We start from the raw sequence: 144,179 nt of genomic DNA on the forward strand, positions 1-144,179 counted from the left end.
GCTAGCAGAAAACTGACTTCCAAGCAGCTAGGATGAGGGTCTTAAAGCCCACACCCACAGTGACACACCTACTCCAGCAAGGCTACTCCTACTCCAACAGGGCCACATCCTCTGATAGTGCCACTCCCTCGGCTGAGCATATACAAACCATCACAGAAGGCAATCCTGCAAGGTGTCTAAAGAGATCTTTCCTCATCAACAAGAGGTAGTTTTATTAATGCCAGTCCAGGTGAGTCAAATGATGTTGAGAAGACCTCCTCTGTGCATATCTCAAACCTAAAATTGTGGATGCTGAAGATGATTGGCAGAAGAGCTGTGTAAGGTGACCAATGATCTGGTGTAGCCACCCTATGATCGTACTAAATAATGTCTCATAGAATGGAGATGCTGGAAGCTTAACTGTGTCAAAAAAAGAATCTCTTAATATACAGAATTGGGTAATAGCAGTTCCAAGAACTGTTTGACATTGAGACAGCATGTTTTAAGATGTGCATGTTAGTTGGGAAGACTGTATGGCTCCACAAAGTTTGGGAGCAGTCACTCTTTAAACAATTATTTGTTTAAAGTTTATGGCAAATTGATTCAATCAATTTTGAAAAATTTTAATTTATAAACCTTATACAGTTCTCTTATACAGTTCTTTGATAAACTGAAGACAGACTTACGAAAGCAAACGGGACGAGACTATAGTGTTCATTTAATTAATCGTCAAGCCAGAATTGAGGACAAGGTTGGGCTTCCTTTGGCCTTCAGAGAATCAAGATGAAAGGATTCGATAACTAATCAAGAGCAAACAGGTTAGAAATACACAACAATTCCACCACTCTGCTTGTAGTTCTGTCAGTACTAAGCTGTTATCTCTATCACCACAGGTGATTGTGCATGTGCACAGTCATGTGCACACAGGCACACAAAGAAAAATAACATAAACACGCAGATATATTCTCTCCCCACCACTTCACTCCAGCAAATGCAGGAGAACCTGTACTTATAATCAGGAGTCATTGTTGTTCCAATGAGAATTCTATTCTAATCAAAGAAAAACACTTTTTTTTTTCATGGTCATCTGTTTTGGCTTTACTGCACATTTCTAGTAGAAAAGTGTTAGTCAGGAGATCAACTGACACCATGTACCCTGGACTAAAAGAACATTTGCACAACAGAGGTGATAATAGTAACAATAATAGAAGCATAGGTCATTTTATTTCACATTATATTTATTATGGGAAGTGAGATGCAAAAAAATAATATTTCAAAAAGTTTAAGGACAAAAGTAGCTAACCAGTTGAATCTCAGTATTTTAAACATCCATTAGAAAACCGACTGTCAAATGGGGGTTGGTGTCTGTTTGTGAGATCATTATCTTTCTATCGACATGACCTTCCATTTTTATTTGTGAAAAATGTCCAAGATATGATAACTCTCTTAAAGAAGGTAGTTTATGATATTTGTAGACAGACATGATGCCATAATACTCATACTTTGCATTTTGAATATTACTGTTTCTTCCTTAATCAACCATTGTAGTTCATTTTGATCTTTCTCAGAGGATGTACACAAGTGATTGTCATGTTGACAGAATTCTTTAGTAATATTGAAATTCATATGCATTTTTCAAAGGTACACAGATTTCTCTTATGCAAAAAAAAAATTGGTGAACATCAAGATCTCAGGAGCTCATCACAGGAAAACTGGCCATTCACAGTCATCGTGCAGTGTCTGTATGGCTGGTTAGCCTGTGCCCATTTCTCAGGTGTGAAGACCTGATTTAGTTCCTAATCTGAATAGGAATTACAGATGATTGTGAGCTGCCATGTGCCTGCTAGAAATCAAACACAGATTCTCTGGAAGAAACAGTTAAGGGCTCTTAACCACACAGCCATCTCTCCAGCACCAGCAGACACAGACTCGAAAATGCTAACATTAGTTCACCTTTTCCCAGGAAAATATTCTAGGAATATTTAACTGTTAGGGAATATATGTGTATTCCAATGTTATTCAGGATCTTTAATGAAAAGTTGTATTTGTAGTTTGTGAATGGAATTCTCTATCAAGGGGAATTCTGGTATTTCCATTTATATTGTTAGCCCAGCAATTAGTTAATGCAGTTTTCAGTGTCATGGAACCCGGGTCAAATTGAACTAACTTTTAACAATGTCAGTCCTGATCTTTATTTAATAGATGAAATTTTCCATGAAAAGAAATTAGTAAAATTTGATCAATTCCTTAAGAAAAACTGTGATAAACTAGGTATTTCTGTTTCAAATTGCCACTAATTGGATAATGGTATTGGCCTTGGTATTTTTCTGTACAGAGTATCAGTGTGTTTCTTAAGGAACTCCCAATTGTCTTGTTGTGATAACTTACTATAATTTGTTTTCATTTTGATCTCTTATTTCTCTTTGGTTTGGGCACATACTGTTTTACTAATTTCAAGAGAAGGCCTGTGATTGTCTCTTCGTTGAGTCATTATATACACTAGAGAAATCTGGAGATACTTCAACAAAAATGTAAGCTTCCTCTCAGGCTCTGCAAATAAATATTGGTAAAGGTCCAATTCAGCTTTCAAAATAAAAGTGGTTTTCCTCAGTGTGTGTCATTTCCAGATATTGTTCCGAACTTAAAAAATAGCATTAATAACTCTGAATCTGTTCAGATACCAGACTTAGTGAGATGCTAAATAGGCTGTGTTTTTATTACTTGTAAAATCTGCCATTTGGGTATATCATTTAAGGAAGAGCATTCCATTTTCAATATTAATATGTGCAAATTAGGAAAGTCCTGAAAGATGTAACTATTAGTTGTTTTGTTAATAATTTTGTCAAAAGTAGCAGTTTAAATAAAATGCATTTTGTGTGCACATCTATTTGGATATGCTATTTACAGTTGGCCAAATATGTATTTTATGTGTAGAAAATGAAAATACATATTGATTAGCCATTTTGAGGCTTTTGATTTATTATTTCTTTGTTCTGCTTTTCTGCAATTGCTTAAAAAATTTGATAATTCATACAAGGTATGTACACAATCACACTCATGGTATGCACATACTGTCACACAATTAACACAGAGCATGTGTGAGGAATCTAAACCCAGTGGTCAAAGAACTGACCTTACTTGTGACTAATGGCATATGAAATTAGCTCTGGCATATTTAGTAACATGCCAGTGTACCAACCACTCCATTTAGCCTTTGTGGTAATTCTGCTGGCAACTCTTATGATGATAAATAAACAAAGCAAAATTATGCCCAGTTCCTCCTGACTTTTTACTGAAAGAATTAATTCTGTCACTGAATACACACATACACACTTTTGTTGATTTTATTAACTTTCCTGCATGTATGCACTTGGTGATAGGAAATAGCCTTTAAATAAGCTATACTATGCGATTTTTTTTTCTACACATAAAAGTGGCAAAGCAATCACCCACAGACTGTACACACTTATAGGATGTACGAATGTTCCACAACCACCCACAGAATTATCACATATTACTACAACAGAGGTAAATAAATATAGAGATTTAGTAATTGCTACTGGAGAGTTTTCCTTGAGTTTTCAGGCATGGTTGACTTTTCTTATATTTAATAGCAGGTATCTATAGACCCCCTTATAGCAAGCCACATTTGTCTTTCCTTTCTTTAAGGACAGAGGTTCAGGTCTAGAATACTGCTATTTCCCAACATATGCAAATCATTTAAAGACATGATTGAAAGTGATTTATGCCAAGATGTGGCCTAAATGAGTACTTGTGAGCCTACAATGAAGTCAAGATTGCCTCTGGATAAAGACCAGTGCCCTCTGTCCATCCTCCTTCACAAAGTGTCTTCAAAAGCCATGTGAATCAGAAGAAACTGCTGAACTACTTAGAAGTTTTTCTAAGAGACAGGTTATTTCAAAAAGAAAAACAAAAACAAAAGTTAATACTAGTAGCAATGTAAACAAAACAAAACAAAAACAACCCCAAACCAAATTATAATTTTCTCCTTAGTTGGGGGAAAAACTGATGATATTTCCACATTGAAGAGATCTAGATCAGACCTTCTTTCCCATTTAATTTTCTCTCATACACATAGATCATGAGACAATGTCATCATAATTACTGTTTTGTTGATCATCAGTGTCTTTTCCTGAGGTGCAAAATATGTGACTTAATTCTCAATACTTTGCAGCCAATCAACTTTGAACTTGAGCCCAGAAAGACACTTGATGAATAATTAGTATGCAGAAATCATCTAGAACATTCTCTGTAAGGCATTATTTCAGGTTCTTTTGCTAAAGAGGGCTCATGTTTTAGTACTTTTTCATTTGGCAGCCTGTTTCTTATTGATAATTCTTGCAGTCAACTAGGCTGAGTTGAGTTAAGTGAATTTTATCTGGCATGGTAGTGTCCAGGAAGAGAAATTTCTATAAATTCATTTTTTTTTTAGACAAAGTTCCTGGTTGAAGCTGATTTGAGTTTGAATCAGTGGCTCCTCTTCTGCCATGGCTGGCATGAGACATGGGCTAATCTTTGCTCATGGTCATTGAGCTGCTTTTTTCATGTGAAGCATCTAATCAGGCTTTCCAACAGAAAGCTGAAACTGTGCCTTCATGTGCCCTTTGAGCTACTGTCAATCTTCACAGAGCAAACTATAATTACATAATGTGTGATCACAGCTGATACACTTGCTGGTATAACTGCTTCTCTTGGGAATGATATTGCTTGGCTTTAGTTTCATAGTCAAGTCTTTATTCTTAAATTGGTTTCTGTGATATCTGAGTCTTAGAAAAAAAATGTGTAAATAACATCTTGTTGTGCCATTCTGGTCCCCACCATCATCTCTCTGAGTCCTCAGTTATTTGTATGTCCTTTATAATTGCTGTCACCTTGCTTTTTTTTTTTTTTTTAATAGTAAGTCTTTTCCAGATTGTCTCTTGTTTGTATATGCACACAGATGGACTGGACTTACTTTGAGAGAGGTTATTCGGTTGTGGCAAGTGAGAGCTGAGCTGGTGAGTGTTCACTGTTAAACATAGCAATATGTCACTATGAGACAGAAAATTCCCATTCTAATTCTTTCTTTATGTTCTTAGTTATTGCAAATCAAAAATTTGATTTCCCATAGCCAAGGAATAATTTCTGTTCCAAAGGTAAGATAGTGTTCATGGAAGTCTGTTTCAGTATTTACAAAGCTATTTTGCAAAAATGTTCAACATTCTGTGGTTCTTTGTAAGCCTGTGTGTCTGCAGGGATGTCTTTTGGGAATCACTCATCAGTTGCAGAAATTTGTTAGAGGAGGGTATGGTCCCAAGGATGGCAGGAGTTTCCCAGACTGCGGGTTTCATTTACCATGGAGCAGCAGCTGACCTGCATTGGGAGAGAACCAACAAAAGAGGCTGCCCACACATCAAGGGACACTGCTAACAGAAAACAAAAATTTCAGGTATAATCGTGACACAGTAGGTACTGATATGGGCAGAAACAAGGTTTCAGATTCATTGATTCACCATGTAGACAAAACTGTGGCAGTGACAATATCATCAGCTCACTTTAAGATACTTCAGAGTTAGGTGTCACCACACTGGGGAATTCACAAGCTCATTTTTCACACACCACAAAGAACAAAGCAGGAGAGAGGAGACAGCCTCATCTCCATGGCAGCCTTGTAGATAATTAGTAAATCTTAGTCTACATAAGGCCATGACTGGCCAGTATTCAATAAAAGCACATAAACCTATACACAAATGCTATTTCTAATATATTGTTTTCTTTATACTGATCTGAAAAAGTAGACAGGAAATATGGTGAATTATGTCATACTAGAAGGGGATCTTTAAAAAACACTTTCACTGTACAAGTAAAAGGAAACACATTGCTCACATATTTGCAGTAAATGTAACAGTAAATACAAAGAAACGTGTACAAGACAGATTAAAAGCATACTTTCACACATCCCCTTCTAATAAAAGTAGACATCCCTTATGTTCTGTTTTTGGTATGGTATATACACAATGGCCAGAATGATGAAGCAAAACAGTACAAACTGGGAACAGCAAAACCACAAGACTTTGGGATCCATATAAACTACAACTTCCTTATCCTTATCTTTCCACATTAGGATTCAAGTTCAAAGTTCAGACTTTAAGTAGAAGCTTCACATGCGAATTCAGTCCAACTTCAATTTTATACTCAATCTATAACACAGGATATATAGCTATCTAAAGTAAGGTGTATTGGATGATTTTGAAGAATAAAAAAAAATGTATCCAAGATCAAATTCCATTCAGTATAGCTGAACTTGGCATAGAGAAAACATATGAGTCTGGTTTACAACTATTTCATTTTGACATACATACACAGGGGTTCTGATTAACTTTGACGCAACAAAATTTTATGCCATTGATTCAAAATGCAAGTTGATCAGTATTTTACTATATGTTACACAGGTGGCCATGGCATCAAAACCAACTAAATAAAAATGATGTTCTTATAAAATCATTCACAATAAACAAATTACAATGGAAGCTGGAGTGTTTGTCTTGTGGTCATAGAAGCAGAACAATCACAGTTTAAATAAGAACTCTAGTATTTTCTTGGTAGGTGGTATAACATCTTTACATTGTAAGTGGTGAATGAACTACCAGACCCTGAGTTCCACTTCTTTTATTACTGATGCCAGAAATATTATCTACTTATTTCTTTAATAAAAAATTTACTACCTATATTTCAAGATCTAAAATGTATTAGGAAGGTACAAATGACATGTGAAAGAAATTAATGTTATAGTATTTTGGAGTAGGTCAAGTCAAAGCCCAAGATCTGGGCCTCAGTGATATCTGAGCTCTACATCATCTATGAACTTTTGGGGTGTGTAAAAGCGCAGGTCCTGCTGATCCAAACTGGATGATCTCTATGACACAGGGCAACAATAGGATAACCAGGAGGAGTCCCAGTGAAGAGCCAATATTGATAGTATTACAGAAGCCAGAGAACTTGAACCAGACCAATGATACATTGCAATAAACATTTGCAAGCAACGATGTGTGTACAGAGAGATATACTGTGGGACATATTGTGATGTACTACAGCTTCCATGATGAAAAGGTTTTTATGTTTTGTTTTATTTCTGTTTGTTTGTGTGTTTGTTTTCAGGGGAGGTGGCAAGGGTAGATGGCAGTTATGAGAGGAGAGGAAGATAAGTGGTGGAACTGGGGTACATGATGTGAAAATCACAAAGAATCCATAAAAAGTTTTTAAAAGAAAGAAAAAATTAATGATAGACATAAATAACTCTTAAACTAGTGTATGTCACACAGATAAAGCAAGAACAGTGATAGAGTGATATCGATCTATCTTGGCAGACAGAGCCTTTCAGGAAAGCCATTGTGTGCCTACCTGGATGAAGAAGACAGGAGGCCTCAGTGATATCCTGAAGGCTGGACTATGTGTCATGGACTTATGGAAAAAGAAAAAAAATTAAATAGGGTTTTACTATGTGAGTATCTATGGATAGGTACCATATGAACACCTGAGAAGATTTGCAGCTTAATGTATCCATTTGGAGAAGCAATTTCCACGGATTGTTCTCAAACCTCTCAATTTTGTAGGATGCAAAAGGAAAAAGCAAAAATCTATTTGTGCCATTTTGTGATGTTTCTAGAGTCTCTGTCCAAATGAAGAGTTTAGTTCTCATATCAAAGAAAACCAAATTTACTAATCAAATATTTCTTCTTAAGGTTTTCCTTTGAGAGGCACCATACCAAAATGAGCAGTTTTGATTTACTGAATTTGGGAAAGATGCCTACAAGTCTCTCAAGCTAAACAATCTAAGTATTGCATGTTTACTTTAAATCTGCAAACATTATTGCTGATTAGAATTATCTTTTCTCTCCTATTTGACCGTAGGAATAGCCCGTTGTAGCACTTTTTGACTAAGGATTCCTAGGGCGCACCATCTGGAGTGGACCCTGTGGACAGCTGCTCCTGTGTGCTTGTGTATACATGGTATGAGTGCTGACATGTGACAGAAGGCCTGGGTGTGTGTAAGTTAGGAGGCAGAAAAAAATCCTGGCAAAGGTGTGTGAGGCAAATAACTACTTACAGTAAAAGGGAGAGTTTTATTCTAAATCTCTAATCATTAATATAGCAATTTGATTGGTAATTTGACAGTAATTCCTACTTTATAAAGCATCCTTAATAGAAGCCAATTAGTAAGAAGCTGAAAATGTGCCTTATTAAGAAATTCATTATAAGTTCCAAGTATAACACTGTAATTATCATTCTCCAACTGGAAGGGTGCTGTCACCGTGGCCTACTTATGCAGCTACATACTCAGTTAAATTGCTCTTGTAGAAATCAAATGCAATGTAGCTCAGGATTCGGAGCACAGGTATAATTTTTATGTTTTTAATCTACAAAATAGAAATAAACTGAAAGAAAAACAAAACAGATATGTGGCTGTACCACTGATATTTGAGTCTCTAAAGTAAAAATAAGATACACGGCAGGTCCTGTTTTCTAGCTCATCAGGAGTGATTTTAGCAAAGGTTATTGCTCTTCCTTCCACATCTAAGTCTGAAGTGTTAACTGCAACCTTCAGATTAGCTTTGTGTAGACGATGAAGGTTGGGAGGAAGGCCTGCCCTAAACCTTCACCATGCTCCTTCTTCATCCTACCCCAGTGCACAAGCTGCTGCTGCCACCCCAACTCAGTGAGTCAAGGATGTTCCCATGCATGCCATTCCTGGAGAAACCAGTGAGGGAAGATGGCCACCCAAAGTTCAAACTGATTTCATGAAGACCTCTGAAGTGTAACAGCATGTCTCTTAAAAGTGATAAATCTGAAGCAATCTAGGTTGTACATTTAAGCAATCAGAACCTGTTAGCAGAGGACACACTTACAATACAAAATTTAACTATCCTCCTTAGTCTCATGACTCTAGTCACATACACTTCCTCTAGTGTAAGAAAATACCATTTTAATGTGGTCCAAAGCACAGGGATGCGCTTTGCATTTAATGCAGGAAAATGTGTACATATAAATTCATGTTTAGTATAGGCAGTATTCATATCTGGAGGTATAGGTAACTTTTCTAACAAGAACTTGTTCACATAAAAAGGGTTAGCTTTAGATGTCTATAGCCAGTTCATATTTGTTTTTTTTATACATTTTTGAATATTTTCATTTTATCTTATTTGTCCCTGGGATAACATACATTTGTTTTTCAAGTTTTCACATTAAGGTTCTTAAAAGCTACTTAAACATTTGTGGTTCTAGCATCCTCTTGTGGTACTTGCAACATTTTGTGGTACTAGCATTCTTACCTCAGTAATACCAGAAATTACCACAGTGTTGTTAGTAGTTGTTTTTGCTAGTTTTAGTGTAAAGCAGCTATTTTAGTGGAAATACCATCCTGTGATAGACTGAGGTGAAAATACCGAATGACTTCTGTGTATAAATAATGTCCTTAAAAACCACAGTGACGATCATTTCTTCTGAACTCGTGCAAGCTGTAAGCTTTGCTTCACTCTTGTATTCTATCAGTGGGAAACAGCATTTTATTTGTGGAAAACCCAACAATTCCTAATAGCTAATTTTTAAATCTAATAGTTGCGTTTACTCCTAGGTCTCTCAGAAAACAACGACAACAAACCTAAAACAAAACAGAAATCCAAACGTCTAAGCTTTGACACAAATAGACACAAGGAATACCACAGCTCGTACACTAGTGCAGTTCCCTTTTAGTCCAGCACAGAGGACGGAGCAGGGCGGACACAGCAGTTGGGGCGCCGGAAGTTTTGCAGCATGGACTGCAGAACACCATGTTGTCTCCCTTTAAGCTTCTTACTTGAAGAAGAATCTGAGGAAATTGATCTTCGAGTCTGGCCACTTTGTGTTTTAACTATCTTCTCATGTTCCCTAATTTGTCTTTGTAAATGGTTCTGGATGGCAACTCCCAGGGACTCTGGGTCCAAGGAAGCACCATACACCTCCCAGGTCATGCCCTGGTCATCCCACACCACATCCCTCACTCGCTTGGACTGTTTCAGATGCAGCTTGGAGTCTGCACCCAGCTGTTTCTTCTTCTCTCCAGGTGTGAGGCCCACCTGAGCAGCAGCTGCTGTCACACTGAGCTCCTTCAGGAACTCGCTGACCCGGCTGCCCCTGCGCGGGCTGGCCTTGACTGAGAGAGAAGGGGTCCTCTTACCTGAGCCTGGGCTCGAGTCACCTGTGCCATCTGATGGCAGGCTCAGACTCATGACTGTCTTGGGCTGCCTGAGTTCTTCCAAGGTGTTCTGTTGGCTCTTCCTCCCTGGGGAGGGTGCAGGACTGACCTCTGGTCCCTCACCTTCCTTTACCTGAGATTTAGGATTTAGCAATAGGGTTTTGGCATCTAGAGTGCTGGTGGCTCCAGGTGCATGGTCTTTCACGATAAGAGGAGACGCAGGCTTCTTGTCCTTTGCACCTTTTTTATCAGTGGGGTCCAAGCTCTCCGGGGGGTAGTCTTTGTTGGCACCTCCACCGGAGTTGGACGGTTTGCAGCTTGACTCTGCTTTGTGGTCTTTTGCAGTTTTCACTACAATTTCAGGTTCCCTGGGTCCAGAGTTCCACAACCCCTGATTTATCTCAGCTTGACTCCCTGCTGGGAGGGAAATCTGGCCAATGGCGTTAGCTTTCTGGAAGTCAGGATTAGTACCTTCAGGCTGTCTAGAGGTTGCCTCTTTGCTTGCTGACAACCGCAGGTCTTCCTCTGTTTCCGTGTTTTGACTGGAGGTCACATGGATCAGTGGGGATTTAAGGCCTTCAGCTGGTTGGTTCGCTGGTTTGCATCCCCCTTTGAAAGCCGCAGGAGTGGCAGTGGCTGCTTGGATATGCACCTGTGGTACAATGCTGGGGCATTGCCTTGACTCCTGGGAGTCTACCATGCTGTTAGAGAGTTCCAACAAGTGGTTCCCACTGCCCTTGCCATGGCAAATGACACGCAGTTGCTCCTGCCCATTCTCTAGCTCAGGAGCAGGATTTTCTTTTAAATATGCGGGGAGGATACTGGGGCTGGTAGAGACAGACCTGCTCTCCACACTTGCCACTGCCTGTACCTCAGCATCTTGCCAAGCCCTGCCAGAGACCTCCTTAGCCCCACTTTCAGCTTGGCAGGTCATTGTACTGGCTTCTTTAAACCTTGACACAGGATACTGTGCTGGTAGCAGTGCCTGCCTTGCTTCTGAAGAACATGTGGCCCCTTTGCTGGTGAGGTGGGACGGCGGAGGGTTTTCCGACCTTTCAGCTGTGGTGTTCAAGGCAGTGGCAGAGGGCTGTTTGTTCTCCGAGCACCCCTCTCTTACTGGAGGTTCACTGGACACCGCGGTGATGTTATTGATGACTTTCTGCCCTTCCCCCTCAGGTCTGTCTGCAGAAGGGGATGCTATATCTGGAGTCTGTAAAATTCCTTGGCTGTTTTCTGGAGAAGGAAAATCACAGAGCCCTTCTTGATTTTTGCTGCTGCAACAGGTGACCCTGGCAGGACAACCTGGCTTTTCAGGGTTCTCGCCGTTTGAGTTTGCCTCGGATTTCACCAAGGAACCTTCAGGTACCGCACAGGTGCTAGTATTTGGTGCATCCCTTTGGATGGCATGGTGAGTGTGCTGGACTACAGATATTAAACATGGCGCAGATATAAGTTCCTTTTGTGCAGTAGCGTTCAGGCCTGGAGCTGCGGACTCCTTGCTTCCATGAAGCAGGAAGTCATCAGGTGTTTTCTGTTTGGGAGACACTGGCTCTCCCTCACTGAAGACACCAGGAGATGCCATGTCTTGCTGACTGGACTCAGACACACAAGCTTGCATCAGGGCTTGAGCAGCTGCACTGAGCTGGAGGCTGAGTTCTGCAGGAACATTGCCAATGCCACTAGCATTGTTATCTGGCTGAGCTGGTTGTGGTGAGACACTCTGCGACTCCCCTCGAGACTCTTCCTTTCCAGAAGCTGCCACTATCGAAGCTTTAGTCACCCTCAGAGGGTCAGGTACAGTCCCCATGGGACCTCTTTCCAAGATCGCTCCAGTGTCTATTCCAAGTATGTTTTCCACTGGGAAGTAGTTGGAACTCAGAGGGAAGCCATAGGGATGAGTCCTTGGCTGAACTGGCCTGTGGAATCAAGAAAGCAGTCCGATTAATATGCTTACTTTTGGAGGGAAAAAGATCACACAAGCTCATTTTCTACTTGAAACTAGATTGATAGTGCAGGCCGGTCTTTCCAGACCTCAGAGCACAAAGGCAGGAAAGTCTAGCCTGCCTGGGCTAGAGTACAAGTGGAAGGTTGGCCTGGACAAGGCAGTGAGACTCTCTATCTTAAAGGGTAAGAAAAGGGTTTGGATGTAGCTCAGTAGCATAGCAGCTTCTAGCATATTCAGATGACATGGGTTCAATCCCTAGGACTGAAAAACAGGTAAGCATATGGTAACACAATGACACACACAAGAAACATAAAACACCAGCAACAAAAGTCTCAAATCTGGTGATATAAAAATCTACTTGAAGTAGAAAAACTCCAAAAAATTATGTTAACTGTACTAATATTATTTTGACTGGTTTGTATCTGCTTACACTCTAGTGCTATTTATTAAATGAGTTTTTAATATGACTACCTTCCATAGCTATTTCAGAAGTCATCATTGTAACCAGATTGGTCAGAATCATAAAATCCTGTAGTGCTACTGGAACTAAATCAGTGACACACTGAGTAGGCCACGAGATGATCAAGAATTTTAGCAACAGAGTTTCCAGAGATGGGTCTGGATTGAAATGGGATTTTAGTCTTTGATAAAAGAGTCATTTCAAGTCTGCTAAAGAGTCTAATAGAAACAGCTAATAAGTTATCTAGAAGGAAAGACAACGAGGGTATATCTTTTTAATCATATTTCAGATAAAAAAAATCCTAGATGTATTTATATAAACTAGAGAATTTAAGTGTAAGACATAAGTAAAAGTCACGTAAGAATTAAAATCTTGACAACTATCAGTGTAAAATAGGGGAAGCAATAATATGTGTTTAAGATAAAACACAAATTAAGAAAAAACAATAGATAGCTAGATGAAATTTAAAATTTTTGTATAACAAAAAGTTCCATAATATATATTTTGAATTAAAGATTTGTGAAAAAAGGGTTGCAAAAATTTTAAGTCATTTGAAAAATATCTATATTATACCAAAAGTCCTTAAAAATTAAAAAAAAAAAACTCCTTTCCCATCTGTTGGGAAAGTGGGTAAAAGAATGAGAAAGCAAAGTTAACAAGAAGCCAATGAACTTAAGACATAAAGGGCTAGTTCATTTGCCACCAGATAATTTCATAGTGAGATTTGACTCTATAAAGCTGTATTTGCAAAGAAAGTTGTACAGGAAAGACTCTTAACAGTTGCAGGCCCAAAGGCACATGGCTCTAGCTTTCCGAGGGAAATAATTATGTTGTTATAGCACATCCCTGAGTGTATGAAGCAAGCTCTATCAATAGAACAGTAAATGGATAAATGGCATGCTCATTCAAGTGTTATTTGTGGGAGCTAAACCCAGGGGAAAAAAGGCTAAGAGAAGGAGTAGGGAGTATTGGGACATCATTTCCCATAATGAATATATAACCATGAAACCATGAAAATAAAGGCATAACAGGGTGTTAGCTTCTCCCTTGGCAAGAATTTTCTCAAATATGGTTAAATTTGTAAATTAAGGCACAGGAAAGAGAATATATATTCATTCATTTGCAAAAAATAACCAGTCTTCATAGGTATGTATATATATGTTTGCATATGAGGACATAGATTTTAAAGCCATTTAGGATGAGACCTACTAAGTGTTAAATAACAAGACATTTCAGGCTTGGACAAAGAGAGAAAGATGACTGAACTAGTTGGAAAAACGCTAATTTATAACTATGTAAAATTTAGGAAGAATGACTGGGCATCAAGGTATGTAGATAAGGCAATAAATTATAAGTTAGTGGTGGCTATATTTAAATTTATCTTTCTCCGAAGCAGGTGGTCACTACAAGTTAACCACATAATTTTCCTGGACTCCCAATTAACTCACTGGGACAACTGACCATATGATGTCTCCAGGTCTCTCAAACTGTACCATTTCAGAGCCCTGCTTCTTTGCATAGGTTATATAATATAAAGACAGACTGTTAATTCCCTAGCTGGGTTCCCATAGTACTTGCTGTTTGAGTCTCACCCAGGTTATTTTTCCTCCATCTGTCTGTCCTCAGAAGGCATTTGACTTGGCTACATGCTCCTGGTCCATAACATCTAATGGAGAATTCCTATTTCTCTATCTTCTTTCTCTTCTTCCCTCCTTCTCCTCTCTCCTTCTTCTTCCTCCTTTCTCTCTTCCTGGTCCCAAACTGCAACCCTCAGCCCAGTAACTAAAACCCTGCCTACCTCTATTCTCCCCAGTAATTGGCTATAGCCACTTTTATTATTGGTTTTGCAGGGGGTCCACATTGGAGGAGTTAGAGAAAGGACTGAAGGAGTTGAAAGAGTTTGCAACCCCAAAGGAGGAAAAGCAATATCAATCAGCCAGACCCCCCAGAACTCCCAAGGACTTAGCCATCATCAAAGAAGTACACATGGCTTCAGCTGCATATGTAGCAGAGAATGGCCTTGTCATGCATCAATGGGAGGAGAGGTCCTTGGTCCTATGAAGGCTCGGCAGACTCTTAAATGAGGCTGCAGACTACTGAGAGGAGACAAAGTCAAATCTTGTTGGGTCACAAAGTTTTGCATGGGAATCTTTACATTTTTTTAAAACTGTGAATGGAGGATTTTTGGGTTTTTGGTTTCCCCTAAGTTTTGGTGGGTGTTGAGCTTCATTATGTGGACAAAGTCAAGCTCACACTGGAAGACTCACCATCAAATGGTCAGTCAAAATGCCGTTTGCAGAGAACTTTACCTCAAGTTGTTTATCCTGGTCCACTATCATAGGAAATCTAAGGATAAATCAAACTTGTTTCTCTAACTGATTGTGTTGAATACTTACCCATCCCCAGTCTGCTCACTGATACCATTTCTCTGGGATCCCCTTCTACTGTTTGTCACTGGAGTGCCACCACGTGCAATACCACAGCTACTTCTTCCTTCCCATTCCTGCATTTGTGTTTGCTGTGCCTTTTCTCTAATTCTTTACCCCACCTCATACTTTAAAAATATCTTACAATCCCCCATTGAATGGCATTTCCTCCCTGAAGACCTGTAAAGTTTTTGAATTATGGCCTTTATTTTAAATACCTTTCTCAAGGTGGTCATCTTTTTTGTTTTTCACATTCCACTTGGTACAGTTAGTTATTCCTTGTATTATTGTCTCATTTCTCTATCGATATTTTGAACCCCAGGAAGCAGGAAGGAGAAAATGGATTACTTTCTCTTCTCTCCACAGGATAGAGGGTGTGGTCTTGTACATAAAAAACATCAGCTGATACTGTGTGCCTGTAAAATGCACATTATCAAAGGTCCGCCCAATGCCATAGTAATGGGATATTTTAATTCATGAGTTGATTAATGGAAACATAAAAATATATTGTTTGGGGAAGTAAGAAAATGATGGTGACTTAGTTATTAAACTGTGTATGTCTATAATCCACATTTAGACTATTAAAGTTTGGATTCCTGCTATGAAAATCTGGTAGATCTCATAAAGCTGAGAGAACAGTCTGTCTTTTGTGTTGTGTGGCTGAATCCAAGAAATGAGCGTGCCAAGCAGAATTGTAAAATAGGAATAGCTTGAAGTTCATCATCTAAAAGTTAAAAGACTTCAGTAAAAAAGAGTTCACAACATTTCAGAGGTCATTGTGTTATTTCCATTTCCCACTTGCAGTGTCAGTTTCGTAATGAAATGTGATTCCTTTCATCACCTTTGTTAATAGAGGTCAAATTATCCAACAATTTAAGACTAAAGAGCAAAGACAAAATTGATCAGCTAACAAGTGCTATCATAAAATCACTTATTCGTAGATAAACACACAATTCTGGTCTCAGATAGAACTGCTAATGAGGCCATCATAGCATCCAAGCTTTGAAATGCTCACTGCCTTCTTTTTTCCCACCATATGGTAGAATCTTCAGCCTCTACTATACCAGGCAAACAGACATTAAAGTACACCCCAAATATTTGGGAGAGCGAGGCAGAGGATTTTGAGCTCCAGGTTAGCTTAGAATACAGGACAAAGTCTCAACAAAGGCAAGCAGACAATATCAATGCCCCCACAAAATACAGCTCCTGCATAGAATTAATTCCTTCCATAGTGCCTCTGTCTCTCTTCCTTCCTCCACCTGGTCCCTCTTCCTCCTCTCCTTCTCTCTTTCTCCCTGCCCTCCTCTTCCCTTCCCATAATCTTCCTTCACTTTCATCTTTGCCCTGGCTTTTGTATTCTTTCTTGAATTAAAAATATCTAGGATGGACCATGTAGAGACTGCCATATCCAGGGATCCACCCCATAATCAGCATCCAAACGCTGACACCATTGCATACACTAGGAAGATTTTATCAAAAGGACCCAGATGTAGCTGTCTCTTGTGAGACTATGCCGGGGCCTAGCAAACACAAAAGTGGATGCTCACAGTCAGCTAATGGATGGATCACAGGGCTCCCAATGGAGGAGCTAGAGAAAGTACCCAAGGAGCTAAAGGGATCTGCAACCCTATAGGTGGAACAACATTATGAACTAACCAGTACCCCAGAGCTCTTGACTCTAGCTGCATATGTATCAAAAGATGGCCTAGTCAGCCATCACTGGAAAGAGAGGCCCATTGGACACGCAAACTTTATATGCCCCAGTACAGGGGAACGCCAGGGCCAAAAAGGGGGAGTGGGTGGGTAGGGGAGTGGGGGTGGGTGGGTATGGGGGACTTTTGGTATAGCATTGGAAATGTAAATGAGCTAAATACCCAATAAAAAATGGAAAAAAAATATCTACCCAGTAGCTATTTCTTCCCAATAATTAAGAGTTAATTGAAGCATCGCCTTAGGAGGGTGGGGGAGGGAAAGTTCTAAGACTTCCAAAACAAATGAAATTTAGAAGTCTGAGGACTTACAAGATTCAGGAAGCCTAGAAAACTACAGTGCTCTTCCTCAGGATAAAGAAGCAGTTGCTAGGGAGAGGAGACTGTGTAATGGATCTGCTGACACATTGGTTGACCAGGGCAGTGCAGGGATGCAGAGTCATCACCACACCTGGGGTTTCTAGCGATGCATGCTTCTCTAAGTCATCCCAGAAGCCATGGACATGGATGAAGTCCTTTCTTTTCTCTGTTGCCTTTGCTTTATGCACAGATGTTTGTCTCTGTATTTTCAGGTTAATTCACATAAAAGGCAACTCATAAAAATCCAGATTTCCCTTCTGCTTTTTTTTTAATTTATTTTTTTAATTAGGTATTTTCATTTACATTTCAAATGCTATCCCAAAAGTCCCCCAAACCCTCCCCCCACTTCCCTACCCACCCCCTTCTGCCTTTTATAAGATGGATATTTTTATCTTAAGAAATATGAGTACATCATTTTCTCTAGTCCCTTTCTTCCCTCTAACCCTTCCTGCGTTCTCCCATGTCATACCCCTCCTGTAACTCCTCCTTTGTTCCCTCTCTATAACCCCTCCCATGTCATACTCCCTCTTACTCCCTCAGGTCAGATTCAGCTCAAATTCTTCAAGTCCTGTGTCCAATCACATGGTGTCTTCAGGAGTAGAGACAATCAACCAGTTAAGGGCACAGGAACAGCCTATATGTTCTGAGACTCTCCTGGTCTTCACCCTGACCAACAACTTGAGTTGTTGTTTCTCAAGCTTGGTCCTACTATTCTTGTTAAATGATCTATTGTTCATTGAGAGGAGCATTGTCTATCCAATTGTAAGACACACACACACACACACACACACACACACACAAAAATACACACACAGAGTTATATATAATTTTGGCAATATAAAAAGTTTTTTTCTCAAGGCTTTGACAGGCATCCTCAGTTATTTTTCTTTCCTCCTTGTTCTATGTAGTCTCTTTTATCAAAGCCCCCTTCTCCATTATGCCCATTTTCCCCTTTATTTCATTTGTATTCCCAAATGACAGTGACTATATGGCATGGAGAAGGCATCACTGTGGGCACAGACATTACAAATGGCGGGTCCGGGGGCTGGTGAGATGGCTCAGTGGGTAAGAGCACCCGACTGCTCTTCCGAAGGTCCAAAGTTCAAATCCCAGCAACCACATGGTGGCTCACAACCACCCGTAATGAGATCTGATGCCCTCTTCTGGTGTATCTGAAGTCAGCTACAGTACTTACATATAATAAAATAAATAAATCTTTAAAAAAAAAAATGGCGGGTCCTTGGTGCCTCCTTGATTTAAGTTTAGAGGAGTCCATTTGGCTGAGTCTGAGGGTCTTATTCTAAGTGCTGACAGAATAGATATTCCTGCCTGATTACTAGTCTTCTGAGGGTGTCCTGACTTTGATCCCCCCAAAAGATGGACTTACTTGAGACAGCCTCTCTTGATTCAGAAATCAGTTTCATATGCAGCTCAATTTGTGCACTCAGGTAAGTAATAGCTTCTCAGGGCCTTAGTTTCAGCACTGATAACAAACAGTATCTTTACACATCATAAGTACAATATGGATATCTTTCAAAAGCCATAATGATTAAGTTTTAATCTGTGTTTGTGAAGATATTATTATGCTACATGCTAAGAGAATTTTCTATGTGAAAGATGAATGTTGTGGAAGCAAGAGTGGACTCACATCCAAATAGCACAAGAATGTGTAGCAGCAATTTGTTAATCTGGCCAGAGAGCAGGCCAAAACAGGAAAGGAGGTCAGTGCATGTAGATGTAAAATTAGTACCAGGAGACAACACACTAGAAAGATATTTGTTTAGTTACCTATGGCTGTTGCTGAAGGTAGGTCCAGCTGCTAAGATAGAAAGAGCCAGGAACTTTGTCTAAACTACTTTAACTCTGTCAGTATAGCTGGAAGCTCAAAGGAGTCTGGGGGTTCCTGATAAAAATTTCATGAATGAGAGTCTTTGTCATTACAGCAGAAAATTCAGATTTCCATACAAGATCCTGTAGCTTGAGGAATTCTCTCTAAATTGGACATCAACCATGAACCTCAAGGTCTCTGAATACTACCCTGTCTTCAAGTATAATGGAAATTATACCCACAGCACCTATTCTTCCATTGTCTCCATGTTCAATACTGTGAAACCCTTGTTCTCAACCTTGGTCATAACCCCTTTGGGGTCACATAGCAGATATCCTGAATATCAGATATTTACATTATGATTCATGACATTAGCAAAAATTACAGTTCTGAAGAAGCAGCAAAATAATTTTATGGTCAGGGGTCATCAAAGCATGAGGAACAGCATTAAAGGGTCACAGCATTAGGAAGGTTGGGGATGGCTGCTTTACAGGAAGGAGATTGAGGCTCAGGGTTCATGAACCACTGCAAGGCTGCATATCTATAATTCTTGTTTTACTGAATTTTAATGAATGCTCATGATTAGGTCACTTTCTGTTGTCTAACTACATAAAGAAGTTAGAAAGCAAACACACACACAGAGAGACAGACACACATACATACACACAGAGAGAACAGAACAAAACAAAGAGAGAAAAAAAAAAAACCTCAAACAAATACACACAAGAGAGGAGCCCTTTCTTTTCCAAGTGGCTCCCAGCACTGGACAGCAGAGATGCAAATAACACTGACTATCAATAGTGTCATACTAATTGGTGACCTTAGAACAAGCAAGGCTCACTGTCTCCCTACACCTCCAGTGTTCATTCCAAAAACAATGTGTTCTCTGAATACACCATGCCCCTGGTTTTTCTAACAGACACCCACACTTAATAAGGCAGGCAGCAAAGTACCTCAGCCCTTTGTTAAGTGTTGAATGGTGGGAAAATCATGAGGCAGGAGGAGCATAGAAAGTTTGGGTGGTAGACCAACAGGATGATACTGCTAGCTAAGATGAAGCCAGCATGCCTCAGGCAGCTATTACTTTTGAGAACAGCAGAGTGGCTGAGTCCCTGGAATGAGACTCAGCCTCTTTAATGATACAACCCAGTGGTATAGGAACCTAAGGAAGTACCTTGCCCTTCAGTTCTCTGACCGCTGACTTTCAACTTCAGATGACTGAGACAGGAGGTGAGAGAGTAGTAGTTTCCTGGCACCCACTCAGTAAGGTTTTCTCATCCCTTTTCTTGTTGGCCTTTGTCTCTGTTATTAGCACATCCAGTTGAGCTCAAGCTGCCATGCCTGGCTCTGCATTTTGGTAATTGTAGCTGAGCTCATACAGCTATGCTTCGCTCTGTGTACAGGTGATTCTACCCACAAAACACCCACAGTCTGCAAAGAGTAGAGCATCCTTTCTTTATGAAGACCACAGCCCAGCACTAACAGCTCCTTAGCTGAACACCTGGTCTTCCCTCTGTCAGGTGGCTAACGTGCATCCAGAAGCAGAAGAGTAAAGGGCTGACTGGTCAAGAAGGCCAGCATGGGTGCGCTTTACAGTAAAGCTGCTACTTCAGTAAGAGGCTGGTGAGGAGCAAGGTGTATTCTCCCCCTAGTTACCTTAGTTACCATGCTATGCTCTCTAGAAGAGTGAGACAATGGCCTTATGTGTCAATGAAGTCCATAAAAAGTGGGTTCCAACAAAAAAACAGGAGACAATAAAGTATAAAAACCTCATTTTTCCCTTTGTCAAACACAATTTGAACATGGATCCTAAATGCCTAACAAGTTAGAATCATTTTGAAAAGTACAGCAAAGATTTATTACTTCCTACATTCCAAACATGAGCTGAAGTTGCCAGAAAAACAAAACTAAGCAAAACACTTTATATCTGTGTTAAGGAATCTACAAGGCTGACTATAACTTGTTAGAGACTTGGAATGTTGCAAATCCACAATTAACTTATCTTGGGCTATTTGGAGTTTCCTGCATTGTCATTTCTTGTCATCTTTACACTGACCTAACATCTTTATGACTATCAGGTAAAGCCTTAACTTGCACTGTCCCTTAAAGTGAAGATTGTCATTAGATACCATAAAACTCATAAAGACATTTTCCAGTGTTGCTGTAACCTGGCCTATCCAATGTCCTCACCAATGTATCTTGTAAATAGCTTTATGATTTTTCTATTAGTTGTTCAAGAAGCCATTCTATGTTGGAGCATATTATTGGGACAACCTAAAGCCAATGTTCCCAGACCATGGTCACTCATTTCACTCAGAATATACCATCTATTACCTCTTGAAGAGAGGACTATGTTTTCTTTCAGTGCCTTGAGCAATGTTGGACTACAAAGGTGACTGGCTTCCAAGGGATGACTCTCCCCAATTGGTTCCTGGTACTGGCATGAGTCCTTTGTGACCAGACATCTTTGATGTTTCCTCAAATGGTGGTTGTGGGAGGTCTTTCTGGGGACAGCTTCCCCCTTCAGTTTGGTCAGTGGTATGTCGGCTTGTTGGGAGCTGGTTCTTAGATGGCATCTGATTTACTTTAGCCCATTCTTATCAAAAATTTCATATAAGAGTTTTTGTCAGGACTCATTTCCTCACATTTAATCCTTTTCTCCTGCCATTCTTCCAATATCCAACTTTGTTCCATCTCTCCTGTCCTGAACAGGGCAACCATGCCCTTTAGTTTAGGCATACCCTCAGCACACAATCATAAAGATACCAAAGAAAAGACTCATCTTATCTCCAGGGCACAGAATGGAGAGGTCAGAGGTAGCTCTTTAGGATTTGTAACAGTTTCAAAAGGAAGCCCAAGAAAATAGATCTTTACCAACTATTTCTCCTGAGGACCATTATCCTGCCTAGGCAGCCTCATCTTTACAGATCTTCAGAACAGGGTTTCCTAAACACAAGGTGTTTATATACACAAGTGTGATATTATGTGACCAACCAGGGAAAATGGGTACAAGTTTTATAATTAAGGCTACATCCATGTTAAAGGTCCTAGACGGCTGACTACAATATACAACTGCAGGGATCCTACAGCTAAAATTATCTTGGACTAACTTCCATCAACCCAGAAGCTAAGATTATCATTGTACAACACCTCAAATCCACAGCTGAGATTTCTTCACTTTGCTGTAACTTACATACCCCCTGTCCTCACCAATGTAAATGCCTTGAATTATGATGTTCTTTTGGTCTATGACTAATGCTCATGCAACTACTTCCACATTGGAACCTGTCATTCAGGGAAGTGTGAATTCATATCCCAGGTCATAGTCACTCCCATTTAGCTCAGCTTAAAATAACTTCTGTTCATTCTGAGAAAAGAGCTGTGCTTTGTATCCACATAGATACTTGAGGGTCAAACCTGTTTAACCCTCAGAATAACTCCTGGAAACTGACAGTCTTGCTCTAAGTCCCTTTTTTGTAGATGGAGATCCGAGGCAATGGCATTTTACAGTAAATATTTCATACCAGATAAAAACTCAGACCAGACATACGACTCCCAAGTCCACACTGTTTGCTACTTTTTCATAGTGTAGCTAAAGCAGGGAAAGTGGTTTAGTGACCAAAGCAAGAAACATTATCTGAGCAGTGCCAGTGAATTTGTGTGAGAGCCGTGAGAAACACAATATTTAAATCATATTACCAACGCAAGCAGTTGAAGTTAGGAGTACAGATACTACTGTCCTCCTCAATCTTGTCTCGACATTCTGAAGGCCATATTTCTTCAGAGAAGATGAAACCTCTGGACCCTATTGCTAGAAACACACACTTGTGTACACACCTGCTTGCAGGTATTTTTAGGGGTTCACCCCTATTATAGAAAAGGAAAAAACTATACTAACATTTTTATACCACCTATAAATCAGATAGACAAATGGCAGAGTACATGTGCACATGAATCTAATGTATGCTTCATATGATGGAGGAGGAAGTTGCCTAACAAAACAAATGAAAAGAGCCGGTAAACTGGCTCAGTGGGTAAAGGCGAGTACCATGAAACCAATGTGGTGACTTGAGTTCAATCTATAGAACCCATGCAAAAGTGGAAGGAGAGAACTGACTCCACCAAGTTGTCCTCTGGTATCCATACACACGTTCATGTATCTACCTATACCATATACATCCATACGCAACAATAAACAAACATTTAAAAAGACAAATAAATGAAGAGCTGATGACATGACTAAGCCTGAGTGCTTTTATAAAGCTAGGCTAGCAAGTCATGAGAAATACCAGGGTAAAGAGGATCAGTTAACATGAGATTGTGCCTAATCCCTCTCTCTTATGATAAGGATTGTAACCCGCTAGAATAAGGGGGTGTTTTGTATGGAAGATATCATAACACGTTTCAGGAAAAGGTGCAGACAGTGCTTCTAGCACTTTCCACATCCTTCAGGTTAGAAAAGATGGCCAGGGTACCATTCTGCACTGTAATGTCTCTGACCGCCACTGAAAGTCTTCCCATCATGGCACATAGATCTTCTCAGAGGCATCAGGAAAATATCAATAAATAGAATTTACCTGCTTTAAAGAGTATGGCAGAGCTTAAGTAAAATACTAAAGCCAATACAATTTAGTGCGACACTTAGGAGCAATAGTGGTTATTATTATTACTTTAAAGTCTTTTAATCATCTGGTCAAAACTTGCCTATGAAGAAAGGAGGCTGTGTACTTTATATGGGTCAACATTCAAATATGTTTACTACATGTTTTTGCAAGCTTTCATCTAAAGATGGTCATTTGGAAGAAGTGTTTTGCTCACTTGAAATCAGCACATCAGCAAGCCCTCTCATTTTAGATCAGTATGAAATGGAGATGTTTGAGCCTTTTTATCTGTGAAATCAAAAACTGATGTTAGTAACCCTGAGATATCTACTTGTGGAATTCCTTGTGGCTAAATATAAAAGCTGCATTTAAAATTCCCAAAGGAGGATGTTTGTTTTTAATTTGAACTCTTGAGAATAAGCATTTGAAACAGTTATGGTTTCTGCTTTCACCTTGTGTAATCAAGCTGACTCTTAGCATTTTCTTGCTTTGCCAGACAGATACTCAGAGGTTGGTGTTTTTCTTTCCTCCTTTTGCAACTCAGCTTTGAAGTACTTCAATTGTAAGCTTATTTTAATTGCAAAGATCATGCATGGGGAAATCTCAGGGCTAAGCAGTAGTTAAATAACAAGCTAATGGAAGTCAATCCAGCAGTCTGTATTTGCATTTTTGCATTTACATTTTAAAATTCCAAGTTAGATGTGATCAAAGCTGCTCCTCATCGCGATTTTCTGCAGGTTATATTTAGCAGCAGTGAAGCACTGCTTAGCCTTCTGCACAACATTCTTGCCCTTGCTTCTTCTCCCTTCCTGACCTTGCTGGTCCTGCCCTTTCCCCTGGCTACCCCCATCACCAATCCCCAACTATCCATGTCTCTATTAAAATGAAGCCCTCACCTCAGCCTGCTTTCCTTTTGGCAAAGTCTTCTTTCAGGAGTGGAGGTGAGCACCTCCATGGGCAGAAGCTTAGGAATGATTTCTGACTTTAGCTCTGGTTAAGCAACTTCTTCTGGTTCCCATGATCATGGATGAATAAAAAAGTGTCTGAGGATGACATTGGTGGTGATGGAAAGAGATGTGCAAAGAAGCAGTGCAGCTGGGGAGTCCAAGGACTCTCAGAGTCCCAGACGCTCCAGAAGAGACAAATTACTGACAAATGGCCCTGGCCGTCCAGCTCCTTCTTTACCTGTGCCTCCTTTTTGGTCTGTATGTCTGAAAGAAGAATCTGGGGTGTTCTGTTCTTGAGAAAGATTAACATATAACAAGAACACATATTCCACTATGTTCATAGCAACCTTATTTATAATAGCCAGAAGCTGGGAATAACCCAGATGTACTTCAACAGACAAATAGATATTGAAAATGTGGTACATATACTCAGTGGAGTACTATGTAGCCATTAAAAACAACTAGTTCATGAAATTCTCAGGCAAAGGTGCAGAGTGTCAGGAAATGGAATAAGCCTAGGTAGCGGGGGGAGGCAGGACAGAGGGGGATGAGGAACTGAGGATAGCCACTGGAGGATCCCAGAAACCAGAGAAATGTGAGGCTCACAGGACCCAATGGGATTGACTTTAGCCATAAGGCACAGAAAAGAGGGAGATAGAACCTGTAGAGATCACCTCCAGTGGATAGGCACCCCACCCCCACCTCCACCTCAAAGTTTTTTTTAATCCAGAAATGTTCCTCTCCACGGGAAGAACAGAGACAAACAAACAAACAAACAAAAAAACAAAACAAACAAACAAACAAACAAACCCAGAGACTAGAAGAAGGGCCAACCAGGGAACTGCCTCACCTGAGGGATACATCATGTGTGTAGACACCAAATCCAATACTGTTGCTGTGGTCAAGAGGTGCTTGCAGAGAGGAACCAAGTATGGCAGTTCCTGGGGAGGTCCAGTCAGCAATTGACCAATGCAGAGGTGAATGCTTGGAGCCAACCATAGGGCTGAACTCGAGGAACCTGGTGGGGGAGCTGGCAGAAAGGACTGGAGATGCAGAGGGGGATTGCAACACCATTGGAAGAACAACATAGGTTGACCTGACCACCCAGTTCTCCCAGAGACTAGACCACCAACCAAGGAGTGCACCTAAAGAAATCTTTGGCCCTAGATACATATGTACCAGCAGATGGTCTTGCCAGACAGCAACTGGAAGGGAGGCCCTTGGTCCTGGGGAGATTTGATTCACTAGAGTAGGGGGATGCTGCAGTGGTGTGGCAGGAGAGTGTAGGTGGGTGAGTGAGCACTCCTATACAGGCAAAAGGGAGAGGGGAGGGCAGATGTGGGATGGGGGTGCAGAGAAGGGGTAACCGGGAAGTGAGATATCATGAGATGGGGGGGTTGGTGGAGGGAGTAACCAGGAAGTGGGATATCATTTGAGATATAAATGAATGGAATGATTAATAGCAATAAAAGAAAAAATCTTTAAAAAAGATTATAGGATGCTCTGTTCTTTAAGATGGATAGGTTTCTTCACTATAGTTAGATTCCTTGGGGTTTGGCTTGTGGGTTGAGGTGAGAGTTAAATAGATTTGTTAAAAAAAGGAGAGGGGGGGAAGGAAGGAGGAAGGGGGAGAGAGGAGGAGAGAAGGAGAGGAGAGGAGAGGAGAGGGAGGGTGTCAGTACACAAGCATAGGCAATCTTGTTTTCCTGCTTTTGTCTTTTAAGGATATTTAACCCATTTAAAGAGACAAGACAGCCTCAATCACAGGCTATAAGTGAGCACAACTGTACATGATTAAGTGATTTAATGCTGAGCAGTAAAACATGCTTTTTAGATGTTCAGGTCAGCTGAACACCATTTCTAATTCAACTGATGACTCCTGCCACCACCATTCTGAAAGTTAAGGAAAAACAAGTCTAAAGAAAAAGGGACACTTCAACATAGGAGAAAAGAGGAGTAAGTGGAAAACGGAATGGGATCTGATTCAAAGGAAAATAATCTTTAAGGAAAAGGCAACCAGATAAGACTTCTAGTATTTATGCATTCCTTTAATAATCCGAGGACTTGCTGTGTCACAGACTCAGGGCAAAAGTGTAAACAAGATGTTCATGTTTGTGAGGGACTCTCAATTCTTACAAATCATTGAAAAAGTAGGAATGTTGAAAAACAAAACAGAACAGAAACAAACAAACAAACAAAAAAACCCAAATGGACCACAGAAGTGAGTTTAGTACATATTTTGGTATATACTTCACCATGAAGAATGCAGATCTTTGCATATCTTATGAGGACAGCTTTATGTATTGGTAAAGAGTAATCTCTGTAGTTCTCTTTTAAGTAAAATGACAACTAACAAAACAAAAAGCTAATGATAATTTTTAAAAATATCAAGATAAATTGTGTATTCAGAGTGTGATCATTTGGACTAAAGGGTGGGGCTAAGCATCTTTGTTTACATATACAGGAAATATTTCTGCAAGGATAAATAAAAAATTGATCCGAGCAGTAGACTGGATGCCAACGGTCAGGGTAGGAAAATGTTTTTTCTAAACTCTTTCATAAATTTTGAATTTTAAATTATTTGGATATACAACTCATTCAAAATCAATAAAATATTTTCAAAGTTGAGTTCACATAGCCCAAATTGAACATATCTGTATCCTGTAACATGTATAGTGGAGGAAAGAGTTTGCAGTGCCCTGACACTTAACATTCTTTCTACTTGCATTTTGCTGTGTAAGGAGGTCAATCTGACCATCCAAGTAGTAAAAGAAAGTCATAATTTCCTTATCTTTCTTGGATATCTACATGCTTCAGGCCATGTAAGCAGTTTTCATAGTCCACAGCTAAAACAGTGCTGTTTTCAGTGATGTGTGTGAGGTTTCTAGATTAATTCTTTCTTGAGTTAATTGTGCCAAACTGTTCTTGATCTGGCAGTAGTTTTTACTTAGGATCACATGGTTTTAATATAAAGGTATGGATCATCTAGATTGTAACATATCTATCTAGAGACGGGAAATTTCTAATTCCATGTCTAGAGGGCTATAGTTTATTGGGTGCTGGCATACAAGTACTCACAATACATTTGTTTGTTCAAATACTTTGGAGAATATATAATTTGTAAATTGATTTACATAAAATTATTAAGAAATTAAGTAGTCTTTTAATTATCAGGTTGTTGGGTTTTATGTCTTTTGATGCTACATTAATAATAAACCTATTCCCAGGGGGAAAAACAACACCAAAAACACCCCCCCCAAAACAAACAAACAAACACCCATAAAAACAATCACAACCTCTGATACCACATCAAGGTGAATCAGCACAAAACAGGACAGCCACAGTGGTTACACAGGCAGGGTGAAACTGGCCATTTTAGTTCTGCTTATAGGAACGTGAACTGACCTATGGAGGACATTATAGGTATGCAGATCATTTGAGTAAACTTAGAGCCAATAATTCTACCCAAGTGAACTGAGCCTGAAAATAACTAAATCAAATAATTAGCATAGAAAGGAAGTTCACTGTGGGGTTTATAGGGGAGGTTTTCTAAGCAAATCCTGAGGACTGTTCAGAGCATCACACGTACTGAACTGGCTTATGAAATGGCATTCTATCAACTGGCAGACTTGGGGTGTCTGCTTAGTAGGAGCCAGGAGTCCTTTCTCAACTTATTGGCCAGTTCTTGTTGCCACATCATTTGGCTCTAATTACTTTGCAAGAAAAGGTGGAAAAAGTGTTTTGTTTTGTTTTTTTAATTAATCAAATCTTTAGAAAAACTTGGCAGTGGTGGTTGCTAAAAATCTTGCTATTGAATAAACAGTGAATGAGACATCTAGGAATATAGGATAATAACTGTAAACACTTGAACAAAATTTAAAAAGTAATTTGTTATTATTAATATCATCATTATTAGCATGTATAAGTGTGGTATGGTGTGTGTGTGTGTGTAGGCATGAACATGCTATACTTGTGTAGAGGGCAGAACTTCCATGAAGATGTTCTCTTCTTGCATCTTTATTTGGGTTTCAGGTGTGAAGGCAGGCATCAGAAGTGCTTTTACATGCTGGAACACCTCTCTGCCATAACATTAAGCATTCTTATTCTTAGTTATGATTGTTTGCTTTACTTTAGCAAAATTTGAAGTTGAAAAGTGTTAAGGGTTTCTTGTAAGTTTATATAAGGAAGATGTTCTGAACCAATTCCATTTAAAATGATAGTGAATAATGCTAATAAAAGTACTAATCTGTAAATGCAAATGCTGGGACTTGGTTCAGCCTATAAGGATTCATATGCATGTTAGAAGGAACATTGGAAGAAAGGTCAACTCTACACTGCTCAGGGATGGGGCAGGCTGTGAAGTAGGAATCTTTAACAATGCTGTAGATGCAATGTGTCAGTCTATGGAAAGCTTGAGAGTACTCTCCATCTCCTGTAGGTTGACAATGAATTAAGAGATGGGAATGTAACGTTGAGCACGTATCATGCTACAGGTATCCTTATATTCTGAAGAGTTCATTGATCTCATTTAAACTCCACAATAATCCTAAGAGGTAATACTACTTGACTCATACTTTATAGTTGACAAAACAAGTTCAAACGATTTCATCAATTTTGCCAAAGTCAGATAGCCAATGAAGAGTATTGTTGACCTCTACCTGTGTTCTTTACCACGTCACTAATAGCATCCCAGGAGAAGAATATCAGAATCAAAGAACAGTACAGGAGGCATGGCCTATGGCTAAAACAACAGTGTGGGCAATTGGTGGAAAGAGAAGTCATGGAGGGAGCATCCCTGAGCTAATCAACTTGGAGGAGGAAAGGCTTGTCTTGGCTTCATGGGCATTAGGCCCATGTTACTTGGCTCCCATGCTTCTAACCTGGTGGATAGTGTATGTGGAGACAGAGCAACATGGTGATAACATGTAGTGAGTGAAGCATCTCACCTCATGATAGACAGGATGCAGACAGCGACAGAGAGGAAGAGGAAGGGTCAGGGACAAATGATAGCCTTTGAAGGTATAGGTCACCCCCAGTGATCTATGTCCTCCAACTCTGTCCCACATCCAGCCTAAGAACTCCTTTACCTATGAACTTGTCAACGGATTAGTATACCAAGGAAATTACAAGACTTATGATTTAGTTATCAGTTAATAGCAACACTAGCTGGGGATCAACTTTTCAGTACAGGAGACTTTGGGGAGAAACTTTTCTTATTTAAGTTGTAGAAATGCATTGCAGAAGAGAATTATGAGGACTTTTCCTAAATGTGGTAGCATGTGCCAGTGATCCCAGAACTCAGGAGACTGGTAGGGGGATTAGGAGTTAGAGGCCAGCTTTGACTATAGAGTGGTGTTATTAAAAAACAAACAAACAAACAAACAAACAAACAAAAAACCAATCCCTATTCTAATCTAAACCCAAACCAAAAACCAAAAACCCAAAATACCAATAACTCAACAAAACAAAACAAATACACAAAAACAACCCCCTGAACTCAAACCAAGCCAAACAAATGGAAAACAGAAAATCAAACCACAATAGTTGTATTAACAATACCCACAACCAACCAACCAACCAACCAACCATCCAACTAAACTAACCTAAAACCAAAGCTAAGACAGTCTTCTACTCCAGACTTAATAATTGTGTTCTCAAAACTCAGATTTTGAAACCTTATCCCTAGGATGAAGGATGGATGATTAGCTCCTAAGGGCATAGTCCTTATGAATGGGATATTTGATCCTGAAAAAAAAATTGATTTTCTCAACAGTTTTTCTGCCATGCTAGCATATAGCAATAGGACAGGTGCTTAAGATCCAAGAAGATTCTTCATCAGACTCTCAGTCTGTAGTGGTTTGAATATGCTTGGCTCAAGGAGTAGCACTATTAGGAGGTGTGGCTTTGTTGGAGTAGGTGTGGCCTTGTTGGAGGAAGTGTGTCTCTGTTGGGGTAAGCTTCGTGACCCTCCTCCTAGATGCCTGAAAACAGTCTGCTACTGGATTCCTTTGGATGAAGATATTGAACTCTCAGCTTTTCCTGTATCAGGTCTGCCTGGATGGTAGTGGACTAAACCTTTGAACCTGTACACCAGCTCAAATGAAATATTGTCCTTTATGAGTTGTCTTGCTCATGATGTCCATTGAAAGTAGTAAGACAGTCTAAGATACAGTCTGTCTATGCCTTAGCAAATCCCTTTTCTTTAAGTTTTCCAGGATTACGTTTCTTACCATGCCAGCCCTAATGTGTTCAGATAGACACATGTTAAGGAACATGAAAACCAAAACCAAAAACTGTTCGTTTAATCAAAAGATTGAACCCCGTATCTTGATGAAAGTTTGCAATATGAAGGATTCTAATAAATGATAAAAAGAATTGTCAGAACTTGGACAGGAGAGGCATTCATGCATGGCAACTGCGAATGCTATTACTGACAGGGTCACACTGTCATGTAATTCTTGAGCTTCTCCTATTTGTGACTGCTTTTGTCCCAAGAATGTTTTGCTTGATCCCATAGTATACAAAGGAAGCATACAACTTAAAATTTGCTGATAGATTTTAAAGAAATTTATTTCAAAACAATTCTTTGGTATGCATATAAATATATCATTTATAAAAGACTAAAGTAAATTTGCATGCTGATATTATTCAAATCCTCCCTTTTTTACATAAATAATTAAATCTTGGCTGAATATTTATCACTCTGGAACACTAAGTACTGTTTTTCAGAATGATCTGTACTTTGTACAATTGTCAATGCTAGAATCTTCCTTCATATAAATACATGATACAAAATGGCAGAAGTAGTATATTGGGGACCATTTTAGAAATTGTTATAAATTTTGTTTTAAACTCAAGTCAAACTTAACTAAACAATTTTTAAATAAAACTTAATTCAGCAACTCAAATAGCAGCTTAAAATATTTTTAAAATATTTACTTTTTTAAATTTTATACATATTTGTGTTTCCCAGAATGTATGTATGCTTATGTACCATATGTGATTCATGACCAAACAGGTCAAAAGAAGGCATTAGAGCCCCTGGAACTGGAGTAACAGATGTTTGTGAGCCACCATGTGGGTTCTGGGAACCAAACCCATGTCCTCTGCAAGAGCAGATAGTGCCCTTAACCTCTGAGCCATCCATTTCTGCAGCTCCACTAAACAGCAACTTTAAGAATCAAACATTCCAACACAAGAGGATCCAAAGATATACTTTGATCCAAGCTAAGTAATCAAAGTAAAAACATATGTTATAAGACTTTATGTTCTGGAATTGAAACATTATGTTTCTGTAATAGGCCAAATGTCCTATGTAGAGTAATGCCAGTTCAGTTCATAACACACAGTGTCTTGAATTGAGGTTGCAGTATTTCAGGCAGCATTACAACTATTGTGTGGTGGGACAGCAACGTACACGTATTGTGAGCTCAGAACTAAGGCTACAGTGAAGTTGTGCTACAATATTAGAGAATACTTTTAGAAACACCTTGGTGTATTTTGAATTAACTGTTCTGTGGCTATTTTTTCCTAATTTCCATTGAAGTTTATAGAACATAATATATGTTCTATAAAGGATGGTGATCCACTTTAAGAAGCCCCTCTATACAGACCTTTGATAGTTCCATAAAAATACTTCTTCTGAAATCTCATAGTCAGTCACACCAATGTGTTAGCCAAGGTTACCTCAGCATATCTGAGGTTAGAAGGAAAAAATTTATGTCCTCAGTTACTTTAGTGTGCAACTCAAACCTCTATTTCCTCTGAATGTTTTGTACTTTCTTGACAACATGTTTCTAATTGTTTCAAGTGGTTTAATAGAATTCCAAATTCAATGAACTATTAAGGTTTTATAAACTTCATCTATCATTTACTTATATCAGTGAACTGTCTTTGACAGAAAGCAATTTATATACATATATATATCCAAATATAAATAATTATATATATTTGTATAAAATATTCATATTTATAATTTAACCACTTTTCTGTTTGCCCCAAAACCAATGTTGATATATGCAGTATTTCTTGTATTGGCTGGTTTTATGTCAATTTGACACAAGCTAGAGCCATTAGAAAGCAAGGAGCCTCAACTGGGGAAACATCTCAATAAAACTGAGCTTTAGGGCATTCTATTGATTAATGATTGGTGCAGCATGGCATAGCCCATTGTGGGTGGTACCATCTCTGGGCTGGTGGTCCTGGGTTCATAAGAAAGCAGACTGACACTTCCAGTCTGCACCTCCTCTGAGGCAGATTAGTGTGTCTGCCCTTCTTACCACTCTACAGTATGCAGGTCTTCAAGGGGAGGGATCTGCTACAGTCAGGGCAACAGGTGATACCACTGCCCAAATAACCACACCAGCTGGGACCCCCAAAGAGCCCAGTGGATATAGGACCCCTCCACTTCACAAAAACCTATTTTCTATTTAGTCTGCACCTCTGCCAGGGCAGATTGTCATATCTGCCCCTCGTACTACCCCACAGCCTACAAATCTCCCAGGAGATCTCCTGCAGCCAGGGACATGAGTCTCCCAAGAGGTCTGCTGTAACCAGGGTCACAGAAGGCAGGCTCCAGACAGAGACCCCCCAGGCCAGTTCACACCAGAAATAACCAGATGACAAGAGGCAAGCACAAGAACATAAACATAAGCCAATATATTTTTGCACAATCAAAACCCAGTTCTCCCACCACAGCAAGTTCTGGGTTATTTATAATTAGTGTCTGATTCAAAATTGGTCACAAGAAGTTTATGATAAAGCTTGTTTCATCTTGTATAATTTACCACCACAACCAACAATTGAAGGACCACATAGAATCTTTATCTTAATGCCAATAGAAATCTATTATTTTTCCTTTCCTTTCTCTTTTTCAACATCAGGTAAGTACTTATTTTTCTGTAACTCTTTCATAGTGTAAAATATTTTGCTTTAATTTCTAGATAAGGAAGTTAGAATAGAGGAAAGAGATCACTTTCAATCTTGAAAATGAAAATGTGGATTGATTCATGCTGAATTGTCTTCCTATAACCAAAAAATCAGAGTAGATGACTGAAGGTGGAAGATGAAATGAGACAAATATTTGGGCAAGAACGAGGCCCACCCACCGCCATGTAGTGTAAGTGGGCTGGTGTCACTAGGATGGATGAGCAAGTGTGTGGTAGAGAAATGGGAGAAAAAGCAAAGAAGGATGGTTTATACACTATGAAGAGAGGCAGAACTGGAGATATGCAAAAGTCATGAGGATCAGCCCGATCTGAGGAGCCTGTGCTGCTACCTGAGGCCATGTTGATGTCCTGACCTGTGGTGCCAATAAGGGCCATATCTGAGGCTATGGCCTTGAAGCAGCAGGGGTCTGTGCCATGTCCATGCCCCATGTTATCACCAAAATCCATGAAAACTTCCCTAGTCTGGGCTGTCACTTGGGGGCATGTTGATGTCTGAGGGCTGCAGAGAGCTGTCCCCACTCCTGATAAGCTGTGGCACTCCAGAGAGCTGGCCCAACCCCTTACCTGGGCAATGCAGGAGAACTGGCCCTGAGGGCATTAGAGTGGGGAGAACTGGCCCTGTGTCCTTGCTGCTCAGGTAAAGCAGGAGAACTGGCCCTAGTGACAAAAGCACATGAGAGCTGGTGGTCTGACCCACTCAGCTGCCATCCAGGTCCAGATCCAAGGCTTTGAGTTAGGTTTGCCCCATCTTCTACCCCAACAGTGAACTGCTGGAGAATGTGGAGGGGCCAGACCTGCAGAACCAAAGCTGCAGGATCTCCATGACACAGGGCAACAATAGGATAGGTTGAGTCCTGGTGAAGTTTCCAGTTTTGACAGTATAGCAGAAGCCAGAGACCCTGAACCAGACCAATGGTTCACTGCAGTGAACATTTGCAAGTAAGAAGTGGATGCTCACAGTCAGCTAATGGATGGATCACAGGGCTCCCAATGGAGGAGCTAGAGAAAGTACCCAAGGAGCTAAAGGGATCTGCAACCCTATAGGTGGAACAACATTATGAACTAACCAGTACCCCGGAGCTCTTGACTCTAGCTGCATATGTATCAAAAGATGGCCTAGTCGGCATTTAACTGGAAAGAGAGGCCCATTGGACTTGCAAACTTTATATGCTCCAGTACAGGGGAATGCCAGGGCCAAAAAGGGGGAGTGGGTGGGTAGGGGAGTGGGGGTGAGTGGGTATGGGGGACTTTTGGTATAGCATTGGAAATGTAAATGAGCTAAATACCTAATAAAAAATGGAAAAAAAAGTGTTTGGGCAAACATGTATACTGGATGACATACCATGAGTCACTGCAGCTTCCATAGTGAGATTTTTGTTTGTTTGTTTTCTCTTTGTGGGGAGGTTGCAAGAGCAGAGGGGACATTTGAAGGGATGAGATGATGAGTGGGATTTGGGTGAATGATGACACATTCACAAAGAATAAACAAAATGTCTCAGTGACACCTGGGTAATTCTCTCAGACTGCCATGATTACAATTTCTTGTCTTAGTATGTGTTGAAAATCTGTTGTATTATTTCAGGTGCTTTGCAGGGATAAACTCTTACTATATCCACAATCATTTCTGTTGAGCAGGAATTATAGGGTGGCAGCGTACAATCATCCAGAAAACTCAACACATCTTGTTTTGACGGATGGACTGTAATTTCCCTCTGGATGCATGCAGACCTGATGAATGATTTGTTCCTTGAAGATAAAGCAATGCAATGTGTGCTCTTTGATTTGCAGATTTAGAGTGACAAAAGAGTGTCTATTCTCTTTTTTTGAGTCATTCATTCTTGGGGAATCCAGTGCCATGTTATAAGAACACAGGTAGTTACCCGTTACCTGGAGAGGGCCCAATGGAAGGCCAAGCAATGAATACCCAGCTCTGTGAGTAGACCTCACAGATGCAGACCTTCTAGGCTCACTTCAGTTCTGAGATGAGTAAATTTCTTCTATCTCTTTTTTTATTCTTTTTTTATTAGATATTTTCTCTATTTACATTTCAAATGCTATCCTGAAAGTTCCCTATACCCTCCCCCCTGCCCTGCTCCCCCACCCACCCACTCCTACTTCTTGGCCCTGGCATTCCCCTGTACAGGGGCATATAAAGTTTGCAATACTAAGGGGCCTCTCTTCCCAATGATGGCTGACTAGGCCATCTTCTGCCACATAGGCAGCTAGAGACACGAGCTCTGGGGGGTACTGGTTAGTTCATATTGTTGTTCCACCAATAGGGCTGCAGACCCCTTCAGCTCCTTGGGTGGTTTCTCTAGCTTCTACATTGGGGGCCCTGTGTTACTTAGTGAGGTAACCCAATCACAAAAGAAGTCATTAGATATGCACTCACTGATAAGTGGATATTAGCCCAGAAACTTAGAATACCCAAGACACAATTTGCAAAACACAAGAAAATCAAGAAGAGGGAAGACCAATGTGTGGATACTTCATTCCTCATTAGAATAGGGAACAGAATACCCATGAAAGGAGTTACAGAGACAAAGTTTGGAGGTAAGATGAAAGGATGGACTATCCAGAAACTACCCCACCTGGGGATCCATCCCATGATTAGCGACCAAACCCAGACACTATTGCATATGTCAGAAAGATTTTGCTGAAGGAACCCTGATATAGCTGTCTTGTATGAGGCTATTCCAGTGCCTGGCAAATACAGAAGTGGATGCTCACAGTCATCTATAGGAGTAAATTTCTTATTAAGCCCTTCTTCACTCCTATTTTTGCTGGTCATTATCAATGTTCAAATGAAATATATGTTATTTTAAATAATTATTGTCATCCTAGAGGCTACTTAATTATTATTCCACTGTAGAGGTTTTTTTTACTACTTTATTCTTTATTCATATCTATCAACTTGATAAATCCTAAAAGCTATAGTATTATAGGATTGAATTTTTTCACTTAGAAATTATGAATAGAGGCCTTCATAAGCAACATGACTGTATTTTTAGACAAAGACTTTAAAGAGGCAATGGAAGGTTAAATGACTGAATCAGACAGGCCTGGAGAAAGAAGCACATTCCTCCATTGCTGGACCTGGAGGGTATCATCCTGAGTGAAGTAACCCAATCACAAAGGAACTCGCACAATATGTACTCACTGATAAGTGAATATTAGCCCAGAAACTTAGGATACCCAAGATATAAGATACAACTTGCCAAACGCATGAAATTCAAGAACAACGAAGACCAAAGTGTGGACACTTTACCCTTTCTTAGAAATGGGAACAAAACACCCATAGAAGGAGTTACAGAGACAAAATTTGGAGCTGTGACGAAAGGATGGACCATCTAGTGATTGCCATATGCAGGGATACATCCCATAATCAGCTTCCAAATGCTGACACCATTGCATACACTAGCAAGATTTTGCTGAAAGGACCCAGATATAGCTCTCTCTTGTGAGACTATGCTGGGGCCTAGCAAACACAGAAGTGGATGATCACAGTCAGCTATTGGATGGGTCACACGGCCCCCAATGGAGGAGCTAGAGAAATTACCCAAGGAGCTAAAGGGAACTGCAACCCTATAGGTGGAACAACAATATGAACTAATCAGTACCCGGGAGCTCTTGTCTTTAGCTGCATATGTATCAAAAGATGGCCTAGTTGGCCATCACTGGAAAGAGAGGCCCATTGGACTTGCAAACTTTATATGCCCCAGTACAGGGGAACACCAGGGCCAAAAAGGGGGAGTGGGTGGGTAGGGGATTGGGGGATGGGTATGGGGGACCTTTGGGATAGCATTGAAAATGTAAATGAGGAAAATACCTAATTAAAAAAAATAATAATAATAAAAGAAATTTGTCGTCTTTTGTTTTTATTAAATTTTAATTTAAAAGACCCTAAAGACTCCCAACAGAAACTCTAGGAATTGATAAGTAGTTTTAGTAAATTAGCAGTATACATAATTAGCATGCTATCAGTTTTGTTCCTATATATGGTGATGACAAAGATACCGGAAAAGATATAGGGAATTGATCCTATTTATAATAGCCATAAAATAATAATAATAAATAAACCAATCACAATATCTTGGAATAATAAGCCAAAAAAGTGAAAGACCTCAATAATGAAAATACAGAGGAAGGAAATTGACTACGACACTAGACGATGGAACGGCCTCTCCCATGCTCATGGATAAGAAGAATCATACTGTGAATATGGTCATCTCAACAATGCAATCTACAGGTTCAATGTGATCCCAATAAAAATTCCAATATCATTATTCAGAGAATTTTTAATGTTAAAGTTCATATGGAAGTGCAAAAGATCCCAGACAGTCAAAGAATCAGCTACACAACTGATAGAGGATTAATATGCAGACTATACAGTGAACCCCAAAATGAGAAGAGAGAGAGAGAGAGAGAGAGAGAGAGAGAGAGAGAGAGAGAAAATATACCAAAAAACAAATAACCTAGTCAAAAACTGCCCTAGCACAGATGAGTTTACAAAGCCTTCAGCAGATGGCTTCTTACTTATGCCTACCTGGGTAAACTTTGTTTAACCCAATAAGTTACAAAGCAAAAATAAAACAAAACAAAAAGACAGATAAGTGGGGTGGGAACTTGATGATAAGTGAGGGTGTAACAGGAGGATAAGAGAAAGTGGAAGAATGAATTGTGACCAGAATGTATTGTATACGTGTGTGAAACTAACTGGATTAAATTACATTATATTAATTAAAAACAGAACTGATCCAATGATAGAGTGTAAAGCCAGCATAGACCCCTGCTAAAAGTTCTATGCATAGGTACTCCTCTTCAAACAGAACACATAACAACTAGTTAGGAGCCTAAGACCTCGACTTGTGTGGAGGTGCATACACACCCTTCTCAAAACAATAGTCTAATGTCTCCTCCTACTAATTCCTGATAATCAGTGATGGACAGTTTCTACTAAAATTACTCCAGTTATATCTAGTTAGCTTGGAATAGGGAAAAACAATCAGACCTGTAATGATTTTGGATGCGTGGGCAATAAGGCAGAATATGTACTCTACTTGGAACTTATAGAGGAATTCCTTTATCCTATGCATACTTGGTTGAGCATATTGCTAAAGTCAAATGCATCATGGGAAGGGATGTGCACTGTGATCAAAAGCTTTCCTAACTTAAATCTGTCAATCAAAATAGAGAACTAAGCACATTATGCCCCATATTGATTATTTTCCTGTTGCTGTGGAAAATACCATGATCAAAAGTAACCAAGAGAAGAAAGATGTTAATTTCTTAGTGGTTTCAGAGGGACAGTGTATTGGCCATGGCAGGAGGAACAAGAAGCAGGCTGATTACATTTTACCTATACATAAGAAACAGCAGAGGAAACAGAAAACCATCAAGTATATAAGCCTTTAAAGCTTACCTCCAGTGATGTACTTCCTCCAACAAGGTTTCCCCTCCTAATGGGTCTATAATCTCCCCAAAACAGCTTGACCAACTAGGGACCAAGTGTTCAAAGACATGAGACTCTGAGAGACATTTCTCATTCAAACCATCACATACTTTTTAGCAACTAGCTGCTTTTCCTTTAGATTTCATAAAAGAAGCATAGATGATAACTTGGGACCCTTAAGTACTTGCACTCACACCAACAACATATTTTGAATGTACTATCAGCTTTCTCATGAATAGTTTTTCTTGCTACTTTGGGATCTTTGTGTACTTATCTCAAGTCATTGACTGAGAAGCCAAGAACCTGGAAACAGCTGACCTGTGTCCATCATTCCTGCCTTATATGTGATGGTCTGTGTGATTTGCATCACATCTTCCTTCCTGTTATTTCCAATTGCAGTTTAGTTCTGCTCAGCTAATTAAGCACCCAGAGTTTACAAACTCCTGAAGTAGGCACTGAAGACAAAATAAACATGGTCTCTGATCTCAAGAAGAGTGGATAAAATAAGCAAGACAAGAGTCTAAGAAAAAGTTAATTACAGAGTGGTCAAGGCACACAAGGGAGGGGTCAATGAGTTTAAGAGGGTAGGAAGCTAAAACTAAGGGATAAGGTTGAGCATGGAGAGAATAATACTGCCCAAAGAATCTACAACACTTAAAAGCATGGTGAGAAAAAGGTTAGCCAAGAAACACTGATAACATGACTAGGTTAGTTTGCTTACTTTTTGTACCAGAATTTTGTCATTACTTTAGAGTGTGTGTGTCTACTGTGGAACAGTATCTGATGTTCACAGCATGTGATATTCCTAAAGCAGCTTAAATATTCCGGTACACCACACTTGATTGCCTCTAGAGGCCATGCTGTGGTCCATCAGCCTTCCATGATGCTGCACAATGAGAAGATGAACTAATGATATATTTTTCATAGAAATCCTCATTGCAAAGTGGCCCAGACATGTAGTTGGATTAATTCTTATGGTGCTAGGGATGCTTTTCCAGAGAATGCGCTAGTTATAAATCAACAAGGAGCCATAGGAAGATTAGAAAGTAGGAAGCCTTGAGAGTTGAACTTTGGTGGCTGCAGTGTCTTCATCTGAGAAATAATTTGGTAGACTTGGATGAGTTGGATCAAATATAAGAATGATCTGGAAAGCTTTGAATAATGAAAATTGTTGTGTATGCTCTCCCAATTTTTAAGAGTTAACTTCTGTACACACTTGTAGCTACTTCATATAGAAGCCAACATGGAAGTACTTAGCTGTCCTGTGGAATATCTTTGGTCAGAAGGGCTCATGCCTAGTTAGTAGCCCCTTCTTTCTGCCAAATTCTTCTCAGGTATACAGACAAATTTCTCTTTGAAGCCTAACTAGCTCTACTCTACATCTTCTAGGTTACAATTTAGGGCAGTAACCATTTGATTTTAGGGGGAAAAGCAGGCATTACCAAACACTGAATATTCACTCTCCATAAATACATATGGACTCAAAGTTGAAGCCCCAAGACCATCTGGTGAACTAACAGTTCAGATAGCTTAGTGAGCTGGCTTCCTGTGCCAGCATCAGCTTGGAAACATATTTCTTGACTTCTCTTACCTGCCAGGCTGCACCTTGAAGCTTTCTTAAGCCCTAACTACTCACTCTAGCAGTGCCTTCTGCCTAGATTGGAACTGGGATTTGGCTGTGAGACACAGCAGGCACCTAAAGGGCTGATGAGGAGGAGCTTGTGTAGACTCTAGATGGAGAACTCACAGGACCTTCTAGACACTGGGGCCTCCTGGGTCAATGCAGTCATGGGCAAGGTAGATTAGTGCATCTCAATGTTAGCAATGACTTTCCCAAATTTTAGTCTTTCCAGAGAATCTATCTTCCAGATAAGCTTTCTTGGTTAATTAGGTCAGTATGGAGACCAGCTTGTAAAGATCAGGTGGCTGTCATCCTCGCCTGAGAATGTTAAGTATTGAAAGATGCATATATGTGGGTGGCAGAGTTTTATACCCAATATGTCTATTAAGGCAGGAAGGGCGCAGGGCCTATTGATATAACTCTCTCTCTCTCTCTCTCTCTCTCTCTCTCTCTCTCTCTCTCTCTCATTCTCTCTCTCTTGTTCTCTCTCTCTCCTCCCTCCTCTTTCTTTCTCTCTTACATACACATTTTATTTTCTTTCTCTTCCCCTTCTCTTCCCCTCTTGCCTTCTTGTGTGTGTTTTTTGCACTTATTAGAAGGCATGGTGGGAATGCACTACCCTGAGTATAAAGTAACAGTTTTGCATGAGAAGATGGTTCAATTCCAAGATAATTTATGCCCCTTGATTTGAGTAACAGCACGAAGTGTGGACATTTACTACACATTGTAAACTACTGATGATATCTACATTCTCCTAGTCAGGAGAATCTAACCAGTACTCAAACAATTGGACATGAACAGAGCAAGTGGGCACTCAATGCTGGACAGAGTTAATATATTCTTTGACGTTGAACTGTGTGGAGTATATTGAGAGAGAGGCAAAATGAGAGAGGGGCAAAAATAATAGAGAACCAAAACAGAATGAGGCAAAGGGCCAGCTTTCTTTTTCCTTGAGAACAGTGAACAGTTGGGTAAGATTCGCTCTGGTAGTTCTGGGCTCTAGCTTACAAAATACTAATGACATAGGCTCTGGGAGATTCAGAGTACTCTCTATCCAAATAGCCCTGGTCAGTGCTGCAGAAGAAACTTTGGGTATTCCATTCTTTGTAGACTTTTCCTTCCCTTAGTGAAGCAGACGTCTGTTTGCCTCCTTGTCCCCATCCCTATCAATGGCAGAACATAATGGCATCACTAAAGTGTGACCTGGGTTTCTGATGAGATGAATTAATACTTGATCTCATATTTTATAAAGAAATGGGAATGATAACGCCCTGTCTACCTTGCTAATAGTAATGGAGCAGCTGGGGACCTTATATGTGATGCTCAGATCCATAATAAAAATGCCTATAATTTAAATGTAGGTCAAGGACAATGTACTGGCTGGTTTTGTGTGTCAACTTGACACAGGCTGGAGTTATCACAGAGAAAGGAGCTTCAGTTTAGGAAATGCCTCCATGAGATCCAGCTGTGGGGCATTTTCTCAATTAGTGATGGGGGGGGGGGCTTGTGGGTGGTACCATCTCTGGGCTGATAGTCTTGGGTTCTATGAAAATGCAAGCTGAGCAAGCCAGGGGAAGCAAGCCAGTAAGAAACATCCCTCCAGGGCCTCTGCATCAACTCCTGCTTCCTGACCTGCTTGAGTTCCAGTCCTGACTTCCTTTGGTGATGAACAGCAGTATGGAAGTGTAAGCCGAATAAACCCTTTCCTCCCCAACTTGCTTCTTGGTCATGATGTTTGTGCAGGAATAGAAACCCTAACTAAGACATTCACTTAATTTCAAAGGATGGTTCTGTGAGCATTATCTACCACTTCAAGGGAATTGAATTCTAGAAAATTTTTGGCTGAACTTGTCCAACAGGAAAAGGCAATAAGACCTTTTCTCAGAACTATCTTGTCCCTCTTCCAGGCAGTAAACTGTACAGGTATTTCCTTATCTGAGCAAGGAATTTAAATACATCAATAATTCTTTTAAAATTATTGATAAAATTATATACTCAGCACCAGAATAACCATGCACAATTTTATTTTATATAATATTTAGTTTTTCCTTATTTTGTAGACTCTGTTGATACTTAACTCCCTTAGACTATCTTGATATGAGTATTAAGGCCTTGGCTGATGATATTCTAATTAATTTTCATGTATTTTTAACATAGAGTCCTTTCATTTACTCTCTCACTAATTACTTATATTACCTAAATTTGATTTACCTTTGTTTACTATTTACATAGGCAAAAGATGAACAATTCCTTTTTAAAATCTAGTTCTCTCTCCTATGTTCCTATATGGAAGATATAGGTCATCTTTCTCATGGTTTCTTTTAACTAATATCCTGCCTGTAGACCCAGGGTAAACAGAACAGAGAGGAAAGCCAGGGAAGCAAGTTCATAACAAGGTCACAGCGAGAGAATGGAGGGGAGCCTATCATTCTCATCATCCCCATCACCTAAATCCTTTCATCAATGTAAAGTCTCCAGATTGAAAGTTCTGTAGCTGTGACCCGGATAGCTCTGAATGGAAAGGTTGTATCACTCTTGACTGACAGCTCTGGGAAGGCAGAACACAAGCAGGAATAAGAGATTCCTTCCCAGGACACAGAAGTGCTGCAACAAACAAAGCAAAACCAAACCAAACCAAACCAAACCACCACCACCACCACCACCACCACCACCACCACCATCACCACCACCACCACCACCAACAACAACAACACCAACACCACCACCACCAACAAATGTATCTGGAAATGGTGGGCAGTGAACAATGCCCACAATATGGAAAAAGAAAGAAACAATTTTAATTCCTGATAATAACAGTGGCAGGTGTGTGAGAAACCCTGAGTTGTCTGAAAACATGGCTCCACTGTAGATTTCTCTACTCTTCCCAAGCCCTGGCCACCTGTGAGGCTATTCTGTCACACTTCACACTCACACTTGGGTGAGATTGTAGCACACTCAAATTTCTAATACAAGGGAAGTCTTTCCTAACCAATGGGTCTACTAATTTTTGAATATATCTGACTCCTATATAATCCAAATACTTGAAGAGACAACAATCCCTTCACAATACTCTCCTGAAATCACTCCCAAATCTTGTTTCTTCTTTGGCCAATCATCAGTTCACTAAAATGGTCATTGATAAATGATTAGCTAGCTTTTGTCAGAACAGATGGACTCTTTTTCCTTCTCATTTTATGAGACTTCCCTTGAACATTTGGTATTTTGACCACGTGTTTGTGCTGGCTAGTTTTATGCCAACTTGAGACAACCTAGAGTCATTTAAGAAAATGGAAAGTTAGGAAAATGCTTGTGGTAAAGCTTGCCCTGTATTTTCTTTACTGATGATGGAATGAGTGTTCCTATCCAACAGAAGAAGGGACAATCCCTGGGCCTGTGGTCCTGGGTAATATAAGGAAATAAGTTAACAAACGATGACAAGCAAGCCAGGAAGGATAGCTTCTGTATCAGCTCCTGCTTGCATGTTCCTGCCTTGAGTTCATGCCCTGACTTCACTTCCAAGCTGTAAGGTGAGATAAAGCCTTTCTTGCCTAGGATGCTATGGTTATGATGATTTATCACAGCACCAGAAGACTAAGACACTATCCTTCTGGAAGGTACTTTAGCTGTGATATGTTCTTACTTGGTTTTCTTATCTTCTCTACGGAGGATTCTTTAATTTCTTTCTTTAGATCCTCTTTCCCTTGACAGTTGGTTTCCTTAATGCTGCCACCACCTAGAAGTCTACTATTTTCATTCCATGCATTCCACTTAGAATTCAGACCACTTACCTGGCCACAAACATCCAATCTGTTGCCATGGAGAGCCTCCACTAATCGCCCAAACTGGCGATTATTATTTAGTTGTCTTATTGATACTCTGTTAAAATATCCACAGCACATCTACTTTTACTGTGATCACATTCATCTCTTTTAATGAAATTTTATCTTTTTATTCAAGTCAGGAATATCATAGCTTTTCATGTCTCACTGTTCTTATTCTATCTTTCTAGCCACTGAGTCTTACATACTTTCTTTGTAATATGGCTGGCATTTGTCTTGTGTAGAGTCCTACTATTCCGCGCCAGAATTATTTCAGTGACTTCTTAAACTCACCCCCTCCAATCTGTACCATTCTCTATTTTGCTATAACAGAGCATTTCTAAAATGAAAATTTGGTCAATGGCACGTCTTTTTCAGGATGGAATTCATGCTCTTGATTATGGCACACAAGTCTGTGCAAGGAGGCTCTCGTTATTCCTTATGTCTCATTCTCCTTGTTAGGGTTCACAAAGATTTCCAAATGGACAATGTTAGAAGGGTCTATGATTACTCAAATATATCAAGGGTTTTTCTGCCTTCATCCATGCTATTGTCTGTTTCTTAAATGTCATCTGAGTGGGGTTAAATGGTATCCTTTAGATTCTAGGTCTACTTGTGAATATAATATTATTTGAACATATAATTTTTTATAGATATTATCAATTTAAGATAAAATAATTCTGGGCTAGGATTGGTTTCAATACAGCATGAATGGTGTATTCTTAAACATAGACACATGGGAGAAAAATCTTAACACGATTAAGATAGACATTAGAGCAGTGTGTTGACAAATCACTGCCAGCCAAGAAGGCCAAAACAGTGTGGCACAGTCTCTTTAGGTTATTAGGACAGAATAAATGTATTTTATCTGATTTCAGTGTTCTATCTCTAAAAAACCAACAGGTTATACTGGCTCTCTTTTATTCCTAACCTCAAGTCAATTCAGCATAGCCTACTGTAGGAAAGTCCTTCATCATGACCTATCCCAGCCCCTAACTTAGCTGTCCTCGTCCTTTCAATGACTTTGTGTATGCTCTACAAAGATGTACTGCTACCTTCTTATTTCCTTTGGTCTTTATAGTTCAAGGATGGAGTCCAAGGAAGGAATGAAGGTGAATTGCCTGGCATATTCAGTATATTGTACAATATGGGCAAGAAAAAAAAAAGAGAAGAGTTCAATTAAGGTTTTGTGAGTTCAACTTGTCTCAGAAGAAGTGTAATTGTACTTTCTTCAAATGGACTCTTACAAATCATTAAGTAGAGTGGATATAAATTAATGATAAAAGTAAGCAGTCAAAGAAGGTTAGCAATATAGAATACATTGGCAACAAAATTACTTTAATATAAAATAAATATCCATTTTTATTACTGTGTTAATTTTATTTACTAGCAATGATGTGTATTTCAAAGGAGTATTTCCTTTGAATTTATCTTTCTGCTTTGAGTAGTAATTTGTAACAAAATACACACAATGAGTCTTTACAATAGACATATGTTTGTAAATAATAAGCTAAGTGAAAATAAGAAATATTTACAACAGACATTGTTAGCTATACCATTGAAGAATTGTGACTTCTCATTTACTCCAGTGGCATGCCTCTTTTGTAGGAAAAATACTTGGGGTTTAAGAGCTTATTTGGAAATGAACAATCCAAATATGTAGAAAAGTATCCTGAGGAATTGCTTGTTAGAAGTATAGGCACTGTACTCCCTGCAAGACAACTCTGCCTAGATCAAGATGAGCTATTTCCACTGAGTTGTCATGGGACTTAAAAAATTATAGTCACAGATTTTACATTAGAGATATCACCAATTGTGGAAGTTCTCCTAATGAAGACATACTGATTACATACTGTTTACATTTTATAATTCAACACTTCTCTTATTTCTTGTGTATGTATGATGTTGCCCCAGGTGGTAATGAGGTCTTTTCCTAAACAGACACTATATTACCCATTATTGAAACAAACAGAGCTGTATGGCAGGAAAGAAGGGCTTTTCTCCTTCACTTAGAAAAATCTCTTGTTTAGTTGAAGGTCATGAGGTGAAAGAATACACAAACTGTTGTTAGCAAGCAGAATCCATGCACTAAGGATAGAGAATTACTTTTTGAGCCATCCCAAATTCTTTAACAGGTACCCTGTGCCAGATTAGTGTTGTGTTGCAGGGTATAAGTTGTCAGGGAGACAGGCAGGACTCAGTCTCTGCCTTAAGAGGCTAATAACTATCATAATGCAGTCTCAGTGGCCAAGATTTTTAACATTTTCTAAGAGCAGAATAGAACATTTCTATGTTCCCACTCAGAAAAAGCTTCCTAGCCACTTATGGGAGAGCTACTGTAAATTTTCAGATGTAAAACCATCAGGAGTAGCAGAAGGGTCCAATTGGTCATAATACATATGAAAGCTCTTGAGAGGTAGTGCCTAGTGGCTTAAAGTAAGGGAGACTAGAAGGCAATGCAGCCATTTCTTGGATAGGGTCAGACACAGACTATGAGGAGCACACACTGTTACTGTGTTTAGAAAAAGGACCAGCCAGGGCCTCTGAATGCAGGCAACCTTGAATTTGGGTTTTCCAGAGAGAGCAGAGGTCATTTCAGGTGCATATGAACACATGACCAGACATAGTGACAGCTGGCTGGCGAGGTTGGGCGGAGGATGAGGGTACAGTTGGGATGGGGAAAAGTAGTTGTTGCTGGAGCTTCACATGCACTGCACGGCAGCCATCTGTCAAGGGAGGAGGTCAAAGGGAGCAGGAAAGTCAGGCTGTAATAGGTCTGGGTTATGTGCAGTCCTGGGTGTGGCAGGCAGGGAGGCATGTGAAGACAGGAGACTGAGGCCCATGCAGAAGGTGACTGGGGAAGATTCTAGTGTCAGAGTCTGGAAGAAGCAATGAATTTGCTATATATATGAGGTCCAGTTATTTTTACTGTATGAGTGTGAAGGGAGGAATGCAAATCAAGGGTTGCTAAGACAAGATGAAAGTTAATAAGGTTGCCAATACTGTTTGCTCACATATAGGGTGGTCAATATAAGTCTGAGAGGCACAGGATCCATCTCAACCTGAGGGACCTGGGCAGATGCTATCTCTACCTGTTGACATCTGAGCTTGGACCTGAATGTGAGGAGTTAGTCAAGTGAAGGGACAGCTGTGTGGATGAAGTTCATTAAGGCCAAGGAAACTACATGGACTTGAGGAGAGTGGCAATGACACAAGGTAGATAAACCCAAGAACTATTTACAGTTCAGAATGACTGTGTGCCTGATGGGAATACTTTCTCTGAGACTGCAGCTGTTACAGGTATGTCACCAGGCAGGATCATTTGGGTTCATACTCAGCCTGCCAGTTAGCTGTATGGCTTGAGGTGAATTAATGCCTTTGTGCCTAAGTTTGTTTGTTTTTTGTTTTTTTTTTAAATAGGGATAAACATACCTAAATCATAGGGCTAGTGTATGCTCTTAGGAGGGGGTTGGCACATACCAATGAAAGCAATATGGCTGTCTCATCATTAGTGATAAAGGTTGAATAACTACCTGCACTCTTTTACTAATGGAACTCACTAGGCCAGCATCTTCATTCCATGGCATATCACCACTCTCCCTTTCCCTGCTGTATTCACTGCATTCTCACAAAGTAGATAGTGGGTCATGACTGGCATTTTAAGTCTAAAAATGTGTACTGGATGGTTTTGTGTGTCAACTTGACATAAGCTGGAGTTATCACAGAGAAAGGAGCTTCAGTTGAGGAAAGATCCAGCTGTAAGGCATTTCCTCAATTAGTGAAGAAGCAGGGAGGGTCCACTGTGGGTGGTGCCATCCCTGGGCTGGTAGTCCTGGGTTCTATAAGAAAGCAGGCTGAGCAAGCCAGGGGAATCAAGCAAGTAAGTCACATCCCTCCATTGCCTCTGTATCAGCTCCGGCTTCCTGACCTACTTGAGTTCCAGTCCTCACTTCCTTTGGTGATAAACAGCAGCATGGAAGTGTAAGCTCAATAAACTCCTTCCTCCCCAACTTGCTTCCTGGTCATGATATTTGTGCAGGAATAGAAACCTTAACTAAGACAAAATTCATTGGGAATTTTAGGTGACATTCCATAAACTGCAGCTTTTTGTTCTGTCATCCAATGGATGCCATTTTACTTTTCCCAAAGTAGGACATATATTCCGTTCTGCATAATATTTCCTATAGAAATGGACACTGATGGGGAAAGGAAATACAAAGAAAACCAATGTATTTCAAAGCACTTGTGTGTGTGGGGGTGGGTGATGCTTGGGAGGAATTGTGATTGGCAAGTGGCTTGTGACGCAATCTATTCATTTGCCTACATTAGTACCTTGTGTTTAGTTGGGGGTGGGATATGTACTTAGGTTCTTCTATCTCCCACTATCCCCATTAAGATTTTTCTTTCCTCTATCTCCCTATGGTTCCATTTTAGTTTCCAGATTCTTCAGGTATTCCAAATTAAGCCCACAAATCTGAAAATTTGATACTAAGAGCCATGTATGAATGAGAATTTGTAATGTTTGTGTCTCTGAGTTGGGATCACCTTACTTGGTGTATTGTTTTCTGGCTCCCCAAATTTTCCTGCAAGTTTTGTAGTAACTACACTAGTATGCAATCCCACCAGCAGTGCATGAAGGTTCCCCATTCCCAAATCCTCTCCAGCATTTATTTATTTTTCTTGATCTTCATCTTACTGGCTATGATAAGATCTTAATGCAGTTTTAACTTGCATTTTCCTGATGGCTAAGATTGATGAACACTTTTAAAAATATGTCTTTGTTATTTATGTTTCTTCTTCTGGGAATTCTGTGTTCTATTTCATAACCCACTGTTTAACTATTTCTTTTCTTTCTTTCTTAGGCTTTAGTATTTTTGGTTCCATGTATATTTTAGACATAATTCTGTCAGAAATATAGCTGGCAAAGATTTTTTTCTGTACTATGTAGGCTGTCTCTTCAAGTCAGTTAAGTTTTCTTTGCAATACAGAAGCTTCTGAATTCCATTAAGTTCCCTTGTTGATTGCTGGTTTTGTTTCCTAGGTGACCAGAGTCCTATTCATAAAGTCCTTATCTGAGCTGATCTCCTGAAGTGCACTCTTTAGTCTTTTTTTCTTTTCTTTTCTTTCTTTTCTTTCTTTTTCTTTTTTTTTTTTTTTTTTTTTTTTTTTTGAGGAGTTTTAGAGTTTCAGTACTACCAGGGAGATGCTTTTGAAGTTGAGTTTTGTGCAGGTTAAGAGAGAGAAGGATCAAGTTCTACATCTTGCTATCCAGTTTTTCCAGCATATATTTTTGTTAGAGATGCTGTCTTTGTTCAGTGTATAATTTTTGCATCTTTGTAAAAATCAAGTGGCCACAGGTTCATAGAATTATATTTGGGCCAATGAGTCTCTTCCACCATTTATTGTGTCTGTTACTGTGTCGGTACCATACTCTGTTTTGACTACTATGACTCTGTAGTATAACTTGAAATCAAGTATATTGGTACATTTGGTAATGATTTACTGTTCATGGAGGGCAGAGCAGAAGATAAAAGAACAATCAGAAAGGACATACCTATTTTATAAGATAACATGCTTAATTGGAATTATTCTATGCAGGGTATTGTGTTTATCCTGGACGCCATAACAGACCAAATTAGGAGGCCAATGCCATGTCTCGAATACCATGACTCAAGGTGTTGGTCAGAGGTGTCCCAGAGACTGCTGAAAAAATACAAGCAATTGCCATTGCTTTCGGTTGCTCACCAGAACTTATAAGACCCTAAGTGTAGTGATGTCACAGATACTGGTCACAGGACAAGGAAAAACCAGTATTGGTATTAACCAGGGTGCTTCCCAGCTCTCACAGTATCACTTAGAAGGCATTATATGGTTGGTGGGTAGAAAGAAAGTCAGCAAGAGCCTGAATCACCATAATAAGTGGCATGGTGTCTTAGTTACTGTTTCATTGCTGGGAAGAGACACATGACCAAGCCTATTTATTTACAATTTCAAAGAATTAGTTCATTTGCACCATAAAGGGGAGCATGGCAGACAGGTAGATATAGTGCTGGAACAGCTTAGATCCTGATTCACATGATGAAGGTAGAGAGTGAGACTGGACATGGCATGGGCTTTAGAAACGTCAACACCCACCCCCAGTTACATCCCTTCTCTATCAAAGCCACACCTCCTAATCCTTCCGAAATAGTCCACCAACTGAGAACCAAATATGCAAATATATGAGCCAATGGGAGTGGGGTATTCTCATTCAAACCACCACACATGGCAAGATATGCTCATGGGTACAGTAGTATCATGAATATTATAGGAATAGCTAACCACTTTGTAGAATTTAAAGCTAGTTCTGCAGAAGGAAACACCTACCTGGTACTATAAAGTTGGTCAAGAAGCCATGGTTAGGAAGCTCAGTTCACCCATGGGTGAACTAACTACTTTTTGTTTTTCTTTCTAATTGGACACAGAATCAAACTATGCACTGATTAGTGCAGCTTATCAGAAAAGCTCTTCCATGCTGTGTATGGTAGTTAATATAGGAACACACAACTTGTCAAAATTAGAAGAATAAGTGTCTGCCATAGGTGTCATAATTGTTCAGCCATAAGTGGTGCTTACTCCACTTCCCCAAAAGTTTCAGGAACCATCGGAGAGATGATGGGTCAGAAAGAAATATCCAGAGATTAGGAAAGACTGGAGTCAAACAGTATCTCTAAACTCACCACATCTGCAGCTCCCTGCACAAGAATTATATAGTTAACATCATTCTAATCAAAGAACAACTTAAAACAATCAATAATATGGGACAGGGCTCTCCATTAGCTCCAATCCTTTTCAATATAGTGCTTGAAACCCTAGTTAGATCAATAAGACAAAACAATGAAATTAAAGAAATACTTTTCCTGTTTGCCAATAGTGTGTTCTGCACATAAATGATCCCAAAAATTCAACTAGAAAACTCATATAAATGATAAAACTTTCAGCCAAGTAACAGGAACAAGGAGAGGGCTTCTTATACCAGATTTCAAAACATAGAGTTACAATAATAAAAACACCTTGGTAATGGCACAAAAATAGACATGTACATCGAAGAACTCCACGTGATGCATGTAACTATAGCCATCTGAGTTTTGGTGATGATACCAAAAACACATAGTGGAGGAAAAAAATAGCATCTTGAAAAATGATGCTGAGAAAACAGAATGTTCACATGTAGAAGTATAAAATTATACATGTATCTACTACTGCTAGAAGAAAACATAGATAGTACCCTACATGATGTAGGCATAAGAAAAGACTTTCTGAATAGGATTCCATTTACTCAAGAATTAATCTCAAAAACTGTCACATGGAACCTCATAAAATTAAAAGGCTTCTGAACAGCTAAGGAACAGTAAATAGTGTGAAAAGGTAGACTCCAGAGTATGCAGGTGAATTTTAGCAGATAAACATTCAGTAGAGTATAAATATTTAGAATACCCAAGGAACTCAAATGACTAAGAATCAAGAAAACAAATGACCCAATTTAAAAGTGGGCTATGGAGTCCTTTATTAGACCTGTCAAACCTTAGGATCATTCTCTAACACAGACCATCAGCAGCCATAGTAGGCTGAAATTCAGGGACCTCACAGCCACCACAATTAGCTTTGACCTATAGTAGGCAACAGCAGCAAAAGAAAGGAATATTCACCTGACAAAGTCAAGACCAGATATCAACACCATGAAACACCAAACTTGATATAACGTTAGGTACCTAGTTCCCAGTACAAAACCACAAACATAAACAACCATGATAATATATCTCTTCCAGTAACCAGAAACCCCCCCTGAATAAGGACCTGAAAAAGAAAAATTTAGCTGAAGCATGCAAAGGGACTTTAAAAGAGCAATTATGAATGTGTTCAAGGACCTTAGAGAGGATTTGAATAAATGCCTCAATGAAGACTGTGTAAACACAAACACTTGAATGAGTTAAAGAAAATAATTTAAGACAGGAAAGTGCAACTTAACAAAGAAGCAGAAGAATATCTGAAGAAAACCTAAACCAAAATAAAACTGGAAATGAAAAATTGAGGAAATCAAATAAGTACTTCAGAGGTAAGCCTCACCAATAGATTAAAAGACATGGAAGAGAGAATTTCAGGTTTTGAAGATGAAGTAGAAGAAACAAGTACATCAGTCAAAGAAAGTGTTAAATCTGAAAAACTCAACACACAAAACATCCAGGAAATCTGGGCAACTATGAAAAGACTAAACCTGCACATAAAAGGTATAGAGGAAAGAGAAGAAACTGAGGGTAGAAAATAAATTAAAAAAAATAATAATGGACAGGGGCAAGAGGGATGGTTCAGAGTTAAAGAGTACTGGGTGTTCTTTCAGAGGTCCGGAGTTCAATTCCTAGCAACCACATGGTGGCTCATAATCATCTATAATGTGATTTGGTGCCCTCTTAGGGTGTGCCAGCATACATTTAGGCAGAACATTATACATAGTAAATAAATAAGTCTTTAGACTAAAAAAATAATATAAGAAAAATGTTCCCAATCTAAATAAAGAGGTGCCTTTAAAGATATAAGAAGCATTCAGAATAATAAATAGACAGGAGTAGATAAGAATTTCACCACAAAACATACAAAAAAAAATGAACAAAAACCAAAGATTGCAAAGCTACAAGGGTAGGAAGACCAAATTAAGTATAAAGTGATTCCATTTAAAATAATACCTGGTCTTTCAATGGAATCTCAAAACCAGAGGGCCTGTACTGATATTATACAAGTTCAGAAAGGCCTGTACTGATATTATACAAATTGTGTAAGATACTAGCTCATGCTACCAAGTCAGCAAAACTATCAATGACAATAAAAATTAAAACATAAGATTTTTAAAAATATATATATATATATATAAGCAATTTTGTTTACCATTTCAGCTTTATAGAAGACACTAGAAGAAAAATTTCAGTCAGAAGAAACTGTTAACTACACCCAAGAGGGTACAGGAATAAATAATCCCAGAATAGTAAAGCAAAAGGCAGAGGGTAAGGGCGAACCCCACACCACAACAAAATAAGGGAAATGAATACCTATTATGCATTAAAAGCATCAGTCTCTGACATTATTAATGATACTCTGTTATGCTTCCAGACAGGAGCCTAGCATAACTGTCCCCTGAGAGACTCTATCCAGCGGTGGACTGAAATAGATGCAAATAGCAGAGCCAAACATTAGATAGAGGTCAGGAACACTTATGAAAGAGTTAGGGGGTGGATTGGAAGAACCTAAAGGGGATGGCAACCCTACAGGGAGACAAACAGTCAACTAACCTGGACCCTTGGGAGAGCTCTCAGAGACTGAGCCACCAACTAAAGAATATATAGGGGCTGGAGTGAGACTCCTGACACATGCGCTGTCTCCATGGCAACACGTGTTGCCTTATCTTGCCTCAGTGGGAGAGGATGAGCCTAATCTGGCAGAGACTTGATGTGTCAGGGTGGAGGGATTCTCACTGGGTTCTATCCTCTCAGAGGAGAAGAGGATGGGATTTGCAGGGAGGGATTCTGGGAGGGAGGGACTGAAAGGTGGCAGCTTCCAGTTTGAGATGTAATAAAATACATGAATAAGTAAGTAAATAAATAAAAAGGCATCCTAAAATAATGAACCCAAGAATCACACAATGATGGCGATTCTAAGAGTCAAGTTCACATCACTGAACACATATATTAAAAAATAACAAACAACAGTGTCAACAGGCCAGATCCCCAGGAGCTCCTGGGGACTGGAACCACCAGCCAAAAAGTACACATGGAGGGACCCCTGGGGCAGGCCGTATATATGGCAGAGGATGATCTTGTTGGACATCAGTGGGAAGAGAGGCCCTTGGGCTTGAGGGTGTTTGATGCTCCAGTGTAGGGGAATGTCAGGGCAGTAAGATGAGAGTGTGTGGGTGGGTGGGGGAGCACCCTTATAGAGGCAGGTGGAGGGGGGGTGGGATAAGGGGTTTCTGAAGGAGAGACATGGAAAGGGGAAAATATTTGAAATGTAAAATAAGAAAATATCCAATAAAATTTAAAAAAATTGTGGCAAGAGCTCATATTAGTAATTAAATGACAAACTTGAAAACAACAAAAAAAGCAAGAAGAAATAATATCTAAAACTAATGTATGAGAAAGATGGGAAGAAATAATCAAACTTAGGGCTGAAATTAATAAAATAATCAACAAACAGAAAAGAAAAAATACAAGGAATCAATGTAATAAAGAGATGAATCTTGGAAAAAAATAACAACATTGGCAATATCTTAGCAATTTAAGCCAAAATATAGGGAAAGGACATCCAAGTTAATGAAGTTAGAGAAGAAAATGGAGACATTGCAACAGATACTGAGAATCATGAGAATATATATGAAAAGTCTATACTTTTTCAAACTGGAAAACTTGTAAGAAATAGATATATTTCTTGATATATATGACCTAAAAGTTAAACCAAGATGAAATACATAACTTAAAATGACACATAATCATAGGAACATAGAAGCATTAATTAAAAGACTCCCAAAGAAGAACTGCCTAAGACCAGATAGACACAGCACAGAATTCTGTCAGATATTCAAAGAATTTATATCAATTATCCTGGAATTATCCCACAAAATAGAAACTGAAGGAATATCTGATTCCTTTTACAAGGTCACTATTTATTCTGATACCAAGCTACACAAAGATTCAACCAGTAAAAAAAATCACAGACCAATATTTCTGATAAACAAAGACTTAAATGTCCTCAGTAAAATACTTGCAACTAAACATATGAACACATAAAAATGTTATGCACCATGATCATCACAAAAATGCAGGGATCATTCAACATACCTAAATCGATTTATATAGACTATATACACAGAATGAAAAACTAAACAAACAAGCAAAAACAAATGAACAAACAAACACCCAAACAAAAAACCTGACCCAACCATCTCATTAGATATAGAAAGAGTCTTTGATAAAATCTGGCATCACTTCATGGCAAAAGTCCTGGGAAGAGTAGGTATATAAGGGACATATCTTGACATAATAAAAGTAGTTTACACCCAACTCACAGCTAACATCATCTGAAGTTGAAAGAATCTCAAAGCATTTCCATTAAAATCAGGAGTAAGACATGGATGTGCACTTTCTGCATATATACTCAATATAGTTCGTGAAGTCTTAACTAGAACAATCAGTCAAAGAAACGATACCAAGAGGATATAAATAGGAAAAAAAGAAGTCAAAGTTTTTTTCTTTGCAATTGATATGATTTTATAAATAAAATACCCCCCAAGCTCAAGAAAACTTAGACATCTGACAAACTCTCAGCAAAATAGAGAATACAAAATAAACACACAAAAATCACTAGCCTTCCTATGTACAAATGACAAATGTACTGAGAATGATATTAGGAAAAATTTGTAATTAGGAGATATTAGGAGATACTGCTTTATAATAACTTAAAAAAAACCCTTTGGATAACTCCAATCAATCAAGAAAAAACTTGAATAATAGTCTTTAAAACATTAAAGAAGGAAATTGAATAAGGCACTAGAAAACGAAAAGATCTTCCATTCTGATGGTCTGAAGGGTTAATATTGTGAAAATGCACATCTTTTTTTTTAATTAGGCATTTTCCTCATTTACATTTCCAATGCTATCCCAAAAGTCCCCCAAACCCACCCCCACCCCCCCTTTTTGGCCCTGGCGTTCCCCTGTACTGGGGCATATAAAGTTTGCAAGTCCAATGGGCCTCTCTTTCCAGTGGTGGCCAACTAGGCCATCTTTTGATACATATGCAGCTAGAGACAAGAGCTTTGGGGTACTGGTTAGTTCATATTGTTGTTCCACCTGTAGGGTTGCAGTTCCCTTTAGTTCCTTGGGTGCTTTCTCTAGCTCCTCCATTGGGGGCTCTGTGATCCATTCAATAGCTGACTGTGAGCAACCACTTCTGTGTTTGCTAGGCCCCGGCATAGTCTCACAAGAGACAGCTATATCTGGGTCCTTTCAGCAAAATCTTGCTAGTGTATGCAATGGTGTCAGCGTTTGGAAGCTGATTATGGGATGGATCCCTGGATATGGCAATCACTAGATGGTCCATCCTCTCATCACAGTTCCAAATTTTGTCTCTGTAACTCCTTCCATGGGTGTTTTGTTCTCAATTCTAAGAAGGGGCAAAGTGTCCACACTTTGGTCTTCGTTCTTCTTGAGTTTCATGCGTTTAGCAAATTGTATCTTATATCTTGGGTATCCTAAGTTTCTGGGCTAATATCCACTTATCAGTGAGTACATATTGTGTGAATTCCTTTGTGATTGGGTTACCTCACTCAGGATGATGCCCTCCAGGTCCATCTGAAAATGCACATCTTAATGAAAGCAGATTCAATGCAACCCTTATTAAAATTCTCACAAAATTCTTCATAGAAATTACAAACGTGTGTTCAACTTCATATGGTAATACACACTCACACATGCACATTCACATACTCATGCGCACACACAATCAGGCTACAAACCCATTCCTGAATAATATAAGAACTGCTAGAGGCATATCCATTCCAGATTTCAAGTTGTATTAAACAGCTATAGGAAGCAAAACAAACCACATGGCACTGATATAAAAACTGACACAGTAATCAATGAGATAAAATTGACATAATTCTGTACAACAAAAACATCTGAGTTTTGACAAAAATGCCAAAAATACACATGGGACAGAAAACAGCATCTTCATCAAGGGGTGTCAGTCAAAATGTTTTACTGCATGTAGAAGAATGCAAATAGATTCACATCTATCACTTTTCACAAAACTCAACTCCAAATGGACCAAGGACCTGAATTCATGACCAGATACACTAAAATATGATAGGTGAGAAGGTAGTGAATAGTCTTAAACTCATTGACACAGGAAATGACTTTCTAAACAGGACACCAATAGCACAAATACTACAACCAACAGTTAATAAATACAACTCCACGAATCAGAAAAGCTTTATCACAAATAATAGCATTCAGTCAAAGTGGCAGTCACCGAATGGGTAAGATCTTTATCAATTATACTTCTGCGAGAGGGTTTCTATATAGAATATATAAAGAACTCAAACAATGGAAAATCAATGAAAGAAATAACCCGATTAAAATTTGGGGTATAGAACTAAACAAAGATTTCTCAAAAAATGAAACACAAATGCTTGTGAACTACTTAAAACTGTTCAATATCCTTAGTCTTAAAATAACTTTGAGATTTTATCTTATCCCTGATAGGATGTTGATAGGATCAATAAAAGAAATGACAGCTTGTGCTGGTAAGGATGTGGGAGAATGGAGAACATATATTCTTTGCTGGTGAGAGTACAAACTTGTATAGCCATTATGGAAATCAGTGTGGAGATTCATCTAGAAGGTGAAAATCAATCTACCTAAAGATCCAGCTATACCATTCTAAGACATAGAAACAACAGGCTCTATATCATACTGTACAGATAGTTGCCAATTCATTTTACTGATACTTTATTTATAATAACCAGAAACTGAAAAAAATCCTAGATGCTTATAAACTGATGAATGGATAATGAAAATGTGATACATTTCCTCAGTGGGATATTATTTAGCTCTTGAGGGGAAGAAAGTTAATGAAATTTGGTCATCTACAGATTGTGCTGGAAAAAAAGTCATCCTAAGGGAATCCAGATCTTAAAATAGAACTTTTAACTTTTAAGATATTGAGATTATGTTTCAATTTCAATAATCACAAAACTCAGGTACTCATTAAGGAAGCAGTGGGAGGAGGGGATTGATTTTCCAAGGAGGGGAAAGCAGAACACAGTATGATAAACCGATAAATGGTGAAATAGAATAGGATTAAATGGGGAGGTGGATGGGATCGTAGGGTAAAGTGGAGAATGTGGGGAGGGCCAACTAACACTAAAGGCCTTTTAAAAAACCATAATGAGTCCTACTTTTGTAGAAGTTTCTTTACATATATATATATGCATGAAAGAAATTTAAATGGAGTCACCATAAAACAGGGGAAGATCTCACGGTGAACATCTTATACCACTAAGCAAAACTTCCCATGAAAGGAATTGCCTACATCTTGTTGCCTAAAGGGGTCCTACAGATCCCCCAACTCAAATAACAGAGACTATTGTCAAGCCTTTTGATTGCTCTCCACAACCTGGTAATAGAAGCCATATTCATGAAGACACTGTTTACTTATGTCATCAAACACAAAGAAATCAAGCTAGTACCCACCAAGAAGCTTAACTCCTACTAATTAATATTAATAGTATTGGAAGGTACTCTGTAGTCTTCTATTAAGAATAATAATAATAAAATAATTAATAACATTAATAAATTATTGTAATTTATTATTATTATTATTATTATTATTATAAATATCAACTAATTGTAAACCCTGTGACCTAGAACAGTGGTCTGACTGCAATAGTGATACAAATATTATAGAAGTAACCAACCAACATTTTATTTAACTTAAGGTTTACTCCTTGAGAATCATTGTCACTGCTAAAGTCACAGCAAACCTGATCATGGCCCTGGGGGAAAAACCCACGACTGCTACTATGCTAAAACAATGTGGCAATAAAATGGTTCAGTGACATACTGATATACTCTTAGTGCTAGCATCACTCAGTTCTCATCATAGAAGCCTCTTCTTTAAGAAGTTGAGTTGTACTCAGCCTTAAATGGAATGTCTTTCTAAAATCCCTCCCTTCAAAGATCAGGTATCCATGCAGAAGAAGAGGCAGAAAGGCTGTGAGAGGCAATGTGGTGAATGACTCTAAGGAAACAGAATTTTTCAGACACAAGGTTGATATAGACATGAACTCACAATACTGCTAAATCATATAAAGGTTTAAACCAGAAATACTTCCAACATTGACAAGGGGAAGGGGACACTAAGTCCAACCCCTATCCAAGAAGCAATTTGTAATAAGTGTCTGTTAGAAAAGGGAAACTCAGTTTTCTCCAATGGACTGGATATATCAACCACACTCTAGGCCAGGCCTTACAAAATGGACTCCATGTTTTGTTTTGTTTGTGGGCTTTTTGTTTCAATTTGTTTTGATCTGGCGTTTTTTGTCCTATAGTTTTTGGTTGTTTGTTGTTTTGTTTTGTTTTGTTTTGATTTGATTTTGGGAGAAGAGAGATATAAAGAACATGATTTGTGGTAGTAGACAAACTGGCCGATGCTTAGGGAGAAGAAAACATGACCAAATATATTGTATACAGTTTCCCTAGCTTAACAGAAAAGTGTGCTAAAGATGAAATAAAAGTGGAGAAGAAATATCTCAAAAAGTGTTCAATGCCCTAAGCATGTAGGGAAAGAAAAATACAAATTATGTTGAGATTTGATCATACTCTAGTCAGAATGGATACGATTAGCAACTGATAACAAACCGCTGGTGGTGATGTGAGGGAAGGGTGACTCTCCCTCATTCACTGTTGCTGGAATGTAAAACTAGTGCAGCCATGGACATCAGTGTAGAGAAGTTGCAAAAGCTAACAGTAAAACTACCAAAACACTGGACATCCTAGACCATAGATATTCTCCTTGCAGTGTTTATTCCTCCTGTATAAATAATAGCTAAGAAGTGAAAGTCATCTATATGTCCTTCAACAGATGAATGGAGAATGAAAATAAGTTACATATATGTGGGCTATTCTTCATCTATAATAACAAATGAAACCATGAAATTTTCAATTAAAATGCATGAATTCAGAAAATATTATATTGAGTGAAGTAACTTGGACCTGAAAAGACAAATGCTGACAATTTTTATTATTTTTGACTTACATCTCTAAACCTTTAGGTATAACTTGAAATAACTACAGAAGCCAGAAAAGTCAAAAAAAAAAAAAAAAGAAAGAAAGAAAGAAAGAAGGACCATGGAGGAGGGGACAAGGAACCTTAGAGGATATGCAGGGACACAAATGATCTGAAAGGTGCAATGAGAAAAATGGAAGGCTTTGAACAGGAATGGGGACAGAAGGCACCACAGAGGAGAGGGAAGGCAGAGGGAGAAGGGTGTTTGAAAATACCTTGGAAATATATAACTGTATTCATACACAGTTTAAATGAAGTGATACCATTTGATGTTCTCTTATTCCCTACAAGATTCATAAACTATCTAACAAAACTCCAGGGCCAAGACTGGGAAGCCTCCCTTTGAGTTGTTGGTTGTCTGAGTTCAAGAGACTATGAAAACAATATGGGCTGTTGTTGCCCATTGCTCTCTCTCTCTCTCTCTGCACTTCAAGGTATGACTTTACTGTTGAAGACACTACATGCTTCAGGCACAGGACTTGGAACAACCAAGCTGGAACTGACTTGAAAGCCTCATCCCTGATGGTTATCTCTCCAAATACCTGAAGTCAATGCAAGTTGCCAGGAGAGAAAGTGAATAAACATTTCTACCCATCTGTAAGGCTTAGGAACCACAATGGCTAGCACAGCAAGGTATCATCACACCACAGGGACAACAGTGCCTATTACAGGAGTAACTGTCAGTTATTTACTTACACTTAAGACTCATGTGGTAGGAGATAATTCATGCCTGACACTTTACACAAAACTGACTGATGAGATCATGGACCCTAAAGAACCTACTATCCTCACTTTCCTAACCATTATAATTACTAACTGCATCCAAAATACCTATCCTGATACCCACAAGTAAATGTAGCTCTTACTAATCATCAAAGAAGCTTCTTGTTGTAGAAGATGAGACTATTACAGAAATGCATAATTAGTCAAAGTGCAGAAGACAAATGGTCATGGGGTGCTAAATATTAATTTATACAATACAAATCCTACACTTAAGGCTCATGGAACATTGTGGAAGAGGGGGCAGAATGATTGTAAAAGACAGAGGACTAGGATGTCTGATGGGAGATTGTGTCTTATATCTATGACAGGGAACTGCAATGTGACTGCCTAAACAATACCCGTACACTTAAAATACATACAAATGTGGATGAGGAAAATCTTGCAAGGCTTAGATGAATAGCAAGGACTGCTACAGAGGAAGAGTAAGTCTTGTCCAGGGACAAGACCCCTAAAAGGTTATCTAATTTAAGTTGTCAGAACTAAACACATATACATATTAGCAACCCAAAATGAATATATTTCAGTGGGGAGAAAGAGGGAGAAATAATGTAAATACAATACCTGTATGAAACATTTTAAAGAATGTTTTAAAAAAGTAACTCAAGAGTATGCTGGCACATGCATGTGATCCCGGCATGTGGGAAGTGTAGATGGCAGTCAATTATGGTCATTTTCAGCAGCTACATGATGAACTTGAGGCCTATTTGGGTGACATGACAGTCTGTCTCTAATAACAATAACAACAACAACAATAATAATAATCTAGCAAAAGTAATGAAAATCAACCAGGTACTGATGAAGAAATGTACAGTTTTCTTATTGCAATAATCACACTAAAATATTTAAAAACAACCACTACTAAAAACATATTGTCAAAGCAAACTACTTCTTTAAATATATTAATCCAGTCTCAGAATCTTGAAGAATTCAATACTAAACTCAATAGAAAATGGAAATGAATCCCATATATATATATATATATATATATATATATATATATATATATATATATATATATATGCTTCTTCTTGTACAGAATATTGTGCTAAGTTCTGTAAGAGCTACATAGATATATTAAGACATACAGAAGCTGGATGCTCTCCTCCAAGTTGAAGGGAAGATATACCTATAAGATAACTCTGGTATGAGACGTATAAAACATAGTTCTAGGCAGATGCAGAAGCAAGTGTTCTTATCACCTGTAGGTTGAGCAAAAGCACTCATCACAGTTTTTAAACTTGCATACTAATATGGGCTAGAGATATAGCTCACCTGGGTTAACTCAACAGTATTGTGAGTAAATTATATATACTCATGCATATATTACTTTTACTTTCTAAAGCCATTGAGTGTATCTGTTGTGGTTGACACACCTAGATTTATCAATTGGACTGCGCTGAGTTTTAAATACTGATTTCTGGTCAGAACGGCAGACAGCTGAGATTAAAGACAATGTTATTGGTTCACTGTGATCTCCTGTTGCCCAGAATTGAAGACCTATAAAGGAAAAGCTAGGTGGGTGGAAGTGGAGTAGAGGCTAGAACTATCACTAGAAATTAAGGATGATGGCCCACATCTGTTAAGGGGAGATATCAATGCTATGCAAAAGACTGGACTTAATCCCAGAAATTATTACAAAACTGTATTACACCTTGAAATGAGGGAAAAATTATGAAAGACTGTTAAAAAACAGAATAAAACAATAAAGAATGAAGTTTAACAAAAATCACAATAAATTCTAATATTAAGAAGACCACCAATAGGCTGATGTCCTCAGCATGTGTTCCAATGACTTCTGCAGGTATAAATGTGCATCAGCTTGGCATTCAAGATGTTTATGCCAATTTACTTGAAAGTATGTATTTTCTTGAGAAAATTTTATTGGAAACTGTACAATATTATATTGCCTGTGTGTGTGAACACGTATGCATGCATATGTGCATACATGAATGTGTGTATGTGTGTATATATGTATGCATGTATATATTATGTGTGGGATGATTATATGTGTGTATATGCATGTTTGTGTGTATGTGTATATGTATGCATTCTTGAGCATATGCTTATACACATGTATGTGAGTATGCCTATATGAATGTGCAAGTGTTTTCACATGAATGTTTATGTGTGTACATGCATGTGGTTTTATATATGTGCATATATATGTGTATACACACACATATATATATATATACATACATATATATACATATATATGCACACAAGTGTGCACATGTGTGTATGTGTATGCACACAAGTATGTGTGCATGTATATACATATATGTGTAAAAATGTGTATGTGTGTGCATAGGTAAATGTGTGTATGTGTGTGCTTACACATATTTGTGGACATACTCAACTATGTGTGTACATGTGTGTGCATGAATATACATTCATGAGTATATGTGTATGTATATTTGTATGCATATATAAATGTGTATATATGTGTGCCTGTTTTCTTGTATGTGTATATGCATACATATGTATATGTGTATGTATGTTTATTCGTGTGCATTTATAAATGTGTATGTATGTGTGTCTATTTGCATGTCTGTGTTTATGCATACATAAGTATGTATATAATATATGTGCCTGTGTGTGCATGTGTGAGTTTATGTGTTTCTGCATGCACATTTGTGCATATGTATGTATATGTGGGTAGTCTGTATGAATGTGCATATAGGTATGCATACTAATACATGTGCATTTGTGTGTATGCAAATGTGCATATGGATAAGAATATGTCTGTGTATGTATGTATATGTGTATGTATGAGTGTGCGTGTTTGTGTGTGTGTACACGTGTGTGTGTGTGTCCATGTGTAGGACAAAGGTGGGTAGACATCAGTGTCTTACTTTTGCTCTCCAACTTACTATTTTTCAGATAGGGTCTTTCACTAAACTTAGAGTTTATTGGTTGGTAAGGCTGGCTGGCTAGCAAGCCCTAGGGATGCTCTTCTCTCCATGTGCCAGTCCTAGAATTTTAAGTGTGAATTCTTATGCTGTCTTTTGACCAGAGCACTTATATATCAATTCAGGTTTTCATGCTTGCATAACAAGTACTTTTCCAACCTAGCCATCTTCCTGGTCCTGGGCCCATATTTCTTGATGAATCATTTATGCATATCATACTATACTATGCTGGGAAAAGCCAGTAGAGAGCACACCATCCTGTTTCTTGTAGTGGTTTCTCATGAAGAACTGCAGATGTCTGGAATGTTTGCTATATCCTGATGTTTTAGTTGCATACATTTTTTAAAATGACTGATTTGAGAGAGAGAGAAAATGATGATCCTGGAAGAGAGATGCTTTCCAAATCATTTCCTAGCAAAGCAAACTAGCTTCTGTTTGCCTCAAAGTAGAGATGCTCAGTCTCTTGGGAGAAAACAGTGCAAGCAGGCTGGATGGCGTTCCTGGGCATCACTCATGCATAGGAAACTGTGTGTGCTCATGCCATGCAACAATCTGTTTAACTTTTCTCTTTGCTAATTATTTTGAGCCAGTTTTACTTTCATAAATACATGCTCCTGCCACTGTCAGGACTGCTACTGAGCTTTAATTCACACTACACAGGGAAAAGGGAATCTGTCATACATGTTGCTCTTACTTCATGTAACTTGATGGGATCTGGCTTCAGCCTGGTTGAGAGAGATTTGTTTTTGCAAACCGGGCATTTTCAGAACTACCGGAAAAACGATATGCTCTGTCAGAACTACACAGTTCTTTTAAACTGCCATGAACTACATAATTTTCCTGTTTAAAGGTCAGGAGATGTTAATATGCAATAAATTTACCCGTGACTTATTTTTAAAGGCAGCATCACACAGAACCAACCCCCCCCCCCATATGGTCTGGGTTGTAGTTTTTAAAGTCTCTAAAAGCTGGGAAGATGAGTGTGCCCTTTCAATGACAGCCTAGTAACTGCTCCTACTTTTAGGCCTACTGTGTGTAGAGCTACACTCAGTGCTGTATCTTACTTCCTTTCCACAGCAAGTCCAACCATATTCCTAATTGTGATTATGTCCAGGCATCATTTTGCCATCGTGACCTCTCCCTCATGTTCCCTCTCACTGGCAGAGGACCTCTTTGTGGCTTTCATCTCAAGTTCTCCTCCTCTGACTCTGAATTTTTTCCCTTTGTGAAGACTCCAGCTCCTGTCTTTGACATCCATACTATCTAATGATGCAGCCTGTCATGCTGGTGTTTGAGGCCTCTCTCTTGATCTCCTGTTGAGCTCCCCACATACCATATAACACAAGCTGCATCCACCACTGAATCTAGTGCTGTTATACTCACACAGACTCTTGCTCCTGGCATCTCTAGTTCTATTAATGGTATTAATGTTTTCTCTGCCAGTTTGGTGGGCCTGGTACCCTTTCTGTCTCTAGTCTTGATGTCACCAATTCCTGTCTCATCTCTGCCAGAAGTACTTTTAACTTTGTTTTCTATAGTAACAGTGGCGATTCAACTATCTTGGCACATCTCTCAGCCCGGTAGCCCTCTTGGGTCGTCCTTAGATTTCCATATTGAATTCACAGATACCCATGCCTTCAGACACTATGTAGTACTGCAGTGCAACAGTTAAATGTAGAGTACTGCTCAAGGTCTTCTCTTCTGCTCTCTAGGTAGAATAGTGCTATGACTGCTGATCCCCAGTCAGACCGGAGGTTCGGCTACTTCACAGCCTCATAACCACTGTGTCAAATGAGATCCTGTTGAAATCATTTTGATCCCATTCGTCTGAGCCCCCAAATCACTCAGTGGCTGCTTATGGTGAAAAAGCTGAAGTTGTTCAAGTTGCTGCCAACACCACTTTGATACATCGCTTCCAGTAATCTGCCTGGCCTGCAGCCAATTAGAATCATTCCACTTTTCAAATGTGGCAGGGGTCTGGCTTGTACTCCTTAGCTCAGGGTCTGACACAGGGCTGCTTCCCTTGATCATGCTGGTCCTCTCTGCCTCCCTCCCTCCTATCCATCCCCAAGTACTAACATATCAGCTGCACACAGAGACTGGGTATGTGTGGGAAGAAAGAGACTGGCACGGGAAAAATCATTTCTTAAAGAGCTTAGAATTACTGAAATTTAGGTTTTTGGGAAAATGCCAGTGGGTGTGAAATAATCCTCCCCTTGTCTCTCTCCATCACCTCAATGTGGCAAGGCAACCTTGTTACAGGCTTTGCCTTAATCTGATTGGATGTTAGTTACTGAGGCCCCTGCCTTGCATTCCTGCTGGGTTAGAAGGCTCACATCTTATCAGGACTCTAAGTAGCTCAACATTTAGCCTTTAGGACACAAAGCACATATTTTTTTTTTCATGAGCCTAAGGAATGGGAGGGCATCCTGCTCTTGTCTGAATGTGCCTGTAGACCAGGCATGCCCAAATCATAGACACCAGGGGATACACTGATCATGATGTTCATACATGTGCTCACCAGAGTAGTAACATGGTGCCATCTTAGTCAATGGAACTGTTAGCACAAACCTTAAGTCCATTTTAACATGGTAAGGATAAGCATTTTCTCCCAATGACTCACATTTCTGGCCTCAGAACTAGGAGGATGCCATACTCTGGGCCACAATTCTAAGCTGGGTTTGATTGTTTTTAATAATGAAAACAATTTACACACAGTTATATTCACTCCTTTTAGAAGTACATGTCTACAAATTCTGACAACTGCTTAATTATGACTATCACCATAACCAAATGACTAGATAGTTCTTAATTGACTGCCTCCTTTTTTTTTTTTTTTTTTAAACTTTGCTGGTGGTCAATACACATTAAATAGAATCCATGTTTCAAATTTGGGTTCTGGTCTTTGTCCAGGCTAATGGCATGTTATAGTCAACTGTCCTAAGATTCTGAGTAGCAGCAGGGGGCTACAGGTCAGTCAGCTGTGTGAGCAAGGGAGGAAACAGCCAGTACTGTACATTCACTATGATGCTAAGCCATGGTAGCTGCTCAGTTAGTGAGCTAAACATGTCACCCTTATGCTGATTTAGTATACCTGGAACTTTATAACTACATGGAAGTTTAGACTTTGCTGCAGTCTCAGGACCTCAGGTATCCACTAAGACCATAAGAGAGCCCTTGACAATAGATTTTGTTTGTTTATTTGTTTGTTTGTTTTTGATGCATTAAAAAAAAACCCTTGACATCAAAAGCATAAAATTTTGACCCATAACATTTCTACTTCCATAGTAAGGCCACACTCAGTGCTCCCTACCCTCTCTCCCTGGTTACTTCTGCTCTTTCTAGTCTTTTTTTTGGGTAAGAAGCAAGCTTTAGTTTTCCTGCACATAGTATGATCTGCCTCTCTAGCCAAAGTGCAGGGTTTGTAATTGGCAAGTGATAGGTATTACAAGAGTGTTTTTATGTGATCAGGGTAGATGAACACATTCACCAACACAACTGAGGCATACACTGTTGCCAAATTTTACCTCTTTGGCATGGCAAACAGAGTTCAGTTGAACCATGTACTATCTTCCTTTTTTCTCGGGTTTCTAAATTTTTAATGGTTTTCATGGATTCTTGTTAAAAAATACAATTTATTTACCTGTTTTAGAAAGGAGAAAATAGGATGATATAAGGGAAAGGTTGAAATATTTCACTGATGGATGTCCTGAGTCTACAGAAAAGATAAAAGATACACTACGTGGTTACAAAAGCAACCTGAAGCTGTCATGATGTGTTGGATGAAATGGATTTACCACTGTATATCATTATAGCTGTTTAATTTCCATAATGATTTCCGTTTATATTTCCTATTCACCGTATTGTGATGAGTTATAAAATATTTTTTATGCATGTCCATTAAAAATTATCATAGTACCAGGAGAGATGGTTCAGCAATTAATAGCACTTGCTGCTCTTGAAGAGGACTCAGATTAGTTCCCAGCACCCACATGAGTTTACAAGTCTGTAACTACAGTTCCAGGGGATCCAATGACTTACTCTGTCCACCCCACACACTGCATACATGATCTACACCTATATATGTGCAGGCTAAACACTCATGACATAAAAATAAACCACTAAAATTATGGTAATACAAAATGAGATAGTATAAAGTTATATCATGTCATTTCATTTTTACCTTTTTTTGGGGGTGGCGGCTTAGAATATGCTTTTTCCTCTATTTACATCAAAAAATATTACACTCAGGCAGAGCAGATGTCTCAGTGGTAAAATTTCATAAGGACCTGGGTTTGAACCCCTAGCACCTGATGTAAAAAGCCAAAGATGGCTACTGTAATCCCAGAATTAAAGGGCAATCAGGTGGATCCTGAGATCTCACTGGACAGCAGTCCAGCCAACACTGTGAACTTCTAGTTGAAGCAAAGACTCTTCTGAGGGAATATAGTGACTACCAACAGGGGAAGGAATGGATATACTGCTTTGGCCTTTGCATGCACAGTCATGGACACACAAACTCACATACACACACACACACACCAAGAAATGAGCTGAGGAATCGGGAACCTGGTTCATTGCTAAAATAATTTGTACTTAAAAAAATAAAAACAAAACAAAACAAAACAAAAAAACCTTTCCATAGCAGGGAATGGTGGCACAGACTTATAACCACAGCACTCAGTATGCTGAGGCAGGGGAAATGCAGTAAGTTCTATGCAGTCTGGGTTACAAAGGAAGTCTAAGACCAGCTTGGGTTACAGAGTAAAACATTTTCTCAAAAATATTCAAGCAACCAAGCAATCAAGCAACCAACCAATCAACACACCCAAACTACCAGACTAAAGTCCCTTTTTTAAAATATTTTCCAACCTCATGCTTCTTTCAGTAATGTTTATTAACTATAAAATATAACATTAAACATTTGGAAAACAAACAAACAAAAAGCTGGGTGTGGTGACTCATGCCTGTAATCCCAGCACTCGGGAGGCAGAGGCAGTCAGATTTCTGAGTTCGAGGCCAGCCTGGTCTACAAAGTGTGCTCCAGGACAGCCAGGGCTACACAGAGAAACACTGCCTTGAAAAACAAACAAACAAAAAATTTGGAAACAACTCCAATTAATTGGGCTTATTCCAGTGTGTGTCCAGTAAAAGTTAATTAATTCTGCGGAGGCTGCTTCATTTTCTTTGACTAAAGGCTTACCGATTTCCTTTCTTCGTTAGGATTTTCCTCCGAGAGGCAGGACCTTCTTTTTATTTTATACTCTCCACACTGGCACAGGAATTAGTCCTTACTGAACATAAGTTGAATCAGTTAAGTACAAAACTTGGCTTCCTGTTGTTTACAGAGTTGAGCAGTAGCGGGCATGCCACCATCAACCACAGAGACCTGCGACCGCTCCTGCTCCTCTCACTACTAAACTCCAGCAGGAAACCACAGCTATTTCCCCCTCACCAATTCAAATCACAGGAATTGCCAGCTTGCCTAAAGCAGCTGCGACACAACACAGATGCTCGTGAAAATCTAGGGTGGTGCTCAGGAGCCTTTAAACATTCAGCAGTGCTTTCTGAGGGCAAATTCCCAAGGAAAAAAACGTTCCTAATAATAGTTATGCTATTAACCACTTATTTACTTGGAAAAAAAGCACTCAAAATACTCCTCAAACCTCGTTCCCATCTCTGGGTAGCTGATTTTTTAAAATTCCAAGAAACCAATATGCTAAACTTCCACATCTGACTCAGCCTCATAAAAATTTCCAAGTGAATAAAAACACACTACCTTTTACCCCTGAGTCAGTACTCGTTTCTGCCTTCGTGTCTAAAGTAGCTTCAGAGTCTCTGTGTCTGGCTATGAAAATAGGGCCCCTTTGTCTAAGCTCACAATGCTGCCCTTCAGAACACACCTTGAAGTTTGTGATATGAGTCTCTGCAGTGCATGTTATTTATCAACGAAGGAACTTCCTACCTAAGATCTCTAAGCGTCCAGGAAGGACAAAGAAAGGATTATGGCAAAGGGCCAGAGTTCTCAAGAGCTTTTTATTCAGCATTAATGGCAGATGTTCACACTCCCAGAAGGCTGCAGACAGCAGCACGGAGTTCTTTAGCTCTCCTGTGTCCCTACTACTACCTAGAGCACTGGTTTCAACCTTCCCAGTGCTGTGACCCTTTAAAATGGTTCCTCGTGTTATGGTGACTTTCCCACCACAAATTATTTTTGCTACTTAATAACTATAATTGTGCTACTGTTATGAATTCTAATGTTAACATGGCCAGTGCCATGGGCGTGTGTTTTCTGATGGTCTTAGGTGAGCCCTGTGAAAGGGTTGTTCAACCCCCATAGGTTGGAAAATGCTGCCTAGACATGAAAGTGCCAGAGGCATCTCCTTACAAAGCCACCTATAAATGAATGAAAGCAAGCTTGCTGGTGAGCAGAAGGGTGTAGGTAAGAAGGGTTTATATTGGAAAAAGTGTCAAGGTCACCTTAAGGTCAGGAAAAAAACCATGAAGGACTGGGGGGGGGGTGAAGAAAACAGGCATTGGAGCTAAGATCCCCTGTAGGAACTGAATGGACACCGGATTGTGAGGCTCACACTGCAGCTTCCTGGGCCATTTCCACATTTCTGTCCAATTTACATTGACCTTCTCTTATGTGATTCTTATCTAAATCAATTTTCTCGGATATTTTTATTAAGTAGGCATTAGGTGCTCACCTGTTTAAATAGATCAGCCTCCACATAAGGAATATTACCTGTGAAATCACTGCTCTGTCCTTCCAGCTACATATTTTTTTCTTGGATATTTTCTTTATTTACATTTCAAATGTTTTCCCCTTTCCAGGTCTCTCCTTCAGAAACCCTCTATCCCAGTCCCCCCCCTCCCCCCCCCCTCCACTCAACCACTCTCATCCTCCCTCCCTGGCATTCCCCTACACTGAGGCATAGAACACCCTCAGGCCTGAGGGTCTCTCCTCCCACTAATGTCCAACAAGGCCATCTTCTGTCACATATGTGGCCAGTGCCATCGGTCACTCCATGTGTATTCTTTGGTTGGTGGTCCCGTCCCCGGGAGCTCCGGGGAGTCTTGCCTGTTGACACTGTTGCTCCCTCTATTGGGCTGTAAACCCCCTCAGCTCCCTCAGTCCCTTCTCCATCTCCTTCACCAGGGACCACCAAGCTCAGTCCAATAGTTACCAGCCACATATTTTTAAAAGAGATACTCCTATTTTCATAACTGTTAAACTAAGAAGTATATTTATGCCAACTAAGTTTATGTCACAGGTCACTCTGGAAGCCTCCAGACACAGCAGCGCAGAGTCCTGTGCCACCACTTTTGCAACAGACAAGGTTTTAACAGTGGTGGATGACTGACCACCAGAGGGTGAGGAGCAGGACAAGACCACCCCGGAAGAGAATTCCTTCAATTTCTTATTTACTGAGAAAATATCAATGACATTTAAAACTTGTTTTGACCTTACTACTGCATCAGAACAATAGCTTGGGCTCAGTGAAGTAGCTCGCTGAATGTGTCAGGCCCTAATAATTCAGGGTTCGATAATGAGTGCCACCAAGAGCAATAATGAATACTTCAGTGTTTGCCTGGCCTTGGAGTTTAAAGACTGTCTCCAGTGTCCTGTGTAAAAACAAATTCAGTTTTCAGTTTTATGTAGAATAGTAGGCTACAAGCTATCGTAGGGCATTGCTTAATGTTTCTGAGTAATGATCATCTAAGATTCAAACATCAACCTTGGAAACACCAGTTCTATAAATAGTTCCTAAGTCCAAAGTCCACAGCAAGTTCAACAGTGACATAGGCCTGGCTTTTCTTGCTGTTCATGCAGTTGTTCACGTGCTTGCGCACATGTGTGCACTGCCTGTGCACGTGATTTGAGAGCATGCACTTAGTTTTGCTTTTGAGAAACAAAGAAATGCTGTTTACCGAACATATGTGTTACCTGGATATTCTGATAAAGTCATGTTTGCAGGTTTTATTGCCTATACAATGATTTGTAGACGTAAAGGGCTCTTCCTTAAACTTAACCACTCACTCAAAGATATGTCTTATGACTATTTCAGAAGTTCTCCTATTTATTTTTAAAGTGACATGAAAAGAAACCCAACTTGAAAGAAATTTGTTTATGAAATCTGGCTTAGTCCTTCTTATTGATAATTTCTGAGGGACAGTGTGGAATGGCATTGGGAAGCACATAGCTTGGTGGCTGCATTACTGAATGTATAGAGCTTCCTTCAGTAGTTTGTGGAACCTCTTTCCTCATTTTGAAATTCAAGCTTTCCTGAGAAATGGGTCCAGCAGGGTAAGTACCACTGACAGCGAATCTGAAAACATTTTGAGGGTTGTATGAGATGCAGTCTGTTATCTCACTCATATTTTAATAAGTAGATGGTTGGGCCTCAGTGGGAAATGATATGCCTAGGCCTGCTGGGACCAGATGTCCCAGGGTAGGGTGGTACACAAGGAGGGGGGGTGCTCCCCTTTCTCTGAGAAGAAGGGAAGGAGCAATGAGGAGAGGAGTTTGTTAGCCTGGGACTGGGAAGAGAGGAGGGAAGGGGGCCTTGACAGGGGTTGTAATGAATTAAAAAAAAAACCAAAAAACAAACAAACAAACAAACAAACAAACAAACAAAAAACCCAGGAATATACTGGAGTTCTCCTCTTGCCTGAAGCCAACACTGTAGAGTTCCTGCAAGGTTCTTTTCACCTCCTGCTCCCTCTTCACTCCCCCTCACATCTGCCCCACAGGACTAGTTGCTCTTTTACTACAGACTGGCATCCTGCCCTTTAACCTCCTCTCCTGCCCTTTAACCTCCTCTCCATAAGGCCAGGGCACTTCCCTCCTAGTTTAGGTTCAAAACAAAGAGTCGCCCTGGGAAAGTACCGGAAGCCAGAGGCATGTATTGTTACTTCATTTACCTGCGTGTGGCCTTGCAGAAGAGGCCCACAGAAGAGGATGAATAGCACCAGTGGGGTGGGGTGGGGGTTGGGGATGGAAGTGGATACAAGAGGAACTGGGACATTAAAGAGCAGCAATGGAAAACTGGATATCTCCAGCATTCTGGTAGGGGAGCCCCAGTAATGGGGTCCTAGGGTAGAGATTATCCCCAAGTCTTAAGCAACTATCCAAACCAATGGTCTCTAAGCACTGTTTAACAATTAAGTATCACCAGCTAGTCTAGCAATGGTTTTTCAGAATAATGACACTTCTCTCTCTGTTATATTATTTATGTTATATTATTATAGCATCTTGATAATGAAATGAATTCTGTAATAATGTCATTCTTGCTTCTCTTACTTGTAGTTATTTCCTTGAAGTTTCACCAAGGCTGTGACAAATTCACACCAGAGAGATTTCCTGTGCAATAGCTAGCCATCAGCAGAAACTGCAAGGTTTTTCTTGCATCTGCTTCATTGCTCAGTTTGCCCTGTTTCTTGACTGCTAGTTTTTTAGTTTGACCTACCAGGGAAGAAAGGAACCTGGATGAGCCCAACATGCAGTCAAACTGAAGATGCGCAGAAGCTAACCTTAATTACTGGTGCCTGCAGGAAGGAAGACATATGTGGGACAGAGGAGGGATGCTTGTTGTCAGGCTACAAGAGGAATTCCCAAGCCCTTGGTCAGGAAAATGGCCCATTATAACTTTGGCAAATCATAGTTACCAGTAGAAGTATTCCAGGAGTCTGGGGCTTATTTAAATGACTAGTTCTGTCAACTATGGATCCCTAGCAGACAGTGCAGGCTTAGTGCTTTGACCAATGACTAAAGAAATGCACTTCCTCCAATCAGTGTCTTCCCCAGCCACATTTTAAAAGCCAGCTCCAGAATAATTCCAGCAATACTTTTCATTAGTATATAAAGCAGAAGAACATGACACATCCCTATTTCATTCCTTACATTTTAACCCCAGAAGCCCTCCACTCAGAAACCACAAAAGCCACAGTGGCAGTCTTTTAATCAGCCATCATTGAAGTTTCAAATATTAAAAGAATCACTTGGCAGTCTAAAATATTACTTTTTGTATTAATTATTATTAAGAAAAAGATAACCATCTCTGAAGAATTTTGTCATTCATTATTGCCTCCTTGTTATCGTTACATCTCAGAGAGCATGGCACCTTCATCTGCACACTTCTTATGACACAAGAAAATGGTACTTCTCCAGAGAGTGCAGAGTGGATATAGTATTGTGCTCTCTATTCTCTTAAAATGATTCTGTTCTCAACACTGTCTTTTTGGCATGAAGTTGCCTATGCACCAACACTTTTAGGATTAATAATTAGATGAGAAGATGTTTTTAGAAGTAAGGTAGGAGGCCTGGTGTGGGGGAGGCTTGCAAAGTGTTCATGAGGACGGAAAGTTGAGAAAAGATGAGAGCCTGTCAGACCTATCGAGGCAGCTTTTGCTACTTAAAGATTGGCCTCTGATTAGCATCCTGTTGTTTCAAAGAGGTACATTTTAGTCAGGAGAGTGCCTAAAGAGAACAAAGCCCTGGGTTTGATTCCCATCACCACAGAACATGGTAATGTATACATTTCCCCCAACATTCTGCATGTAGAGACAGGAGGGTCAGAAGTTCAAGGTCATCTCCAACCACACAACCAGAGAGCAGCCTGAGATACAGGAAACCCTTTCTTAAAAACAAACAAACAGAATAAGCAGAGGGGCATTTGTCTTTCTGTGCAACACAGACTCATCAATTTTGACAAAAGTCACCTCATCTTTAGGCATATCAGTAGCACAATTCTGCCATCCAGTGTCAACTGTGTTAGTGATGAGCTTTGGAGAAGGGTTGTATGCACAACCCACATATCATCTTAGAGAGCATATCTCAGCCTTCATGACCCAGACAGGAACTGGGATATGTGTCCATGCTACTCTTGAGAATTTAACTCAAACACCCCTACTCAAAAGACTAGGACTTGCTCTGGGCTTTCAGAAGGTTATGCAAATATGCCATATAAACATATGATACATTTAAAATTATGTAAAGCAATTCAAGATAAAATCTGAGCCTTGGCTCTTTTCAGAAGAAAAAAAGATAAATTACTGTAAAAACTGATAATGATTTCAATTTTAAGACAGTTAAAATAAAGCAAGCAAGCCACCACATGAAAAAAGAAAACTCTGCTACTAATAGACTAGGTCAACTCAATTTGCATTCATTAAGCTTTTATATAATCTACATATTTTGAAAATGGAAACTTTTAAGCTTACCAATTCCTGGGAATTAGCTGTATGCAGGATAATTATCTTTCTGCTCTGTTGAGACCTGGAATTTAGAGTCCTATGGCACCCTAGGAATATCCAGTACAGTCCTAAGACCTGTACCTCTGAGTTCTGAGTGAATTTCAGAATAAAGCAGAAGGGTTAAATACAAGGAAACATCAAGGTCAGAAGGACAGCAGACAGAAGTGGAGACTGTAATAAAGTGACAGCATATGCAACTGTCTTGTGCCAGCCCAGACACTGTGGGCCAGTATTTCATGTTTTTATAATAGATGTCATCCTTGATGAAACACAAATATCTTGACGGTGGGCAATGATGCTTTTGCTGGGTTGCAGACTTGTGGGTTTCAGTTTCTAAGTGCCCAAGCCTGAGACCCACGCAGTGAAGATCTCTGGGATGCTTTCTTCTGTTCTGAGAATCTGACTAGAAATCATGGGCAGGTGGTGGGGATTGCAAAGTCTTTTGACACTCCTACTCAGAGCTCAGCAACTATCCCCCTACCTGTCAGATGTCTCTTCTCTGACTGCTTTCAGACAATGTTTAACATGAACATAAAACCAGCATCTAACTATTTATTTTGATTATCATTTTTAAGGAGAAATAATTTATAGAAGAGTTTTCTGAAGGGCAAGCTCAAATAATGATACACTAAGCATATGTTGAAACATTCATACTATGGATTCAATTATGTCATATCCAGTGCTGAAGAATCAAGGAGGGTTTATGGAAATAGCCGAGCATCAACTTATGATTGTATGCAGTGAGAAACTGACTTGGAGGTAATGAGCATTTATATATAAAAGCCGCACCTCAAAGACAAAACCAAATTTGAATGAAGCAGATCTCACAATAAACAGCACGAGCATTTCTGAACAATTTATACAAGCTTATCATGGGAAAGCACATTCTTATCACAGACTAACACAGATTGAGAACAACAAGAAATGTTTGTTTTATTCAGTATCTCTCTTCTACAGGGCCACAATTCAGAATGAAAATCTGGAATCAATGCCAAATTCTGCAGCGTGGAGAATTTGCATAGTGTATTCACTAAGAGCAGGGTATGGGCAGAGCTGGTTACACTTCAGAAATCAGTGGGCCACGAGTACTGAAACAAACATGCTCAGATTATGTAGAAAATAGAGTTAACACAAGTATTCTACTCCTTTAAGGATTGCATTTAATCTAAGTTGCACACACTATAATAAACTTCCCATTGACACAATATGACTTCTTAACATTTAGACTATTTATAATCAATAACCCTGAAAAATAATAAAGAATTATCAATATCTTGTGCATCACAAACTAGATTTCCTCCCACTTTGATGTTTTGTTTGCAATTTATGCTTAAAATATATTCTCGTAATCTTTCATAAAATTGTTAAATGCAAATGTGAATTTTGAAGGAGGATTGGAGCTCTGATAGCTGCTACTCAATCAACAACATCAGGTCCAAGAAATACCTGTGGCTTAGTCTTCTTCTGCTGTCTTTGAAATGGTTTTCTTGGTTCTGAAAGTGTCATGCCTGTGAATCCTGATTACAACAAACTTCCTAGCAGTAGCAAGCATGAAATGCATCCTCTTTAGGATCTAGAAATTAAGCATTTCAAATGGAACCCCTTCTGCTCAAGATTATCCAGCTGGTCTCCACAATTTTATTGACATCTCAGATTATAATGGCCGAGATGGTCTGAAGTCCACACAGCTGGGTCCACACATTGGCCTTAGTGAGTATAGTATACAGATTCTCGCCACTGCAAAATTCAGCATTTCCTTCCAAGTTTTCATTGTGAATTGTAGCTCAGTAGGAAACAGATACTGAATAAAACACAGAGATATTTTTCACTGTTCATCTTCCATTTTACTTTATGGTAAGAAACTTGTAACTTAAACTCCCCCTCAATTTTAAAGGAAAACTAAATAATTAGTCTTTTCTCCTGCCTCCAAGGATCCAAGGAGGGGACTCTAACAGCAAGCAGCCACACTCATCTTCCCCTGCTCCTCGCCCCAATGGCCATCCTCACCCTGTGCCTGGGCTCTAACTTCACAGAGACTCCTCTGCAACTTTATAATTCTCCAAAATCTTTTGGAAAATACACATACACAAACACATACACGTATACTTATACGCAGATTTCTAAGCTCCACCTCTGAATTTGGTATTAGAAACCACGAGGTCATTTCATTTAGTCCTCTTGCCATGGGTCAGTTATTACTGTCTATAATTAATGGTCTGAGCTTAAGTTCTGATGAGTTTCAAGATAAGGGAATTTAATTACAAGCTTGAACACTGGAGTGCTACCACTGTGTTGCTAGCTCCAACATATGCCCAATGAAAAAGTTGTGAGTGGTTTTCTCACTGGGATTCAGCACACTAAGTCATGTAAACTGTAAGGTTATATATGCATTTCCTCATGGATTTCAAGAATGCCTTTTCAAGTCCAATGCAGCCTTCAATATTATCATCCTAAACCTGACTTGAGTGCTAAAGCATCAGATTACTACTAATCTAAACATTCTATTGTAGGAAAGAAGGATGAGCATGCTGTCCAGGATGGAATAAGAAAACACCTAAGTTCTTATATTTGACTCCAAGTCAAAGAATTCATGCTGCTGAGTCTGTGTCCTGGCATTGTTGTTCTGAATAAAGACAAAGACGTAGCTTCATTCAGAAGGGCTCAATATCACAGCATGTTTTTATTCCAGAGCAGAAACAGCAAGAGCTTGGAGAAATTCAAAGAGTTTTCAGAGGCTCAAAACCTTTCTCTTCTTACTTTTCTACCCACATAAGCAGTAGGCCACCTACAGCAGAACATGCAGGTGCTAATTGCCTTTTTAATTATTAATCTTTATTGCACTACATTGACTAATTGATTGATTGATTGAGTGACTGGTTGAGTATGTGGGAGAGGCAGGGTGCACTCCCTGGAGGTTCCCTTTTAGTCCTAGGGGTGGCCTTTTCAGTGATACAGCTTTGTTGCACCTCAAAGTGTGTAAAAGCCTGTGTGTGGATCTCTTACTTCAACCGCTGTATCTTGCAAACTAGAAGCCTCTCTATCACCTAAAGCACTAACACTCAGACTACTCAGGACATGGGCAACAGGAAGTACACACTTACACACCATGGTTCATTATGTACATACACGCAAACAGACCATTTAAAAGTTCCCTGGGCAGCATCTATTCTTGTGAAATAAAACTCAGATCACTAGGCTCAGCAGCAAGGGCTTTTATCCACTGAGCCATTTTGCCAAACCAAGAAGTTCACACAAACGTATTTAAACATTGCACTAAGATGACAGTGAAAACACAAAACAACCAAAGGAAAGAAAATATGGCGTATGCTGTGCTCCCATTTGGTGCTTGTGGCTGCTTAGTGATGGTGCCCAGCCTGGGATTCTGCTCCTGATGGGTGCTCCCTTTTTGAACTTGTGACAATCACCTTATCACCCCCTGCCCCTCTGTTCCAATGACTGGAGCTGTGTTCTGAGAAGTGAGTCATGCTACACTGTGGTACATCTTGTCAATAGTCAGTAGTTCAGTTATCATATTCAACTGAGTCCAGGTCCAACAAGAAAATGATGGCAACAAGAAGAAAATGTCAGAAAAGGACAGGTTCATGTGGTCATGGCCATTCTCACTAGATTTTCTTAAAGTACAAGTATTAAGAAAATAAATTTTAGAAATAAAATAATTAACAACATAAAATGCTGTCTATATAGAACTAGCAAATAAGAGAGCAGTTATAGGGAGGAGAGGAGGAATGGCAAGCTGTAGGGCAAATGATACACACTTGAAGACCTAAGACCTGTAGGAAGAACAAGTTTAAAGATCTTGGGTACCGCTTGAAGGCTGCCGTTAATAGCAACATGCGGTATTCCAGAGTTTTGCTACATTACTGAGTGTTGCTGTTGCTAGGCAGGGTGGCTTGGGGATGCAGAGTAGGGGGTGAGAAGTGGGCAGCTGGGGCTTGATTCATGAGTGGATGGTTTCTTTGTAGTAAATATCTATTTTCTACATGTTTACTTACCACCCTTGTCTCACCGCCCACTCAATCCAACCACCACTCATGACCTGACTCAAGCTCTGTTTCCTTGCTTTAGCTTCTCAGTTGAAATCCACACCAAGCGCTATGCCCTCTGGATTTCTGTTGACTTATTTGGTTAGTTCTAGGGGTGGCCTTTTCAGTGACACAGCTTTGCTGCTCAGCAGAGGGTGTAAAAGCCTGTGTGTGGATCTCTTACTTCAACCGCTGTATCTTGCAAACTAGAAGCCTCTCTATCACCTAAAGCACTAACACTCAGACTACTCAGGACATGGGCAACAGGAAGTACACACTTACACACCATGGTTCATTATGTACATACACGCAAACAGACCATTTAAAAGTTCCCTGGGCAGCATCTATTCTTGTATGCTATTTTGCTCACTCATATATTCAGCAATCAAAACACTGACCACATTCACTAAACTGATTCCATAGTCATTTGGTATCTGAAATTTGAAATATCTAAGTCTAGAAGGTCACTTATGACTATGGGGTTGATAACAACTGTTTCTTTCACTTAAAAGTTATTGAAAACTTTCATGTGTCCCTTGGGTTCTCTTTGGCCCATTTCCTAGAGTTAATTGTTATTTGTTGGTGACATTTGCCATTTAGAGTCATTTGAGATATATAAGTACTTTGTGTAGGCACTAATATCCATACTTTATCCCTAAGTTCTGTTATCATAAAAAATAAGATGGCAAGCTGGGTGTGATAATACATACCATATAATTACTGAACTTGAGTGGCTGAGGCAGGGGGATTGTAAGTTTAAGGGAAGCCTGTGCCACAGAGCAAGACCCTGTCTCAAAGCAAATGAGTAAAGAGTTAAGAAATACAGGTTAAAAATAAAACCAGGGCCAGGCAGTGCTGGCTCATGCCTTTAATCCCAGCACTTGGGTGGCAGAGGTAGGCAGATTTCTGAGTTCGAGGCCAGCCTGGTCTACAGAGTGAGTTCCAGGACAGCCAGAGCTACACAGGGAAACCCGTCTCAGAAAATCAAAAAATAAAATAAAATAAAATAAAATAAAATAAATAAAACCAGGAAAGATTTCCTGAATTTCTTAGTCATTTCTATAAACTCAATCTTCCCTCCTTCAGTTACTTCACAGCATGCAGAGCAGCCATGGACACTGGGGATGAAGCAGCTGAGGCACAGGAAGTCATGACTTATCTCAAAGGCCCTTCTGTCCTCTGAGCAGACAATTGCAAATTAAGCCAAAGATCATTTGTAGATCTTTGGAGGATATAATGTGGGTAAGCCAAATCAATCTAGAACAGCCCCAATATGAATAGATTCATTTTCTCTAAACAGAATGGCCTCCTGAAGGCTGAGGTAGAAGAAGCCTTTCTGGACAGAGCTTGGGGATAGACTCTGCTTCCTTCTCTCTCCCCATCTTTTACCTTTATGTGCTGACAGGATTGCCTTCCTGAGCCCCTGCTTACTTAAAGCCCTTTCAGCACCTCTTAACCAAGGCAGCAGCTCTCGTTGTTCTGGTTCCTGGGAAACTTGCCTTGTGCTTTCCTCAGCCTGGCTTCTGAAGCCTCTTCCCAAAGGACTTTGGCTGTCACCATCTGTCATGTCATTGCATGTTGTAAGCCTGGACTGTGTCTTATTTATTCTTGTATTTCACATCTGAGTGTCATGCCTTGTTCATTGAGATACATGTTGAATGGATGACTGAAGGAGCCCATAAAGGAGAGAGCACACCAGCCCTGGAGATCCCCAGTGCAACTGTGGAGAAAAGTGTGCCCTCTGTGTCAGAAGCCATTATTTTGTCATTCTGTGACTCCATCCCTGGTAGTTATAGGCTTCCCTGTAAGTTGCAGATTTGTGACAAAACTCTAACAATGAAGGATAGCTCTGTCTAAATACATCTTTTCTGGTATATTTCAGGCATAATCAAGAAAATTTTAGAGGAACCAATAATTATGCTGGGAAAGTCTTTTGAGACAACCAATCACTGAAATTTTAGTGCATCCTGTTGGAAGCTCACTTCCTCTCCAACCACAGTTGACCTGATTCAGTTAGTTCCTCAGCCCTCTATCCTGTGAGGGTGCCATGTTGTGCCATGCCATGTCCACAACAGTACTTGGTGATTAGGTCTTGGCACATCACAGCAGATCCTCATTTGCTGTGTCTCCTTGAGTCCCTGGTATGTTTCTGGAACTCCTTTTAATGACTGAACATCCTGTCTGGTGATAGGAGTGATGATTGATACGTTGTTTTCCTGTTTACAATCAATACAGTTGTTCCACTAAACACATGCACACACCCATGGGGCACACAGACTCGACCGAAACCAAACACATTCTCTGTGACTCTTTGTCAGAGAACATTATCTATGAATACTCTGTCCATTGGAGGAGAGCAATAGAGAAGACTTCTTTGCCCTGTGACTCATTATCTCTATTCCCACCACTGTTTCTCAGGGCAGGCCTATGGTGAACACCATGGGAAGAAAAGAATAGTTTATAACGAAAAAAATAGGCTCATTCAGGAGAGGTATGCTCAAAGCATTATCAAGGTAAAATATGCAGAAGTGCCAACAAGAGCAAACAAAAGCCCACGCAAGAGCTGTGTAAATATTTCATGAAGCTAAGCCTTAATCACTCTCTCTCCAAATCTTTCTGGTGGTGTAAACACTTCAGTTTCTTCCAGTCCTGTCATGACCCAGATTCCATGAAAAAAATATAAATAAATAAAATGAAAACATGGACCTACGGATCTCGAACAAAACTGTTGTGAAAACGGAAGGAAGGCAGCAAACACCTTCAGAAAGGTGGTTCCCAGCTGGATGGCTAGCTAAAGCTCCTTTCTTTCCCAACCCCTCTAGGCTTTTGCCTTTCCCCCACCTACTCAGCTGCTCTCACATCATCCCAACCTTGAACTGCCTACATGCAACCAGTGACCTCGCTTAACACCCCTTCAAAAGCCCTTGAACTCTGATGTGCCTAGGCTGCCTTTCCTCCACCTCAATCTACTTTCCAGTGTCTAAGACTCCTCTTTCCACTTCCCTGTTGCTGTGTACTAGAAGAACATGTCAGGCCTTTGTCATAATGTACCCGGAGACAGGTTTACCACTTCTACTTGCTACCATGATTGAATGTGGTTCCAAAGTTCACCTCTAGACACTGAACATGCTCTACAATGACTTCCCTTTATCATCCTCAGTCGACCTTCCTCGTCTCTCCCTTCCGACCTCATGAAGAAATATACATGCAAATGTATTAATAAATACACACACATACACACATATAATCGAGCATATTGAATACGACTAAGTTTTTACCTTACAGCAAATAATCATAGGAAAATAATAAAGAAGGCAATCACACACACACACCCTTCTTCGAGTATTCGTTGTGTGCATATCTTACTGATTAGGATTTCTAGCTCAGAAGCAGCAAGCGGCTTCTCTTTTTTTTCTTTTTACCTTTGGGTCAGAGCTTAAGGGAGTAATAACCTTGCAGAGATATACATCACCTGCAGGGCGCACAGCCCCTCCTGAGGAGCAGGGTGGCAGCAGCGGCTGGGGACCATAAGCAACAGGCAAAAGATCCACGAACAAATGTGGGACCTAATTCCTCCTTCACCAGCACAGGGACATTGCCAGGCTCCGGTCTCCAAGGCTGGCCACTGGGCCAGGTGGCCGCGGGGGCGGCTCCTTTCCGGGCTTACCTGCTCCGGTGGGGTGTCCCCCGCTGGGCCGCTGTCTGCGCGGTGCTGGGCTTCTAGTCGATTCCCAGCCCTGGCTCTGCCACACTGCTGCTGGGTGACTTGAGCAGTCCCCTGCAGCCAGGAGCCAGCTCTGCGCGATCAGGAACTGAGATTACTATGCCAAGAGCTGAGGCGGCGCTGCAGCGGGGCGGAGACCAGCAGCTTCTACGCTGGGCGGTGAGCCAGCAAGGAGGTGGAGTTCACGTGCGGGCAGATCCACGCCAGCTAGGCGCGCCCCTCCGCTGTGACCAGGCCCCAGTGGCTGAGTCCCGCCTGCACCCAGACAGGCAGCAGCCTCCCTGCGAGCTCCTACCCAGCCAGCCCTCGAGGCCCACAGCTCAGGGAGCCTAGCGCCCTGGGGGAGCTTAGGGGACTGGCTGACTGTGCCTCTGGTGCAAGGGAACCAGTGACAGATGGAAAGTTAAGATGGAGATTAGGGAAAAGGGCTGGGGACCCAGAGAGACTCAGCAGGAAGTCTGGCCCTCACTCCCTCTAGCAATTCACTATTCACTCTGTCTCTGTATAGAGTAGGTGGCTCCTCACAAAGTCTTGTGCAATGATATGAAAGCAAGCAGACAACAGGCGTTTACTATGTTGTGAAATGGACAATGTATTAAGTATTTAGAGTTGTCACTGCAAAATGTTCCGGTCCCTCTCCTGCATTACTAACTCCAAGAGTGTAGATGGCTTTGGAGACAGCCCCTTTGAGCTGCTGCTGCAACACTGTGAAGTCTACTGAGCTGCTGTAGATGGTGCTAAACAACACCACAAGAACTATTATAACTGAGTATTTGTTTGCAAAAATTGCAGCTATAATTCACACAACTACTTATTAAGGGGGTGTTACTCCTTTTTTTTAGAAACTGCTTGAGAGTGGGGTAGTAAGCAGCCTGGCTGGCATTCAAACCTCTCAGAGATATCATCTTTCAGCTACAACTCAGGGCTTACCTAGGGATTCTGTTGAGATGATGTTTGTATCAGAGCCCAAGGATCAGAGTTTTTGTTTGTTTGTTTGCTTGCTTGTTTGTTTTTAACAGATTCCCACCCAGGTCGTGCTGAACAGTCTCAGTCCTTAGGCCAGGGAGTTTAAATATGTTTCTTTGGTGTTGGTTGTAGCTACTTCCTAAAGGTGGATTAAGACAGATTTTCAGAAGTTATATATTCTCTCTTTAGCAAAGAAGTGGGAAGCAGTTCTCAAGGTTCCCTTTGGTTGAAGGAAGAAAGAAATGAAAAGGTTGCCAGTAGCCCTAGGTCATCCCTGAAATAGCTTTCTCAGAGGAGCGGCTGGAGTGTAAGAGCTGTTTCCAGGTTCTTTGCCTCTTAACCAAAGAGCTCAAAGTAAGGGCTCATACTGATTTGTAAACAGAACAAGATGACTTTGTGTGGAAGGAAGTGGCAGTTTGGAGTCCTAGGGACTACAGCCCAGCAGACCACATGAGTGAGTGTACCTAAGTCTAATTAGTGTTTGAGACTCCCTATATTAGGTTCAATAGAAGAAAGATCTGGTAACAAGGGGCAGGACTTGGGTGTCTATTTGATTGATAAATAGGTTTTATGTTCAGTTCTTCTACACACTATCTTTTCTTATACTACATCTTATTTCAATCACATACACACTTAGTTACTACATAATCAACGTCTCTCCTGCCATGTAAGGTAAGACACAGTGACAGGTCGCTATGATCAAGGAGTACATATGGTTTTTATTCTGCCTTCTGGCTGCATGGAGTGAGTCCTGATGCTTCTGCTTAGCTTCTTTCCTCTGCTGGCATTTCAGACTGTTAGACAGTTCCTCCAACTTTAGCACTCACTAGAAAATCATTCAACAAATGAGTTGGCAAGGAATGCTCCCTATGCAGAGGACATATAGGGTTATGGTCAGTACAGGACACAAAAGATTTAGACACCAAGGTGATTTTTGGATGCTCTTGGAATTCTGTCTTCGTAACACAGACGTTCTCACACCTCTGTCCTCAATAGCACACAGACACAAGAGAAATGAAGCCATTGCAAATGCAAACAAATCAGTATGCTGGCAATCCAGTCAGAGAGAATAATGATAAACCAATATGCCAGACACAGTAATGAGCGTTACTGAATGCCTCTTAAACTTAAGCCATTTATAGACAGGAGCTCATGGTGTTGTGTGTAGGATGCAGAATTTATGAAAAATGAAAAACCCTGAAGGTTTTGGAGAGAAAGATCAGAGGTGACAGGTGATGACTTAGCCTCACCTTGTGGCACTCTTTGGAGAGTCTGTAGATCCTTTGAATCACAAGTCCTTACAGGCATTAAGGGTGACCCTGTTTACAATTGATCTCTGCTTCCTGCCTTGCTATTGTTGTGAACAGACTGACCACAAGCACTCTTATAAGAAAATATTTTATTGAGCATGGCTTACAGTTCAGAGACTTAGTTCATTATTGTCCTGGTGGACACATAGCGGCACGTAGGCAGACATGTACTGGAGAGGTAGCTGAGATTTCTATATCCAGATTGGGAAGCAGCAGGAAAAAAAAAAGTGAGCCACTAGTCTTGTGCTGAGCTTCTGAAACCTCCAAGGTCACTTCCAGTGATACACTTCCTCCAACAAGGCCATTTTTACTCCAACAAAGTCACAGCTCCAATAAGGTCACTCCTATGAGTCTATGGAGGCCATTTTCATTCAGATCATTATACTTCCTAACTCACTGAGCTTTGCTCAAGCTGTACTCCAAGCTGCTGCCACCCAAGGTTGAAATGCCCTTCCTGCCATGCCTTTCTATCCCTGAGAGACTTCACCCTCTAAACTGTGAGTCAAAATTAACCTCTCCTCCCTTAAGCTGCTGTGATCATATATACAAGGAAAGTCACTAGAGCAGGTTTTATGCAGCTGTTTGTTGCCTGTCTGCCTTGTATAATACTGTGGCTTGTATGTGTGTTTACAGGTATGGTTCTGTCACATAAATACCGTCCAACACTAGAAAGGTCTGAAATTATTCGTTAAATAAACATTATCCTTAATTTACTAATTTGAAAACCCCATTCTGAAATATTCAAATGACTGGAGGGTTAAATGGTGTCCTGAGTTTGCTCTGCCACAGGTCTCTGGCTGCACAGGGAGACAGGACTTGGGAGTTTTGACTGGGCTTACTCCACACCACACCCCATACCAGCACTGAGTGGGTGTCAGGCTGTCTGGAAGCCTCGGGATACTGCTCTTGGGGGGTGGGGAAGCACAATCTGAGGTCTCAGGGACAGCCATCTGTTTCTCAGGCTCTTGGGCACCCAGGTGCCCCTGGATGTTGCAGAATAACTGAGAATGGAGTGGGGGCCTGCGGGCTGCAGCCCTGGGCCGAGGGGGAAAAGAGGGGAGCTCCGGTGGGAATAGAGTCCTTGTCTTGTTGGCGGGCAGTTGGCTTGACTTGGTGGTCAGGACTGGGAGCACAGCCATGTATGGGAGATTAGAGGCAGTTCTATAGGCAAAGACCTTCTTATGGCTCCCTATGTGCTCCCTATGTCAGATACCAGTGAAAAGAGAGTCCATGGTATTAAGGCATTTACTGTCATAGCCGAAAGTGGATGAGTAAAATGGTACCCCACTTCTCAGGGTGGGCCTGAGGTTAAATACCTTTTGCAGGGAGGAGTGTCTGGAAAGGGAGGTTTATTTGCTAAGCCTCCAGGCCTTTAGGTACCTCACTAAAATGGAGATCTGTCTTGAGCCTGTGTGACCACAGGTCACATCCTCTACCTGTGGAGGGGTTTAGGGTGTTGCCCTTAAGTGATTGATGGCCAAAAATCTATGGAGGGCTATGGCCTCCTGTCAGGAACCTAGTGTCCAGGAACCAAAAAAAACACCCAACCATCCCTTTAGGGTCACTGGGGTTTCTAACCTTAGGTCAACCAGGAACCAGACTGTTTTCATGGAACCACCCCCCCAAAATATACCATGCCCCACAGCTATTTATTTGTTTTTACCATGACTAAAATTCAATGTCCAGCCCAATAACTTTGATGCCATATTTTATTTTGAACTGAAAGTCATTAATGATGTGTGGAGGTCTCAACTCTTTTTTAACATTTATAGAATTTTAGATTAAATTATTCTCTAAATACCATGTCTTTCCTTGGGTGTATTCAGTTTAGCTTCACTGACAGGAAGTACTATCAGTGAAGACAAACATAAACAACACTATGTAAACACACAATGGGTGCTCACTTAAGTGTTAATGGTAATTTTGTGCACTGGTTATTCAAATTCCGATTTCTGTACCCAGTTGTGTTGCAGTCTGGATTTTGGTATTGTCATTGTTATGAAGCAGCTCCCAACTCACTATTTTGTAAAACATCGTTCTGTATCTTCCAGTTGGACAATTAAAGGGCTGCCAATATGCCAGTAGGTAGAGAGGAGAGGAAGAGGCAGGACTTCCAGGGAGAGAGAGAGGAGAGAGAGAGAGAGAGAGAGAGAGAGAGAGAGAGAGAGAGAGAGAGAGAGAGAGAGAGAGAGAGAGAGAGAAATGAAGAAGGAGGTGCCAAGCTAAACTAAGATGGCAGGTAACTTGGTGGGGCATGTGGGAAGTAGGCCAGGCCAGCATTGTTGGGTTAGAATCTGTCCAGCTATTGTGCCTTACACACGATAGTAAGGCACAATAGCTTACTATTAGTAAATATAATGGTCTCTGTGTCATTATTCAGAGCAAGGGCAGGTACAGAAAAATCCATACTCTTACACATAAGTAAATGCACAAACAAACACACATACATTAAGTAAATACACATACATATAATATGCACATCTGCAATTACACAAATGTACAAACAATTCATCGCAGAACAACGCGATATTTGGTGGTCTACAGATGATTGATGGGTATATTTTTACTCTTGAGATCTCTTTGACTCTGAAGGCATGGATACTCTAGCTTTTATATCCCTATTCTTTGCTTAGTACTGGACTCTGGGTAAAACTGTTACATGTGCACAATGGCTGCATCTCTCCAAAATCAGATGTTACAAGTCATGCTCAAGATAAGCATCTTGGTGGAAAAGAGGTCTCTTGCTTTTTATTCACACAAGAAAACATTATTTTTCCAGAACCAACTGTCCTATGCCCAAGTCATGTTCTGTAATTTAGTCCTTTGATCTTTTATGAAGTCTGTAAAGGTCAATTGAGGAATGGGCTTGCTTGAATCTTTTGAAGAGAGCCTTGATATTTCTTCAATAGGAATGTATCTTCCATTAAAAAGGGATAGTGAGGAGGTGTTCACAGGAATCAGCTAGTACACTGAAGGCTTGTGTTGAAGATAGTCTTAATATTACCTGAATACCATGCTCGGTCCTTCCTTCCTTCTCTCTCTCTCTCTCTCTCTCTCTCTCTCTCTCTCTCTCTCTCTCTCTCCCTCCCCTCCCCTCCCCTCCCCTCCCCTCCCCTCCCCTCCCCTCCCCTCCCCTCCTTCCCTCCCCTCCCCTCCCCTCCCCCCTCTCTCAAATTGACATAAACAAGGGTATTCTGGGAAGAGGAACCCCTAATTACCCCTAATTGAGAGACTGTCTGCATGAACCTGGTCTGGGTGCAAGGCTTGTGGCATTTCATTGATCAGTCATTTATATGGGTGAGATCAGCCTATTTTGGGAGGTTATACCCCTGAGTAGGTGATCTAGGGTTGTATAAGGAAGCAAGTTGAGGAAACCATTAAAGGCAAACCAGCCATCATGTTTCTCTGTGGTTTCTGCTTTGGGACTTGCTTTAAGCATTCTCTTTGAATTCCTGTATTAGGTTTCCCCAGTGTTGGACAGCGAAATAGAAAAATAAGCCAAATACCCTATCCTCCCCTGAATTGATTTTGGTTACTGTTTGGTTATAGCAATAGAAAGTAAACTGAGACAGAAATTGTAACCAAGAATAGGGTATTATTGTAATGATCTGACCACAATTTTTGCTTTAGTTGAAGGATATATTCATGTGAAAGACTTAAGAGGTTTTGTCAGGAAATGTCCGTTGAGTGTTCGGAGCTTCATGAGTTATTATGAGAGTTTGGAAGATAAGAATGTTGACAGAGGTTTAGGCAATGGAGTCCAGACTCATGAAGTTTCAGGGGGAAGTTTGAAGAGTCTCTCAAAAGCAGTGTTGCTCTATTGATATGGTAAGTTTGAATTGATAATCTTTGAAAGTGAAACCTGTGCTTCATTGAGATAAAAGATGTTCATGATTAGTCAGAGACCAGTGTCATTGAGGCTAATATTCTGGAAACTATTTCCTTTGGGTCAGTATTCAGAAGTTATGGTCCAGTGAAGGGCTAAGGATCACCTCAAGCTTCAAGCTGAGAGTAGAACTTGGCAAAAAAAAAAAAAAGTCTCCTGTGTGGTACTGTTTTTGAAGGCATGTAGGATTCTTGGAGTATAGCCCAGGCTTGACACTGTGAGAGATACCGGGGTGGGGTGAGTATTGTAAAGGTACAGCCTTTGTTGCAGTAGAGGCTCCCGCATATTTGAGATACCAGGACCATGGGGTGACCACTAAGGACACAGTAGGTCTAGAGTAAAGTGGCCTGATCTTACTAGATAAGCTGCGTGTGTGTGTGTGTGTGTGTGTGTGTGTGTGTGTGTGTGAGAGAGAGAGAGAGAGAGAGAGAGAGAGAGAGAGAGAGAGAGAGAGAGAGAGAGGGAGAGGGAGAGGGAGAGGGAGACAGGAGGGAGAAATCTAGAGAAGAGGGAGAAGGGATTACCCAAACCCTTTAGCATATAGAAGACCATGAATGAGTGAGCTCTAGATGCAGGACACTGAGCTACAGTATATGATTTAAACTTCTAGATTTTGCTTCTATCTAATTGTAACTATGCCCTGGTTATTTCTTCTTTAAATAAGAAAGTTTAAAAACTTGTTTTTGATATAAGTCAAATGTTATGAAGTATAATGTTTAAAAAGATCTTGAACTTTTAGAATGTTGGACTTATAAAAGACTCTTAAAAGTTGGATTGTATTTTGTATTGTGATAGTAACTTGAGCTCCTGGGGACAAGAAAAGATTATAGTTTAATAGTGATGTATTTTTGAATCAAGTTGAAAAACGGCCAATTTGTCTGTGAGGTATTTTTTTGATTAATGATGGATGTGGAATGACCCAACCCACTGTGAGTGGTGCCATTCTTTGGCAGTTGTTCCTGGGTTTCTTTTTGAGTATCTGTCCTAGCTTTTCTCAGTGATGAACTGTGACATAGAAGTTTAAGCCAAATAGTCTATCCTTCTCAAAGTTGTTTTTCCTCAATGTTTTGTCCCAACAAGAGAAAATAAACAAAGACAAGTACATTTTGGATTTCCAGAAGTCCATGACAATTACATAAATCAGGCTTTCTGATTTTTTATTTCTTCTGCCCCTCTTTTGCCCTTTACCTTTCCTACCTCATTCTCCTCCCTCATTTTCTTCTCTCCTTCTTTTTCTCTTTATTAGCTTCATACTACCACAAGGGTATACATGAAACAGCTTATCAAGATAAGACATTTATTCAGTCAACAACTGAAGGCTCAGATCAAATTAATTTGATGGAGGCAGAAAGTATTAATGGCCAGAACAGATGCTGGAGTATGTCCCTAGCCAGGGAACAAAAGAAGAGAGGGTGCAGCATGCTTGAAGCAATCCATATTTCATCTCACATGACCCTATCTCCCAAATATCCTGTGATTGTCTATAACTTGTACCTTGTAGTCCATGGCTTTTATACATACAGTTTTGGGTGACATGTCCAATTTCTTAGCTGCCTCAATCCTTTACTTTCTTTGATACCAAACAACCTCTCCCAGAATAATTTTTTGTGGGGCTCAGTATTTTGTTATTTTGTCAGTACCCTATTTCCATTGTAATGCTCTTGAAGTGGTCTCCCACAACTAAGTGGACAACTGACCCTCAGATCACTTCTTGTTCTATTACCCTTTACCTTGCTGTTCCTAACTCACATTTATTATTCTTATGACATTTATTACTATAGCACATTACTCTATCATTCTATGATAGCACACATTAACTTTTAGTTGTGCTCAATCTTACTCCTCACAGAAATGTCCTTTGGTCATGGTCATTCATGTTAGGAATTTTGTGAGAATTTCTGGAGAAATTGTTGAGATATAGAGAAAGAGATTTACTATGCAGAACAGGTCTTGAGATTGTAGAGATGAGGAAGTCTGTCATTTGCAATGTAATGAGGCCCAGTAAATCTACTGGTATATTTGCAATTCAAACCGAAGAAGACTGAGAACCAGAGTCCTAACATATTAGGGAGTGGATGTCCCAGATCAAGAGAAGAGGAACTCTTCCCTTTCCTATTTTCTTATTCTATTTGGGACAACAACTGAAAAATGAATACAGAAATATGCTCTAGCATAGCATGTCAATTTACGTAATATTAACCGTTCACACAGAGAATGGAATGCTGGTGCCTATTTTAAATGAAAATTAGACAAAAACCATAAAATTTTCCCCATAGAAAGTATGTAAATTACTAGTAAGACATTCAACACAATAACCCACCAGGGAAATGTAACTACAAACCACAGTGAAGCATTCTCTCCATCCACCAGAATGCCTGTGTGGTAGTTTGAGTAAGAATGCTCCCTTCCCACATAGGCTCATATATTTGGAATGCTTTAGTTACCATGGATTGGAAGTGGAACTCTGACTGGAGTAGAAGGACTAGGAAGTGTGGCCTTGTTCAAGGAGGTGTGTCACTGAGGGTGGGCTTTGAAGATTCAAAAGCCCATGCTTCTGTCCCACCCCCATACCCACACTCCAGCCTGAGAATCATGATGTAGCTCTCAACTGCTTCTCCCACACCATTCCCCAATTAAATGATTTCTTTTATAAGAATTGCCTTGGTTATGAAGTCTCTTCAGAACAATAGAACAGTGACTAATACAGCCTGTGATAGAAAATAGAAAAAAAAAAAGAATTATAGAAGATAGAAAAAAAGAAACAATTGCTTGTCTGGATGTGGAAAATAGAACATCCATACTGATGAACTAGGGACATGGAAAACAGAGGTGGGGTTCCATGAAGATGCACCTTAAGTTATCAAGTGACTCATGAGACATAAGAAAATGGATATTAACAACAGCATTATTCATAGTAGCCAAATAGTATAAATGCCTGCAATATCTACCAGATTTGAATGAACAGATAAATAAAATGTGAAATTATATCTGCCAATTAAAAAGAACAAAATATCGATAACTACTATAGGCTAGGTGCTTCTTGAAATTAATATGATAAAAAGAGAAAGTGAAATATGGAAAGATATCACATTACAGAATTTTATCAATATAAAAAATCAAGGTTAAGTGGATAATTCAGACAGAAAGTAAATGAATGGCTGCATAGGGTTTTGGGAGAGAGACAGGAATGGAAAGGCCATCTAATATGCATGGAATTTCTCTTTGAAGTAATGAAAATATTCTAAAAGTACTTAATATTGATGATTAGGTAGCCCAGCATATGAACTAAAATTACTGATCTATATTCTTCAAATGGGTAAACTGTTTGATTTATGAATGAAATCTCAATAAATCTCTTTGTTTATACTATTTGCCAAATTTGTTCAGGTTTATGGAGTTATATTATAAACCCTTAACTCCTGTTGTCATAAGGCTGAGTTTGCAGACTTTTTTTTTTTAATATCTAATTCTATTTACTTGATGCATTATCTGGGCAATGACCCTTATCCTACCAAGTATGTCAGTCTTTGGAGATACTGTGGTTTTCATGCTAATGTCTTATGTATTTTTCCATTCGAAATAAATTCTATATACTTTGATTGTAGTTGGAGTGAACCAAGAGATCTGACTTAGCAAACTACAAAGCTAAATGCAGACCTATGGTAAGCTTACACAAGTACTATATCCCTTGTGGCCTGCTTAAAATAGCCAGCCAGTCGAGAAGCTGGCCCCTTGCCCTTTGTTTTTGACAGGTCTAAATTACAGTATGCATGATAGAACTTGTTTTGATGCAGAATATGAAAATTTCTAACAGAAACGTATGTTGTCACACCACAAAATAAATATTAACCAAAAATAAATTATGCACAAAGTATACTTTTAGATTTAGTAATAGATATGAAAAAAATTGCAAAAGAAATGATGTAGACATTCAGTTTCAGTGTTAGTAAAGACTGAGTTATGAATGGATTTGCTCCACAAATGCAGCGTTGATTGATTTATGGAAATGCTCTTTGTCACAGATTGGTTAAATTCAGCTAGTTTCTAATGAAACATTCTAACTTAATGGGACAACTTAAACTGTGCTGAAGAGAGATGGTGCCTTCTGTGTTGTAAGAAATGGAGAATCCATTGTATCTAGTGGCTATTTTTAAATGGCAGGGAATTCTAGAGTGTCAAGGATAAGGTTCTTTATATCCTGTTCTTTAAATTGCTGACTACACAGAACATATGCATTCATACAGGGAACTGTAATGTCTAAATAAACAATAGCATTTTGTTTTATAGATTGAATTTATCCCTGATAAAATTAAATTTGTCAAAAATATGACCAGATTTTATGAAAATTCTACATATATGAAAAGTAAGTAAAAAAAAGTATGTCCTTGGGTTGGAAGGCTTCGCAGTTAAGAATACTTGCTACTCTTTTAGAGGGCTTGAGTTTGGCTCCCATTGCTCACACCACATGACTCACACTTATTTGTAACTCCTCATTTAGAGAACCCCAAATCTATCTGTAGCCTTTGTGTATACACATAGCACACACATGGCATATATGTGCACCTGCAAACACATATACACACACAGACATACATGGGACAAACAAACATTCATACACACATCACATACACACACACACACACACACACACACACACACACACAGACACTAAAAATAAATATAAAAAAATCTTGTCCATTTAACAAAAACATTTTTCTAATCACTTCTTAGATGATCATTTCAAATTGTTATTTACAGGAGTAACTTGTCTAATCATTCATTTATCATGGAGAGTCAATATGGCCTTTTGTAAAAAAAACATATTATTTTTCCCTGTACAAATAACGTTATAATTATACTCGTATATTATGAACTGAAAACCAAAAATGCTTCAATTTAAACATTAATAACATATCATAGAAAAAATGCCAAACTATCTATAGTCACTTAAAATAGAATTATGTTTAAAATTCTATAAAATGATGTAAATAAGATCTATACATAATTATTTAGGGATTCCCCATGTACTATGTAACACTAAGGAATTTGAACTGTACCGAATTATGTAACTTATTTAAATGGAAGCCTATAGTTTAATAGCCATTGAATTAATTATACATGACAATATGAATAACTTTGTTTGCCTTCTTATGGTTGTAAAGAATTTAAGAGAAATTGTGTCTTACCAAATTTTTACAAGAACTGCCTAGGAAAGTTTAACTGGATAAGATATTACTTACAATTGTGTGACAAAACACAAATGCACTGGGCATTAAGCTGAATGCTTTGATACCTAGTCCTGTCCTGCTATGAAAAGGTACCTAGTTGTAAGGGCCAAAGTTAACCTGTAAGCTGCACTTGCCCTGGAATGCTGGGGACTGTTGTTCATGTAAGATAACAAGTTATCTGTTTTCACTTCAGTGAATAAAGTTAGTTGTTCCAACTGCACAGGATGTGCCTGATCACACTTATGTGGAAGATACATAGGAGGGAAGTACATCAAGATATATGCTTGCATCTATTTGAATGACGATGGGAAGTGGAAAATATGTAAGCTTGTGAACTTCCCTTTATAATCACCTGCCTGGGCAATGTAGCTCATGGCCATTTTATCTGGATATGGTCCTGGCTAGTGTCCATATTTCTGGCCAGAATTCTAAAAAGCTAGCTTTAATTGGATAGTGATGGATTTGGTCTTTTTCCTTGAAATTTTCAGGTTTAATACTAGCCACATGAACCGTTGGATTTCAAAGACACATAAACCAGCTATGAATCAGTAGGGCATAAATATCTGGAATTTGGGGGAAAGAGAGGGTATTCCTAATGACGATTTACAGTGAGAAGAGTTGGTGGAGGGAGGAAATGAAATTAATTATTAAGAAAACATCAACTGGATAGACTATTTCCTGGTTAGCATTGTAGATGCTGTTTACATACTGACAAATAGCAGAAGCCTGGAACTTTAGAATCTTACATTTGGGTGCAGCAAACATAAAAATTAGATGCACACAAACCATATGCTTTGATGTTAGAGGTGGATATAATGAAGGAAAATGGCAGAAAAGAAGATGCAGAGTGACAGAGTGTTCCTTTAGATGGGGTGGGAGTTGGATGTCTCTGAATAAAGTGTCACGTCATGGAGGTTTTCAGTGGCAAACAGCATTGCAGGTATTAGCAAAGTCCTTTGGAGACTCTTAAAGAGTCATGACATGTATTTTGTTGTAACAAAACACCATGAATGGGTATTTTTATTTGATATAACAAAATTTTGGAGGAAGGGTTCAAGACCAAGTGACTGTGCCCAGTATGTCTCCACTGATATCCTTGTGTCACTAATGGCAGAAGTACTATAAAAATGACAGAAGTCCACATCCCATATCAAGATAGAAAAAGAACTAGAGGGACTGAATGCCCGTTTCACAATAATCCACATTTGTTGAAACTAAACAGATCCTGTGAGAGCTACATCAATCCCTTCTGCAGGTGATACCCCTGAGATGCAGTCACCTCCCATGTGGCTCCAACTTGGATAGATCTAAAACCTCTCAATTCCATTACATTTGAGATCAAACTTCTGATTCAGAAACTATAATGGCTATTCTTGTTCCTGATGTCAGGAACATTCAGGAGATTAGTGAAATACACCCTTGATTTTATCTGTGTGGCCATTTGCAAAAAGGATTAACCAAGGTAAGACTCCTTGAATAGTAATAGCATGATTGCAAAGGCTGGAACGTGGGTGGAAAAAAAAAAGGATGAAAGGAAAAGCCAGAGAATAGGGGTCTCTTTGTTTCCCAGACACTATGTTGTGAGCAGCTGTGGTCTTCAATCATCTACCATCCCATAGAATCCCTGTCTCCCGGGTCCTTCAGTACAATATACCTCCTTGCCTTATTAGGTCAGATATTTTGCCAGTGATGGGACAACTGGCTGCTACATCAGTATTTGAGGGTAAAGTCCTACATATGTTTCAAACCCAGCAAGAAGCTAAAAATGGTCAAATTCAAATAAATAAGAGGAGAAATAAGAAGAAATGAACCAGTAGAAGATGATAATAGAAGAGGCAATAGAAAGTGTTACATAAGGTGTCAATATATTTCTACCCTGTGTTTCTCTCATTCTTAGCACTAATACGTATAGTTATATAAATGTGCTCTGAACAGTGCCCTAAAGTGAAGCTATGTATGATTCCTCAAACCAATGTTGATTGTCTGCCTTGCAATCTCTTTCCTGTGTTCATCAGATTTAAAGGCATGGGGAAATCATGGGTCTCTTGCTGACCATATGGAAGACTGATTATTACATAGAACTGTTCACAATAAACATTTTATAAGCATAAAAGGAATTAATTATGCTAACCCACCAAGCTTTTGGAATTTATTATGATAGTCAAGGACACAAACAATTAGCATTAGTGGTGGCTAGGGTTTAGAAAGAGGTATATAGTAAACTTGATAATTTAATTCCTTTTCTATCACTACTACTACCACTATTTATTATTATTATTTCTTTTTTACAGTCCAATTGTTATCCACCTCCTATTCTGTCCTCCAACAGTTCCTCATCCCATTCTCTAAGAGGATTTCCCCATATCCACCCCAACGACCTCTCTACTGCCTGGGGCCTCAAGTCTTTCAAGGGTTAGGTGCATCTTCTATCACTGGGGCCAGACCAGTCCTCTACTGTCTATGTGTTGGGGGGCCTCATATCATCTGGTGTATGCTGCCTGGTTGGTGGCTCAGTGTTTGAGAGATCTCAGGTGTCCTGGTTAGTTGAGACTGCTGATCTTTCTATGGGGTCACCCTCCTCCTCAGCTTCTTTTAGCTGTTCCCTAATTCAACCAGAGGTATCCCCAGTTTCTGTCCACTGGTTGGATGTATGTATCTGCCTCTGACTCTTTCAGTTGTGTACTGGCTGGTTTTGTGTGTCAATTTGTCAAGCTGGAATTATCACAGAGAAAGGAGCCTCCCTTGAGGAAATGCCTCCATGAGATCGAGTTGTAAGGCATTTTCTCAATTAGTGATCAAGGGTGGGAGGGCCCATTGTGGGTGGTGCCAACCCTGGTAGTCTTGGGTTCTATAAGAAAGCAAGCTGAGCAAGCCAGAGGAAGCAAGCCAGTAAGTGGAATTCCTCCTTGGCCACTGCATCAGCTCCTATTTCCTGGCCTGCTTGAGTTCCAGTCGTGACTTCCTTTGGTAATGAACAGCAATGTGAAAGTATAAGATGAATAAACCTTTTCCTCCCCTTGCTTCTTGGTCATGACTTGTGCAGGAATAGAATCCCTGACTAAGACAAGCCCCTTGTTGGGCCTCTTGGATGGCAGCTATGCTAGGCTCCTGTCTGTAATCACGCCATAGCATCAGCAGTAGTATCAGGCCTTGCAGCCCTTCCTTGAGCTGGAACTCAATTTGGGCCTGTCACTTGACCTCCTTTCCCTTAGGCTCTTCTCTATTTTTATCCCTGTAGTTCTTTTTGACAGGAACAATTCTGGGTGAGAGTTTTTGACTGTGGGAGGGGAACCCCATTCCTCCACTTGATGCTCCATCTTTCTACTTGGGGTGGACTGTACAAGTTCCCTCTCCCCACTGTAGGGTTAATTTATTTTCTTTTCTTCAACCCTTGGTAAACTTTGAAGAAGAAATATGATCCTAGGAGGTCAAACTAAGTTTTTGTTTTAAGTAGAAGAGAGATAGTCACCTACTTTGTCTTAATGATACTGATCGTGGTAGACATTAATGTGAAGGCGATCTAGAATTGTAGGTTATTGTAGATAACCTCTACTCTAAACTGACATCCAAAGCTTCTTCCTGCCTATTCCAGAAGTGAACAGAGCTGTGTAAGAAGAAACACATAGTTATATATAAGAAAAACATAATGGAAGCACTTCCTTCATAAATAATATCACCTTGGTGTGGTTTTTCTCTTCTTCTTTCTTGTGTGTGTGTTTGTGTGTGTGTTCACATGACAGAAGCTAGGGTTATCTTGGAATAGGGGCATTAATTCAGAAAATGTTTCTATCAGATTGGTCTGTATGCAAGCTCAAGTTTCATAATTTCATCAAAAATTTGGGTAATACTTTTCCATTATTCTCACCTTGCATATAAATTGTGATTTAGTAGTGTTACTTTTATAGCTACCAGTAACAGTTTAAACATTTTCTACATGGAAATGTTCCTCCAGAATTGTTTCTGCTCTATCTTTGGGAGGTGTCAATTTACTACAATGAGTTCTGCTCCCTCCTTCTTTTTCTCTATTTTTTAATCTAGCTATTTATTTAAAATTACAGTTGAGCGTATACTATCTTTCTGGAATTGTTTTAAGTGTTATGAGCTAACAACTTCCAGCTCTCATGAGTCTTAGAAATATAAACTTTGATTTTACTGTGATTTATCTTGGTTGTGCTTTTTAAAGCTAGGTTCTGGTTGCCATCATAAGAAATTGCCACACATTATTGGTTTGGAGCAACACAATGTGTTCCCTTTACTTCTCTGGGATCAGATCTGAAATAACACTATTGTTAGTTAACCAAGTTTGATGCTTCACTCTGCTTTTTGCAGCTTTCTTCTAACTTCTCATTCTCAGACTTCCAGGGAATTGAGATGTAGACTTCAACAGACTTTAGGTAGTCTAGATTTATGTGCAATTTTTCTTGTATATATGAGGGTATTTCAGAAGTGGATTTGATCTATTTGCCCATAAATTTTGTAAAGGTCAATACATTTGTCAAATTCTTAAAGTCATACAGATTTATATTTTTCAAAACCTACTTTAATAATGATTCTTAAACATTTCAACCTCCTTTACAGCCCACCAACCAAAGATAGTGGAGGAAAATGGCTAATAGGACAAAGGGGATGTGAATCTGTTTAGTAGTTTCTTGGGGGCAATGCCAATCCTCATCGCCTGTAATTCAGTCCACTAGCAAAACACCAAACCTGAATCAGCTTTGGTGATTCTGCTTGATCCAGAAGAAACCTCAAGGTTCTGTTGATCTTCACAAGTCCACTGAAACTGCAAAAAGCAGCTGGAACACAACCAGAAGTTCTTTGGTGAGCTTCTCTTTATAAAGTCAAAATGAGCAAAGATCAGAAAAGAAAGCAAGGCAAACCAATGTAATAGAGTTATCAGCAAATCAGTGACAGATCATCGTCACCAAAACTCAGCAAGGCAAAGCCCAGCAGAGATCAGCAAGGTGTACCTATGCCAGAGTGGTCCACTGTCTGTTGGGTTATACTTACATTCTCTCAAAATATCATATGTCCTCTCGGGCATCTGTACCAGCAAAACTTCATATGCTTTTCACCAGACAGCTTGTTCTCAGCAAAACATGCTCTTACATCTCTGCTTCAGCCAAACATCCTCTCATATGACAGTTTCCAGGAAAACATCACATGTCAGAATTGAGTCTCCAATGAAACCAGAAATTCCCAGTTCAAAGTCATTTTAATTTTTTTGTTATATCAAATATTCAATACCAAATTTATTACTTGTAATTCATAAAATTTTTAAAATTCTCTGCTCTATTAATTGTATAGCTCTGCTAACACACACTTATGTTGAAAGAGTGGTAATTAGTGTCAAAAGTGAGCAAATTTATGTTCCTCAGACCAACCTCCGGCTTTTGTATATGATTAGGGTATAACAGGCTTTAAGACATGGGCAGCTTTGACCGAAACTGCAAAGGCAGTCTGGCCCTTAGTGCCTCATCTCCTGTAAGAAATGTTTGCTAACTGCACTAATGTCATAAAGCCCTGCAAAGGTGCTGTCTGGGAGGGAAAGCCCTTTCTGTGTGTTCCTTCACCAAATATGGACTGTTTACCACTTTCCCCACTACTAACCCCCACTTTCTGCTTATAGCAAGTGCTTTCTTATTATTCAATTCCACATTAATAATAATAATAATAATAATAATAATAATAATAGACAAAACCTGAGTTCCAGAGGGGACAAACTGAGTCATTTACCTTGCATTCTTAAAAGTACTTAACAGCTATCTTATGTGATCTGGGATGGTTCAGTCCTGACAAATGTTATATTGTTTGTGGTCATTTCTAGACATTCTTGCAGATAGTTTATAGAGTGTATAAAATTTCAAAATTTTGTTTACAATTACATATTTGCACATGTGTTTGCATGCATGTGAGTGCACATGCCTACATTTCACAGCATACATGTGAAGGCCATATGGCAACATACAGAAATTGGTTCTTTACTGCCATCATCTGTCTTTCAAGGATTAAACTCAGGTCGGCAGGTTTGATGGCACTGTTCATCCACTGAGCTATCTCCTTGGCCCCCATATGAAATTATTTATAAAATGCTTTCCTGAATTTTACTGTAGAGTCAGCACATGTAGAATCATAAAGACTAACAAAGAAGTCTTGGTGTTTGCAAAATGCCTAATATTAGTGCTGTGGGAAGCACGGAGAGTGTGTGAAGGGAGAAGATCCAAATATGTACTGACTTTATGTTGTACATTATTAGCTTTATACTGTTTGACTACTGATAAGCAGGAGGCTTCTAATAAGGGGAAATAAAATCTATGTGGCAGGGGTGGTACTGTGTTTCAGTGTTTACTCGAAAATAAACAATATGCAGAATGCTAATATAAAATCAGTTCAGAAGAAGCTTAATAATATAAGAAAGATCTTTTTCAGGACTGGCTTAATAAAATTATTAGCTCCCAGAGGTTAAAACAAAATAAAAGTTTTTTTTTTTTTTTTCTGGGAAGACACTCTTCAGATTCCAAACATTGAAAGGACTTATTTTTCTCTTCTACCCCATTGTTCTTGGACAAAGACTTAAACTGGTGAGCTTCTTTCATTGTAAATTCCATTTTGGGATGAAGGAATGTGAACTTTTCCTTGTCTTTCTGAGATGGAAGGGAACTCTATGATGTTAAATCTCAAACATTTGTGTATACTCATGAAAAACTGAAAAATATACAGCCTCTTAGTGATGTTTCCTATTGTTGTGATGAAATACCATAAACAAAAGAAACTTGGAGAAGAAAGGGTTTATTTCCTTTACATTTTTTTTTGCATTTTGTAATTAGTAATTCATGCCTTCATATTACGGTTCATGATAGAGGGCAGTGATGGCAGAAATTCAGAGAGGGCAAGAATCTGGAGGCAAGAAGTGATGCAGAGGTTGTAGATGGGTGCTGGTATTTGGCTTGTTTCTCCTGATTTGCTGGATCCCCAGCCTAGGAATGGCACCACACACAATGGGCTGGGCCTTCATCAATCACAAATTAAAGAAAAAGCCTAAAGGCTTGCCTACAACATCATCTTATGAAGGGTTTTCTCAATTGAGGTTTCCTCCCCTCAGATGACTCCAGCTTGTGCCATGTTGACATAAAACTAGTCAGCACACATGAGATATATTTCTCCATTCAGTGCAATGAAAGAGCATGGAATCTATCATTTGTGCTTTGATAAATGGATGCATCATAAAACAGAGATAGATAAAAGACATAGATGGTGGCTCAGAGTATGGATGCTGTGTGAGAAGAGAGGGACCTAGAATAGGGAAATTGCCAGATAGGGACGGAACAGCAGGAGTATCTATCTGGAGTATCTATCTATCTATCTATCTATCTATCTATCTATCTATCTATCTATCTATCCATCTATCTATCTAATTTTACATTTTGTAGGTCTGTGTACCAGAGGCTGTCCTTGGAGACCTCTGGCCTGGTCCAGCTGATGGGAGGATTCAAGCAAACAGGAAGAGGCAGGAGCAGAGTAGGGGAAGTGCCTCCACCACTTCCACTGGGGCGCTGGTTAAGGAGCAGAGTGCAGGGGAGCTTCTCATGGCAAACACATTCATTCTCTTCCCAAGCAATGTTACAGCTCTTGTGACAGATGCTCTCAGACAATGGAGTATTTCTCATAAACCTTATTTCCCTTCTGGATAGGATCTTATATACAGTTTTGTAGTGGATTGTGTCTGACACCAGGTGCTTCCTATTGGCTTGGGCTCAGATGACTCATCTACATGAGGAGACGCTTGGGAACACTGCCCAAATGTGACCGATGGCCATAATTATCTCTATGGTGGGCTGTGGCTATGTGACAGGGGCCTGATGCCAGGAGCAGGTGAAGCTCCTATAGTCTCTTCAGGGTCTCTGGGGATTCAAGCCTTGTCTTGACCTTACCAGGCTTCCTATCATGGTTCATCACCCCACAATATTTTCTCTTTTTTATTATGATAGTATGATTTCATTTTGTGATCTATTGCAGTATTTAATAAGTTATAAAATACCTAAGCATTACACATTTTTAAATATAAACCTAATGTGTATTGAAAACCCCAAAGTCATAAAATATTTTACTTAAATGAAATTTGATCAAAACAATAAAAACACATGTTCATCACACAGAAACACTTACACAGATATGTATATGTATGTGCACATATATGTTTCCCTCCCATGCACTGCTTTTAACAGGCAGTAATTTTCAGAACAGCTGTGAAAGTTGCAGAATTTTAAAATTACAGTTACAAAAAAAATAAGGCTACAAAAGTTAGGGTGAACATTCCTCCTCTCCCTTTCTTTCTTCTCTCCCTCCCTCCTTCCCTTCCTCCCCTGCTGTCTCTCTCCTATCTTCTTCCTTCCTTTCCTCACTTCCTCCTTCCTTTTCTCACTGTCTCCCTCCCTCCCTCTCTCTCTTCCCTTCTTCCTCTCTAATTCATCTCCCTTTCCCTCTCTTTCTTTTCTGGAGACTGAACTAAGAAGCTCATAAATACACTGATCCATCCCTACTACTGAGCTATAGGCTGAGTTCTACATGCTGCTTCATAGTTGGGGACCTAGAAAACAGACATACCATGCTTTTACTCATAGGTAGATTTAAACAGTCACTTCTCTGAGGGTAAAGACCAAAGTTTAATTCAATACTGTACTGAGAAAAATCACTGGATACAAAAATGCTACTTAAATGTAAATTAATACTGTGCCCTAAATTAATCATTAATTTTACTGCCAAAACAAAGCCTAAATATTACTGAGCCATAACTTAATGTTACAAGATTGTTGAGTAAAACTAGATGAGATTAACTCCCTTGTTATTGTACAGGACAGGTCAGTTTTTATTGCAAGAAGAGTCAACACAATTATATAATATTTTACAAAGAGTTAAGCAATATTTAACAAACCACTGATACTCTGAGTCTTTGCATAAACCTTATTCTAACAGAGGAGATGGTCTTCTGACAACTCCTATTTAAATCTTTATGTTTTAATTTTTTCATTGATTCTTTATGAATTTCACATCATGCACCCCAGTACCAGTCATCTGTACTTCATATCCAAGTTCTGCCCATGCAACCTGCCCAAATAAAATAATATAGAATTAAAGAGATCTTTTCATGGAACCTGTACTGTGTCACATAGTATATCCTTTTGTCCACACATCTTTACTTGCAAATGGTCTGTTTCAAGGCCTCTGGCTTGTACTACACTATCAATACTGAATCTTCAATGGGACTCTTAGATATCCTGCTATTGCTCTGTGTCATGGAGGTCCTGCAGCTTTGGGGCCAGCGCACCTGCTTGCCACAGGCAGTGTAGGGAGAGGGAAGGAAGGGCATCTCTCTCTTGCCCATGTCATGCCTCTGCAGACTAGTAGAGAGTCCCAAAGGCTGGCTCATAAGTTCCATTAACTTCAGTGTCATCTCTGCTCTGTCACCTAGAGAAGAAACAGGGCCAGGCCAGCACAGTGCCTTGGGTGGCAGTCCAGATCCAGGACATCTACATGGCTGTGAGGCATTGGGCTATACACAGTCTGATTTCCAGTAGAGTTGAGAGCTGAACCCCAGGGCCTGGTGGTGATAATTCATCTACATGGGATGGAAGGAGTTCCCTCATATCTTCTGGAACTCTGGCTCCTGTTGAAGTTACCACGCCCCACAGCCCCCACAGGAGAAGCATGGTTAGTAGTCACTTAGACAATGTTCCAAGCTTCTGACATTTAGGCTAAACTCCTCCCCAGTTACCTAGCAATAGCCTTAAGAGGGGCTGCTTGGCCTCCCTCACTCTCTTACTCCCCTTACTCTTCTCTCCTCTCACTCTCTTCCTTTCTCTTCCTCTTCCTCTTTACCTTCTCTCTCTCTCTCTCTCTCTCTCTCTCTCTCTCTCTCTCTCTCTCTCTCTCTCTCTCTCTCTCTCTCTCTTTCCCCTTTCTCCCCTCTTGGCCACGGCAGGTCTCTTTCTCTTTCTCTTTTACCTTCTTTCCTTTCTCCCTGTCTTTCTTCAATAAAGCTCTAAAACCATAGACTGTCTCTGTTCATCCAGGCCCGCTGAGCTTGGACAATGCAATAGGCTTTCTCCTAATGCACCGTTTCTAACCTCCCGATAGAAGGCCTTCCTGTGCTCCAGTCAAAGCCTGCTGGAATTACTCTCACCTGTGTGGGAACCTCTCCCCTCAGCCCTCTTTCCCATAACCCTGGGGCTACAGGGTGTCACCCTGGGGCCCCTGATTGGGGGCTTCCCCTTGTCCACCCCTATCAAGTGGGGTCTGTGGCTTAGATACCCATCTGGGCCTACTGGAAAGTGTCTGGCAGCCCTCCTGTGTCTGCATGCCCAGAGCATAGGAGGAACTCTGGCCAGGTGCAGGCTATCCTCCCTCCCCCCTCTTCCCCTACCCCCTTAGTTCCCACACATGGCCTTTATTAGTAGCTCAGGCCAGAGACATTGACACAGACCTCAGATACATTGGTGGCAGCCTAGGTCAGGATGTTAATATGGCCTCATCATACTCCTCTGTTCCTCACCGAGGTTGAGCCTCCAGTTTATTGGATAATTTTTTCTTGGATATTTTCTTTATTTACATTTCAAACCCTTTCTAGGTTTCCCCTCCAAAAACCCCATCCCCCTACTCCCTACCCTCTACCTCTGCTCACCAACCCACCCACTCCTGCTTCCTGACCCTGGCATTCCTCTGCTACATATGTATCTGGAGCCATGAGTTCTACCATATGTTTTCTTTGATTGGTGGTTTAGTCTCTGGGAGCTCTGGGGGTACTGGTTACTCCATATTGTTCCTTCTATGGGGCTGCAAACCCTTTCAATTCCTTGGTTCTTTCTCTAGTTCCTTCACTGGGGACCCTGTGCTCAGTCCCATGGATGACTGTGAGCATCTACCTTTATCCACGGTTTATGAACCTCTTTGCTTCACTCTCTCTTCCAAATCTCCACAGCATATTCCATCTTTCACATCTCTCTATAACAAGTTGTCCATAGTAGTGGCACCTGCAGCAGATGTTTGAGTGAGTGTCTTTCTTCTGTTCTCCCAAGGCCAGTGTGGCTGGGGCAGGTGCTTGGGTATTTTTCTTCTTAACTTTATTATTCTAATAGGGCTAGTAGCTGTGGCAATCTTTCACAGAATGGCAATCGATAATCAATTACAAAGGAAGGGAGTGATAGATAGTAGGCAGGTTTTACATTTGAATAATGTTGCTTTGTTGGATTTCAGTAAATTTTAGTTATGTTGAGGAGGGTCTCAACATGGTATGAAGCTACTACAATTGGATAACCAGACTAATACACCTTTGCAAGAACAGCGTGTAACACAATAGCATCAACTAATTAGACATAATAGATATGCCTCAGACTTGCCTATTGTCAAGGTATGGATTAAGCATTCTCAGTATACTCAGTTCATGTTTGTAGCATGCAAAGAAACAAAACTAAAAAATGGCAATGGGTGGTCATCTAGGCACATATTGTGTTCTCCTAGACCCTGTCCTGCTAGGTCAGGATGGCAAGAGTGGTTCTCCTACTAGCAGCACCTTTGCTCAGATAACCAACTGCCTGTCTAGAGCCATTAGGGTCACACATTTGGGAAACTGAGTCACATCAGCTCAGCAGTGCAGATTGAGGTGAAGCTGTCTTTTGTTTTTTGTTTCTGAGACTACAGACCCATTTAAATCTTATTACTTCTACATTTCAAATTACAAGGAAGCCCCACCTTGCCAATCATACTATCCCCTTACTACCTCCCACATTCTTTCCAGCAAACTTAGTATTTCTAAAAACTTCTTAATCTTATTTCTTCCTTCTCCAACTCTATCCCAAAATTAGTACTCCCGTCCTCCCAATCCCCTGCTCACTCATCCACCCCACTCCCATTTTCCTGTCCTGGCATTACCCTACACTGGGACATCTAGCCTTCACTGTACCAAGGGTTTCTCCTCTCATTGATGTCTGACAAGGCCATCCTCTGCTACATATGTGACAAATACAGAAGTGGATGCTTACAGCCAACCAATGAACTGAGCACAGGTTCCCTATTGCCATGGTTTATAGGTGAAATTGTTTGTTTCCCTTCCTTGTTAGCTTGAATAATATTTCCATGAACTATGAAAGTTTGAATACAGTAAAGAAGCCTTCAGGTAAGATTCAGCTTGTATCATCCAGCTCTCATGTTCTAAGTATGTAGTATTGTCAGCAATAGGGGCTTACCTTTATCTCCTGAGAGACAATGAAGAGACAGATCTACAATTATACTGTTTCTGGAATCACATGGACTATCTTGACCAACTCTTTAAGATGATGTTTCTCCTGTATAGTACTAAAAATTTTGTAATACTATGGTTCTTATAGAGAGCAAGATATGCCCAAATTATTTAACTTCCTTCTCTCTCTCTCTCTCTCTCTCTCTGTCTCTGTCTCTGTCTGTCTCTCTCTGTGTCTCTCTCTGTCTCTCTCTCTCTTGCTCTCTCTCTGTGTATGTGTGTGTGTACACAAATACTTTATGTATTGTGTTTACTTTTTGGTATATATGAAATCATACAATTTTTTGAGACATTATCAAAGAACCCTGGTATTATTTGTTCCTTATCTTCTTCCCTATGTATTGACTGCCCACTCTTTTCTGTAGTTAGATCTCCTTCCCTGTTAACTCTGTTTCTCATTTCATACAATATGTATTCTTTTATACCCCTCTCAAGACCCTCACAACCCCATATATGATCCGTTTATAGCTTCCTGGGTTTTGTGGATTTCTCAGAATTTGGACCTAGGAACCAGAGATGAGAAAGAACATTTGGTGTTTGTCCTTCTGTATCTGGGTTACCTCATCCAGTATGATATAATATTTTTCAGGACTTTTCATTTACAGGAAAATCTTGTAATTTCATTTTTTCTTTATAGCTGAATATTACTGTATTGTTAGTCTGTAGCACATTTTCATTATTTATTTATATGTTGAAGGACATTCAGGCTTCCATTTCCTGGCTATTGTGAATTGGATGTACATGAGAATTGCTGAGCAAGTTATCTGTGTTGTAGGATGTTGAGTCCTTTGAAAATATGCCAAGGACTGGGATAGATGGGTCACATGATGGATTATTATTATTATTTGAAGATTCTCTTTACTGGTGTTCAAAGGGGTTGTACCAATTTGTATCTCACCAGCAGCAAATGATTATCAAAGAACCCTGGTATTATTTGTTCCTTCTCTTCTTCCCTATGTATTGACTGCCCACTCTTTTCTGTAGTTAGATCTCCTTCCCTCTCTGAAATTTGCTGTTAGGGTATTGTTGCTATTGATCTCAGTCATACCTACAGGAGAGGAAACCTCAGGAGTTGTATTAATTTGCATTTCTCTAATTGCTGACAATGATGAACTTTTTTGAAGTTTTTGACAGACATTTTTGTTTCTTTTGTTGAGAATTTTCTGTTTATGTTTCTAGCCCATTTCTTAATTGAGTCATCTGTTTCCATGACTCTTTTATGTGTGTGTATGTGTGTGTGGGGAGGTATCTGTGTATATTCTGGATATGAACCCATTGTCAGTGATACATTTAGCAAAGATCCTCTCTCATTCTGGGAGGTTCTTCTTTGTTCAATTGGTTTTTATTGGGGGGGGGTAGCTAAGTCTTCAGGACTCATACAACTCACACACCCAGAACAGCTGAGTAAATTCCCTTGTCCATCATGTCTGGGAATCCCCCTTCTCTGAATAGACTGGGGTATTGCCACTGACTGCTGGCATGGCAGTGAAGCCATCCTCCCACTTTTGAAACGTCTCATCTTCTAACTTTGCCTATCTGTTTGTACCCTTTGTACCCCATCGGTCCATTGCAAAATTTCCCTGTGTCTGACTCCTTCTTTGGACATCACCCACAACTATTGCCCCATATTTGGCAGGTCTGACCATGCAAGCAAAGACTATCATGGTCGCTAATGCACATCTGGCAGACATCCACAATGTCTGTCTGAGCCATGTCTGCCTTAGCAGTGGGCATTCAGACAACAGCTCTTTCTTTTATTTTTCTTGAACATGACCCAACTGGTAGGTTTTTATCCATTATCACAAGATATATCTATTTCCTTCCATTTATTTGTTTTTCTCTTCAAATTATGGTTATAGGAAGTCAAATGGTAAGTGACTTGCTTGGAAGACTGGCAATTTCATAAATACACAAGCCATAAGGAATCTGGTTCTCTTTCCTGCAAGTGGGGAAACAAGTATGAAATATGATCCTCTGAATTAGTTCAGAAACAAGAGAAAATGAGGAAAGGAGAACGTGGCACTGAGACAAGAGTAACCCAGAACCCCTTTAGGACATGCTAGACCACACTAGTTTTTTGTCCAATAGACAGACTGGAGAGATTTCTATGTGAAGTATATAATATTAGAATGGAGACTTTATACTTCTGGTAAGGAAGACAAAACTTAGACTTCTCTATCCTTCCTCCTCTGAATCATTACTGATGAGATGATCTGGCTTCAAGATAACTCCAATATATTTAGTCAAATATGCAGGACAGAATTAGACCCAAACATCTTACAAAAATGAGTCATTTTCTTCTGGAAAACTTGGCTTCTGTATCTTCTTAGAGATGGTGAAAACAGTCATTATAGAGAAACCACAATTATAATAACAGCCTTCAACTAATTTATTTTGCAAAAGGGATGATTAACAACCTTGGTTATGCATTTTCAAAAACATGAATCCACTACAACTTGGAAGAGACCCTAGAAGGTCTGGTAGGCATCTTAATCCAAATGTGATCAGAGTTGGCTCACTTTCCCAATGCTGAGGAAAATCTGTTTACAGCTTTCCCACTTATGGAATACCTTTCCCCTCGAAAATAGTCCCTAATATTTGTAATATGACATCCTATGTCCTAACCACTCATCTCTCATGGGTGTATGAGGAAATTAAATTGCTATTGTTGAACTCATAGGATTAGGTAAATTTCTTCAGAATATCTGTCTTTGTATCATGGGACATTGGTGTGTGGTTCTCAAAATAAAAGCCGACATTTCTCTTCTAGACTTTAAGTCATAAAATAGCACCTAACTTTGTCATCAGTGACACCAGAACCCTAAATTTACCTAGACATCACTACTAATGCCTTCTTCCATTAAAGTTATGTATATATGGTGTAGGGCAGTGGCATCTACTGCTAGGAAGAATGGCAAATGTTATTCTCATTGGTTTCTTATGGGAAATTTCTGAACCTTTCTTCTATCCATGAGAGTCTGGTACACAATCTGGTTGCATAATTACAATTTATCCCACTAAACATAATATACACTAACTTAACTATGGTATTGAGGAATTGTCCTCATTAACTTTGTCTCTTGATATTCCTTATGAAGAATAGAAGAAGCCCAATGGGCAACTTCATTGGAAATGAGATTCTTGAACCTTAAACCTATCCTGATCTTTCTCCAGTGTGCTGGGAGGCAAAGAAGTTATCTGGCTCATTGATACATATGACATAGTCTGTAGAGAGTGATTTGGATAATTTTGTTGCTCTCTTTTTTTCCCTTAAAATAAGGAACAGTTGCTCCCATAGCCTTTTCAAGTATCCTCCTAATAGGAATTATAGTTGTTCTCACAATCTTGCTGGTGTTATGATACCCATAAACCAGTCTCCAATAATACAATATAATATTGGATGGCTGTTATTTGTTTCAAATCTACACTGCTACCTGGACAGTATTTCACAATAATAGATTGGCCTTAAAGATCATGCACCTTTAACCATAACTGTAACCCTTAAGAGATCACTCCTTCTCTAACCACTAAGAGAGTATTCTCTTAATGGTCTATAATTGCCAGCCCACCTAGCCTTAAGAAAGCAGACTGGAAAGAACCCAGATGTCCCTCAACAGAGGAATGGATACAGAAAATGTGGTACATTTACACAACGGAGTACTACTCAACTACTAAAATCAATGAATTTATGAAATTCTTGGACAAATGGATGTATCCTGAGTGAGGTAACCCAATCACAAACGAACACACATGATATGCACTCACTGGTAAGTGGATATTAGCTCAGAAACTTAATATACCCAAGATACAATTTGCAAAACACATGAAACTAAAGATGAGGGAAGACCAAAGTTTGGACATTTCGTTCCTTCTTAGAATGGAGAACAAAATACCCATGGAAGGAGTTACAGAGACATAGGTCAGAGCTGAGACAGAAGGAAGGACCATCCAGAGACTGCCCTACCTGGTGATCCTTCCTATAAACAATCACCAAACCCAGCCACTATTGCATGTGCCAGCAAGATTTTCCTGACAGAACTCTGATATAGCTGTCTCTTGTGAGACTATGCCAATGCCTGGCAAATACAGAAGTGGATGCTCACAGTCATCTATTGGAGGGAACACAGTGGCCCCAATGAAGGAACTAGAGAAAGTACCCAAGGAGCTAAAGAGGTCTGCAACCCTATAGGAGGAAAAACAATATGAACTAACCAATACCACCCCCCCCCCACACACACACCAGATCAATGGGAGGAGAGGCCCTTGGTCTTGCGAAGATTATATGCCCCAGTACAGGGGAATGCCAGGGCCAGGAATCAGGAGTGGGTGGGTTGGGAAATAGGGCAGGAGGGGAGGGTATAGGGGACTTTCAGAGATGAAACTAGGAAAGGGGATAGCATTTGAAATATAAATGAAGAAAACATCTAATAAAAATATGATAATAAAAAAAAGGAAAGCAGATTAGTCATTGTTTTTTCATGTGTAGACAGAATTCTTCTATTCCCTAAGCTGGGGATAGGTTAGGAAACAGCTAGGGACAAGTAGTCAGGGAAAAGAGAAGGAGAAATAAAATTCCCATGCAATGGTTGGAAAGTTTCTAACAAAACCATCTGTATTACAATACACCAGTCTTAGTCATTAAAAGGAATGGTATATGGGGAGTGTGAATCTAAAGAAAGATATAGAGGTCCTATGAAAAAGGGCACACCTAGAGACCCCATTAATTGTGATGATGGGGTTCTCATATCTGAAATCTGATTTTCTTCTGATGTGTGTCTAGCCTTGACAATTACAATCTGTCTGAGTCTTGTAGTTCTAATGAATTACAAGCTCTGTAGACCATACTTTTCCCTCCTGACAGGATGCTTTCTACTCTTTGCTCTCTGCTTGGTTCAAACAACACCTGATTTCACCTTTTCTTTCTTCATTTTCTTTGTCCTTGGGTGTTCAAGTCTTTGTTCATTTCTGAAGAAGCTGGACTCTTGGACAATTTCCCTGCCAGCCTGATGCTCTGCAAACACCCTATCTTGATCCTTACTGTAACAACTTTCAACTAATGCCTGTTTTCTTTTTGTTTCTTTTTCTTTTTCTTCTTATTTTTTTGGTTTTGTTTTAAACTCAAACATGATTTATTGGTCCATGTTTAATGCACCCCCCCATACCTCCTCTTATAAAATTGGCTTATCTGGGGAATAACTATGACATTCAGGTCCAAGTTACTGCAGTAGATGGTTCCAGAACAGAGAGAGAGAGAGAGAGAGAGAGAGAGAGAGAGAGAGACGGGAGGAAGGAAAAGGAAGTTAGAAACCTACATAGATCTTCTCTGTTAGGAAAAAAGAATAAAGAGCTGATATATTTCAGACTTGGCTTCATATTCTCAAGTCTCATATTTTTTTTTTTTTTTTTTTGAGACAGGGTTTCTCTGTATGGCTCTGGCTGTCCTGGAACTCACTTTTCAGACCAGGCTGTCCTCAAGCTCAGAAATCCTCCTGCCTCTGCCTACCTCCGGAGTGCTGGGATTAAAGGCATGGGCCACCACGCCCAGTGTCTCACAGTTAAAAGTATGCTCACTTCTAATGTGGGGGTGGGAACCACAGTCCTCTGATGTATGTCTAGCCTTGACAATAACAATCTGAGTCTCACAGTTTTCATAGACTAGATGGTTACATTCCTTCATGCACCACCATTCTGTTAATAGTATGGGCATTTTTTTTTTCTTCCAGGGACACAGGACACTAGAATTGAAAACTGGTCAGGAAGCTGGCGTTAGGGATCTCTTAACGTCAGGGATTGTTCACTGTTCACTTCTTAGTCCTGAGTCTCACTTCCTTTTGTGAAAACAGGACACCTAGGATCTCTCCTCCCTCTTGACCCCATGTCTGTGAGCAGGCCTGTGGCATGTGAGAAAAGGGAAGACTGAAGGAGGTCAAGGATTATTTTCACCCCTACATTCTCTGGATCATTTTAGGAGATTGTTCACCATTACTCAATCAAAGCTGAAATGATAGTATTTTATAGAATCTTAATTCCAGGTTTTTGCTTAGTTAATTTTATTTTTTACTTATTGGGTTTCTTAGGGATTGCTTGTTTTGGTAAAACTAGATATTATACAAAAGCTGACTTTTTATACAACAATTTCCCAGAAATCCAAGAATCAAAAGCATTCATAGAAAAACAGAATTTAGCCACATGTTTTGGTTTCAGTGTGCCTTGTGTATTTAATAACAACACTTGCTTAATGTTCCTTAGACTTTTGCCCTAATTTGTTAAGATAAGCAAACAGTAGAAAACCCCACATAGTTCAACCATACACTGTCCACCTCACTGATTGCTATTTGTCAGAATTGTAAGTGACAGTTAACCTTAATTAGTAAAGAAAGGCAGTACACTGCCATTCACTGCTGAATGATTTTTATGAGAGTACAATTAAGCTCAGGGACCCCTGGGGACTAGAAGGGACATGCCAATGTTTTCTGTTTAGTAGATGCAGATTCCTAGATAAGGAATCAGATTATCTTTGTTCACATCTCAATTCAGCAGCAAAGAAGATAAACAAATAAAGCTAAATATAGACTCAAAGTGAAGAAAAATAGAGTTTTCGTTTAAAATTCCCAAGCTCAGCCTCCCAGCAGAAGCATGAGCTGGAGTCCAGTTTTCCAAGTTGTTTATGGAGAAGCTCCTGGCTCTATCTCAAAGACCAAGTGTGAATGCCAGGTTCATGGAATAATTAACAGATAATGGCATCATGACTTATGTGTTAATGAGGAAAGGAATATGCATTAGATCATTACATTTTAAAATATGGTATTAATTCCTAATGGTTCCTTTGTATACAGAAGGTTTAGGCCCTGATGAATTCTTTTTATTACCAATAATATTAATAGTTTTTCTATGATTTTCAGTTTGACCAACTGAATATCAACCCTCAAGAAGTGTCTTTGTATCGAATTCTAAACTTGTTAAAGCTTAAGGAATAATTCAGATGGTCTAGAATTTTTCAAATGTAATCTTTCAGATGATATATAACCTTTCATTCCAAGGCTATAAACCTAGCCCATTACAACAAAGAAAGAATACAAGAAAAATGTTTGCCTGGATGATTTGATAGGGAATACCTCCCTTGACTAAAACAAGGGTGTCTTCCTCAAGACTTCTATTTCATAAGCTTTATCTCCTTTTTTTAGGATGTTGTTTAAGGACATGAAACTCATCTAGCACAGTCCTTCTGAGCACTCTTCAGAAGACTTTCTGCTTGTTGCTAAAAATCATTCCTGGGAGAAATGGGAATATCTACCCCTTCTTCTAAATTACCAATGTGAAACTGAAGTACAAGTCAACAAATCTTACCTGGTGGAATCCATAAGTGTATTAGTCTTAGAGAGCAATGGGGGACGGGTTACAGTCAGCAGCATAGGTGACCTTAAAGTAGCCACACTGGAATGGCCACCCTCAGTAGGGTTGGTGGCTTCCCATGGTGTATAGATGGAACTCCCTTCCTCCATCTTCCCACATCTCCCCACCAAAGCCACTTGCAATAAAAAAAGAACTGTGTAAGGAATCTAGATACTCATGTGCATGTGAGGACCCTCAGAGGACACCCCGCCCACACACCTTCTATGAGGAAAAGTAAACAGTCAAAAGTGTCAGTTGTTGTGGAGAGCCGAGATAATATTTGCCATCACAAGATGGCGCCGGCTTCCGCAGTGCCTTATGCTACCTAAACAAAGAACAAGCTGTGTGCGCATGTGCAAGAGTAATGCACGCCAAGTCATAAGCCCACCCCGGGGCGTGTCTATGAGATTGTGGGTAAGTGACCAGTCAGGTGTGGACACGCCACGCCAGGGTGTATATAAGCAGCGCCTTTCTGAGGCTCTTTGTCTTCCTCATCAATATGCAATAAAGATTGGCTGCAGAAGGATCCTTGTGTCCCGTGCACTTTCTTGCCGGTGAGGAAACAGCACGGGACAAAAGCTGTGATGATCTTGAAGACCTAAAAGAACTCTTGAAGATGGTAGAAGTTTCGATCAGAGAAAAGTCCTGTGAAGCATAGATAAGTTGAGACACAAAGCATCCCTTCGTCTTTTCCATGATTATCTGAATGGTTTCTGTGACTGCAACACATAAGCCTCCACATTAGACTTGGTATTAGCCTTGAAACATAGTTGCCAAGATGGCCTCCAAGACACTATCATGAAGGAAGGACAGCATGCAAATAGGAAGTGCATTGAACCTGTCCTATTATCAGACTGCAACGCTGTAGACACACTAGGGAATTCTTAATAACTTCGTGCTGCTTTGATTTCCCTGGGTGTTTTAGTCTAATGCTGTGAGGAGACCCATGATCACAGCAACTTTTATAAAAGAAAGCATTACACTGGGGTTTACTTACAGTTTCAGTGGTTTAGTTCATTACCATCATGGTAGCAGGCAGGTAGCCAGGGTGCTGGAGATGGTATCAGAGAGTTCTTTATCTGGATCCTCAGGCAGCAGGAAGAGAAGGACACTGAGACCTGGCTTGGGATTTTGAACCCTAAAAGGCCACTCCCAGTGACACTTCTTCCAAACCTTCTAATCTTTTTAAATAGTACCACTTTCTGTTAACCAAATATTCAAATCTATGAGCCTATGAGGTATTCAAATCTATGAGTCTATCAGGGACATTCTTATTCATCTCTCTTCTGCTGCCCCCCCCCCCCCTTTCTCCACAGTGCTTATTGAGAGTCCTTCTTCGCTGTTAGGGCCTTGGAACTTCATATTATAACTTTGCTGATGTTGTCACAACATCCCAAATAAATCCACTTTGTTGCTATTGTTCTCATCCTCCCACGTAAATACTTGGGCTTGCTGTCAGACTTTTATCATGGATGCCAATAGATAGAAGTAAGCACCTCCATCACCAATTAATGTTGTCTGGATTTCTAGGCTCAAATCTCCCTTTTTTCTTTACTAGTTGTCTTAGTTTGCTTTCTATTACTCTGATAAAGACCATAGCAAAAAGGAATTTGTGGTGGAATATGCTTATTTAAGTTTACAGATTATAGTCCATTGTGAAGAGAAGTCAGGGCAGAAGCTGAAGGCAGGAGGCTGGAGTGAGGAACTGAAACACAGGCCATGGAAGGATATTGGTTATGGTTTGCTCCTTATTAAAGATTTCTCAGTATGCCTTCTTATGCAACCTCACCAGGGTTGGTGTAACACACAGTGAGCTGGACCCTCATATGGCAATTATTAAGCAAGAAAATATCTCACAGACCTGACTACAGACCAAGCTGATGGAAGCATTTCCTTAATTAAGATACTCTTGTGTCAGATATAAGTAGGTTTTTGTCAGTTTGACAAAACCCAACCAGCACCCTAGTCTTGTTTTTTTTTTTTTTTTTTTTTTTTTTTTTGTGGATCTGAATGTAATTTGTCAAATTGAGCATCAAACTTTTTATACAGAAGAAAATAGGAAAGTTAGGTAAGGATCAAAAGTAGCCCCACCCAAAGTCAGCTTAATCTTAGAAGTCAGGAGCAAGGGCTTTGTGCCCTTGCCATAGTTCTTATTATTGTCTATCATATAGTCCACCTTCCCCCTAGGCCATTGTAAATTCCAGTGTATGGGTGTAACTCAGCTATCTATAGTTCTAAGTATCCACTCTGGTTCCCCCTCAGATCACAAACTTCCTTCTTCCTATATAATGGTAAATTCCTGCATATGGGTGTAGCTTGCCCTGAGATTTCTAACTCTGTGTAGTAGATAATAATGCCTGATTTCTTTCACTATCTCTCTTACAATACTAGAGGCAAATCTGAAAGTCACTGAATAGGCAACATTCTTACTGAATTCAAGGCCCATGGTCGGCTCAAGGACTGCCTAGGACTGGTGAGGAATCTAACTTAGCTGTGTGTCAAATAGAGGCACTTATAATAAAGCAATATTAAGGGAAAGCACACAGATCCGTTTACCAACTAAAGTAAGGACATTGGAGCATTCGTTATACAGGATGCCATGGTTCCAGGAGACTGTTTCCGTGAACTTTTCCCCTTGGGACAGCACCCAGGGTTTTGGGACCTTTTGTGCATGTCACTACTGGAGTGGATGTAACAGGTCTGATTGGTTGATATTGTTGTTTTTCCTATGGGGCTGCAAACCCCTTCAACTCCTTCAGTCCCTTCTCTAACTTTTCTATTTAGGGACTCTGCACTCAGTCCAATGGTTGGCTGCTAACATCTGTCTCTATATTTGTAAGGCTCTGGCAAGGCCCCTCAGGATACAGCCATATCAGGCTCCTTTCAGCATGCTCTTTTTTGGCACCGACAGTAGTGTCTGGGGTTGGTAACTGTATATGGGATGCATCTCCAGGTGGGAGAGTCTCTGGGGGGGGGGGCTTTCCTTCAGTCTCGGCTCTACACTTTATCTCCATCTTTGCTCCTGTGAGAATTTTGTTCTCCTTATAAGAAGGAACAAAATATCCACACTTTGGTCTGCCTTTTTCTTGAGCTTCATGTGGTCTGTGAATTGTATCCTGGTTATTTGGAGCCTTTGGGCTAGTATCCACTTATCAGTGAGGACATACAATGTGTTTTCTTTTGCAATTGGTTTACCTCACTCAGGAAAATATTTTCTAGTTCTATCGTTTGCCTAATAACTTCATGATTTCATTGTTTTTAATAGCTGAGTAGTACTCCATTGTGTAAATGTACAACATTTTCTGTATCCATTTCTTTGTTTAAGGACATCTGGGTTCTTTCCAGCTCCTGGCTATTATAAATAGGGTGCTATGAACATAGTGGAGCATGTGTCCTATTACATGTTGGAGCATCTTCTGGGTAAATGCCCAGGAGTGGTATAGCTGGGTCCTCAGGTAATACTATGTTCAATTTTCTAAGGAGCTGCCAAACTGATTTCCAGAGTGGTTGTACCAGCTTGCATTGCCACCAGCAATAGAGGAGTGTTCCTCTTTCTCCACATCATCTGTGTTTTACAGCATCTGTTGTCACCTGAGTTTTTGATTTTCGACATTCTGAATTCTGACTGGTGTGAGGTGGAATCTCAGGGTTGTTTTGATTTGCATTTCCCTGATGACTAAGGATGTTGACCATTTCTTTAGGTGCTTCTCAGCCATTTGGTATTCCTCAGTTGACAATTCTTTGTTTAGGTCTTTACCCCATTTTTTTTTAATTTTTTTTCCATTTTTTATTAGGTATTTAGCTCATTTACATTTCCAATGCTATACCAAAAGTCCCCCATAGCCACCTACCCCCACTCCCCTACCCACCACTCCCCTTTATTGGCCCTGGCGTTCCCCTGTACTGGGGCATATAAAGTTTGCGTGTCCAATGGGCCTCTCTTTCCAGTGATGGCCGCCTAGGCCATCTTTTGATACATATGCAGCTAGAGTCAAGAGCTCCGGGGTACTGGTTAGTTCATAATGTTGTTCCACCTATAGGGTTGCAGATCCCTTTAGCTTCTAGGGTACTTTCTCTAGCTCCTTCATTGGGGGCCATGTGATCCATCCAATAGCCGACTGTGAGCATCCACTTCTATGTTTGCTAGGCCCAGGCATACTCTGACAAGAGACAGCTATATCAGGGTCCTTTCAGAATAATCTTGCTAGTGTATGCAATGGTGTCAGCATTTGGAAGCTGATTATGGGATGGATCCCCGGATATGGCAGTCTCTACATGGTCCATCTTTTTATCTCAGCTCCAAACTTTGTCTCTGTACCTCCTTCCAAGGGTGTTTTGTTCCCACTTCTAAGGAGGGGCATAGTGTCCACACTTCAGTCTTCATTTTTCTTGAGTTTCATGTGTTTAGGAAATTGTATCTTATATCTTGGATATCCTAGGTTTTGGGCTAATATCCACTTATCAGTGAGTACATATTGTGTGAGTTCCTTTGTGAATGTGTTACCTCACTCAGGATGATGCCCTCCAGGTCCATCCATTTGGCTAGGAATTTCATAAATTCATTCTTTTTAATAGCTGAGTAGTACTCCATTGTGTATATGTACCACATTTTCTGTATCCATTCCTCTGTTGAGGGGCATCTGGGTTCCTTCCAGCTTCTGGCTATTATAAATAAGGCTGCTATGAACATAGTGGAGCATGTGTCCTTCTTACCAGTTGGGGCATCTTCAGGATATATGCCCAGGAGAGGTATTGCTGGATCCTCCGGTAGTACTATATCCAGTTTTCTGAGGAACCGCCAGACTGATTTCCAGAGTGGTTGTACAAGCCTGCAATCCCACCAACAATGGAGGAGTGTTCCTCTTTCTCCACATCCACGCCAGCATCTGCTGTCACCTGAATTTTTGATCTTAGCCATTCTGACTGGTGTGAGGTGGAATCTCAGGGTTGTTTTGATTTGCATTTCCCTGATGATTAAGGATGTTGAACATTTTTTCAGGTGCTTCTCTGCCATTCGGTATTCCTCAGGTGAGAATTCTTTGTTCAGTTCTGAGCCCCATTTTTTAATGGGGTTATTTGATTTTCTGAAGTCCACCTTCTTGAGTTGTTTATATATGTTGGATATTAGTCCCCTATCTGATTTAGGATAGGTAAAGATCCTTTCCCAATCTGTTGGTGGTCTTTTTGTCTTATTGACCGTGTCTTTTGCCTTGCAGAAACTTTGGAGTTTCATTAGGTCCCATTTGTCAATTCTCGATCTTACAGCACAAGCCATTGCTGTTCTGTTCAGGAATTTTTCCCCTGTGCCCATATCTTCAAGGCTTTTCCCCACTTTCTCCTCTATAAGTTTCAGTGTCTCTGGTTTTATGTGAAGTTCCTTGATCCACTTAGATTTGACCTTAGTACAAGGAGATAAGTATGGATCAATTAGCATTCTTTTACACGATAACAACCAGTTGTGCCAGCACCAATTGTTGAAAATGCTGTCTTTCTTTCACTGGATGGTTTTAGCTCCCTTGTCGAAGATCAAGTGACCATAGGTGTGTGGGTTCATTTCTGGGTCTTCAATTCTATTCCATTGGTCTACTTGTCTGTCTCTATACCAGTACCATGCAGTTTTTATCACAATTACTCTGTAGTAAAGCTTTAGGTCAGGCATGGTGATTCCACCAGAGGTTCTTTTATCCTTGAGAAGAGTTTTTGCTATCCTAGGTTTTTTGATATTCCAGAAGAATTTGCAAATTGCTCCTTCTAATTCGTTGAAGAATTGAGTTGGAATTTTGATGGGGATTGCATTGAATCTGTAGATTGCTTTTGGCAGGATAGCCATTTTTACAATGTTGATCCTGCCAATCCATGAGCATGGGAGATCTTTCCATCTTCTGAGATCTTCTTTAATTTCTTTCTTCAGAGACTTGAAGTTTTTATCATACAGATCTTTCACTTCCTTAGAGTCACGCCGAGATATTTTATATTATTTGTGACTATTGAAAAGGGTGTTGTTTCCCTAATTTCTTTCTCAGCCTGTTTATTCTTTGTGTAGAGAAAGGCCATTGACTTGTTTGAGTTAATTTTATATCCAGCTACTTCACCGAAGCTGTTTATCAGGTTTAGGAGTTCTCTGGTGGAATTTTTAGGGTCACTTATATATACTATCATATCATCTGCAAAAAGTGATATTTTGAGTTCCTCTTTTCCAATTTGTATCCCCTTGATCTCCTTTTGTTGTCGAATTGCTCTGGCTAATACTTCAAGTACAATGTTGAAAAGGTAGGGTGAAAGTGGGCAGCCTTGTCTAGTCCCTGATTTTAGTGGGATTGCTTCCAGCTTCTCTCCATTTACTTTGATGTTGGCTACTGGTTTGCTGTAGATTGCTTTTATTATGTTTAGGTATGGGCCTTGAATTCCTGATCTTTCCAAAACTTTTATCATGAATTGGTGTTGGATCTTGCCAAATGCTTTTTCTGCATCTAACGAGATGATCATGTGGTTTTTGTCTTTGAGTTTGTTTATATAAATGGATTACATTGATGGATTTTCGTATATTAAACCATTTCTGCATCCCTGGAATAAAACCTACTTGGTCAGGATGGATGATTGCTTTAATGTGTTCTTGGATTCGGTTAGCGAGAATTTTATTAAGGATTTTTGCATCGATATTCATAAGAGAAATTGGTCTGAAGTTCTCTATCTTTGTTGGATCTTTCTGTGGTTTAGGTATCAGAGCAATAGTGGCTTCATAAAATGAGTTGGGTAGAGTACCTTCTACTTCTATCTTGTGAAATAGTTTGTGCAGAACTGGAATTAGATCTTCTTTGAAGGTCTGATAGAACTCTGCACTAAACCCGTCTGGTCCTGGGCTTTTTTTGGCTGGGAGACTATTAATAACTGCTTCTATTTCTTTAGGGGATATGGGACTGTTTAGAAGGTCAACTTGATCCTGATTCAACTTTGGTACCTGGTATCTTTCCAGAAATTTGTCCATTTCGTCCAGGTTTTCCAGTTTTGTTGAGTATAGCCTTTTGTAGAAGGATCTGATGGTGTTTTGGATTTCTTCAGGATCTGTTGTTATGTCTCCCTTTTCATTTCTGATTTTGTTGATTAGGATTTTGTCCCTTTGCCCTTTAGTGAGTCTAGCTAAGGGTTTATCTATCTTGTTGATTTTCTCAAAGAACCAACTCCTCGTTTGGTTAATTCTTTGAATAGTTCTTCTTGTTTCCACTTGATTAATTTCACCCCTGAGTTTGATTATTTCCTGCTGTCTACTCCTTTTGGGTGAATTTGCTTCCTCTTTTTCTAGAGCTTTTAGATGTGTTGTCAAGCTGCTAGTATGTGCTCTCTCCCGTTTCTTTTTGGAGGTACTCAGAGCTATGAGTTTCCCTCTTAGAAATGCTTTCATTGTGTCCCAAAGGTTTGGGTACGTTGTGGCTTCATTTTCATTAAACTCTAAAAAGTCTTTAATTTCTTTCTTTATTCCTTCCTTGACCAAGGTATCATTGAGAAGAGTGTTGTTCAGTTTCCACGTGAATGTTGGCTTTCCATTATTTATGTTGTTATTGAAGATCAGTCTTAGGCCATGGTGGTCTGATAGGATACATGGGACAATTTCAATATTTTTGTATCTGTTGAGGCCTATTTTGTGACCAATTACATGGTCAATTTTGGAGAAGGTCCCGTGAGGTGCTGAGAAGAAGGTATATCCTTTTGTTTTAGGATAAAATATTCTGTAGATATCTGTCAGGTCCATTTGTTTCATAACTTCTGTTAGTTTCACTGTGTCCCTGTTTAGTTTCTGTTTCCACGATCTGTCCATTGATGAAAGTGGTGTGTTGAAGTCTCCCACTATTATTGTGTGAGGTGCAATGTGTGCTTTGAGCTTTACTAAAGTGTCTTTAATGAATGTGGCTGCCCTTGCATTTGGAGCGTAGATATTCAGAATTGAGAGTTCCTCTTGGAGGATTTTACCTTTGATGAGTATGAAGTGTCCCTCCTTGTCTTTTTTGATAACTTTGGGTTGGAAGTCGATTTTATCCGATATTAGAATGGCTACTCCAGCCTGTTTCTTCAGACCATTTGCTTGGAAAATTTTTTTCCAGCCTTTCACTCTGAGGTAGTGTCTGTCTTTTTCCCTGAGATGGGTTTCCTGTAAGCATCAGAATGTTGGGTCCTGTTTGTGTAGCCAGTCTGTTAGTCTATGTCTTTTTATTGGGGAATTGAGTCCATTGATATTAAGAGATATTAAGGAAAGGTAATTGTTGCTTCCTGTCATTTTTGTTGTTAAAGTTGGCATTCTGTTCTTGTGGCTGTCTTCTTTTAGGTTTGTTGAGGGATTATCTTATTGTTTTTTCTAGGGTGTGGTTCCCATCCTTGTATTGGTTTTTTTCTGTTATTATCCTTTGAAGGGCTGGATTCGTGGAGAGATAATGGGTGAATTTAGTTTTGTCGTGGAATACTTTGGTTTCTCCATCTATGGTAATTGAGAGTTTGGCTGGGTATAGTAGCCTGGGCTGGCATTTGTGTTCTCTTAGTGTCTGTATAACATCTGTCCAGGCTCTTCTGGCTTTCATAGTCTCTGGTGAAAAATCTGGTGTAATTCTGATAGGCTTGCCTTTATATGTCACTTGACCTTTTTCCCTTACTGCTTTTAGTATTCTATCTTTATTTAGTGCATTTGTTGTTCTGATTATTATGTGTCGGGAGGAATTTCTTTTCTGGTCCAGTCTATTTGGAGTTCTGTAGGCTTCTTGTATGTTCATGGGCATCTCTTTCTTTAGATTTGGGAAGTTTTCTTCAATAATTTTGTTGAAGATGTTTGCTGGTCCTTTGAGTTGAAAATCTTCATTCTCATCCACTCCTATTATCCGTAGGTTTGGTCTTCTCATTGTGTCCTGGATTTCCTGGATGTTTTTAGTTAGGATCTTTTTGCATTTTCCATTTTCTTTGATTGTTGTGCCGATGTTCTCTATGGAGTCTTCTGCACCTGAGATTCTCTCTTCCATCTCTTGTATTCTGTTGCTGATGCTGGCATCTATGGTTCCAGATTTCTTTCCTAGGGTTTCTATCTCCAGCATTGCCTCACTTTCGGTTTTCTTTATTGTGTCTACTTCCCTTTTTAGGTCTAATATGGTTTTGTTCATTTCCATCACCTGTTTGGATGTGTTTTCCTGTTTTTCTATAAGGACTTCTACCTGTTTGGTTGTGTTTTCCTGTTTTTCTTTAAGGACTTGTAACTCTTTAGCAGTGTTTTCCTGTTTTTCTTTAAGGACTTGTAACTCTTTAGTAGTGTTCTCCTGTATCTCTTTAAGTGAGTTATTGAATTCCTTCTTTATGTCCTCTACCATCATCATGAGATATGCTTTTAAATCCAGGTCTACCTTTTCAGGTGTGTTAGGGTGTCCTGGACTAGGCGAAGTGGGCGTTCTGGGTTCTGATGATGGTGAGTGGTCCTGGTTTCTGTTAGTAGGATTCTTACATTTACCTTTCGCCATTTGGCAATCTCTGGAGTTAGTTGTTATAGTTGTCTTTGTTAAGAGATTGTTCCTCTGTTGATTTTGTTACCCTCAATCAGCAGGCATGGGAGACAAGCTCTCTCCTCTGAGTTTCAGTGGTCAGAGCAGTCTCTGCAGGCAAGCTCTCCTCTTTCAGGGAAGGTGTACAGTTATCTGGTGTTCGGACCTCCTCCTGGCTGAAGGTGAAGGCCCAAAACAGGATCTTTCCCAGAAGTTGTGTTGCTTTGGCCAGGAAGGTTGCCGGTTGTCTGGAGTCGAAGATGTCACAGCCTCAGAAGCTCTGTGGCTCTCGCCAGGAAGGTGGCCAGTTGTCTGGAGCCGAAGATGGCGCTGCTCCAGAAGCTCTGTGACTCTCGCCCGTACCAGAAACGGCTGGCCCCTGTATTCCACAAGGACACCCGTGCAGCCTGCCCTCCGAGGAGTTCCAGAGCCAAGAAGGCTCCCGCTGGTGCCTGTGACACAAACCTCTCAGGCCAGGCAGACCCCCGTGCTCTCACCAGGAAGGTGGCCGGTTGTCTGGAGCCGAAGATGGCACCGCCCCAGAAGCTCTGCGACTCTCGCCTGTACCAGAAATGGCTGGCCCCTGTATTCCACACGGTCACCCATGCAGCCTGCCCTCCGCGGAGTCCCGGAGCCAAGAAGGCTCCCGCCGGCGCCTGTGACACAAACCTCTCAGGCCGGGCAGACCCCCGTGCTCTCACCAGGAAGGTGGCCGGCTGTCTGGAGCTGAAGATGGCGCCGCCTCTGCACCCTAGTCTTGTATTTGGATCAGTGCCAAGGCTAAAAGGGCTGACATATTACTTGCCAGTGCCTGCTCATGGCACAAAAGCCATGCTTCCACTGTCTTGTCAGCCAGAAACCACAGGCCTCTCTGAGACTGACTTCTGTTGGCTCCATTTTTGTCTTCTATTTTGTGTGGGTGTGATTTCATTGTCATGCTGTAAATATTCAAAAATTTTTTTACATGGTACCATCTCATCTGTTAAAGCAGATATAGTGATGAAAATACAATTAGTGTTTTATTGTTGTGATGACAATCAACACAGGAAAGAGTTTTTTCTTTGGGAGATCTCTAATGTGGTCCTAGAGAACACTTGGTGTTAGTGGGATGATTCTCTTGGGGGTGGAGTCAAAGAATAGTATGCTTCCTGCTTATTCTGGTGATTGGCGAACTCAGTTCCATATGTTTTAAAGATTGTGGGTTTTGTTTTTTGTTTTTTGCTTTTTGTTTTTTCTCTTTTCATTTTGATGTCTGTTTTGGTCATTCCTGGTTTCTAGAGGGCATAGTAAGGGATATTGATTACTGGGATATTGGTTTCTAGAGGGCATCCTTTTTTCTTTCTCTCTTTCTTTCTTTCTTTCTTTCTTTCTTTCTTTCTTTCTTTCTTTCTTTCTCTCTTTCTTTCTTTCTTTCTTCTGGTTTTTCAAGACAGGGTTTCTCTGTGTAGCCCTGCCTGTCCTACGTTTTTAAGTCAACACTTCCTTTCAGATTTAGACTCAGAATCTCTTTACCTTCTCTCATTTCCATTTTTCTTTATCCATGTCTCCAATCCCACAGTGTGCCTCAAGCTAGCTGTTAGTTCTCAACATGTCTGCCTCAGCTGCTAACTGCTGGGATTACAGGTGATTTACATCCCTGGCTCATCTCATCACTGACTCTATCTTGTTTTTCTGCTCTGTTTTCAATTCATGCAATTATGCATAAGAAGATGGCCTAGTCGGCCATCAGTGGAAAGAGAGGCCCATTGGTCCTGCAAACTTTATCTGCCTCAGTACAGGGGAACGCCAGGGCCAAGAAGTGGGAGTGGGTGGGTGGGGGAGTGGGTAGGGGAGCGTGTAGGGGACTTTTGGGGTAGCATTGGAAATGTAAATGAAATAAATACCTAATTAAAAAAAGAAATTAAAAAAGAATTCATGCAATTATATTGATCTCCTGATTCTCAAGATATTTATCCTTAATCACATTTACAAATATATTATTTCAGTTAATATATTCACAGGTTTTGATGATTAGAATATAGACGTCTTTGAGCTACTCTTAAAGTAGCTCTTCTATCTATTGTAGATTCTTCTGCAATCTATGTTCACTTAATATTTCTATAAACATATGATAGGCATCTAATGGGAATGTATAGATGGAACACTGGTCACAAGGACACATTCCTGTAATTTCAGAACTTGGTAGGTAGGCTGAGGCAGGAGGATCACGAACTCAAAGTCAGCCCAGGCTAGATAGCTAATGAGTTACAAGCAAACTGGTGCCATATAATGAGGGCTTATATATTTTAAAGACAGTTATGCTATATATTAGATATCTTTTGATTATAAAGTAAGATAAGAAAAGAAAGATATTTATTATGCCATTAAATAGAGAAGTCCAGATGATGTCATGTAGTGATGGAGCCAGGAATTCAAACATCTACAGGAATTTCCTTCCTTCATTAATTGGTCCATTTTTCTTCTCAGCCAATTGCAGACTAGGACATGCTGTCTTCAGACATTTCTTTTATCATTTTATATATCACAGCAAAGAGAAACTCCATTTTTTTCCCACTAGCTACAAGAAAAGTTTGGGAGATAAATTCTTAATATCTTGCCATGTTACATAACTGTTTTGTAACCAGTCAGTCTGTGTCATAGAAATGCAAAGCTTTGCATTTTTTTATTTTTCTCAATCAAAAAGCCTAGACCTGAGGCTGGGGATAGAGCTGAGCCATTAGGGTGTTTGTTTAGCATGTGTAGATGTGAGGCCCTGGGTTCCATATTAAAGATTGTAAGGAAAAATCAAACAAACAAACAAAAAACCCCCAAAGAAACAAAGAAACTAATCCAGCTCTGTAGCCTGATGAGGGTGAATATTTAAAGGTTGTCAATCTCGGACAGGAATGGCTACCCCATGTCCTCTTTCAGCTGACCATTGATCTAGTACTAGGTGTGTACCTTTCTGTATGTAAGTGCACACATAACTGGGTAGAGGTGTTACCTATGAAAGACAGTTTGACCTAGGGCTTAAGAGCTGTTGATTTTATATAAGACCAGCTTGGTTAACCAAGAAAGGGTAGTAGAACTGTGGGAAGCACTCAGTGAGTGACTTAGAGACAAGAGGACATCATGGCAATGAGGTCTCTAGTAAATTAAGCTTTGTGTTTTCAAGCTATATTCAAGAGTATGAATGTGATGGGAGAGGCTAGGATGAAAACTGCCATTTTACTTCAAAAGACACACACTTTCTACCCATTATACCTGGAACCCCAATCCCGTTCTAAATTTAATTTGCTGAAGGAAAAGTGTCTGACTGCCTTTTTGAAATTATTGTTATTTAGAAGGAGTTTTCAATAGTGTAAGCTTGCAAAGTGTGGAGAGTGCTTGTAAGTTGTGGAGAGTAATTTCCAGGAACCTTTCTTTCCATGTCAGAAACATTCTTTTTAACTGGGGTCTTAATCCTGCCTCTTTCTTCAAGTCTGACAGCTTCCTGGCTTGTGCAGTTAACTCTAATTAAGTTTCCACTTCCAGTAAGTAAATCCTGTTGCTACATGCTCCTTACTTTGGAAATAAATCACTCTCTTTTTATTTATTTGATTTATATATTTTTATTTCTAGAAAATATTCGTGTTATTCTTTATCATGAATTTCTGTGACAAAAAGTGTTTCTCCCATTTGGAAAGATGGAATGGCCTTTTCACAACAGAGTGTCAATTAGGTGGCATCAGCTTAGATGACTGGAACAGGCTTCTCCTGAAGGTGTTGAGAAAACAGCTATTAAAGTCATAGTCTACCATGACCAGACAGTTCCTTGAGATCTGCACAAAGTGGAGAACTCTTTTCATCAGGGCTCCTTCATCACTGCCTGACTTAACCTGGGGAGCCCAACCCCCCAAATCATTTAGGTAAGGAATGCCCCCTAGTCCTTGATAAAATTATAGCTTTTTTTTTATAGAGAAGAACTTGCTCAGCAAACACCTAGAATGTAAACAAGAAATTCCCAGTATCTTAAGCCTAAACTAATATAAATTCACCTGTAAATTCTCTTTCTTCATGATTTATCTTGTTAACCCCAAATAAGACATATGCACAAGCGGTTTCACCATCTTCTCAGAGAGATGTAACACTGAAATCCTCAAAGAAGAAAGACACCCTCTAACTCCCCCCTGCCCCCGTCCCCATCCCCCATCCCCTGCCCACGGGCTCCAACATTTTCAGGCTCCACTTCATTACCCACAGGAAGAAATGTAATTCAGAATCACAAGAAGGTGGTACATCCTTTGAATCAAAGTTCAAAATATGGTAGGTTTCTCCTATAGCCAGGATCCACAAGTCCAGGAATCAACAGGTGAAAAGGGGAATATTTCTACTCACTATCACCCCTTGTGACCCATTAGGAAAATTTTTGCTTCCTGTTCATAAGTCTTACACTCTGTTTCCTAGAAATTTTGGTTTCAGAAGGAGGAGTGCTTCTGCCAGGAGCCTTAACAAATGTTCCACTCTACTGGAAGCTCTGACACTCCCCTATTCCCTGCCCCCACCACTTCCACTAACAGGCTAAGAAAAGAGTAACAGTGCTAGGAGGGGTGACTGATCCAGAATTCCATGGGGGAAACTGGAATGCTTCTCCACAGGGGTAAGAAAGATTATGTGTGGAGTGTAAAAGAACCTTTAGGACATCACTTCGTGCTAATGTGTCCTGTAATTAAAGTCAATGGGAAACTACAACCTAATCTAAGCAGGATGACAAAGGGCACAAATCTGTATTGTTAGGAATGAAGGTATAGGTCACTTCTCCAGGAAAAGAGCCAAGGCTTGCTGAATGCTTGCTGAGGTTGGAGGAAATGCAAAATGGGTAGTAAAGGAAGATAGTTTTAAAGACCAGCTTAGACCATGAGACCAGAAAAGAGGATTTTAATTAATGTGTTTCTGTTGTATGTTGTTAAGGGTGTGTTGCACAGATATTTGTGTTTTCTTTCCTCAATTTCTTTTTTCATGTGATATGAAATCAATGAAGAGATTATCAATGGTTATATAAAAGAATGTTTTTCAGAGGACATTGCCACCTATTCCAAATTTATATGTTTGAGGTTGTATGAGAGTTATATTAGATATAATTATGACTTATTTAAATATATAGTATATTTGAGATGGTATATAGCATAGTTATATTATTTTTAGGTATTGTCATAACTGGTTATGATTTTCATTTAGAAATTGATAAGTACATATGGAGACAAGATTGTGTGTCAAACTGACAGGAAGTAAGACTTGTGATGTCTCTTTTGGTTGTCAACTGGAATATATATAGAATTAACTAAGATCCCCAAATGAAGGCACACCTGTGAGGAAATTTTGCTTAGTTTGAATTAACAAGATCCACTTCTAAGCTGGATTTTTGAGGGAAGAAAATTCACCTTCCATCCAGATCTTTTGAATTGGGAAAACCTACCTTTAATCTGGGACACACCTTCTTCTGGAAGCCGATATAAGGACCTAGAAGAGTGAAGCTATTGCTCTTGCTTATTTGATCTTCCCTTGCTAGCAAGTTCATTCCTTCACTGGCATAAAAGCCTACTTCTTTGGCATTGTGATATACCCTGAAGATCAGATGAGTTATCTAACCTCATGAACTGAGTAACTACTGGATACTTAGATCTTCTCTTATTAGGGAGCCATTGCTGGATTAGCTGGATTGCAGCCTGTAAGTCATTCTAATAAATGGTTTTTTTTTTTAATATATAGAGAAATTAATTCTGTAAGTTTGTTTACTAAAGAACCCAGACTAATATACCATATGAATGAAATTGATTATACCTGGGAGGGTGATGTTTTAGATAGGGTTTCTATTGCTGTAATGAAAACCATGAACAAAAAGCAAGTTGGGGGGGAAAGGGTTTATTTGGCTTACTTTTCTTTTTATTGCTGTTCATCATTGCCAGGGTGAGTTTCTATCTATGGACAGGAACTCAAAGAGTGCAAGAATCTGGAGGCAGAATCTGATGCAGAAGTCACTGAGAGGTGCTACTTTCTGGCTTTCTCCTCTTGGCTTGGTTATCCTGTCTTCTTATAGAATCCAGAACAACCATCCCAAAGATGGTACCACACACAGTGTTTTGGGTTATTCCTCATCAATCACTAATTAAGATGGATCTGGTTGAGGCATTTTTTTTCAAGTGAGGTTCCTTCCTTTCAGATAACTCTAGTTTGAGTGGCAAGTTGACATATGACTAGCTAGCACAGATAACAATAAACCATGCTATCATTTCAAAAAGGAAAAACAAAGACACCAAGCACATAGGTTTATTGCTACAGATAACTTAAAAATCAGTGCTATGCATCAAGCTCAAGGTCCACACACTTTATTCTAAGAACTGGTGTGAGGGAGAAACCTTTTATTTTCTCTGAAATAATCTTTTCTTACTTAGCTTGTATAGCCAACACATAGTAAGGAGTTAATATTTTCATTAATTCTATGAATCTTTCTTCTAAGATCGGATTTTGGGTGTGATCCATCCTACTTACCCTTCAGAGTAATAAATTTAATTACTTCCCACCCCTCAGTTAGGACTATCTTTCCTCTAGTCTTCAATTTCATTTTTCATTGTAAGGATGTACGAAGCAGCTGAACTATTACTATTTTGCCATATGAAAGGGTTTGAAAGTAGATAATTCTGTTCACAGCCACAGTATCATTATCTACTGCCAGTTTTGGTTAATAGAATAAATTGAATGAGAGGAAACTGTGCAATCATTTTGGAAGCTTGAAGACAATATTATGTTTAGAAGCAGAAGTGTAAGATATGAATAGGCAAAGCTAAACTCAGTAAATATTGTAGAAAATATATTTGGCAAAATGATGCATATGAAAAACCGTTAATACACAAATAAGAAATTTAAGCATTTTTTATTTGTTCATATAAGATCTATTATTTTCTTCTTTTTTCTCCAACTCCTCTCAGATTGTATCTTCCCTTCCAACATTCCAAATTTTTCTTTCTTAAAAAAAAACCAACAATACAAAATGAACAAATCAACAAACTTGTATACTTACACACACACACACACACACACACACACACACACACACTATCAAAACCAGAAACTATTCCCTATTCTACTTTGTACCCCATCCACCACTCCATTTAATCTTGCAATCCAATCACACGGGACCCAGCCTGACCAGGGTCAAAAGTCCCTTCTGGTCTGCACCAGCACCGGGTCACCTTAGGTGCGGAGTCAGCAGACACCTCCAAGGTCCCCTAGAGGACTCTCCACGCTATCTTAAGACCACTGGTGAGTGGAACACAACTTCTGTTCCAATCCAATTGCACGGGATCTGGGACAACATTAGAGAAGCAGGAAACCTGGTCTGACCAGGGTCACAATTCTCTTCTGGTGGCTCCAGCACTTGGTCACCTGGGCGCAGAGTCGGCGGACACCCCCAAGGTCCCTAGAGGACAGCTTCTGAGACAGACCCCATTTTGGGCTCCAGACACCCGGGCACCTTCCCTGCCAGAGGAGAGGTGTCCATGCTGTCCGGGAGGGCTTTGACGGAGCACCTGGGGAAGCCATCTTGGTTCCCAGATAACCTCAGAGACTAGTCTGTGCAGGTGAGAGTGTGGACTACAGAAGCTAACAGCTTCTGTCACAGGCCAAAGCAACACAGCTTCTGGGACAGGTCTTGTTTCAGGCCTTCATCTTCTACCAGGAGGGAGGTCCGAACGCCAGATATGTGTGCACCTTCCTTGTAAGAGGAGAGCTTGCCTGCAGAGAGTGCTCTGACCACTGAAAGTCAGAGGAGAGATCTAGTCTCCCAGGTCTGCTGATAGAGGCTAACAGAATCATGAGAGGAACAATCTCTAACCAGAGACAACTATAACAACTAACTCCAGAGATTACCAGATGGCGAAAGGCAAATGTAAGAATCTTACTAACAGAAACCAAGACCACTCACCATCATCAGAATGCAGCACTCCCACCTTGCCCAGTCCTGGGCATCCCAACACACCTGAAAAGCTAGACCCGGATTTAAAAGCATATCTCATGATGATGGTAGAGGACATCAAGAAAGACTTTAATAACTCACTTAAAGAAATACAAGAGAACACTGCTAAAGAGTTATAAGTCCTTAAATAAAAAGAGGAAAAACACATACAAACAGGTGATGGAAATGAACAAAACCATACTAGACCTAAAAAGGGAAGTGGACACAATAAAGAAAACCCAAAATAATAGGTATAAATGAGAATGAAGATTTTCAACTTAAAGGGCCAGTAAATATCTTCAACAAAGTTATAGAATAAAACTTCCCAAACCTAAAGAAAGAGATGCCAATGAACATATAAGAAGCCTACAGAACTCCAAAGAGACTGGACCAGATAAGAAATTCCTCCGAACACACAATAATCAGAACAGCAAATGCACTAAATAAAGATAGAATATTAAAAGCAGTAAAGGAAAAGAGTCAAGTAATATATAAAGGCAGGCCTTTCAGAATTACACCAGACTTTTCACTATGAAAGTCAGAAGATCCTGGACAGATGTTATAAAGACACTAAGAGAACACAAATGCCCTCCCAGGCTACTATACCCAGCCAAACTTTCAATTACCATAGATGGAGAAACCAAAGTATTCCACGACAAAACCAAATTCACACATTATCTTTCCACGAATCCAGCCCTTCAAAGGATAATAACAGAAAAAAACCAATACAAGGAAGGAAACCACTCCCTAGAAAAAGCAAGAAAGTAATCCTTCAACAAACCTAAAATAAGACAGCCACAGGAACAGAAATTCAACTCTAACAACAAAAATAATAGGAAGCAACAATTACTTTTCCTTAATATCTCTTAATATCAATGGACTCAATTCCCCAATAAAAAGACATAGACAAACAGACTGGCTACACAAACAGGACCCAACATTTTGCTGCTTCCAGGAAACCCATCTCAGGGAAAAAGACAGACACTACCTCAGAATGAAAGGCTGGAAAACAATTTTGCAAGCAAATGGTCTGAAGAAACAAGCTGGAGTAGTCATTCTAATATCGAATAAAATCAACTTCCAACCCAATGTTATCAAAAAAGACAAGGAGGGACACTTCATATTCATCAAAGGTAAAATCCTCCAAGAGGAACTCTCAATTCTGAATATCTATGCTCCAAATACAAGGGCAGCCACATTCATTAAAGAAACTTTAGTAAAGCTGAAAGCACACATTGTACCTCACACAATAATAGTGGGAGACTTCAACACACCACTTTCATCAATGGACAGATCATGGAAAAAGAAACTAAACAGGGACACAGTGAAACTAACAGAAGTCATGAAACAAATGGATTTAACATATATCTACAGAACATTTTATCCTAAAACAAAAGGATGTACCTTCTTCTCAGCACCTCATGGTACCTTCTCCAAAACTGACCATATAATTGGTTGCAAAACAGGCCTCAACAGATACAAAAATATTGATATTGTCCCATGCATCCTATTAGATCATCATGGACTAAGGCTGATATTCAATAAAAACATAAATAATAGAAAGCTAACATTCACGTGGAAACTAAACAACACTCTTCTCAATGATACCACGGTCAAGAAAGGAATAAAGAAAGAAATTAAAGACTTTTTAGAGTTTAATGAAAATGAAGCCACAACATACCCAAACGTATGGGACACAATGAAAGCATTTCTAAGAGGAAAACTCATAGCTCTAAGTGCCTGCAAAAAGAAACTAGAGAGAGCACACACTAGCAGCTTGACAACACACCTAAAAGCTCTAGAGCAAAAGCAAGGAAATTCACCCAAAAGGAGTAGACGACAAGAAATAATCAAACTCAGGGGCGAAATCAACCAAGTGGAAACAAGAAGAACTATTCAAAGAATCAACCAAAGGAGGAACTGGTTCTTTGAGAAAATCAACAAGATAGATAAACCCTTAGCCAGACTAACTAGAGGGCACAGGGACAGCATCCTAATTAACAAAATCAGAAATGAAAAGGGAGACATAACAATAGATCCTGAAAATACAAAACACCATCTTATCCTTCTACAAAAGGCTATACTCAACATAACTGGAGAACCTGGATGAAATGGACAAATTTCTAGACAGATACCAGGTACAAATGTTAAATCAGGGTCAGTTTAATGATCTAAACAGTCCTATATCCCCTAAAGAAATAGAAGCAGTCATTAATAGTCTCCCAACCAAAAAAGCCCAGGACCAGATGGGTTTAGTGCAGAGTTTATCAGACCTTCAAAAACGATCTAATTCCAGTTCTTCACAAACTATTCCACAAAATAGAAGCAGAAGGTACTCTACCCAATTCATTCTATGAAGCCACAATTACTCTGATACCTAAACCACAGAAAGACCCAACAAAGATAGAGAACCTCAGACCAATTTCCCTTATGAATATCAATGCAAAAATACTCAATAAAATTCTCGCTAACCGAATCCAAGAACACATCAAAACAATCATCCATCCTGACCAAGTAGGTTTAATTCCAGGGATGCAGGGATGATTTAATATAAGGAAATCCATCAACGTAATACACTATATATACAAACTCAAAGAAAAACACCACATGATCATCTCGTTAGATGCGGAGAAAGCATTTGACAAAATCCAACAGCCATTCATGATAAAAGTCTTGGAAAGATCAGGAATTCAAGGCCTATACCTAATCATGATAAAAGCAATCTACATCAAACCGGTAGCCAACATCAATGTAAATGGTGAGAAGCTGGAAGCAATCCCACTAAAATCAGGGACTAGACAAGGCTGCCCACTTTCTCCCTACCTATTCAACATAGTACTTGAAGTCCTAGCCAGAGCAATTAGACAACAAAAGGAGATCAAGGGGATACAAATTGGAAAGGAAGAAGTCAAAATATCACTTTTTGCAGATGATATGATAGTATATTTAAGTGACCCTAAAAATTCCATCAGAGAACTCCTAAACCTGATAAACAGCTTCAGTGAAGTAGGTGGATATAAAATTAACTCAAACAAGTCAGGAGTGTAGCCCAGGCTGGCCTTGAGGTTGAACTTTTACCTCATCTCAGCTTTCCAAGTCCTGTATCTACATGTTTGCTGCTACTCACGGATTTCCACGAATACAGGGAGAAATTTTATCATTACTTCTCATTCTCCCATATCCTGAGCCTCTCCTAAAAGTACTTGCTAATTTACATTTCCCTGATGGATATGGATGTTAAATATTTCTAAATTCTTTATTTGTGTTCCATCTTATCAGAACTCTCTGCTTAATTGTATACTCTATTTTTAATTGGGTTATTTAATTTCTTCATATTCAGGTTTGGGGAGCATGTCTTTAGGTTTTATTTTGTTCCTATTAGAATGGTCAAGATTAATACAATAGTTATCATCACATGCTGACCAACTATTGGGGGAAGGGTAACACTTACTCATTGCTGTTAGTTGTAACTGTGAATATCATTGCAGAAGTTCCACAAGAAGTTGACAATTGATTAACTTCAAGGTCCAGCTTTACCAGTCTTTGACATATAACCAAAGACTCTATATCTTAATACTGAGATACTTGTTCATCCATAGTTTTCGTTACTCTATTCATAAGTGCCATAAATTTTTTTATGTCCACCAACTGTAACCAGATAATGAAAATTTGGCATATTTACTCAATAAAATATTCAGTTGTTAAGAAAAATGAAATTTGCAGATAATTGAAATGGAGCATGAAAAAATCATCTTGTGTGATGACCAAGATGTAGAAAAACATACATTGATTGTTTTCTTTCATACTTAGATATATTAACCTTTAATATTAGATTACCTGCAGAGCTCAGGTAGCTAGTAAGGGACCAGGGAGCAGAGGATCTTCCAGGAAAGATGCTTCTGAAAAGCCATTTGGATGCCTACTACTGTGATGCTTCATAAAATATACTCACTTATAAAAGGGGTTAAAATGGAAATTGCACTGAGGAAGATACTACATCAACTAGCAGAAATGGATTCCATATTTTTGATTAGTTGGCCAATGGGTTTCTATATACCTCTTACATATTATAGGCCATAGGCAATGATATTAGTTATCCTCCAGAGCCTGAATATAGGATTCAGTTGCTGAAAACATTACTTCCTTATTGCCTAGATCAAGGAGAAATCTACGTGGTACTCAACTGGAAGCTTTATCCTAACTGGATAGTGTTCCAAGCACTAGAAGGTGCCGTACATGTATCAGTCTATCCAAGACATTAATCTTTTCAGCTACAATTATGACGTTCCGACAAACTATAACCACAATATGGCACAATTGTTACTGGAAGGATTAATCACTTTTAAAATTGGATTTAGGTCTCACTCTATGAGACAGAACCTATATCTTTTTTTAAAAAATATTTTTATTAGGTATTTTCCTCATTTACATCTCTAATGCTATCCCCAAAGAACCCCATACCCCACCCCCACCCCCCTACCCACCCACTCCCACTTTTTGGCCCTGGCATTCCCCTGTACTGGGGCATATAAAGTTTGCAAGTCCAATGGGTCTCGATTTCCAGTGATGGCCGATTAGGCCATCTTTTGATACATATGAAGCTAGAGTCAAGAGCTCCGGGGTACTGGTTAGTTCATAATGTTGTTCCACCTATAGGGTTGCAGATCCCTTTAGCTCCTTGGGTACTTTCTCTAGCTCCTCCAATGGGGGCCCTGTGATCCATCTAATAGCTGACTGTGAGCATCCACTTCTGTGTTTGCTAGGCCCTGGCATAGTCTCACAAGAGACAGGTATATCTGGGTCCTTTCAGCAAAATCTTGCTAGTGCATGCAATGGTGTCAGCGTTTGGAAGCTGATTATGGGATGGATCCCCGGATATGGCCGTCTCTAGATGGTCCATCATTTCATCACAGCTCCAAACATTGTCTCTGTAACTCCTTCCATGGGTGATTTGTTCTCAATTCTAAGAAGGGGCAAAGTGTCCACACTTTGGTCTTTGTTCTTCTTGAGTTTCATGCGTTTAGCAAGTTGTATCTTATATCTTGAGTATCCTAAGTTTCTGGGCTAATATCCACTTATCAGTGAATGCATTTCATTTGAGTTCTTTTGTGATTGGGTTACCTCACTCAGGATGATGCCCTCCAGGTCCATCCATTTGCCTAGGAATTTCATAAATTCATTCTTTTTAATAGCTGTACTCCATTGTGTAAATGTACCACATTTTCTGTATCCATTCCTCTGTTGCGGGACATCTGGGTTCTTTCCAACTTCTGGCTATTATAAATAAGGCTGCTATGAACATAGTGGAGCATGTGTCCTTCTTACCGGTTGGGACATCGTCTGGATACATGTCCAGGAGAGGTATTGCAGGATCCTCCAGTAGTACTATGTCCAATTTTCTGAGGAACTGCCAGACTGATTTCCAGAGTGGTTGTACAAGCTTGCAATCCCACCAACAATGGAGGAGTGTTCCTCTTTCTCCACATCCTTGCCAGCATCTGCTGTCACCTGAATTTTTGATCTTAGCCATTCTGACTGGTGTGAGGTGGAATCTCATCTTACACTGTTAGTGAGGGCAGGAGCATGATACTCAACTGGTCATGATTCTCAGGGAATATGTTCTACTATTATCCTGCTACAGGAACATAACATCAAGTGACTCTCAATGACATATGATTATACCCATAGATCACTTGGGAATAGCTCAACCCTCATCAGAGAAGTTTTTTCTTGAAGTATATAATTAATGTAGAGATCCTCAGATATACAATGTGCAGGAAGTGAGCCACCAGAGTGCTCATTCCTGAAAAGAATGTCTTTATCACAACCTTAAATCTTAGAGATTTTTGTCTTTCCAAGGATTTGTGATATTTAATGGACTTGATTAATGTCATTATCATGGATCATACTTTCAGTCAAGACTAGCAGTATATACTCAATCACATAAAGAGCATGGAACTGGGATAGAGATCATTATTGATGTTCTGCAATAAAAGAATAAGTCAGGAAATACTTACTGTCACTCTGAATGAAGCATGGCTATTAGAAAATCAATAAAATGAAAGATCACCCACAAAACAACTGGCAAGGTGTGGTTGACTCTATTCACAAGGCAAAGGATATAGTAAGTAAAACTCAACATCATATGTGGCTAATAGAGTTCTGAGTCTGGCTGAATATATTAAAGGGCACCCATGATTGGATAACATTGATTTAATCTTGAATACAAGCAGCTGCTCCAAAGGAAGCAAATACTACAAAAGACACAGAGATGGTGGAGACAGAGGGAAGGATTCCAAAATTAGGCCTATATCCATACTTGACAGGCCCAAAGTCCGATCATGGCTGTCTCTGCAAAGTTAAGGCTATTTTATGAACTAGTACTTATGCTGAGGTGTCTATGAGGGATGAGAAGTAATTTAAACAATGCATTAAATTGTTTAATATAATATAATTGTTCAATAATAGAGATTATCCATTTTATCTTGCAGCATATACTCATTTGCTATGTTATTGCTATGTAAGAAAAGTGTGAAGTCTATAATGGAACCCCTGAGGTCAAATAAAAGTATTCTTTCATTAATATTTTTCCAAAGCCATTTGAAATCCTCACTAGGTCTTATCTATTGGAAATAATCATAGCATAAAATTTATTTTTCAATATTTTATTTTGTGATTATAAAATAATTGAAAGTCATAGGTAGTTAAAAGACATGCAGTATAGGAACACACTTATTCATCCCCTTAGAAAGCATCTTCAGCAAAATTGGTATGCTTCTTTTGTATTTTTCATATACATATGTTTTTATGTGTATGTGGGTATTGAAATTCTTGTGTCAGTGTGATGGTCCACTTTTATTGTCAGCCTCACACAATCTAGAATCACCTAGGAAGAGAGTTGTAGTGAAATTCTAGTAGAATCATTATATCTAGCCAAAACTTTAGAATGAATACTTGTTTTTCACTGTACCTAGATATAAGAATAAATGGTTCTTTTGTAGAAGTACTTTGAAGAAATCATTGGAGAAAACAGTGATTATTTTCTTTTACTCAGAGACTTGTTTTTCTGAAGGAGCTTTACAACATTTGCATGATTTTGATAACAAAATGGACCTGGCACATATGTGGAATGTCCTTTGTTGTATATGTATTGGGGGCCTCATATCAGCTGGTGCATGCTGCCTGGTTGGTGGTCCAGTGTCTGAGAGATCTCGAGAGTCCAGGTTAATTGAGACTGCTGGTCCTCCTACAGGGTAGCCCTCCTCCTCAGCTTCTCCCAGGCTTTCCCAAATTCAACCACAGGGTTCAACAGCTTCTGTATTGGTTGGGTGCAAATATCTGCATCTGACTCTTTCGGCTGCTTGTTGGGCCTTTTGGAGGGCAGTCATGATAGGTCCCTTTTGGAGAGTGTTCCATAGCCCCAGTAATAGTGTCAGGCCTTGGGACCTCCCCTTGAACTGGACCCCAGTTTGGGCCTACTTTTCCTCAGGCTCCTCTCCATTTCCATTCCTTGGGTAAGCTTTTTTGAATCTTTCAGAAGTTAGATGTTATTTTCAAGTGAGCTTTTCTGACTTGGGGCATTTTGTTTATAAATTTCCCTTTGTTTATAGATTTTATTAGCTTCCCTCTTTGTTGTTGATTTTCTCTGGGCAGCTACTGAATATTTTTTGTCTATATAATTATTTGGTATTTTAGATTGTGATGTGTAGTAGAGTAATGTATCTGTGTTTAAATGAAAGTTTCTGTTTACTTGGAAGTTTATACAAATTCAAAAATAAGTTTCCTTTCTCTGCACGTGTGCTTGTGTGTGTGTATTTGTGTGTTTTTTTTTTTGTGTGTGTGTGTGTGTGTGTGTGTGTTTCTTTAGGGATGCTTGTTATACACTTTAAAGGTACCGGCATTTGCTGCTTTGGCTGTACAATGTCATCTAGCATACAATCTTGCTTTTTCTACTTTAGTCTATCCTTTTAAAGATCACCACTATGGTTTCCACTCACAGCTGTTGAGTGTCAGCTTCTGAAACAGAAAATAAAAGACAACAAGACTCTCATCTCTCTCATCTGTTTTCAGCCCCATTGTCCATAACTTAGCACAATTTGATGACATTTTCCTTAATCTGATATGTTTAGATTGTATCTTAGAAATATTTATATTTCTCTTGATAATAAATAAGAAATATAATGTATTCAAGATACAAAAAATTTCTGTCATCACTCAATGTTGTTCTCTAAATAAATGAATCATATTTAAAAATACACACAATTCTGTAAGTGATAGTTGAGTGCTCTGACTTCAACAAGGAATTTATACTATCTATCCCATATGAGGCTCATGGAACCTTGCAGAAAAGGATATAGAAAGACTGAATGAAGAGTTTAAAGGTAAGAAAAAGAGCAATGGGATGTCATCTTCTGGTTAACATACAGCAACTGCAAACACACACTCTGTAGGGAGTCATTATCTTTGCTTGTCCATCGGTGATACAACCACTCTGCAATTAATAGTCCCAATCTAACGGCCTCAGAGATGGTCCTAATCAAACCAAATGAGCCACACAAAAAAACAAGAAGTAATGATTCTAGGCAAGGAACAGATAGGGAGGGAAAAGGTAGGTTGACAGGGTGGTGTTTAGCTGATTAACCTGTCCAATTGTATTTTTGACTTGAGTGTTTAGGAGGAATGGTTTGACACATTAGTGTAGATTTTGATATAAGCTTGGAAAAATATTTCCAATTTTTATTGCATTTTCAAATCAAAACAATAAGCAATTACAATTTCTGGTTGTTTGGTGGTAGGAAACTAGGAGTTTCTTTTATGGCTTCTTTAAAAGCATAAATCACTATATTTGCTTTTGGAATAAATATGAATATGACTCAGCAGTCTTATCAGCTATTGTTTTGAGTCCAAAGAGATAATGTGCAGTGTTGTGAGAATCATAAATATCTATGGCACTCATTCAGGAAATAACACAAAATAGTCTTTCACTGTCTGTACCATGGGCCTTTCTAAAGTTCTTAGAAAGTAATAGTGCCCTCTGCTGGCTCGCGGCTAAAACTGAGTCATGGCATCTTAGGAGGCAGACACTGTATGATGAATTACGTGATGTAATTATTAAGGTTTATTTGTGATTGATTGTATTGGCAGATGATGGGTGTTCTGGCTTAACTCTGCTTCATAGTCTGTGAAAGACAGAATCAAGGGGCTACTAAGGAAGCAGTTCTGATAAAAAATGAAAAATGTCAAAATTAGAAAGCAGAGGAAAAGATTTTGGTTGAATCAAATTGTTCAAATACATTCTGTGTATTGTATTTTTGTTTATATGGCCTTTTTCCAACTGTTTATTTCCCTCTCCCCATGAATACAGCATTGTGCTCACTGTAAATCAAACTTTCAATTGCAATGCACAGCTTAGTGAAGAAGATCTGACTCTCTCCTAATTAAGAAGGAACTGAAACAGGAAGAGAGAGCCCAATGGTGATTTGTGTTTGTAGCTCATCTTAAATGTCCAGATTCCATGGATCATTACAGCCATTTCTATAAACTTTTCTTCAGCGAGGCATTCGCGCTCCTATAAGCAGCATTTCTTCCAAGTATTAAAATGTTCATCTATCCAGGAACAGATCCTAAATCTATTATACTTCTGTACTTTGTTATTTTTCTACCTTAAGATAATTAAGGTATATTATCAATTTTTACTTCATTTTGTTTTGTGTTATATGCGATATTGTTACTTCTCAGAACATCCTGACTTCATTATATTGCCATCTGACAGGTTAGCTTTCAGAATGCTCCAGACTCACTGTTAAATTTAATAAGTTAAAATGTCATGCAATCCTTCCTGAGATTTTATCATTTTGTCAAGCCTTTAGAATTGGCAAGTCAGTAAACCAAACTGCTCTTTGGGCAAAGAATAATAACTATACCGTATAGAAAATCTGCACGTTTGAGTCCAGTTATACTTCACACTTGCTAAGCCATATTTGTGAGTCACTAAATTGCAATAAGTTTATTTTTAAAAATAGATCACTTTGTGACCTCAGTATATGATTGTCCAGGTAAATTTTATGTTGTGTGTCTCATAATATGGTTGACAAAATAACAGGTTAGTGTGAAAGAATGCCATGGAAATCATGTGCGTAGGGGTAGAAAACCAGACATTTTAATTGTCGGAATAAAATCAATGCCAGGGAAAAGTAGAAAGTGATGTGAAAGTCCACTGCTTAGGAAATGAGCATGAAGAGTTTTCACAAGCACTAAAATTCTAGTACTATTCAATAGAGCACTGGAAATGAGAACAGTCCAATTCTAGCTTAGAAACTTCATCTCTTTACTTCCTTCTTAGTTTCCCTGGGAACTCTTGTAGGTACTAGAGCTGCTTGAGTCCCTTATATCCAATGGAAGAAAACTTGTTCATATCCCTTGGGTGTATGTTTTAAAATTTTATTTATTAATATTCATTTGCATTTATTTATGATTTGATTTATTATTTATTTAAACTGTGTGGGTTTATGTGTGTCACATATGTACAGGAGGAGTGCTCAGTGACCAAAAGAAAGCTTAGACTCAATGGAACTGGGAACTGGATTTAAAGCCATGTGGCCACTGGGAACTGAGCCTGATTCTCTGAAATAGTGATAAATGTTCTTGACTGCCAAGCTATTTTCCCACCCCCATTATTTTGTATATTTATAATGCTATATGGATTACTTTTGATACTAAATGCAATGCAAATGCTATGCAAATATTTATACAGGATTAAAGAGTGACAGAGAAATTGCATGATTCCTGAGAATGTACATTTTTATTTTGGATATTTTTAGTTAGCCAAATCTATGTATGCAAAATCTACAAGGGTCAAAGGAAATGATGTACCACATTATAGAGGCATGGGTTCATAATATTAGAATGTATTTCTGAAGATGCTTAGTGTGGGAAGCCGCAAACACCATTACAAGATGACACTGGTTTCTTTAAGCCGACACCCATGAATATGGGTAAACAACCAATGTGCGCATGTGCATAAGAGTTTTTTGCCAAGTCACTGCCTGGCCCAACGCATATTAATGAGGTACTGGTAGCATAACCAATCAGGTATGGACACGTCACTCCTAGGCCTATATAAGCAGCGCCATTTCTGGCGCTCGGGGTCTTTCGCCTACGCAGTCCATGCTCTCCCAATAAATGTGTTGCAGAAGGATCCTGTTGTGGCTTCTTACTTGCTGGCAAGTTGGGCGTCCCACAGCTTAGTCCAGTTTCACTGGATTTGTCACTCTTGTTAGATTACTTTAGACAAGTGACAATTTAGTCTCACTACAATCTTACTCATGGCACAAATGTCACAGACAACATTTAGTTGCTTGAAAATTCTCCCAGATGCTATTTCCTCATAAACTCTGTACATATATATACCCATTTTACCCACTGAGGAAGCAGGAAAGTAAACCTCTATGAGTGATCCACAAGAGCCTTCCCTCCTCTTTAGAACATTCAAGGCATCACTAACTTCCCCCCTCAGCCCTCGCTGCTGAATATGGAGCATTTTGTACATTTCGTGCCTATGTGTATGCATGTGCAAGTGTATGAGAGTGTATGTGTGTGTATGCATGTACAAATGTGTGTGTGTGTGAGAGAGAGAGAGAGAGAGAGAGAGAGAGAGACAGAGACAGAGAGAGAGACAGAGAGACAGAGACAGAGAGACAGAGACAGAGAGACAGAGACAGACAGAGACAGAGAGAGAGGGAGGGAGAGAGAGAAGGATGAGAGAGAAGAGAGAAATAGAGGTGGGAGAAGGAGATAGAGTGGGGGATGGAGAGGGAGAGGGAGATTTTAAAGCCCAGTGCTAGGGTGATTCTGATCACTGGCATTTCAGGAATCATAGGAACCATCTGAACTTGATCAGAAATAAACAAGACTCCTCACTTACTAAGACACAGAACTAACAAATGATTAAATATAAAACTCATTTATAGATCAAATAATCCTTATTTATAGATCCATTTCCATCTCTTCCTCTGAAGTCACATGTCATTTCCCCTGACACTGGCTCTATTTTTTTCTCTTTGCAAATAATTTTTTTTAAAGATTTATTTATTTATTTTATGTATGTGAGTACATTGTTGCTCTTTTCAGCACACCAGCAGAGGGCATTGGAACTCATTATAGATGGCTGAGAAGCACTATGTGGTTGCTGGAAATTGAAAACAGGAGCAGTCAGTGCTCTTAACTACTGAGCCATCTCTCCAGTCTTGAAACTATTTTTTTAAGGGACTCTACTAATCCAATGTGACCTTACCTTGATTTGATGATATTTATGAAGACCATACTTAGAGGGCTACATTCAATGACACCAGGGATTCGAATCTGATCATATTGTTTCGAGACACAATTTCATATTCAGCTCACACTGTGCTTGCTTTTTGTTGCTTTAAAAAATATGGAAGACAAACAATTTAATGAAGTACTAAATTTGGCTCATGTTTTCAGAGCTTTCAGACCAAAAATGTACAATGAACATGTGTAATGTCTAGAGTGTGTATGGTGTTTAGTATATGTGTAATATCTAGTGTTTATATGATGCATACTGTGTGTCTGATATATAGTGCAAAATAATGATGTATAATATGTGTATAGGATATATATTGTACATATGTTGTACAGTGTGTGTGATGTATGATGTGTTTTTTATCTGTGTGTGATGCCCTGTGCTTGTGCTGT

The 144,179-nt window shown here is 39.6% G+C and overlaps 1 protein-coding gene across 2 annotated transcripts; it reads right to left on the reverse strand.

The window, feature by feature from the left end:
• Nucleotides 1-1,196: 1,196 nt before the first annotated feature.
• Nucleotides 1,197-83,003, reverse strand: Gprin3 (GPRIN family member 3). 2 transcript variants are annotated; one of them, XM_006506084.3, is made up of 2 exons: nucleotides 25,337-25,525; nucleotides 1,197-12,126 (listed from the first exon to the last, which is right to left on the reverse strand). In XM_006506084.3, the coding sequence occupies exons 1-2, from the start codon at nucleotides 25,483-25,485 to the stop codon at nucleotides 9,726-9,728; spliced, it is 2,550 nt and encodes an 849-aa protein (XP_006506147.2). In that variant the 5' UTR covers nucleotides 25,486-25,525; the 3' UTR covers nucleotides 1,197-9,725. The 2 variants fall into 2 exon arrangements, with proteins under 2 accessions (XP_006506147.2, NP_899006.1); NM_183183.3 differs by lacking the exon at nucleotides 25,337-25,525 and adding an exon at nucleotides 82,857-83,003 and having other exon boundaries at nucleotides 9,158-12,126.
• Nucleotides 83,004-144,179: the final 61,176 nt, after the last annotated feature.

This window comes from Mus musculus, chromosome 6 (genome assembly GCF_000001635.26).
Source record: "Mus musculus strain C57BL/6J chromosome 6, GRCm38.p6 C57BL/6J".
In the NCBI taxonomy this organism is placed as follows: Eukaryota; Metazoa; Chordata; class Mammalia; order Rodentia; family Muridae; genus Mus; species Mus musculus.

Coding starts and splice junctions, on each gene's coding strand:
- Gprin3 (XM_006506084.3), bottom strand. CDS start 25,485: ATGGTTGGCTCCAAGCATTCACCTCTGCATTGGTCAATTGCTGACTGG. Junction 12,127..25,336: donor ACACATGATGTATCCCTCAG/GTGAGGCAGTTC, acceptor TTGATTCCACAG/GCCAGTTCAGCCAAGGACTC.